At 39.1% G+C, this 143,353-nt stretch overlaps 2 protein-coding genes across 5 annotated transcripts in view; one reads left to right on the forward strand and one right to left on the reverse strand.

Moving 5' to 3' along the window:
- CDC42BPA (CDC42 binding protein kinase alpha) overlaps positions 1-46,371 on the forward strand; it is a 164,042-nt gene extending 117,671 nt beyond the window's left edge. For 2 of the 3 annotated variants that reach the window (XM_070734330.1, XM_070734331.1), the window contains exons 19-37: positions 1-9; positions 2,483-2,574; positions 5,422-5,498; positions 16,493-16,612; positions 20,686-20,766; positions 22,093-22,198; positions 24,111-24,247; positions 25,120-25,259; positions 27,855-27,936; positions 28,804-29,020; positions 30,704-30,766; positions 32,042-32,635; positions 35,130-35,227; positions 35,969-36,053; positions 37,860-37,983; positions 39,248-39,365; positions 40,702-40,819; positions 42,321-42,478; positions 43,497-46,371. The exon at positions 1-9 is cut by the window's left edge and continues 140 nt beyond it. In XM_070734330.1, coding sequence (XP_070590431.1) covers positions 1-9; positions 2,483-2,574; positions 5,422-5,498; positions 16,493-16,612; positions 20,686-20,766; positions 22,093-22,198; positions 24,111-24,247; positions 25,120-25,259; positions 27,855-27,936; positions 28,804-29,020; positions 30,704-30,766; positions 32,042-32,635; positions 35,130-35,227; positions 35,969-36,053; positions 37,860-37,983; positions 39,248-39,365; positions 40,702-40,819; positions 42,321-42,478; positions 43,497-43,628 — 2,551 coding nt within the window. In that variant the 3' untranslated portion in view covers positions 43,629-46,371. The remainder of the gene's footprint in view (positions 10-2,482; positions 2,575-5,421; positions 5,499-16,492; positions 16,613-20,685; positions 20,767-22,092; positions 22,199-24,110; positions 24,248-25,119; positions 25,260-27,854; positions 27,937-28,803; positions 29,021-30,703; positions 30,767-32,041; positions 32,636-35,129; positions 35,228-35,968; positions 36,054-37,859; positions 37,984-39,247; positions 39,366-40,701; positions 40,820-42,320; positions 42,479-43,496) is intronic. The other variant, XM_070734332.1, reaches the window with a different exon arrangement.
- Positions 46,372-51,139: 4,768 nt separating this feature from the next.
- On the reverse strand, positions 51,140-115,956 carry COQ8A (coenzyme Q8A). Of its 2 annotated transcripts, none has more exons than XM_070734333.1 (15): positions 115,789-115,956; positions 92,009-92,203; positions 90,703-91,113; positions 88,947-89,013; positions 82,068-82,142; positions 73,056-73,178; positions 66,458-66,543; positions 65,648-65,788; positions 63,649-63,730; positions 62,761-62,854; positions 62,314-62,455; positions 59,152-59,259; positions 56,865-56,930; positions 54,497-54,583; positions 51,140-52,435 (listed from the first exon to the last, which is right to left on the reverse strand). In XM_070734333.1, the coding sequence occupies exons 2-15, from the start codon at positions 92,183-92,185 to the stop codon at positions 52,148-52,150; spliced, it is 1,947 nt and encodes a 648-aa protein (XP_070590434.1). In that variant the 5' UTR covers positions 92,186-92,203; positions 115,789-115,956; the 3' UTR covers positions 51,140-52,147. The 2 variants fall into 2 exon arrangements, with proteins under 2 accessions (XP_070590434.1, XP_070590435.1); XM_070734334.1 differs by lacking the exon at positions 115,789-115,956 and adding an exon at positions 107,492-107,757.
- Positions 115,957-143,353: the final 27,397 nt, after the last annotated feature.

Raw genomic sequence — 143,353 nt, forward strand, 5'->3', positions numbered from 1 at the left:
AACAGAATGGTAAGATTTAATGATTCCTTTTAAGATTTGAAGGCAACTTGTGATATTTTCTGTTGAGAGTCATCCTGATAAATTCGATATTGTTTTATGGCAGGACATCAAAGAAACGAATTCAGAAATTGAATACAATAGTTTGATGGCCTGCCATAAAACTCCCAATTTTCTGTGTATAATTTGCAATTTATTTCAAAATTATTTCCTGAAAACAATTGAAAGACTTAAGCTGAAAATAAATACCTGCCATCTTTTACAACTTCAACATACAATATTCCTTTGACACCCAGACATTAGAATATCTGATGAATTCTAAGAATTGCTTTCCAATTGTGGTCTTTTAGTATTTGTACTGAATTAGGAAATTCTTTATTCAGGATTCCTGTTTAAAAGTAGTTACTAGAAACAATATGAAATCCTCCCTCCCTCCCTTTCTTCCTTCCTTTTATTCATCCATTTATTTATTTATTAAGAAAATTATATGGTCATCCAACACAGTGATATTTCAGGGTCTTACAGAAGTAAAATACTGCATGCAAAACCTAATGAACCCCTACCATTTAAAATGAAAGAAATATTAGTTGTAATGATAAGAGTTCTACATAGTTTTTGCTATAATAAACCATGCTAATAAATAAATATTCCTTGATGTTAGAATGCAGTTTGATAATACTGCATTTAGATGATGAAAAATGTCTGCATAGAGTAAATCTATATAGAATCTATGAGTTGCAATGCCTAACATAGTTTAAAATCTTGATTCATTAGAATTATATTTATATATGTTAAAAATGTTAAAGTAAACATGAAGTTTAAGAATAGGTGTACTGTATAAGCGTTCAGTGCAACTCATAATTAGAAAAAAAAGCAAAACTTACTTCACAGTGTAATAATTCAAATCCCAGGTTTTGTATGTTCCTGACAAAACAAAAATACATGTCACATTTTGTCTTTTGGTCATGTTCCCCCCACTAGCAGACATATAATAACTTTAATACCAGTGTACCACCTTGGCTTTTGCAAGGTTACTAGCCATGTGCTTTATATTAAGAAGATTAATCATTTACAAATATGGTTCTGGGGCCCCAAAGATATCCTTAAAACATAAAAGTCATATAAAAGTGCAAAGGAAAAAAATTGCTAGGGTCACTTGGTGGGTTAGAGACTAGGCATCTGGACAACTGAAGGTTTGCACTACAGTGATCTCTCGATTAGCGCGGGGGTTACGTTCCAAGACCTCCCGCGCTAATCGATTTCCGCGTTATAGTGGTGCGGAAGTAAAAAACACCATCTACGCATGCGCACCATTTTTTTCATGGCCGCACATGCGCAGATGGTGGAGTTTGCGTGTGGGCGGCGGGGAAGACCAAGGGAAGGTTCCTTCAGCCGCCCAACAGCTGATCTGCTCCGCAGCGCGGAAGCAGCGAGGAGCCGAAGATGGGGTAAAGGCAAAGGGGAAACCCCATCTTCGGCTCCTCGCTGCTGCCGCGCTGCGGAGCGGATCAGGTGTTGGGCGGCTGAAGGAACCTTCCCTTGGTCTTCCCGCCGCCCAGGCAAAGGGGAAACCCCAAGATCGCTTGCCGCTTGCCGTATTGCAGCTTGGAGCCTTGCTTCGCCTCCTTCGCTGCAATACGGCAAGCGGCAAGCGATCTTGGGGTTTCCCCTTTGCCTGGGCGGCGCTGGGGCCATGTGGAGCCGCTCATCTAGGGGGGCGTGGACCGGCAAGGTGCCCTCCGCTCTCTCTCTTTCTCTCCCTGTTACCGGTGTGGTATAAGAGAGAGAAAGAAAGAGAAAGGAGGGCGACTTGCCAGTCCACGCCCCCCTGGATGAGCGGCCCCGCATGGCCCCAGCGCCGGACTCCGCCGTTGCCTCCGCCCTTGTTCGGCTCTGCAGCTGAGAGGCCACGTCCACCCCCTCCTCGGTGTCCCCGGCACCCAGCGTCCCCACGCCGCCTCCACCTCCCGGTAATGCGCCCGACCTCTGCCTCTCTCTTTCTCTCTCATATACCACGCCGGCAACAGGGAGAGAAAGAGAGAGAGAACTAGCGCGGACTTATTTTTTAATTAATATTTTTTGAAAAACCGCGTTGCAGCGTTTCGCGCTAATCGAGACCGTGCTAATCGAGGGATCACTGTATACTATAATCATTCACAACACATATGTCTTCCCTCTATTCTGCCTGCTTGTTAGGAATTATCATGGAACTTTTATAATCCAAATCAATAATTTTAAATTAATCATAAAATCATTGTGTTCCACTGGGTGCTTATAAAACAAAATCATGAATCAAACAGAAGGAATTATTTTCCTTTTCAAGCTTACTTAAATCCTTTTGTCCATTTTTATGTTATCTTTTGTTTAATAGTGAGACTTAAGTGGGGTTTTCCTAATTGAAGAACGCTGCAATCATTTTTCGAATATAACCACATCATGATCCTTACTAACTGGGTGTCTCTCTTTTTGTTTTATTTGTGTAAAGCAAATTACAGGAATCTGAAAAGAAGAACTCCGAGCTGTCATCAGAAATAGACAAACTGAAAAAAGAGGCAGAAGAACTTCAGTCAGAAAAGGGTATGGGCACTGACATCCAAATAAAGCTGACTGGCGGTGGGTACATCTTATCAAATCAGAATGTCCACTTAAGAGTGCTGACAGAATCTGCATTTCGAAGATTCTGACTCTTGAAGTGTCATCATAGCCTTGGCATGATAAGATGTACCCACATGGCTGTTACAGAATTAAAATTATCTTATGTACTCTTGGAATCCTTCAAATAGTTTTTTTTCAGATCATGTTTTTGCTTGTGCATTTATAGTTATAAGGAACATGCAATGCCTCATAATTTTATCTTCTTAATAGAAGGTGATTCTTAATTTATTCTTCAGTTGTCAAGACATCAGATATATAGGATAAAAAAGAACATATAAAATGCAGTCTTTTGGTCTTTGAGCATTATAAGCTGTGCTCAATTAAGACTTATGAGTTTTCTAAAGTAAACCTTTTACAGGAAGTTTAATCTATTGATAATTGCATTAATATAATTGAAAATGTCGGTTAGCGTTACTATTTATTCTAAGGAAGAGAACTTCACATATACACACACCAGTATTTTTTTCATCTGATGTCTCTTAGGGAGAAATAGCTAAGATAGCAGCTATAGAGCACTATCTTAGAATGTGAGAGAGCCTGGAAATGGACCTCTAAATGTGATAGAACTATATTTGTTTATAAAAATCTTACATTTCTGTTTGTGAATGGAAACTTAAGTGTACCTTATTCAAATGATCCTATTGTAAAACAAATTCACCCATCACAATTCAGGAGCAATATAGCATCAGGGATGAAGATTTAAAAGTACTATAGCGTTATATTAGCACTGATCATACAAGGTGAAAGAGTAGATCTCTGGGTCAAATGCAAAGGATAGGATGCATACTGAAGATAAGATTCAGTTGTTGTTTTTTGGGTTTTCTTGTATTGTGTGATCATTGCTGGACGAAACAGATGTTACCAGTTTGTTTGCTTATTGCAAAACAACGTACATATCTCTGTTTATAGTAGTTATTTCTTCAGAGATTTATATGCTTGCATTTGAGGAGTCTTATATCAAAGAATTTTAGTTCAGAGCCATATACAGTTGAATTTTAATTTTGCATATACTATTCAGTAGATGGTAGGCAGATAGAAAAAGATTAGCATTTATTTCTGATTTCCAATAACTTTACAATTGTAAGTAAAATGCATGTTAAAAAATCAGAAGATTTTTCTTATATTCATTCAGACTCAGGATTCCTTTTTTATTAAGTAGGTATCTTTAGCCAGCTCTACATACAATTTTAGAACAACCATAGAATTTGTAAGTCAGATGTGTAGGAAAGTTAATTCTTCAGTATTATAATAAATAATACCTGTTTTAACAGTATTTTCCATTTCTAATTTAAAAGTGAAAAAGCATCCTTTGGATGCCGAATTCCATCTTTTTATTATTTTATACTTGATTTGGCATACAGATCTTATATTCATAATTAAAACCAGGAGACCCCCCCCCCAATCACATTAAACAATTGCATTACTGCCCAAACCTTTTCACTTTAATATTTCAGCATCACTCAAAGCATGCTTGCTACTCTTCTATACATCAGAGTGATTTCATTTGGTTTAACACAAGGGGGGATGAGAGGGGTAGTGAGTAGTCAGAGGGGAAAGTTACTGAACTCTCTAACTCCACATGAAGACTTCGGCCTGACAAATAGTAATGCAGCAGTAGCGAATAGTTTGTCAATGGTGAGGGAATTATTTTTTTTAGCAGAATGATGGCGTTCGGGGAAAAACAGTTCTTGTGACTAGTTGTCTTGGTGTGCAGCGGTCTGTAATGACGTTTTGAGGGTAGGACTTGAAACAATTTATCTCCAGGATGCGAGGGGTCCATTAATATTTTCACAGCCCTCTTTTTGACTTGTGCAGTTTACAGGTCTTCAATGGAAGGCAGGTTGGCAGTAATTGTTTTTTTCCGCAGTTCTGATTATCCTCTGAAGTCTGTGTCGGTCCTGTTGAGTTGCAGCTTTAGGGAATGCTGATGCCATTTTCTTGGTAACAGTGCAAAAGTAGTTTTCCATTTCTTTTTTTCTGAGATTTTTTAAAAACTCTCAATCTAATCTATAATTTAGAGATCCCTTGATAGTGTGCTATTCAAATGCTAATCATTCTTGCCCTTGCTTAGCTTCCAACCTCAAATGAGATTAGCTGGTTACATTGATTAATAGCAGGATTTTTGCTGGAGTTTTTATAGAGATATTCATTTTTTCTGCAGCAAGCAAGTTTTTAAATTTCTTTTCTTTTCATTTTGAACACTGGGCATCAGGGAACACCATAATGGAACCTGTACAGACTGGGGAACAGATAACTTCTCAGTAAAAACTCAAAGGAAAAATTGCCTTAGATCATGGGTATTACTTGCGTGTCATAGTAGGTAATACATAAATGGATATGTATTTATGCATTTGTTTGTTTGTTTGTTTGCTTATCACATTTCTGAACCCTTATCTCCCTCAAAGAAGGACTCTGGATTTCGTACAATAAAATCAATTGTGCATAAAGTTATAAGTCCAGTTTCTCATGTTTTAATTGGGGAGATCTTATTGGTATCAAAATTCAGCAACTGGGAATAGGAATTTTGTTTTAAATCCCGAAAGGACCATCCCAACAAATGGTTTCCATGAATTTATACTATTACATTAATTATTAAAGAACTGGAAATATATGGATTAACAAAACTGATTCTACAGGGGGGGAAATCCATAATATTTTTTGAGAACAATCTGATTTTAAGCAGAAAGCAACAACTCAAGAACAGCAACAGGTAGATCAGTATGTGGATGACCATTTTCTGTTGAGTAAAATCATGCTGTTGTTTTCTAGGAGTGAAGCATCAAGACTCACAAAATTCTTTCTTGGCATTTTTGAATGCACCTACCTCTGCTCTGGATCAGTTTGAAGTAAGTAATTGGATTTATTTTTTAATATTTGATGTTACAAAAGGATGAGGTTTATGATCACTACTGCTTTGAAATCATAACTACAGTTATTATATTGCAAGAAAATCAAAATATTTTGATTCATAAGGAATATTATTTACTTCTTTTGTCACTTTCTAGTTGTAAAAAAGGAGAAAGAGAATGTTAAAAGTATTTGTATGATGCTTTTAATGCAGATTTCCTATGTGCTAACCAAACTGTTTTTCAAACATTATGACAGAAGAGCTTGCTTTCTTTTTTTTGCCATTTTTAAAGTCTTGAAACTTAACCATAAAATGAAACATCTATAATATTTTCAGAACTACAATTAATCCTCAGCCACTCTCTCAGTGACTGAGGTTAAATGAGTAGTGTGAAATGGACATTTGGCAACTGTCTCACACACATGACAGTTACAACGTTCCATGGTCATCTGATCCCCATTTGTGACCTTCTCTGCAATTTCCCACAAGCAGAATCACTAGGGAAACTGACATGGAAGGACACAAGTTAGATAATTTGACAATAGCCATCTGAAGCCTTGTGGTGCTTGCACCAAGCCACAGCAGGCCATTGTGCACCTTGGGGCGCCCTTCCCATCTAGCAGCAACCATCCTTATTTATCTCTGAATTGTTTCATTCATGGACATAATACAACAAAGCTATTAAATATTTCTGAAGTAGAGAATAGAGAGAGTCATATATTATGGAACTAGGACAGAGATTGATTGTAGCCTTCAATGGGGAGGAAGATGATGATGGTAAGAAGGTGAGACCTAAGGAAAAGGTACTTGTAAGCAAGAATTCACTGGTGAAGCAAGTTGATACTAATGTATTTCAATTCAATTCAATTTATTAGATTTGTATGCCGCCCTTCTCCGAAAATTCGGAGCAGCATACAAATTAAATTTCCAATTAAATGTAGCTTATCTATCAATATATTTACTGTTTGGCAGTGATTTGTTTCAATATTAAAGCATGCTATGACAAAATCATGACAATAAATTTTACATTCCCATTACAGGTAATCCTCAATTTACAACTGGACATTTACGAATTATTAAGAATTTTTATGGTCTTAGAACAGATGCTTTACAACAGGAGTCTCTAACCTTGGCAACTTCAAGCCTGGACTTCAACTCCCAGAATTCCCCAGTCAGCTTTGCTTTGCTGGCTGGAAAATTCTGGGAGTTGAAATTCTCCATGCTTAAAGTTGCCAAGGTTAGAGACTTTACAACTTGTAAAACACTTCTGGCTGTCATAAAATGTCATGGGCCCCCATAGTTATATGACTGCATTTGAAGCACTTGGCATCCACCTTGACTTTGCCACCAGTTTCTGACAATAGCTGCAGTTTGTTTAATGACCAGAGTGATTCATTTAATGACTATCACAAAAATAGCAAAAATATGGGTCCAGTCGCTTGACTGCCATGACTTACAAGCAGTTTTTTAGTCCCACTTGTGATTGTAAGTCGAGGACTACCTTTAATGATTATTTTGTTATCTGGTAAATATATGCCCCCTTGATCTGTTTTTAATGTGGGTGAAAGAATATTTATTATGTGTGGATTACAGTTGGTTAACAACACTATGCAGAAGTTATGCTAAACAAAATAATCTGTTAGCCATTTCCAGTTTTTCTTTATTTGATTTCTCAATAGTATGGTGATGCAGTTGTTTTCACAAAGCAGACATTTTCATCTATCTATTTCTGTTTCTTTACTGCTGTATGCATTAAAATAGGATTCCTTTTCTTCTTCATCTTCTTCTTCATTGATTGATTTTATGGATGACGTAAGTCTTTCATCTCCAAATCCACAAATTATTCAGTAATAAAACAGATTTGATTTGGCAACTTCAGATGGTAATGCAGTCATCTTAAACCATCAAGAGCATGAGATTCACCAGGTTCTGTGCTCCTGATGTCTCTGTGCTGTATAGTTTTCAGTATAAGTTTTCATGGCATGGGCTAAAGGTTTTTGCATCTATGTCTTTTCATTTGCTCTTTGAAGGAACTGAGACGCAAGATATGACTTGTTTCAAGGGACTGTTCACACTCATTCTGGCCAGTTGTTGATATTGCTTGGTCAAAACTATACCATTAAAATTGGCTTCTACAATTCTGTTTTTACTTTAGCTTGGGATGAGTGTGAATATATGTTTCATTCACATGCATGTCACTTTCTTAAGTGGTTTTTTGTTTGTTTGTTTGTTTGTTTGTTTTCCTGGTCAGTTTAAATTCATACACCAGGGACATTTTTTTTTATCAAGGACCTGTCTTTCCTCCAAAATAAGATCCTTTTTTTGGAACCCTGAAATAAGTTGGCCTTATTGCCATGCACTCAAAAGCCCGATTGGGCTTATTATCAGGGAGTGTCTTATTTTGGGGGAAACAGGGAGATGTGGAATAATTGTGTCAGTTGTATTGTATATAAGTAGAAAACGTAGTGCTGTAGTGCTCCTATTTGCAAAAACATTTTTCAGTATGACCGTCCTCACTGTAAAACCACTGGAGAATACTGTTCACCATTTTTGAGCTTGAATTACAATTTCTGCATCATATAGAAAACATTCCCATAGTTTTATATTCAAAATAATTTAACAAATATGTTATCACATTCTCAGAACAAAGGTCCTACAATCCAGGTTTGCAGGAGACTGTAGGATTGCTTTAAAAAAGACAAATTTCTGGTGGAATTGACTGACTAATGATTAGGTTTCTTTCATATTAATGCTTCTGAAAACATTTAATTCTAAAATAGGTTGATTTCAGTAGCTGTAAAATAGTGTGCATTGTTAAGAAATAATAAATTAGTTTTGGATGCTTTGTATGAATAGATCAATGGCTTTGTATAATAATTCTAGCATCAGTTTGCAACAATAGCTTATCAGAAAAGAAGCAATTTCTATGTATTCCAGATTTAAAATAGCTTTTGTGGTATATAAATATGAGTTTAAAAATGTATGAGCACATTTGTCAAGGTATTCAGATTACAAAACTGACATCATAACCTACAAGCCTCTTTTTTCAAATAGTCCAGTGTCTGTAAAGAGTGGGTGGCTTATAAATTTAATAAATTAAAATTGATAATAGCTCTGATTAATATATTTATTCCTTAGTCATGTAGTCATGTTTATGAACTACTTTTATACAATATATCTAAGGGTGATCTTTGTGTAGTATTTAGTCTGAAAGCTTGAAAGCAAAGCAATACTGGAACAAAAATAGGATATATTTTGTTTTGTTTTTTATCATTAGTCTATGGGAATGTTAAATGTTTATGTTAAATTGTCAGACTATTTTGGAGAAAATTGTTGCCTTTCCTTCTAAGCTTTTGAGTCAGTAATTGGGAGAAGTTCTGTACATGAAAGATGCAGAAAGGATGTAAGGGCTACTGAGATCCTTATGCCCCCTTGAAATTTTTACTTAGCTCATGGGCCTTGTGAAAGACAGCAACAGAGTATTGTCTTAATATTCTCTTGTCTATAACATTAGAAGTCCCAACATGCCTAACAAATTTGAATATTGACAGCTAACTTTATCTTCTGTTTTTAAAATAATTTCTTTTAATATTAGATCATGTCTCCCCCATTTGTGTAAAATGAAAATAGCCTTGTCAGACTTCCTCATTTAGTTATATTGAGTCTAAATAACTTGTGCCCCACAACTCAGTGTAGTTTATTATCTACGTGGTGTTGTCCACAGAACAGGACTAAATTTCCAAGTTTTACTGATTACCTGGACATTGTTGATTGCTTAGCACAAGGGTAGGCAAAGTTGGCTCTTCTATGACATGTGGACTTCAACTCCCAGAATTCCTGAGCTAGCATAATTGGCTCAGGAATTCTGGGAGTTGAAGTCCACAAGTCATAGAAGACCCATCTTTGCCTACCCCTGACTTAGCAAGTCAAAATACTTACGGTATGTTAAAAGGCTGTTACGTAGTTTCAGACCAGCTCTAAAGAGTCCTTATTTGTTTACCACAGTCAGAGTTGAATACCTATTTAGGGCTTCCAGCTTTATTGAGACTCATAGTTATGTTGCCTATAAAATTATATTGCCCAGGCAGCAGAATTGACATGGAGTTTGAAAGAACATTTTCCTGATTTTGACAGAAAAACATCCAATGCCTTTGCAAAGTGGCATGCTAAAATGTTAATACAGGTAGTCCTCGACTTACAACCATGTATTTAGTGACTGTTTGAAGTTACAATGGCACTAAAAATATTATTTACAATCAGTCCACATATTTACATCCATCGCAGCATCTCTATAGTCAGATGATTACATTTTGGCACTTAACATGTATTTATGATTGTTCCAGTGTCCACAGTCAAATGATCATCATTTTGCAACCAGTCTAGCCACTTTCTGACAAACATAGTTAATAATGAAAGCCAGAATAATTTAAGGCCATATGATTCATTTAATACTGTAATTGCATGAATCACTTAACAAACATAGCAACAAAAGTAAAATCAGGCATGGTCCGAAATATAATAGTTACTTGAGGGCTATCCGTATCACCTTTATTAAAAAGCTAATAGCAATCATTCTGTGTAAACTTACATTATCTTACATAACCTCTGAAAGACCAGATAATAAATAAACAAGGTTTCTTGCACTTGTAATAAAACTTCAGGATCTAATTTGACTCGGAATACATTGCTGCATTTAATTTTTTTGTTTTGTTTTAAGTGTAAAGAAGCATTAGCAAAGATAAGAAATTATGATTCAGACTCCCGAAATTGCTTTTTCGAGAGGCCACTGGACTTTCTGGGATTTTTTGAAGACGTTTCACTTCTCATCCAAGAAGATTTGACCATCCCTACACCATCTCCCCACCATCCACTCAGAGCTGCAGATGCTTCTGGAATGAGAAGTGAAACGTCTTCAAAGAATAACCAGAAAGTCCAGTTGCCCTTTGAAAAAGCTCATTTGGGATAACCGTGACTGAGAATCTTCCTAGACATACGACCAAGACTGTAGCAGACAAAAAAGGGAAAAAAAATACTTTCCCCAATGCAATTCTTAAAGAAGCTGCCATTTTCTTTTGAGAAACAGACATTCATCATGGGGTTCAGCAGAGAAGTCAGCTGCAATCCTAATACAATAATGATCGACCTGTATTCCTGATAATATTTAGTGATTTCTGACAGTCTCAAAATGGGTGAGCAGTGTGGTCGGACAGTAGGAAAAGCAAGTAGGATGCTTGGCTGCATAGCTAGAGGTATAACAAGCAGGAGGAGGGAGATTGTGATCCCACTGTATATCACCTACAAAAAGATATTGACAAAATTGAACGGGTCCAAAGACGGGCTACAAGAATGGTGGAAGGTCTTAAGCATAAAACGTATCAGGAAAGACTTAATGAACTCAATCTGTATAGTCTGGAGGACAGAAGGAAAAGGGGGGGACATGATCGAAACATTTAAATATGTTAAAGGGTTAAATAAGGTTCAGGAGGGAAGTGTTTTTAATAGGAAAGTGAACACAAGAACAAGGGGACACAATCTGAAGTTAGTTGGGGGAAAGATCAAAAGCAACATGAGAAAATATTATTTCACTGAAAGAGTAGTAGATCCTTGGAACAAACTTCCAGCAGACGTGGTTGGTAAATCCACAGTAACTGAATTTAAACATGCCTGGGATAAACATATATCCATTGTAAGATGAAATACAGGAAATAGTATAAGGGCAGACTAGATGGACCATGAGGTCTTTTTCTGCCATCAGTCTTCTATGTTTCTATGTTTCTATATTTACATCTTTTTTTAAAAAAAAGCAGAAGAGAATTTAATAAGAAATTATGTCGTCTAAAATAGAATTTTGTTTAGACACGTGATGTTTTCAAAACGATGTTTGAAAGTGGTTGTTTCTTGTGTCTTGATGTTTCTTCTGATTTTTGTTATCATGATACACAAATCCCTGTCTATACTATGCAAAATGGTATCAATCTCTGTACAGATGTGTGGATTGAAGGAATGTATCTTTCCCTTGTTAACAGTCTCCTCCTTTCTCTGTTCAAGCGCTCTCCCTCCTGTATTCCAGCTCACAAAGGCAGACGTGTAAGAGGATGTCTTGTTGCGTGTTGGCTTTTAGTTTGTCATATCATGGACATGGCTTTGCCTTCGTTCAGCGTAGACCGTTTTCCTTGATATTTTTGCGGCTTGCAATTTACCTTGCTGCTTGTCTTGTGCTACTGCTTTTCTTATATTTTCCTTCTGTTTAATACTGTTTATTAAGTGCAAAGCTTTGAGAATGTGTGTGTGGTTTTGTTCTGTTTTATGCTCTTGACTTTAGGATGTCACAAAAACAAAGCAAAATTAGTGTAAAATCCACCTGTTTGTTCAGATGATGGGGAACAATATTTACACAATGTTTTTTACAGATTTTTTTTACAAATGAGATAAATACATTTCATATACAATTACAATAGTATGCTTCAACCTTAAATGTATTAGAGTACAAAGATTTAGCAAAACAGAAATATGTCTTCCTAATCCACGTCATCATCAAATTATGAGCAGGATTATCAATTCTGTCAAGTTAATTTGGTTGACATTAAAAAGAAACCATTTGTTTAATGTGATTAATATTATCAGTCTAAGAACATTTTATAGTATGGTTATTGGTTTAGGAATTTATGCTTAGTCATGCATTGAGTACTATCTCTCTCTCTTTCACACACACACACACACACACACACACACAGACATGGACACACACAGACACAACACACAGCACACAGAAAGAAAGAGGGAGGGAGAACAATTTTCAAATTAGCTTCTAAGCATTCAGAGATGTGTCTCTTTTAAATACATGTATGTATTAGGCTGTGCAAAGTATTCTTGTTACAAACCATGTTAATGCAAACAAAATAACCTCATAATATTAAAACAGCCACAAAAAGTATTTTAGAAGGGTTTGATGCCTTGAAGACTGTCTTTGTTCTCTATGCTTATCTATGCATGCACAACCACTTCATCTTGGTGGTGGGTCCTGTTTTTAATACTTGCTGTGCTTGCATACAACTGACATTCCTTAAAGAAATTGCACCTAGGTTCTGTAAAAGACATGGCTGCTTTAATGTTTCAAAGGTGGCACACAGAGCCATATTATAATAATAATAATAATAATAATAATAATAATAATAATAATAATAATAATAATAATAAAAAATTAGATTTGTATGCCGCCCCTCTCCGCAGACTGGGGGTGGCTCACAACAATAATAAACAGTGTACAATAAACAAATCTAATATATAAAAGAAAAAATATCTAAAAACCCATTATATAAAAAGATACAACACAAGCATACCATACATTAAACTATATAAGCCTGGGGGAAATGTCTCAATTCCCCCATGTCTGGCGGTATAGGTGGGTCTTAAGCAATTTATGAAAGACAAGGAGGGTGGGGGCAGTTCTGATCTCTGGGAAGAGTTGATTACAGAGGGCCGGGGCCGCCACAGAGAAGGCTCTTCCACTGGGGCCCACCAGACGACATTGTTTAGTCGACGGGACCCAGAGAAGGCCAACTCTGGGACCTTATCGGCCGCTGTGATTCGTGCAACAGAAGATGGACTCAGAGGTATTCTGGTCCAATGCCATGTAGGGCTTTATAGGTCATTACCAACACTTTGAATTGTGACCGGAAACTGATCGGCAGCCAGTGCAGGCCACGGAGTGTTGGAGAAACGTGGGCGAACCTAGGTAAGCCCACAATCGCTCTCGCGGCCGCATTGTGCACGATCTGAAGTTTCTGAACACTTTTCAGAGGTAGCCCCATGTAGAGAGCGTTGCAGTAGTCGAACCTCGAGGAGATGAGGGCATGAGCGACTGTGAGCAATGACTCCCTGTCCAAATAGGGCCGCAACTGGTACACCAGGCGAACCTGTGCGAACGCCCTCCTCACCCCAGCCGAAAGATGATGTTCCAATGTCAGCTGTGGATCGAGGAGGACACCCAAGTTGCGGACCCTCTCCGAGGGGGGCAATAATCCCCCCCAGGGTAATGGACGAACAGATGGAATTGTCCTTGGGAGGCAAGACCCACAGCCACTCCGTCTTGTCGGGGTTGAGTTTGAGCTTGTTGACACCCATCCAGACCCCAACAGCCTCCAGGCACCGGCACATCACTTCCACTGCTTTGCTGACTGGACATGGGGTAGAGATGTATAACTGGGTATTATCAGCATACTGATGATACCTCACCCCATGCCCTTGGATGATCTCACCCAGCGGTTTCATGTAGATATTAAATAACAGGGGGGAGAGGACCGACCCGAGGCACCCCACAAAGGAGAGACCTAGAGGTCGACCTCTGACCCCCTATTAACACCCACTGCGACCAACTGGAGAGGTAGGAGGAGAACCACTGAAGAACAGTGCCTCCCACTCCCAACCTCTCCAGCCAGCGCAGAAGGATACCATGGTCGATAGTATCGAAAGCCGCTGAGTGGTAAAGAAGCACCATGGCAGAGGACAAGCCCCTGTCTCGGGCCTGCCAGAGATCATCCATCAGTGCGACTAAAGCAGTTTCCATGCTGTAGCTGGGCCTGAATCCTGACTCTTGAGAGCCTAGATAATCGGCTTCATCCAAGGACCGCTGGAGTTGGAGCGCCACCACCTTCTCAACAATCTTCCCCATAAAGGGAAGGTTGGAGACTGGACTGTCGTTATTAAGCACTGGTGGGTCCAGGGAAGGCTTCTTGAGGAGGGGGCGCACAAGTGCCTCCTTATAGGGAGCCGGGAAGGACTGCCTCCCCAAGGAAGCGTTGACAATCTCCTGGACCAATCTCCTGGACCCAGATATGCTGGCACGTGAGCTGTTGCCCTAGCTCAGCTCCAATGTGCATGTGTGTGCCATCCAGCTGATTTTCTGGGAGGGCATTTTTGGCTTCCAGAGAGCCTCCGGGAGGAAGGGGAGGGCCTTTTTACCCTCTCCCAGCTCCAGGGAAGCATTTGTAGCCTGGGGAGGGCAAAACACAAGCCTACTGGACCCACCAGAAGTTCAGAAACAGGCCATTTCCGGCCTCTAGAGGACCTCCGGTGGGATGGGGGAAGCTGTTTTTGTCCTCCCCAGGCATTGAATTATGGCTGTGGGCACTCACACATGTGTGATAGAGCACGCTCATGTTCTTTCGGCACCCAAGGAAAAAAAGGTTCGCCATCACTTATATAGCTTAGGCTATAATGCTTTCATATTCAATGTGGCAAACTTACCTAATACTCCTGGCTCATATTTTTCCCACCACAGCAAACTCTTTCAAATACCTGCTACATGTTAGCTGCATACATGCACATACATGGACGCCCTTGTGCTGTGTCCCGTATTGAGCAAGCACTGCCTATTTAGTGTTTTCAGACTGAGTTATGCTAATTATCATGGAAAGATAGAATATGTGTTTCAGACTAGATCTTGTGGATAGACTTTCCTAAAACCCACTTTCATCTATGTGCTAAGAACAGCAGTTTGCAATTAACTTACATGACAAACCCAAACTATGTATTCTAGTCATTTCTATTTCCCTTATGGTTTAGATTTTATTTTTTAATAGAAGATATAAAAATAGCAGAAAGGGGGTGCTACTTCTGCTACCTCTGTGTGTGTGTCTCATAATATTTTATTTCCTACATTCTTTGTCTGCTATAATATCCAGGTCAGATGGAAAAGATTATCGAACCCAAGTGAGGTTTTCAATAAGTAAAAGAAATAAAGTTCTCCCTGATGTTCAGAGAGATATAATTTTATATTTAATCCTGGTAGAATTAAAGTATAGAAAAGAATTTCTGCTAATAATTGCTGCAGTGCTTAGAATAGTTTATATGAAAGTAGCAAATAACTATATTTAACATAATACGTTAAATATATATGTATCATTGATTATAGTCTCTTCAGGATGGAATGAAATGAACATTTAATAAATAAATAAATAATGCTACGTCTATATTTTAAAAGAAGTGCTGAGCCGCATTCTGAATTTCAGTTACTGTTTGCTTTATGTTAGAACTTGCAATAAATAAGTAAGCAGTCAAGGCTTTAAGCAAAATAAAAGAACACAAATTGATCATTCATCTGTTCTTTACGTATGGTTTATTCAAGCAGCACACACAAACATACATACACTTTACACATACGAATGTACACAAAGATTTATTTGTAAATGCATATAAGGAAGATTCTTGAATATGTTCTACCTGCTCTTTTGGTGTTTTCAGAACAACAAATCATGCTCTAACATTTTTCTTAAAGTTAAAAGTAACCTGCTTTCTACAATATGTGCATGAATCCTATTCAGTACAAAATAAAATGCATAGATAATGTAGGTTTAAATCTGTCAGCATTCCACACTGGGCTAAACAACCAGCGATAGACATACTGTATTGTAACCAGAGTACATGTGGCACTGTTGGTTTGTTCAGACAATAATACAAGTCAACATATAGTAAAGATATTATTTACAAGATATACAATATCTCCATAATCTTATACATTAATTATAATACAGTCCATCTTTTTCAAACAAAGTTATGTTCACCACCTTAGGTTGGCCAAATATTTATATATAAATAAAGGTCGGATAAACTAATAGTGATTACCTCCCTTCTTTTTTAAAAAATGTAGTGTAATTCACCTACGTTTCTGTGTCACAGCAAGTAGAGGCATCTATTCAACATAATATTTGGATGGTAGATCACTAGGAAATCTCAGGTTTGTAGAGTAGAGTGCAATGTGTGGGAAAATTTTGAAAAAGGGAATGGTAAATGATTCTATATTGTTTCCCACAATCTCTGTAAGGCAAGTGCCAAATTTTATTAAAGGAGACACTACATTTATGTTATTTGCATTTCTATATTTTTAAACACTGGTACATCGAATGTGGCTTCTTAATATTCTTTCCCCCCCTTTTTTTCTTTTCCTTTCATTTTCCATTTCTTTTCTTTTGCTTGTTTCGGTTGTTTCTCTAGATTGATTCTGTTGAAAATTTTACCTTATCTAATACGCCTTCGCGGGATGAAGATATCAAGTATCATCTTCATTCAAGATCTAGGTCCCCTTCCACAGCTAGTGACATTGAACCAATTGAGGTACTCTCTCTTAGAACATTTGTTTAAGAATTGTCCGTCCCATAGCTCAGTGTCAAAGCAATCGTGCAAATGTACTGTGGAGTAAGCTCAGTTGGATTAAGTGGGAGTTATATTAACAAATAAAGGTTATACATTCATAATAAGGTGACCATAATGTTTTATCCTGGTGATTTAACTCACCCCAATGGATATTATTAAAATAATATTTGATCACATATTATTATTTATGTGTTATGGCCATACAGTCCAGCACACTTTGGGTGATTTATAAAAAAATGAAAAACTCCAAAAATAATTTAAAATATAAATACATATTGCCTGGACTAAATAATAATAATAATAAAAAGAAGCAATCAACAATAACAACATAATAGCAAGCCCATTAAGCTCAGGTCTGGGACCAGGGGTGGGCTTCTGCCCGGACAGGTGGGCGGGGATGCAGTGGGGTAGCGGAAATGGAGCTCCACCCCAGAGTACACAATTTGCACTAAAAGTTGTTGAAAGAAAGTACAGGGCATCCTGCATAAGCCACGCCCACAGTGTGGTAGTAAAAATTTTGGTAGCCCTTCACTGTCTGGGACCAAAACCCAGATATCAGGAGTCTATAACCTCAGAAGAGATTCTATCACTTTTAGTACATGAGTTAGAATATTTTGGCCAGTCACTCCTTTAGAACAAAGAAAACTTAAACATTATTGTTTTACTTTATGATTCTTTTCTCACTGGCATATAGAGAACAATCTGTGACCATTATGGAGAGAGCAGAGAGAACTTATCCACTCTTACCTGTTGCTCACTCCTTCAAGCAGCTAGAAAAAGAGTTAAAATTATAATGCCCAGAGAGTGTTAATTTTGTTGTAGCTTTTCTAGGATTTCATAATGATCGTGGAAATCAAAAAAGGGTATTCAGGTAAGTAGTCCAGATACCATGTGGAAAGTTAGTTTACTATGGGAATTGACCTGAGGAATTACATCCATGAATTGATTTGGACATTCAACTAGATTTAGTTCTGCACGTGACATCCAATTAACCCAATGAGCCAATGAAGCATATTAAATAAACAAAGTCCTAAAGTCTCACTGTCTTTACATAGCATACCTATTAAAAGGAGATTATTCTAATGATTTTATGAGTTTTACCATTCAGTCCAGCACATAAATATGCTATGTTTGGGGAAGAGTTATTTCTGTTTCATATGGAAAACAGATGGCCAAAGATAGATATAACAGCGTTTTGCTACTTGCTTTGCACCTATTATTATTGGGATGCAGTGGTTCCTGAAAATACTTCTAATACTTCTATTTTACAATCATAGGACTCAAACATATTTATGTATGTGCACAGACAAACTCACACTCAGTGACAACATACTTTAAATAGTATTGTATAAACAAAAATGTGATCAATAATTATATAAAATAATATGTAAATTATCCCTTGGAGTATGGAAGCAAGATAAAACATATTCACATACACATACATTTTATAACATGTTTATATTGTCCATTATAGAAAGCAAATTGTCCATACCAAGAGCAAATACTGGGACAAATTGATATAATACATTGCTGCTGTTACTTTCAGATATCAATTGCATCTAGAACAGTGGTTCCCAACCTTTTTTTTTTGCCCCACCTAAGCATCTCTAAAATTCTGAGCCCCCCCTCCCCTTGACATATAATTCTTTTTATTCAAAACAAGGTTTAAACAAGGTTCCAACTGCCCCCATTAAAAATGAAATTGCCCCCCTGTGGGGCATGGGCCCCATGTTTGGAACCAGGGATCTAAAGTGAAGCAGTATTTATTTTATTATTCTTTAGCGAGCTGCTGATTCCATTAGACCTTTGCCAAGGAACTTAGCTTTGTAATGTTCCTTGTGGAATTCCTTCTGGGATTTTTTGTCATCTTCTGTGATGTGTTAGAAGCCTGTCAGTCAGGCTGCATTAAGCCAAGACTTTAAATATATGCTAACATCTTCACTATGGAGCAAAGATTTTTGAGAAAATGACAAAAGTTTCAAAAATAGTTTATGACAGGGCATAGATGGTAAAATATATACAGTATTCACAAATCTAATTAAAATACTAACAATTTATTTCATTAGCTTGCTAGAAGCACCATGTAGTTGTCTCCTGATGGAGGATTGTTTTGTTACTTTTTGGATGGAAGCACTGATCTTCAGAATATTTCTTGAACTTTTCACAGAAACCCTAATTTCATAGTTCACATGTCACATTAAATACTCTTTCTTTCTTTCTTCCTTGCATGGTTTGATCTTCAAATGTTACCAAAGTATTCAAAACTGGAATACTTCTTGTATTTTTATACTGCAATTATATGCATGATTGCTTTCACTTTAATATAAATCATTGTTTTTAAATTATTGTTTCACAACTGACAGGGTTTGCAATGTTCCTGAGGTTATTGTCCATTTATAGCTATCCCCCATTTGTACCAGGCTATATAGCTGGTTTCTTTCCTATTTATTTATTTTAGTAAATATCTTTAAAAGAATAAGATCAATATCTTATTGATCAAGTAAATATCTTTAAAAGAATAAGATCAGAAAGCAATAAAAATAAGAAAAATGGGGGGGAAAACATGCAATATTAAATAAAAATGAAACTTCTATTGGTTTTATTAATTTAGATTAATTTATTTTCATATTTAAGTCTTCAGAACATTATTTGTCAAGTCAATATTCAATCATTAAAAACAATATCCAGTGTAATCATAAATTAAAAATCATTCTGATTTATGATTTAACATAAATTAGCCTGGTAATCACATGCTGTCACAATTACCTAATAAAAATGGAATGGCAGGTACAAAAAAATGTAACTTTTTTATCATGGCACATTAATATTGACCATGATCTTGTCAACAGATACTCAAGCATATTTATTTCATGTACGTATTATATAGTACATTACATGTACTATACTATATTACATTCTAATTTTAATTCCTTAACATACATTTTTTCATCGTGATAAATTAAGCAGTTTATAACAACGATAATGCTTTAGAAAAGTTTGACAATATTTTTAGTTAGTAAAACGAAAATGAAGTGTTACTGGCACATGCTACTGACCTATATCATTTTATTAATCTCCTTGGCTACATTTATAAGAACATTTCTCTCACAGTTCTATCATATAAATGCCTTTATTTAATAACTGCCTGAACTAGTAAATGTATGATCTAGTATTGGTACAGAGGTAATCAGCCAAACATCAGCTTAATTCAGTTGGTTAAACTGAGTGTGTGTGTGTGATAGACAAATAACAAAACTGTGCAAATGTTGGAAAACGTGCTTTAAGGTGCATATTGCTACAAATGAAACATCTTTTCTCGAAAAATTAAAACAACTGTATGATTGGAATGGTCAGCATGACTGCCTGAAAAGCTTTTTTGGGTTTCCGCATGCATGTTGCATGGACAGCTGCGTTGCTTTGCTGGCAGCCCCAGTGCTGTTTGATTAACAAAACATTTTTATTATATGCACATCCAAAAGAATAATCCTCAGAGTCACTATGTGAATGCTTTATGCCATTTTCCCCTCCATAGAGAGTCAGTTTGCAGTGGTGATTAAGGTGCTGGCCTAGAAATCAGTAGACTGTGGGTTTTAGTCCCGCCTTAGGTATGAAAAAACGCTGGGTAACTTTTGGCCAGTCACTTCCTCTCTGATCAACTCACCCCACAGGGTAGATAGGAGGAGGGAGGAATTCTTCACCTTGAATTGCATATTGAAAAAAGGTATATGAATAATATAATAATAATAATTGTTACTGATAGTTGTGTATTTATGTGTCTACAAGTATTTGAAGCTTTTCCAGTAAACCAATTTCCTAAAGTACATTTACTTTGATGCAGTCAGATTAGTTTTGTTAGAAGCATTTAAATGTATTTTGTAAGTGAGGGAAATCTGAATATGTTGCCCAAACGAAATGCTTTTTTAAAAAAAATGTTTAAAAATTGTGTACTTTTTGTACCATCAACACCATTTAACAGTGGGGGTGTGGGGCGTTTAATATTAATATAAATTAATGTTCATCATGTATGTGCTCAGGTTTCAGATCATCCTCTGCGTCCAGTTCACACGCCAACCATGAGATCACCATATAGTAGTTCAGGACTCTCTTTGCCAAAGGTATTCAATCAGATATGATGATAAGCTGTGTTAAAATCTTCGCCTATTCTTATACAGGTAGTCCTTCACTGATGACCACAGCTGAGCTTGGAATATTGGTCATAAATCTTTGCGGTCATAACTTGAGTCCCCATGACTGGGCTTAATATTTTTACCATTTTTACGATAGCCATTAAGCAAATTAGCACAGTAGTTAAGTATGCTACCCTGGAGAGGGGCGGCATACAAGTCCAATCAATCAATCAATCAATAAATAAATAAAGTGTCATTAAGCAAATCATGTGATTGTAATTCTGAATCCAGCTTATCCAATGGAACATTTTACCAGAAAATAGCAAAAGCTATTGTAAAATATGAACATGTGACACACAGGATGCTGCAACTGATTGTGAAAGCAAACAAGTTGCCAAGTACTCAAAATATGACCCATGTAACCTTGGAGGCAGTGTGGCAGTAATAACTTTGAGGACATAACTTTTTCAAGTCAGTCATAATTTTCATTAAGCGACCAGTTATAAGTCAAGAACTACCTGTATCTACTTTGTTAATCCTCTATCATTTATTTATGAATAAGGGTGCTGTTGTTAGTATCAGTAAGATCTAAACCGCTTTAGAAGAAACAATTCTATATGTTGTGAGTGTTCAAATATTTTAAAAGTTCAAATCCAACTTAGACAAAATTTATTTCCTTATGCCAAATTTGAAAAGATTTGCTGTTTGCTGGACTAAATGTAACAAAAAGAAACAGATTATATACTTCTTTTGTCACATGTTTGTGATTTCTACTTCATTACAGAAATGTAGTAATTATTCTCTATTAGGTCAACATTGCAAGGGGTAAAATGCTTTACTGATCACCAAATGGTCTTGAAAGCTAAAGGAAAAACCCCACATTTGTTTCTGCAGAGTTTAATAATAAATATTCTGCCAATGAGTTTTCTGGTGCATTAGATATTAATCTACTTTGATGTGAAAAACAGAAAATTAAAACACAAAGTAACTGTTTTACTTGTTCCGTTTTTGGACAGTGATCTACTGATTTTGAACATTTATTCAGGTTTTTTAGACTGTTTCTGTAAAATACATAAGAGGTAAAACTATTATACATACCTAACATAATAGAAAATGATGATCCTGTTCTCTGAATGGAACTGATTATGATTTAAAAAGTATAAGATATAGAAATAGCTTGAAAATTATGAAATTGGAAATTCTAATTTTATTAGTGCAACAAAATTAAACTATTTATATAATATGCAACAATTTAACAATGATTTTTTATTATCAAACACTTGTCACCTAATCATACTTCTATTTGTTTTACAGCCTAAGGCCCATCAGTTTGTAGTAAAATCCTTTAATACCCCTACCAAATGCAATCAGTGCACATCATTGATGGTTGGGTTAATAAGACAGGGCTGTACCTGTGAAGGTAAGGTCTGGCATCTGTTTGTGTTTACAAAGGATTATATTTATTATATGATAAACATTACATGTTAATGCCATTTTTTAGCTGCATTACACTTGTGGCAAAAAAAAAGCGAACAATAGCCAGCTGTTTTAACTACCTTTTGAAGATTTAGGGACAAATTTCCCTAGCTTAGTATAATACACTATAGTTGAATATGTCATAATACTGTTTTAGATTGGTGATTGCATTGGGTGATGCTGAGACAACCAGTGATTTGCAACACCACATTGTACAGTCCTTCTGGTAATCAAATGTTTTTTAAAAGTACAGTGAGAAATCTGAGCATCTGTTTTGTTGGCTTCAGTATTGAGAGGGTTTTATAATTGTTGAACCTTGTTTAAAACAAGGATTTTCAGTAAATAAGCATCTGGGTCAGCAGAGTGAAATTAAGTGAAAATGGAGAAAAGACTTTAACTTTCCCTGTGTAGCAATCTCAGTTGCACTGAAACCATTAGAAGCTTGGAGAATATGACTATATATAAAGATGCATGTGTTTACTTCAAAAGAAAAGGATTTAGGGGTAGTGATTTCTGACAGTCTCAAAATGGGTGAACAGTGCAGTCAGGTGGTAGGGAAAGCAAGTAGGATGCTTGGCTGCATAGCTAGAGGTATAACAAGCAGGAAGAGGGAGATTATGATCCCGCTATATAGAATGCTGGTGAGACCACATTTGGAATACTGTGTTCAGTTCTGGAGACCTCACCTACAAAAAGATATTGACAAAATTGAATGGGTCCAAAGACAGGCTACAAGAATGGTGGAAGGTCTTAAGCATAAAACGTATCAGGGAAGACTTAATGAACTCAATCTGTATAGTCTGGAGGACAGAAGGAAAAGGGGGGACATGATCGAAACATTTAAATATATTAAAGGGTTAAATAAGGTCCAGGAGGGAAGTGTTTTTAATAGGAAAGTGAACACAAGAACAAGGGGACACAATCTGAAGTTAGTTGGGGGAAAGATCAAAAGCAACATGAGAAAATATTATTTTACTGAAAGAGTAGTAGATTCTTGGAACAAACTTCCAGCAGACGTGGTAGATAAATCCACAGTAACTGAATTTAAACATGCCTGGGATAAACATATATCCATCCTAAGATAAAATACAGAAAATAGTATAAGGGCAGACTAGATGGACCATGAGGTCTTTTTCTGCCATCAGACTTCTATGTTTCTATGTTTCTAGGACAGTAATGTTTATCACCCTGCTTAGGACTCCTAGAAATTTCATGTACTACAACATGGGCGAGAGGGTGGGCTATCCCATTTTATCAAACTGAACAAAATATTTTTAATGAATGTTTCTTTATGGATGTTCATTTTAGCTCAAAAAAGTAGAGCTAATAAGAGTGATGTGGACAATATATATGAAGCCGCATCTGATTCTGTTAAAAAGTTTTTTTTTAACAAAAATTCAGTATCTCAGATGAATTAGACAATTAGTTTTACATTCGTTTCTTATCCAAATTTGTAAATTGCCCTTTATAAATTAGCAATTTAAATGTCGCAGAAGTATAAACTTCATCAGAACATATATATTTGAAATGTCTGTGAAATGGCTCATTTTGGTTTATATATCACTATGGTTTTAATAGCCCAGAAGATATTAATGCAATGAATGTACATGTTTATCGATAGCAAATCTGGAATGGAAGTTTACAGTGACATACAGTACATTTGCTTCATAACATATAGTAGATACATGGTTCTATTGGCCAAGAAAAATTGACAAAGGTGTTTGTGCTTATTATTGATTTTCATATTATTAAAATAATTATTGCACAATCAACAATGTACATTTTAATTTAATTTAATTTACTGGATTTCTGTGTCACCCAACTATTTTCATTACAAATTCTGTCTTTTCTCACAGTCTGTGGATTTTCATGTCATGTGACCTGCGCAGACAAAGCACCAGCGGTATGTCCCATCCCACCTGAACAGACAAAAGGTCCCCTAGGGATTGATCCACAGAAAGGAATAGGAACTGCTTATGAAGGGCATGTCCGAGTAAGTCTAAGAAACCTGTGTTGTTTTTTTGTTTACTATTGATATTCTGTGCGTGTGTGTGAGAGAGAGAGAGAGAGAGAGAAATGAGAATGTCTTATCATTTTTACAACAAGGCTTGTAGACTTTTAGAAAAAGCTAGGAATTAGTACTGGTAGTCTTCAGGGTGTTTCCATATTGTCACTTATTGTTATTGGTATTGCAATTTTGTACCAGTTTGCTAACGTCTACTCTGCTGTACTTCATTATGGTATGGAGGTGGCCAGTGATCCCTCCATTTGGCTAGTGGAAGGGCATACAAAATATAACCAGCTAATACTCCAAACATTCACTGATTAATTTCCTGTTATATTTGCTTTACGCCATTGGGGGGGGGGGCTGTGGTTACTGAAGTTGGTGCCCTCCACAGTGATTGGAGAGGACATGAATTGTGACACAACTCCAAAGTGCCTCAGCTGCAGAACAGAATACGAAATCCTAAGAAATGGGACAAATTAGGGATTCTTGCCACTGGAAACCACCTGCAGAAGAAATGTTACAACATTTTCACGGCAGCAATACTCCTAGAATTCAAGCTGAGTTGTAGTTCATTTATTCAAGACCCATTACTTTGTGGGAAATTGGAACTAGCATTGATCTCAATTCAGTGCGATCTTGCATGCAGAAGAGGCATCAGCTTCTTCACTGCTCTGTTTGAAAGAAGAGATGACCATTAAGTCAACTTATTTTTTTATAGCACAAATGTATGTCTGGTTGACTTGGTGAATGGGTTCTTGTATAAATGTTGAAAGTGCATTCTGCATAGTACGCTTAGATGTATTTTCCTGTTTTGATGATTTGCATTTTTTAAATTAATGTGATTACATTTATTTTAGATCCCTAAGCCATCTGGAGTGAAGAAAGGCTGGCAGAGAGCTCTGGCTGTTGTTTGTGACTTCAAGCTATTCCTTTATGATATAGCAGAAGGAAAAGCATCCCAACCCAGTGTGGTAGTTAGTCAGGTTCTTGATATGAGGTAAGAATGGCATGCTTTAATTTAATACCCAAGGCAGCAAGTGCTGGTATGAATAACATAAAAGTTGACCTATAACCTATCCCTCTTTGAAAAGTTGTACTGAGAAGAACATCAACAGTAGCTATGGTATAGTTTGGAAATATTATTGAGCTTTAAATATGGCAGAAAATTATGGAAGTAGAAGTTGAAGTTTTAAAATGATAGCAATTGTTGCTTCAGGTAAAAAATCATATCTCTCTTTAAATGGATTTATTATTAGTGTATATTCACAATTGGTCAGTAGGACTTCTTTTTGAACACTTGCTAATCACACCTTGGTGCTTGGTGCTTTTTGAAATTTCAGCATTTTTACATAAATAAGATCTAAAATGTGATCTATTCTCCACACAAATCCAAAATCTAGAAAAAGGGAACCCAATTAAGCAAATGAGTCTAAAATGTTAGACTTGTTCATTGGATTATTGGGGGAAATGATCCAAAACCGCATATTTTTGGGAAGGAGTATAAACCTTTGCTTTTAGTAACTGATGTAAAATCCTTAGGCAGCAATAATTTCAACTAAATGTTTATGATTGATAACTGTTATCAATAGCAGAGAATGTACTAAACGTAGCTCAGGTTTGAACTGTAGAGTCATTAGTGCTGTTTGAGCTCAGTTTGTTTTCAGATTATTTATTACCTAGCTAACTAACTGATGTGGACTGAATCAGTGCATCATTAATGCATTAACATCAAGCAAGCAAGTTTAGACAGTTTAGCCCATTCCTCCTACTAAAGGATTTAGTGTGTTTTCTCTCATTAACTGTCTTCCTAACATCCTTGTACAACATTTCTACAGAATTAAGGTCAGGAGTTGGATTTGGCCATTACAAAACATTAAATTTATTCTGCTTTAACCATTCTTTGTGCCTGTGACTTGTATGTTTTAGATCAATGTTTTTCAACCAGTGTGCAACTGCACACTAGTGTGCCGCGAGACATGGTCAGGTGTGCCGCGAAGCTCAGCTTCCGAGACAGGAAGCTAAGCTTCCTTCTTCTCACCTTCTTTTTCACGCCTTCCTTCTTTGCTGCAGGTGAGCTTTGGGTCCTGGCGGTAAGGCGCCAGGAGCAATGGCACTGGGCAGTAGCCAGGAGGTGGCGGCTGCTATCGGGAGCTCCAGGGCAGAGGCACCAGCAGCGCCCCACTCAGCTGGAGCTTCCCTGGCGGCGGCGGTATCAAGTGACCTTTGGGACCTGGCGGGTGGGCAGCGGGAGCAGGAGGGTGCCAGCAGCAGCGACATCGGGCAGTAGCTGGGAGGCAGCAGCTGCGAGTGGGAGCTCCAGGGCATAGGCACCGACGGCAGCAGCTGGACGTGTTGCTGGACACTGTACATGCTGGCACTGCGGGGCTGGCACTGGCCCGCTGGCTGGGCCGGAACGGAGGTGCCAGCCCCGCGCCCATGCCCAGCGCAGTGCCAGCTTGTACGGCGTCCAGCAACACGTCCAGCCGCCATCAGGGCTCCCGCTCTTAGTTGACCGCTCTGCTGCCGCCGCCGGTTACTGCCCGATGCCGCTGTTGCTGGTGTGGTGTACGAGAGAGAAAGAGAGAGAGACAGAGAAAGAAAGAGAGTCAGAGAGAAAGAGAGAGAAAGAGAGGGGGGAAGGAGGGAGAGAGAAAGATATAGAGGGAGGGAGAGAGAAAGAGAACAAAAAAGAGGAGGGAAGGAAGGGAGAAAACAAAGAGGGACAGAGAGAGAGAGAGAGAAAGAAAGAGGAAGAAAGGAAGAGAGAAAGAGGGAAGGAGAAAGAAATAGAGCGAAAGGGAGGAAGAGAGAGAGAGATTTTTGTCCAACCTTTTTTTAGTCTCCCCCCCCCCGCTCAATGTGCCCCAGGATTTTGTGATTGTGAGAAATGTGCTGCGGCTCAAAAAAGGTTGAAAATCACTGATTTAGATCATATAGATAACTTCAAGATTATAAAATTGATTGTGTAATCTAGGTGATGGGAATATAAGCATGGCAATATTATTTTGAAAATTTCTTTTAAATGTAAATAAAAGTTTATCAGAGTTTTCTGTTGTGACACTTCAAGGGGGCTATTACTTGATTTATCTTTCACTCTTACATTTTGCCCCCTTATACCAAGAGAAAAACAATTTGACAAATGGATAGCAAACATTTATATGAAGAAATTATTTGGTACAGATATTGAGTGAATTTAATGTCCTTTTAGGGTGAGCTAAATCTAAACATCATTATAACTCTATGTTGCTCTATGTTTGTGGATTGATTTTGAGGAGTCTATGATCTTGAATCGGGGGGAAGGGGAAGATTTCCCAGTAATTTCTAACTTGTCTTATTGATTTAATGGATTAATAAAGAAAAACATCTGTATTACTTCTTTATCATTTTGAAAATTTTGATAACTATATTTGAGCATTTATTTCTTTTGTAAAACAATCTGTATCATGTTTTTATTTTATAATTTAAATACATTTTTCTGAGAAGTCCATAGCCTGACTCTCAAAGAGGTCCATTAGAGAGAGGTTAAGAAACTCTAGAAAATGAATAGTTACTGTTTAAATGTAATAATCTTTCACTGATATCTTTATAAAAGGGATGAAGAATTCTCAGTGTGTTCTGTTCTGGCTTCTGATGTCATCCATGCAAATCGAAAAGATATTCCCTGTATTTTTAGGGTAAGTAATATCCTATTACAGTTACAAGGGAAGGGGGGTGTCTCCCTGACAGGATACGGATTGGGGTTTCTGTGGATCTCCAATGCTTGGCTTTGTCCGCCAGCCTCCACTCCCCCTCCACAACCCAAGTGGCTGGATTCACACAATATGTGAAGCTGGGCAGAAGAGCATGGATAGATGGATGGATGGATGGATGGATGGATGGATGGATGGATGGATGGGACAGGACGGACAGAGAACAGAGAGAAAACAGACAGAGAGATCTGTTTCCCACAGAAAAGAAAACATTTGGAGGCGTGGCTGGGGTCATGTGACTGGGTGGGAATGAGTGATGTCGAGTTGGCCATGCCCACTCAGGTTTTGTGGTTCCTGGTGTTTTCTTTACTGTGGGAAATGGGTCCAAATGGCTCTTTTGAGTGTTTTAAAGTTGCAGACCCCTGACCTAACTACTTTTGTGACATGCAACTGTAAAGGATAGACTTCATTATAGTAATATCTGAAAGACTACCTGTATACAAATTAATACATATTTTTAAAATCAGATTTTATTCATAATTTTATCCTGTCCATTTTGTCTTCATTGCTATTCTTTTATGGAGACTGATACTCATAGTTTCATAACTGAGTAAACAGCGATTTGAATTGGGGTCATTTACTACGCATTTTTTAAATTCACTAGATTTCATTGGGATTTTAAAATTTATATTTGATTTTGGCTTCTTCATTTATTTACTGCATACTGTAAATAGTTACATTGAGGGAATCTTTTGAATACATTAAATAAGTATATTTATTCAATGAATAAATGGCATTGTTATTTATCAAATAATCTCATTTTTTAGTTACGCGTATCTGTAACATTTTCAGGTTTCAGCCTCTCAGCTATTAGCATCAAGTAATAAGTGCTCAGTCCTGATCCTAGCTGACAGTGAAAATGAAAAAAGTAAATGGGTAGGAGTCTTAAACGAATTACATAGGATCTTAAAGAAGAACAAGCTCAAAGATCGCTCAGTCTACGCTCCCAAAGAAGCATATGACAGTACCTTACCCCTTATTAAAACTAGCCAAGCAGCAGCAATTATAGGTATGTATTTTTAAAGACATTTTGCAGATTTTCTGAAGTTTTAATTCATACTTGGATTTTGAAGCAATGTACCATAATTGCCTCGAGGGACTTTGACTCTGAATTTAAGAAAAGATGGAAGAAAATTATAAATACAAAAATAAAGTTAATCTAGAATTCCTAAATCCAGTGAAATCCGCCCATCCCCTTAACAAATGTGATACACACTCAATATGCACTCTCTGTCACACACACATATTCCAGAAGTCTTGTTCTAAAAAAGGAAAGGGCAAGGACAAAAAAATAAATCCATATTATTTGAATTAATAACGAATACAATGGTACCTTGGTACTCATTATTAAATGATTCCAGAAGGTGTAATGAGCACCAAACAGATTTTTCGCATAAGGAATAATGTAGTCACAAGGCAGCCAACAAGTTCTAGTCCTAAGCAAAGTGTCCAATAATAAACAAGCATTGGAGCTTAAAATATTTGGAAGGTATCTGGTTACCAATCCATATAGACCAGTGAGGGTGAATCTTTTTTCTTAGGGTGCCAAAATAGTGCATGTGCGCACTATTGCATGCATGCATGTACCCACACCCATATTCAGTGGCCCCCATGCACATTTCCTTCTGATAGGCCTGGTAGCCCATTTTTTTCGCTCCCCAGGCTCCAGAGACTTTTTTGGAGCTTGAGGAAGGCAAAAACGCCCTCCCCTGACACCCTGGAGGCCCTCCGGATGCCGAAAATTCCCTCCCAGAACCTCAATGTGAGCCAAAAATCAGCTGGTGAGGCACCCACATGTGTGCTGGAGCTGACATAGGGCAGCGGCTCACATGCCAGCAGATATGGCTCTGCGTGCCACCTGTGGCACATATGCCATAGGTTTGCCATCACAGATATGGACCATGGCTGGGTTCTAACTTACCTCGCCATTGGTTCGTTTCTTCCCATGCTGCATGGCTGTGCCACGTAGGTGCGCTTTGTATACATGTGCATGCGCTGTGCTGAAAATACATTTTTTTTAAAAAAAACTGAAAACAAGAGGTGGCATATGCGCAGTGCTGGAAATTCTGCTTCTGTGCATGCGCAGAATTTAAAAATCAGCAAAAAATATTTAAAAAAAAATCTTTTAAAAAGACGACTGCGTCCACGAACCGGCACCGACAGAACTGGCTCTGTGACATCACCAGCAGTTTGCTACCGGTTCTATAGAACCAGTGTGAACCGAAAGGAACCCACCTCTGATATAGACTAAATGGCCAAGATAACATACTGGTATCTAATGGAAAACTGGTAGTTTATGGAGTGGATTAAAAATAAAGATGATAAGAGGTATTGTGAATTACAAAACTGTTTAATGTGATAAAAAATGGAAAGCAAAATGGAAAATTATTTATGAATCAAATGAATTCTAAAATGCTTGCAAATTGTATTTTCTTTCATCTGTAAATGTGTACACTAGTTAAAATTGTGCATTAGTCATTTTTACCTTTTACCTAGTTTAATTTTGACTATTTTGACTTGTTTAGTTATTACAGAATTCCCAAGATATATATTTTTCTTTTCTGTTTAAAGGTAAAATAATGGTATCATTGCACTTAATATTAAATTGGCTTCAACTATCCTGGCATCTGATATTTGTTTTTTCTTACACAATGTGTATTTCAATTTTTTTTTTCATTATTAACTATTTCAGATCATGAGCGAATAGCTTTGGGCAATGAAGAAGGGTTATTTGTTGTTCATGTTACAAAGGATGGTAAGAATATTAGATTTATATTGAAAAAGTGAAAATTCAAATTTCTTTCATTCAGTGTAGCCTAATAGTTAAGTTACTTGATTAATACTAGGGAGGCTGAGATTCAGGTCCACTCTCAGCAAAGGAAACCTACTCAGTGACTTTGAGAAAGTAATTTCTGATTACTTATATTTTTGTGGTGGACATTCAGCAAATCCATTTTCTCCAATAAGCATTTTTGCAGGAATTTACAAAAAACATTGCAAATCACAGGCATGTAACCATTGGATGTTGCAAATGGCCATAAGGATGAGGCAGTTGCCAATCATTCCAAATGAAATTCCATCGTAACTTCAAAAATAAGTCATAAATAGTTCTGAAGATACCTGTTATAATTTCCAATGGTCGTAGGTTGAGGACTACCTGTACTCAGGAACTCTTCGGTCTGTAGTATGTCAGAAGAGTGGAACTCTAGCTTTGCCTATTTATTTGTTTATTTATTCAGTATATATGGACATCCATTTCAACCAAATCTAATAAATTATTATTATTATTATTATTATTATTAAACACAATTAGAAATGAAATATTCAAAACACATTGATAAAACCAAATGTACCTTATTCAGTTCTGTAACAACAGGCATAAACTCTCTAAATATAATATGGTTTTGCTTGGCAGTGGATAGGTGACATAATATTAATAGTTACTATACAGAATAGGGGTGTGAAACTCAATTTCATTGAGGGCCACATCAGGGTTGTCTTTGACCGGGGAGGGGGTGGACAGCTCAAGGTATTGGGGGTGCCTGTGGTGGCCTGAACTCTCTGCCAGTGAAAATGAGATCCCAATTTCGGTTATCAGCCTCCTGCAACCCTCTGCCAGCAGAAATGAAGTTCAGGGCTGGATTTGGCTTGGGGGCCTTGAGTTTGATACCCCTGATATAGAACATAGAAACACACTGTCCACAAGGAAGGGAAGGGAGTCAGTGTAAACAATGTAGAATTAACTTTGGACAAAGAAGGTACAAACTTCCTTTTTGAGGACACTTGAATAAATCCTATTCAAAGATAATTATCCTGATAGGAAAAAAGTCAAAGACAAATTTTTGAGAATGCAAATGGGATACAATGATTCTCAGAAGGAATTATTAGTACAAAAAGCAGTTTAGAAAAGCAAGTTTATACTTTTTATTCCAGAACAACCAAAGAGACTATTAAGCAAGATGAATACTGTAGCCTTCAGCACGCTCTTTATATTTCAAGATCATTTTTTGCAACCTTTTATTTTTTGCAGAGATAATTCGTGTTGGTGACAGTAAGAAAGTTCATCAGATTGAGCTCATCCCAAATGAACAACTTATTGCAGTGATTTCGGGACGAAACCGCCATGTACGACTATTTCCTATGACCGCTCTGGATGGTCGAGAGATTGATTTTTATAAACTGGCAGAAACTAAAGGTTGCCAGACAATAGCTTCTGGACAAGTGCGCCATGGAGCCCTTACTTGCCTGTGTGTAGCAATGAAAAGACAGGTCCTGTGTTACGAGTTAAATCATAGCAAAACACGCCATAAAAAAATCAAGGAAATCCAAGTGGCTGGGAATGTCCAGTGGATGGCTATCTTTAGTGAACGGCTTTGTGTTGGCTACCAGTCAGGATACTTGAGGTTCCCTTTGCATGGAGAAGGAAATCCACAGACTTTGCTTCATCCAGATGATCACACACTGTCGTTCATTACACAGCAGACAGCTGACGCCATCTGTGCTGTTGAAATCTCAAATAAAGAATACCTGCTGTGTTTTAGCAGTGTAGGAATTTATGTGGACTGTCAGGGTCGAAGATCTAGGCAACAAGAACTAATGTGGCCTGCAACTCCTTCTTCTTCCTGTAAGTTTCTGCCATTACGTTAATTTAAGTAAAGGGTTGTTTTTCCTCAAGGCTTGATGGATGTCCAGAGAATTTGAATAACTCTGTATAATTTATCAGTTAATAAGTTGTAGGAGATGTAATACTGAAATATAAATAACTTTTTAACTATGTGCTATGATAATCTATTTGGTATACTGTAATATTATGATGTTGTGATTCTGTCCCCTCTTTCCTTCTTACCCATCTATTTCCTCTTCATTTATTTTTAGCACCAATATTATTTGGCAAACAATTATGACTTTGCATCTAAAAAAGAATCATAGATTTTGAATTAAATCTCTGCTTCGGAGGCACCATGGTTGCCTCCAAAATTCATGGGAACTATTATATATTGTTTCTAGAATTAGTGCAAGGAATGTCCTATTGATATAACTAATTATAGTTACCACATTGAAGCTCTCAATGTGGTTAATGATGAAAGAGAATACTTAATAAATAGCCACTAGTGGTAGGGGGTTCTGCTAATAGAAAAATGCGAGAAGTTGCGGTATTAAATAATACTGATTTCTTCAATTCTTCAAAAAAAAATCATAACCTCAGAAAAACACCTCTTTGCATATGTATGTTTGTATATGTGCACTTGCCAGTGGTGGGCTTCAAAAATTTTCAGTTCCAGTTTGGTGGTCATGGCTGGGGAGGAGGCTTCTGACTGAGTGGCATGGCCAACTTGACGTCACTCACACCCATTCAGTCACATGACCACCACCACCCTCCCACCTAGCCATGCCCACAAAAATGGTAGGAAAATCTTTGGAATTTCCACCTATCTATCTCTGCCCTCTCTTTGACAGTCACCCGCTTCCCCTCCTTTAGTGACCCGACCCTAGCCACACTTCCTCCCCCACACCGCCTCTTTGTTCAGGATGCACCCCACTCCGGGACTGCCTTCTGCCGCACGAATCCCAGCGACCGGTTAAGTCCCACAGAGTTGGCCTTCTCTGGGTCCCGTTGACTAAGCAATGTCGTTTGGCAGGACCCAGGAGAAGAGCCTTCTCTGTGGCGACCCCGGCCCTCTGAAACCAGCTCCCCTCAGATATCAGAGTTGCCCCCATCCTCCTTGCCTTTCGCAAGCTCCTTAAAACCCACCTCTGTCGTCTGGCATGTGGGAATTGAAATTTCCCTTCCCCCTAGGCTTATAGAATTTATACATGGTATGCTTGTATGTATGAGTGGTTCTTTAAATTGGGGTTTTTAAGATTATTTTTAATATTAGATTTGTTTACATTGTCTTTTTATACTGTTGTTAGCCGCCCCGAGTGTTCAGAGAGGGTCGGCATACAAATCTAATAAATAAATAAATAAAATAAATAAATACACATGCCAGTGGTGGGTTTCAAACATTTTCACTGCCGGTTTGGTGGTCTAGACTCCAGAAGGTAAGCTGACCGGAGGTTTTGGCTGCCCCCAGCTTTTAAAGAGGCTGTAAAAGAGGCGGCAGGTGGCCACAGGCTGTCAAAAACTACCTGAGGTCACATAAAAACCTGCTGCTGTGCCGTCGCCACCATGTTCTTCGTGCATGCTCATCCCATTGGATTTGCAAGGCCATGGTATTGACAAACATGGCGAGCAAGCAGTGACTTGAGTGACCAGTTTGGGGGCGGGGCCAGCCAGCCATTGCTACCCGTTCAGCGACCTTGGCCAAATTTCTGCCAACAATTTGTGCGAATTAGTGCGAACTGGCTGAATATCACCTCTGGCACGTGCATGTGTGTGTATGTAAGTATGTATTTCACATGCACATATGGACACTCCATTACTATTATGTCAGTCTATATCAGAAAAATTTGTTAACTACTCATTTCTGAATGATTACTGGTTATACATAATTTCAATGTCTTGGTAATTGAGGAAATATTGGAATAGCAAATGTATTATTAACACTTAATACTGTTTTATTTCTCAGGTTGGTTAATGGTTTATTTTTTTTCCAAAAGCTTAATTTTAATCTTTAATGTGATTATTTATAATTTATTTTATTTATTTATTTATTTATTTATTCATTCATTCATTCATTCAATTTTTATGCCGCCCTTCTCCTTGGGCTCAGGGCATCTTACAACATGTTAGCAATAGCACTTTTTAACAGAGCCAGCATTTTGCCCCTACAATCCGGGTCCTCATTTTACCCACCTCAGAAGGATAGAAGGCTGAGTCAACCTTGAGCCGGTGATGAGATTTGAACCACTGACCTACAGATCTACAGTCAGCTTCAGTGGCTGTATAATGTGAACATACTGAGTGACAGTAGGGTTCTCATTGCTTATTTCCAATCAATATTAAACAGATAGGTAAACACCAAAAAAACTAGGCTTATTTTTAATCATAGAAAATATACGGTACTTCTAAATAAACTACAAAATATATATATACAGTACAAAAAACTGACTTCCTTACCCTCCAGTTTTCAACCCAGTCCAACATTATCCAGACATTTATTTGTGTTTCCTTCTAGGTTACAATGCACCATATCTCTCAGTTTATAGTGAAAATTCAGTTGATATATTTGATGTGAACTCAATGGAGTGGATTCAGACCATCCCCCTCAAGAAGGTAACTCATGAATTATACAGTAAATTAAACAGTCTGGGCAGGTTGTTCATAATATAAATTAAAATACAAATTGGGTTCCATCTAGATTAAAATATTCCTCTCATAAACTAGGAAGCGGGACATCCACCCACCTTCAGGTCTAGGATGGAAACTAATTAGGTATGAAGCAGCTACTCACTGAAGCCGCTGTCTCGGAGTGCTGCCTTGGTTGCAATAAACAGAAGAGAGAACTTTCAAGCACTTTGAATTTTTAGAGAAAAGACACTTTAAACAGTGCAATGCATACATTCCTATTAAACGTTTTATTGATTGATTGATTGATTGATTGATTGATTGATTGATTGTATTTACCGTATATGCCACTAACTTCAAAATGCTTGGCTTTAGCATTTCGTCAGAAGGAGTTTGGTACATTTTTTGCTTAATATATTTTTATGAAATGAATATTTCTTGGTGAGCCACAGCTCACTTCACCAGTGAGGGATTAAACTGATGTAGGACTTCAGTTGGAGAAAGGTGGTGGTGAAAAAAGGAAGAGAAAACAAGTTGGTTGTGCAGGTTAGAGACAGATTACAACTACCTTAACGATTGTGATGATTAAAACCCCCAGATTTTAAATCCACCTACCAGTGTCCTCCTGAATTTTTGTGTCCATGATAATTCATGTAGTAAATATTTATATGTTTTCAGGTTTTCTTCATATCTTTTTACTTTTTCTGTTTTACATTTTACATTGTGTAGGTACGTCCTTTGAACACCGAAGGGTCGCTAAATGTCCTAGGACTAGAAACTGTTAGGTTAATCTATTTCAAAAATAAAATGGCAGGTAAGTAAAAAAAAGACTGCTCTCTACATTGGTTACTATTCATTCTAGACACTAACAGAATGCTGGTGCACTGCATGCAATCCAAGTAGCTTTTCTTCAGAAGCATTACAACATTAAATTTGTAAATGCTGCAGTTTCCATGGTTTCAAATATATTATTTTCAATAGAAAAATAGAATAAAAATATTTTCAAAATATTTCTGTATTTTCAAATTGACTATCTTAGTCTATTTGAAGTAGGAACCAGTTCATTTAGATGTCTCCTATTTCTAGCACTTCAGCATAATTGAATTTTAAGTCTATTACAGGGAGTCCTTGATTTACGACTGTATTGGAGTCTGGAATTTCCACCATAAATCATGATGGTGCCCAAATCAAGGCACTCAAATGATTGAACATGATTTTTATTTTATTTTTTGCAGTAGTTATCAAGAAAATGCCACTATTGTAAATCATTCCTATCAATGTTTTGCCATAAACTGGCAAAAACAAATTGCAGTCATATGACCAATGGAACACTACAATTGGCCGAAAACATGACCCGCTTGCCAAGAACCCAAAATGCAATAATGTGACTGCAGCGGTTTTTGCAGCTATGTAAACTCCGGAACCAGAATAAAAACTACCGGTAGCTTTTGGCATGAGCAGTCATAAATCATGTCAAGGACTATCAGTATATTTTGTACTGATTTTGTTACCTTTGAGATTTTTAAAACATTTACTTCCACTTCTTTAAATATAAGACTTGATACTTCCTAAAATTATAAATCCAGATCTTTGAAATAAATAAAACTTTTATAAATGCAGTGGTTGGAAGTTTACAGCATTGTAGAGTTACACTCAGAATTTATTGATTGATTGATTGATTGATTGATTGGATTTATATGCCGCCCCTCTCCGAAAACTCGGGGCAGCTAATAGCAATCATGAACAGTGTACAATAATAATCCAATACTAAAAGCGAATTAAAACCCCTTAATATAAAAAACCAAACATACATACAAACATACCATGCATACAATTGTAAAGGCCTAGGGGGAAAAGGAATCTTAATTCCCCCATGCCTGGCAGCAGAGGTGGGTTTTAAGTAGCTTACGAAAGGTAAGGAGGGTGGGGGCAATTCTAATCTCTGGGGGGAGTTGGTTCCAGAGGGCTGGGGCCGCCACAGAGAAGGCTCTTCCCCTGGGTCCCGCCAAACGGCATTGTTTAGTTGATGGGACCCGGAGAAGACCCACTCTGTGGGATCTAACTGGTCGCTGGGATTCGTGCCGCAGAAGGCGGTCCCTGAGGTAATGCTTCCATTAACAGAAGGAGACAATTATTTCAGATTCTTCCTTGTAGTAATATTTATCTGTAAAGTACTTTAGGATTAAAAATCGTCTTTTAAAACAGCCGGGGGGCTTCTCGGCGGCCTCCCGAACGCCAAACCCAGAAGTTCGGGTTTGGCGTTCGGGTTCAGGAGGATGCTGAGAAGCCCCCCGGCTGTTTCAAAAAGCGACAGCCAGGCGGCGGGGCTTCTCAGCAGTGGCGGCGGCGGGTTCGTAAGAAGGAAAAAGTTCGTAAGAAGAGGCAAAATTTTTCTGAACCCCGGGTTCGTATCTCGGGTTGTTCGTAAGATGAGGGGTTCGTATCATGAGGTACCACTGTACTTAGTATAAGCTTAGAGTCATAACATTGTACTAGCTATTTCTATTTTTTCCATTGTTTTGTATTAGCAGTTGTATCTAATTTAGAAAAGTTTTCTATAGCTAACCTTTTGCAGTGGGGGAAAAAAGTGATCCTGCTTGGATTTTTATATTTCTCTTAGAGGGTGATGAGTTGGTGGTTCCTGAAACATCAGATAACAGTCGAAAGCAAATGGTCCGAAATATTAATAATAAACGGCGCTACTCATTCCGAGTGCCTGAGGAAGAGAGAATGCAGCAGAGAAGGTCGGTATTCAACCTATACTTGTCTTCTGTCCATGCTTGTAGGCCGTGAAGACTGTTGTGTTCCGTCATTGTATTTTTTTTTTCCTTTTGATTGTTAGAAAAAAAATGGATTTCTGGTCAATGCGTTCAAACGTTTGTCTTTTCTGTTATATAGTCTATATTATTTAAATTATGTATAACCCAATACTTAAATTTATTTTAATTTAAATACCAATGCAAAAGAACTATTGTAAATTGGAATGCATGTCTCCAACTGCTGTACATAAGTACATTTGTGTGTGCATGTGTGTATATATTGTATATATGACTGATAATAAAGTTTTACAAAAGAAATTTATATTGCTAATTATGCATATATTGTCCAGTTTTGATGTTCTATTTTTTTTTACACAATTCCTATCTGATTCTCTGTAATATTTCCCAGCGCTCTCTGATGATAACAATTATTTTTCAAATTTTGTGTAGTTTTCAGGCAGCAAAAGGGTCACCTTGCAAGATAGCATTCAGACTATAGGAAAATATTCAGAAAGGATTCTGACTTATAAGAAAATACTTTCAAGAAATATGGAGTTAATATTTCAGCATTTCTCACATATAGCCTGTGCTGTTAAAAGTTTGCATATAATTATGGGAAAACGGGGAAACAATTGAACTTGCTTGTTCCCAAGTCAGCCTTTTTTCACTACTGTTGAGTCTTTTTTAGACCTATTTATGACATAATCCATGATTAGAATCAGTTTTATGCTGTCAGGTTTTCTAAAATGCTGGAAACTCTCAAGAATTTTCCTTTGTATCCTACAACACATTGGCAAATTTCTCTAAAGCTCTTTAAATTATTGTAAGAGTAAAATGCAAAGAATAGTGCTATATTCTTCTAATCCTTTTCTTTTCTTCTATCCTTCATCTCTGCCTCCATCTTTGCAGCATCCGATCATCACTGAGCCCACTTCTACACCTTTTCTTGAATGTTGTCTCAACTCCCTCTCGTAGTGCACTCTGAAACCCAGTAACCATTTGGACTGTTTATGAACATGGGCTGTTAAGCTTTTAAGCCAAACCTCTGTTCTTCCTGACCTTTTCCATCAAGCTAACAGCTGAGATAGAATCAGTATCAGAATTTAAAGTACTTTTCTTTTAAAATTTAGTCAAATATTTGGCTATTTGATTTCTGTTGCGGAATAATTTATATGACTAGTATATATTTACTCTCGGTGTTTACAAACAGCCACTTAAATGTACAATATCTGAATATTTTCTTTTGCAGAGAGATGCTGCGAGATCCAGAAATGAGAAATAAATTAATTTCTCACCCAACTAACTTTAACCATATAGCACACATGGGCCCAGGAGATGGTATACAGATCCTCAAAGACCTGCCCATGGTAAGTAAGCACAGCTTGTTGTACTGTATAACAAAAGCGAAATGAATTTGTCTGAAATAAAAATAAAAAATTTATATTTATTTTAAATATAATTTTAAAAATTCTGTCCTATCACAATCTCGCAACTCTCAGCATACATGAAAATTTTAAAACATCCATAGTGTCAGGCCGAAGCCATCATGTGGAGTTAGAGACTTTGGCCTGCCCCAGTAGAATAGTATTAGGGGAACTGGGAGGGGTAGTTCCATGAGAGGGAAAGCTACTAGCCACAACAAATTCCTTCCTTAGAGTCCAAGGTCATCTTTTGTTCTGCATCAACGGATGTAAAGAGGAAGTCGGTGGAATCCCTGCACTTGGACTGGTCCTCGTGATGAACTTGTGGGATGTGGGGATGGAAGGTGAACCTTAAACTGGGTGGGGAACTGGAAGGAAGTTAGTATCAGGATGGCAATGGCGTGACCATGGCTCTGCTAATAAATCGAACCTTGGATGAGAGAATTGGACTGCACTCTGATTTATTTCTCAGATGCTGTTTGGGGCGCTGACACATAGTATGAATAAAACAATACAAATAAACAAAATCATAACATTAGTGAGCAACATAGCAATAAAATGAGTAGATTTTTTAAAAAAAAGAAAAGAAAGGGAAGCATCTTTGGCATATGTTCTTTCCTTTCATATTTGAAGGATAAAATTCCCATTTTGCGTGATTCCTTCAACCTCAGGTGAAAAATCTTATTTCTTTTTTTTTTCAGTTGCTTCCTTGCAATCACTGCTGTCAGTTTACTTATCACAGCACTCTTAACCCTGCTGTTGTGTTTCTCCCCATTTCCCATCATCCGTCTTCAGTGATCTGGCTGGGGAGGCTTGTAATTTAGCACAGCCAAATCAATGGATCGGATAACCTGGCATTTCATACGCCATTGTAACCCTGTGCTCAGAGGTGGGCTGCTAAGGTGGAACAGTGATGTGTGCTCACCCCCACGGCTCCGAGCGCTAGGGGAATCCAGTGCAATTACGCTACTGCACCTGGGCAGGTAGCAAAATCGGGCATGGACATGCAGATTTGCCCGTGTTTCAGTGCAGTGTCCGCGTGCAATTTTGCTACCTGACCAGGTACAGTAGCGTAATTGCGCGGGACTCTGCTAGCACTCAGAACCACGGGGGCGAGCACTCGTCACCGTTCCACCTTAGCAGCCCACCTCTGCCTGTGCTTATTCATTAGTGAGCAAGTCAGTCAAGATCTTCTTTAAATTCGAACCTGACCAACTTGCCCTTTCTGTTTTGTATGACTACACCTCTTAGCTGTTTCTGACTTGCCTGACTTGTATTGCAGAATCTTCGGCCTCAAGAAAGTCGAGCAATGTTTAGTGGATCTGTCAGCATCCCTTCAATCACAAAAACCCGGCCTGAGCCTGGACGCTCCATGAGTGCTAGTAGTGGCTTGGCAGCAAGTAAGTTTCTGAGCCTTACCTTAGTGTCAGCCTCTTTCTCTATTTTCCTTGAGGAAGGTGTACTGTTACCTCTGCATTTGTCTGCTTCCTGAAGAATGTATTATGAAAGTGTCAGGTATTTTTGTGGTTAAGGATATAAAACGTTAAGAGCAAAGGGAATCTAGTCAAGAATTTATGGAGAAAAGATTAGACATTCTCTTTGGAGAGAATATAAATATGAAAGCAATGCAGGCTTAATAATTTTCAAAGGCAGTAACACTGGATTTATGTATACATAAGAGCTGCAGTGGTGCAGTGGTTAGAATGCAGTACTGCAGGACACTTCTGCTGCGCTGCCTGCCAGCTGACTGCAATTTGGCAGTTTGAATCTCACCAGGCTCTCATCTTCCATCCCTCTGAGGTCAGTAAAATGAGGACCCAGATTGTTGGGGGTAATATGCTGACTCTGTAAACCGCTTAGAGAGCTGTAAAAAGCATTGTGAGGCGGTATATAAGTCTCAGTGCTATTGCTATAGGTTCAGCTGTTTACAAGCAGTGTATTTTTGTTCTTAGTTAACTTTTGGAATTCCCCAATGTTAAGAAGACATGTGCTTATGAACTGAGATCAGGAACATATTTCATGTTTTAAAAAAAAGGAAATATATCTGTTTTTGCCTATTTGTCATATTTCACTATTATGGCATATATCAACAGAATAAACCTTACAATCATATGAAACAGTATTTTTATTTCATCTGAATATGAAAAAGAGCTGCAGAACTGAATACCAATTAAATTTAAAGACATCTTTTTAAAGAAATGAGTTGAGCCCAAATCCTGATAATTGCATGGAAGGGCCCATGGACTTTTCTTGGCAACAGTAGTATTTATTAACTGTACAATCACTTGTTACTCAGTGCATAGTGCTGTAAAGAAGTATGAAGAAAGTTAAAATCATAGGTCTCCCGCTATTTTAACATTGTATGCAGGGATTAAATTGTAAAAATATCAATGATATTGGAAGTATGTACCTCAGTGTACGTATCAAGTTTAACTTTCTGTATTGTTTTTATTATTGGTTTATATCAGTCATGGTACTGATGAAGGCCTAATCAGGATTGGCAATAGGAAATGGGGCATTTGCACAATACTTTTATATATATTTCAGAACTGCTGTTCATCTGCAATGAACTGTTATAGGAGCAACATTTTCAGAAATGTTGGCAAAATATTTGAGATTTGATGCAAGTGTTCAACCTCCCTTCCTATACTTTCTCCCACCTAGCACTTTCTCCTTAACCAACCGAAAGATGTTAATTCAACAATGCATATAAAATTGATTTTATTTTTGCTGAAAAAGAGGCTAGGATGGAAGAGGGAGGGGAACCTTAATAGAAAGGTATGATGATGGAAAAATGGCAACCATCAGCAGACCAAATAATGGTAAAGAGAATGAATACTATGGGTTATAGCCCTAATGCTTTTACATGGTATGTACTTAAATTCCTGGGTTTATTTCTAGGAACATCTGCACAAAATGGTAGTGCTTTGCGGAGAGAATTCTCAGGAGGTAGCTATGGAGCAAAGCGTCAGCCAATGGCATCCCCTTCAGATGGCTCTTTGTCTTCTGGTGGCTTGGACCAAGGCAGTGATGCACCAGTGAGGGAGTACGAGAGAGAGGTGGGTATAAGCTCCAATTTATGCTTAAAGCAATCAAAAATAAGATACACACAACTACTGCATTAGTCAATAATTGAAAGGAAAATATGTAAAATATGACAAAAATTCCAGTAGCATGAGTGACATTGATAATTTTGTTACCAATAGGTAAATAGCTTCCATGTGTTTTAGATCACAGTGCCATCATATCAAGCCTGATTTCTGAAAATTACATACAACATATCTATAAGTCATCTGATCACAGAAGGAAAACTTTAAAACTTTGAATTGTTTGATCTGGGGATCAATCCAAATTTAAGTTTTTCAAAGGAGTTGAATCCCCTGTGGAAACAACCACCAGCTAAAAAATGTTTTGTTGAACGAGCAAAAAATATTCCAAGAAACAATTTGGGGAGTTTCTTCTTCAGACAATTTTTTTTTTGTTATTGTTAAGCAACTGAGCAATGGTTTAGAAGTGTGTAACACAGTACAGTACAAACAAAACCATTTCAGGAAATTACACAAATAAACATTTATGTAAATGTGATTATAGCATTTATAGGCATAGATGCAGATACAGGAAAATAAAAATTAGATCAACAAAGGACTCTAAATGTATTAATTGCTGCTGAAGTTTATAACAACTCTACAAAAATATGTGTGCGGTTATATTTGGCAGATTGTGAATATAAAACTTGTGTTCCACTGCATTACTGACAGCATTGCAAGGATTCAAATGTGAAGAGCCCAAGAAAAGACCTTCTAGAAAGTTGCTTGTATAAATGTAGAATGTGCTATTTGTTTTCATCCCTCCAATAGTTCAGTCCAAGGAACAAAATTAGGCACTTGATAAGGTAGAATGGGTATTCCTCCCTGCCTATTTTTGATAGGGTTGCTGTCCAGGCAGAGAAAGGAGAGATACCACTTTGGCATTCGTTTTCTTCCTTGTCCCCTCCCTAAGTTTCCAAGCCTCCCTGTTTCCATTTGTTGCCACACTATTGTTCACTAATACGTTCTCTCCACGTGTTTTGGGCTGCAGGACTCTGACTCTCCAAGGCATTCTACAGCTTCCAACAGTTCCAACCTGAGCAGCCCTCCCAGTCCCATTTCTCCTCACAAGACCAAGAGCCTCTCCCTGGAGAGCTCGGACCACGTGAGTTGGGACTCATGAACTGCTTCAGCACTCAGATTTGACATCTCAGCAGCTTTTGGCCCCCATGACTCTCCATTTGCTCTCATTCTCATCTCTCAGCTTCCCTACAAGAATCAAACTGTGGGCGGGAGGGGGAGGAAGCGAGTGTGTATGTGCCATAATTGGCACCAGTAGCGCAATTCTCTCCTCCTCCTAATAGTAGCCAGCAAACAAAAGAAAAACCTGGTGGAGGGCAGCACGGAGTTGTTGTTATATGAGAAATATTGGTATATTTCTATTATTATCAATTTTATTTCATAGGATTATGAAATTCCATTGTATGGCATATTATGCAATACACCACACTCCAAACAAAACATGGTAGTGTAGGCTGATAAACACAATATGTAACAGGAAACCAGATAGATTTGCTTTGGTACACGTAGATCCATATTATATTTTTTCAGGAATAAATACAACAACATCCTCCATGTTTGATGACAGGGTGAAATTTGCCCTGCTAAGGAAGATACACATGCTTTCAGACACTCTGAATGTCAGTCTGATTGCTACCAGTAAATCTTATTGATTGGGGGCGGGGGGGGGGAGAAATGATGCATATTTTACTATAATAGAGTTTAAGTAAATACACAAAATTAAGAGTTAGTACATATGTATATAATAAAAGAAAAAGCAGCATTGTAATGCAACAGAAGATGGATTCCTATTTAAGAGATCCTTTAATTTAAAATTTGTGGTGTTCCTTTTTTCATACTAAATAATCTATGGATTGAGGGTGTGATCTGAATTTAGAACATGGCACTGGATAAAAAACATACAGCCTAGATGAAGACTCCATCCTCACGATTTTTGCTCTGTGACATTTCCTCCTTATCAGTAGAAAAACGAGCCATAAGCATTATTTTAAATTATCTCTGCCTGTTTTCTGCCTGTTGTTTATTCTTCAAGCAAAACCTATTGCTTACTACTAGTACACGGATGTAGGTCAACTGAAGGGTATCCAAACAATTATAGAATCTCCTCAGCTGAAGTAAATGCAAATAGAAATGAATGAGCTTTTGGGCTTTCAAACCCATTTTGCCTTTTAATCACCACAAGCTCTTAAGTAACTTTCTTAGTTAACTAACTACATTCTCTGAATACAAGGATCATTCAGTCCGAAATAGAGGTTTCTAGTTTGTTCTTGATCATTGAAACTTAACATGCCGCTTGTAGAGTTGTACTTTGCTAAATTATTCCAGACTTCTAAAGTTTTCATTGTGGTCCTGTGCTCACCAGTTCTGGTTCAGAATGTCCATTGTCTTTGATGTAGAATTCTGGTGTTTGAATCTAATAGAGAAAGCTTAATCAGAGCACAGCATTTCCGTCTGAACAGTCGACATCCATCGTCACCTAGAAAAGCAGTGGCAAAGACAACATGCAGATGGAGGGAAAGGCAACCCCTTTTTTCTTCCATGTTATTGAATAAAATGAGTACAATTTGCATTTTCACACTAGACGGATGTGATTTTTCTTCTTAGAATGGTTGCTTCTTTAGGCTAGACAAGCTCAAGTGGACAAAATATTCAGATGGTAATTTTAAAAAAGATAATAGTTTCTATAAGTTTTGTAATATATCATGGATATTGTCAAACAATTAAAATCAACATCAGTAAAAAAAAACCACAAATCTGTAAGAGTTTCCTAGGGTCACCTCTGAAAAATCATCTGCTACAATCACACCAAATTCTGATTAAGTACTGGAAGATAGAGATCATCTAGGTGTATTCAGTCTGTTATTTCTGTGTCTTTGTTTGCATTTAGCTCTCTTGTGCTGGGGAATAATTGGGAGTAGGAGGCAACTTAAAATTTTGCTATTAAGCATGGTATCCTAAACCTGTCTGTTGAAACTGACTTTATTAAGAATCTCAGAATTGGGCGTTTTGTCATGAGTTAGAAACAAAAGAGTTGAATTTCAGAGCTGTCATTTAAACATACTAAAGGAATTTCCTGCAAGTCTTTTCCAAGGAATTGAGTCACAGTGACGAGAACAGCACATAAATCTATTAGTTCTGATCTCCTTTGACAGTCACTATTCCAAGATCCCGTTTCAATCCCTTCAGTTTCTACAGTGATGCTCTTGTCATTGTTATTGCTCCATACCAAGGTGGAAAGGTTAGCATTCCCTCCACCCCCTATTGCCTGGTGGGTTTTTTAAGGCTTCTGGTTCTAGCTTTAAACTCCACCTGGCTTGCAGAATTATTGACTTCAGAAATTACCTTGGAAGCCCTGAACAAGTCCTATGGGAATCAAGCTGTTTCCACTTGAAGACATAGTTGTCACCCATGCAAGCAAGAACTAAGGAGAAGGAATCTGAAAATTAGAAATAGTTTTACATAACATCGAACTATTTAATAAAATGCAAACATTACCCTTTTGTTAGGATTTGTGACCTTGGAGTACCAATATTGATAAATTATTAGGTACTTTTTTCCGACTGTACCTAATACACACACACTTAAATCTCTGAAGAGTTGGCTAATCAAGTCGAAGTTTCCAGTGGTACATTTCTCAGTTTCATTCCTATATGATTCTGTTTCTCCAGACACTTTCGTGTGCTCTGATTGAATCCTGACTAATTTAATTAGGGTCTCTTGTGTATGCAGCTTGAAGCTATGTTGGCCCTTAAATGAAAAGCTTGCTTTGAATTGATTCAGGCACTTCACTCATTGCCCTGTTATGTTTAAGAGGTTCAATAAATTGGATTATAACTTGAACCTCAGGTGGTTCATCTCTTGAGACTCTGTGTATTTACAATAGAAACAATCTGTACACAACATTCATGTTTCTTTTCAGAATATATATTCCTATTGTATAATTTTATTCTTCTGAATCAATCTTTCATTAATGGCTTTGTCTAAAATTTGACTGACAGGTTATTTTGTATTCCTATTTTTTTTCTTTTCTTAGAACAACAGGGTTGGGGGGGAGAGATTCACAGTAACATTTGTGTTAAACTCAGGTATTTGGAAACAGACTAATGTTTTAATATGATACATATGAATGCAATAATGTACTTTTGCGTATGTGATTCACCAGAGACACATCTTAAGTCGCAAGCAAAGCTTTTGTTCCAAAGTCAAAAACTTGGGAGAAAAATTGAGTTAAGGGTGGTGGAAGTTAAAAATACTGGTGATTTTTCAGCTACCAGATTTCAGGAATAATATACACATAACAGCAGTAGAGATTATTCCTATTTCCTTTCCTTGTCTGTTGTTTAATTAAACGAAATTGGCTTGTTAGGATTATACCATAGAGTTACCTCTTTATAAATGGGGTCCTTTATCTAGGTGCACAGTTTGGAGGTCCCAGGACATGGTGCATGTGCCTTCGGAGGAAAGGTACTGAAAGGCTCCTGGCAAAATTTAGCCCAGAGGAACAGGACTAAACAAATCTGTCACTTTCCAAGTGTTATTATTTGGATTTTCCTGGGAAACTAGGTTTGCAATTCTTCGTCTACAAGGGGGCCTTCAGGAATCAGTAAAGCAGGAGAGTTTAAATTTTGGGGGACCAAAATGTTAAAGCAATTCTGCAGGGGGAAAATCATTTTCCTTTCTCATTCTGCATAAAAAAACAAAGTCACACTGATGAGGAAGCAATTCACAACCAAAAAAAATGGTATTTAACAGAATTATACCTGCCTTTCTATGTACGATTTCGTATCATTTATTTTTTAAGAAAAAGATATTTTTAGGGATTTTTTTCATTGTAATATTGTTGTACAGTTTTGCATGGCCTAGATGTAATCACTTTTTTTGGGTTTTGTTTTGGTTTAGAGTATAAAAGCTGACAAGTGTGTGCGTGGGAGGGGCAAGTTTCTGCTTTGGCTCTTCTCACTCATCTTTTTGATTCATGTCCTCAGTGTTGTAGAGGACATTGTAAGAGATTATTTGCTCCAGAACAATGATGTAGATTCTATTGCACAGAAATATTTAAGGTGGATCAGTCAAAGGTGTAATAAGTGGCAGACCACCAATATTTTACATTGATAACACTTAATATTAACCTACTTTGATGTATTGCAATAAAACAGGGAAATACTAGAAATTCAGATCGTTTGTCTTCTTTTCCCTTCCCCTCAGATCAATTTTATGGTAAGAATGGGCCCATAAATTCAGCTATTGAGATCTTAATTTCTTACATTAGAAGTGCTGGGCCAGGAAAATCTAGGGAGTGCTTGCTCTCTTCCAAAGCATCTATTTAAATTTAAACCAAAGACTAATCATACTTTCTGTTCTTGTTTGCTCAATGCTGCAAGAATAAAAACATTTAATTTAGATTTAAGCTCAGCATATTTTTTTCTCCAGCATGTGGTTTGCAAGCAATGACTCCAGATGCATACTGAATATACTGTTTTGGGAACAGAGCTTAATGAATGGCTATTTGAAGGACAAAATGAAATTAAAAGTGTACGGTCAATATTAATTTGCTCTTGTTTACTGATACACTGCAACAATCAAATAGAAAACAGGAATTTATTGTGCGACCCAAAAGATGCAGCTTTTTAGTTAGGAAAAGTAGAGCAGAACTCTGAGGACATTTTTTTTGTTAAAACTTTGCCATCTCCACCCCAGTCCACTTCCATCATACTTTTTGCCCAGTTTTCTATTTACAGTAATTTATTTTATAGGAACCAATTAGGAAAGATATCTGATACAGTTGCTAAATATTATAGTCGCAATACACATTATTCCTGCACACAAACATTCCTGCCATTTTTTAAAACTCGTAACAGAAAAGCCCATGTCTTTTTCTATGGCAAGTACATTGCTAAATATCCTGATGGTTCTAACATCAAACCACTGGACCACTTTTATTTCTCTAGAAAAAAATCAAGCATGCTTTGTCTTAAAAATAATTTGAATTCACATAACTTATAGTATTGCTATTGTCTTTGACTATGAAGATTTAATGACATGCAGAACTTCAGTCATATGTTTAGAGAATTGTCAGGCCAGGTGAAAGCAACCAGAATCACTTGTGAAGAGTCACAAACAAAAACTTTATTGCTAGTCACCCATGTTACAAGAATCTCACCAGACTGACTGCACTTGCTTGGCAATAAATAAATATATTAGGTGGTAAAGAAGGCTTCAAGGATTCTGGAGGAGTTTATTTTTGTGTGTGCGACAAGCAGGAAGAAAGTGGTTTTCTTCTCTTGGCATTAATTTTTTCAAATACATCAAATAGTTTATTTCTTTCAAAATGAGATTGTAAATTTGTTTGATTAAAGGTATTCTAATAATCAATAATCAAGTGATATTTTATACCAGAGGTTTTCAAACTTGGCAACTGTTAACGATTTGTGGATGTCAATTCCCAGAATTTTCCAGCCAGCTGGAAGTTGGAAGTCTACAAGTCTTAAAGTTGTCAAATTTGGGGGGGGCTGCTTTATACGGTAATGTTCAATTCCTCAAAAAGCAGATTCCTATTGGCAGTTAATATTTTTGGTTTAACAAGCCCCTTGTCAGCTTTTTATACTCTTAGTAGTGCTCATATTCCATCTTTTCACACATTTCATTTCCCCCTTTAACTCTCTGATATTGCAGCCTAGAGTACAGAATTTTAAAATGTTTCTTTCCTGTTGGATGAAATGAAGACTATAAAGGTCTGTCGTAACAATGTACCAGATTATAAATAATATTTTATAATTTACAAACATATATTCATTTTTCTTTGAACTTAGGACTTGAACTCCATAATACCTTTTCGACATAACTTCAATACCATCAACTGTGCACTATGTGAATAACACAGTAATCCGCTCCAAGGAAATAAGATCAATGTATCTAAATGCATAGAAGCATTCTACAAGGTATTTTAGGCAGCAAGAGAGAGGTTTAGGACCAATAAAATAATAATAAAGTAACAATCCTTGCTAATTTGACAATTATATTGAAAGGCAGTGGTATGAATCAACAAAAATTCCTCATGCTATATAGATTGGTAGAAAATATAACTTATGCATATCCTCTTCAGCAGCAACTTGTGTTTCGAGTGACTGATACACACACCTATAGAAAACTGTCCACAAAACCTGCTTGCTATTCTTTTTCTCATAATAACTTGGGTGCCTTAGGAGAGAAGTCAAAATTTATGTAAATTGGAATAAATAATGGCAGATCTTCTGAATCTCTGTGATATTATTGGAAAGACATTTTTAGCTACTGTTGTTTCCACAGCAAGGAACTTTCTCCATCTCGTAGGAAAATTGATTTAGGCAAGAGAAAATGGGAAATATTTGTTATTACTTCCTGCCTGCAGGATTTATACTTTCTGGTGTAGCATAAGGGTATAAATTCAATTAATTTATTGTTAACATATTCAGCAACTGAATTAACCATCTTAAGTGGAAAGCAATGAAAGCATGAGGTCGGAATTCAGCTAAAGAATGTCACAGTTAAAATTTCTGGTTTCAAAGCAAGTGCTTACTTTGATTTATTCCAGGCCACAGGGTAACTCTTTTGCTGTAATTTATTATGTGCCATCATTTTTGACTCCTAGCAACCACATAAGATATATTTTATCTGGGATGATCTATCCCTACATCTCTTTCAAATCTCCCAATAGTGGCATTCATCACCACTATACATTAACTGAATCTATTTATCTTGTTGCTGATTTTCCTATTACTCTTTCCTTCTACCATTCTCCCCATCAGACCTTTTTTCCAGAGAGCAGAGTCTTTGCATAATATGTCCAAATTAGTTTCACTTGAACCTGATTTTTTGTGTCTCATCTGAGAATTCTGGACGGATATGTTCAGTGGTCCATCACTTTGTTTTCTTGGTTGTCCATGGTATTCTTAGCAGTCTTCAAGTTCAAAGGCATCAAAACTGTTCCTAGCCTGCTTTCTTAAAATTCAGCTTTCCAACTGTTTTTGCTAATTGTTATGTTCAGCCAAATCTTATTCTTGGCATATTGGCAGTTATTTTTTTGACACACATGGTAGGGAAGCACTTGGTTTTCTAGAGGTTTTGGACAACTGCAGCAGAATCAACAGCAAAAGACTGTAGGAAGAACTTCACAAAATATTTGCAGAGTATCAAGTTGCCTACACTTCAGACCATCTTTAAAGTACTGTACTGTTTTTTTGTAAGAGTCCAGATGAAGTCTGCTCGGGCCTTCATGTTTTCAGAATATATAAAGGAAAAGCAGGAACACAAAATCTTTGGCAGCAACTTCCTCTATTCTTTGTTAAGTGGGCATCTGAGGCCTTTCAAGTTATTAAAACTCTTTTGGAAAGTGAGTTGGACAATGGGGCTGAATTAACAATTATTTTACATAAAGATAGAAAGGTGTGGTATAAATCGAAAAATTAGGTTCAGATGAACACATGTCAATATCAAAATCTTCCTACTCAATGGATAGTGACTGTAGTTTATTTGTATTGAATTATGACTAACATGCTCCTCTGATTGTCAAAAGACAAAGAAAAAACCCCCCACAAGATTCTTCTCAACCAGACAATTAACTTCACCAACACCGTATTTTACACAAGCACCTCTTTATTGCAAATAAGTTCAAAGTTGAACATGAGCTATTTAAATGTAGATCAAGCTTTTCAATGCAATTCTGAAACATAATTGATACTGAATATACATCTTCTGTCTTCATCAAAAGTTGCACTGCCAAATATGAAGACGGAGAAATTAGAGTTTTGCTCCTGGGCGCTTATAAATGCCACTGAGCTTTGGTTTCTCTAAATCTCCATTTAACTAGTAAACCCAATTTTTGAGACCTAGTTAATTACATTCCTCCTTGTTATAGCTCAAAGAATCAAAGATAAGCAACCAAATTTCAAGGTAAGATATTCTACATACACAAATGAACTGTTTGTATCAGATTCTTTAAAATTCCATTTTGTTGAGCACCAGAGACTCCACATATATATATTTCACACTGTTCTATAAGAAAATCCCAGACATTGCAGACTCCCACCAAGTATTATACAAAAATATGGTTTTGTTTTAAATTACATTGGCATTCTATTCTTTGCAGTATGAAACTGCAGAGGAAAGCCTTTCAACTTTTGAAGGAAACTGGAAAAAAATCTTAAAGATGGGGAAAATAACATTTAAAGAAGTACAAATAAATTTCTATGCCAAATCGTTTTGACGTATGTTCCTCCTCAGTATATTTTTTCTTTTAAAAAAGTCAACTCAGCTACTAATGTTAAAATATGAAAAAGATTGTCAAGATCTAGGACAGTATGAAATGCAGCAGTTCATTTTTGCCTCCACATCTTCTAAACTAGCAAACCACTATTTTTTCTTTTAATAAAACAGGAGATACACCTAAAATCTGGTGAGAATGCTGAGAGGAATTGTACCCAACAACTTCCTCAAAACTATTCTGCTTCCACAAGATCATCTGTTGCATTGCTAAAGCAATTCTGGAGGCGTGATAGGGAAGAAATAGTACTGTGGTGGTGTGCCAGAGCTTGATGATTGGGCCATATTCATAAGACAACAATACTTAATAGTTCTTTTGTGCCATTACTCGTTTTTGGTCTTTTTACTCCAGTATTTACTGTAGGCTTCTTGAAACATATTCTTGCATGCAATTTTGGCTTTCAGCTTGGAGCATATGAGAAAGGAACCACCCATTTTCCGATGAAGAGAATAGGTCTCTTCTGGTGGAGGGACCAACCTGTGCTTCAGCATGATTGGGATTAATCCATGTATCTTTTCGGTGGTATTTTGACAGCCAAAATCAAAAGGTTCCCTGGATGCAAAAGCTTCTCCAAGAATAAGGACAGCATCCAAGTGGGCATCTTCCATAGCCTGATTAAAAACAAATTAGAAAGTGATTGTGATCGGCTACTTGAAGCAGGTCTACTGAAAAGAAAATGAAATAATAATTGCCAACATAAACCAGAAAAAATGGTCTGACAAATAGCAGCAATAGTTGAAATCCAGCTCTGGAATAATAACTCATAAGCAGCGATTCTTGGCTTAATATACAAAATAGATTCTGCCTTTTTAGCACAGATAAGACAGTTGTGGCTGACAATATATTGCAGGATAATAAATAACTGCAGTGCAACTCTTAAAACAGGGCAGGTACATGATGTGCTCATACCCTAATGTGGTTAGATGGAATTTAAACAGCCAGGATAGCATATAATTCCAATCCAATTCTACATATTTTTGTTCAAATATAACATATTTATTTAATCAAAACAGTATCCGTCAATTTGCAGAAAACATACACTTAGAATAGGGAATATGATTATATAACTACAGCTTTTTCTTTTTCAATACAATATCAATACACAGGCCTCAAATTATGGAGAACAGCAAAGAGAAAATTCCCAAGTTTATAAACCAGAACTCCCTCCATTTATTTATAAAAACATTCAGCAGAAATCCTTTCCTGTTATATAAAATGGGAAATTGCTGCCTGTTACTAAATTTTGAGTTTTCAGTATTATGTAGAAAGTTAGCACCTACTTCTGTAAGTGTTCGATGGTTTAACTCAAGATTGCATTTTTCTATTTTAGATTGCTTCCTATAAAAGGGCTGAAAAAGTATCACTTAACAGTGAAGTTTCTTTTCCAAGATCAAGAGACAGGTGTTTATCCTGCCATAGATCAGAAGCTAAAGTAGAGGTTTCTAGATTGTCAAGATTTCTTACCATGACACGCTAAAATTTATGAGGGAAGAGAAAGAGGGTGATTTATGATTCTGCAGTTACAGCGATTTTTAGGTTTTGGAAATATATATAGTTGCAAACAAACTATATTTACAGCAGCACGAAGCTTATAACTTCAGCCTGATGATGGTGAATGTGATTTCACCGAAACGTCGCACAGACACTCAAAATATTACACGGGGCAAAACCCGAACTCAGAACAATCTACATATATATATACAGTGTTCCCTTGATTTTCGCGGGTTCGAACTTTGCGAAAAGTCTATACCACGGTTTTTCAAAAATATTAATTAAAAAATACTTCACGTTTTCCTCCCCTTATACCACGGTTTTTCCCACCCGATGATGTCATATGTCATCACCAAACTTTCGTCCGCCTTTAATAAATATTTTTTTAATAAACTTTAATAAATAAACATGGTGAGTAATAATCTAAATGGTTGCTAAGGGAATGGGAAATTGCAATTTGGGGGTTTAAAGTGTTAAGGGAAGGCTTGGGATACTGTTCATAGCCAAAAATAGTGTATTTACTTCCGCATCGCTACTTCGCGGAAATTCGACTTTCGCAGGTGATCTCGGAACGCATCCCCCGCGAAAATCGAGGGAACACTGTGTGTATGTGTATATACACATGATATATAGATATATATAATTATATATATTATATATAATATATATATATTAATATATATATATTAATTGCCACCTTAGCATTTTGCCTGCCTCTTTGTAAGCAAGAAATTGGAACCAGAAATTTAAGCCAACTAAGGCTTTCATATTAGTTTTAGTTATTTATGCGAAAGGAAGAGAAATAGAAGGAGGTGGTTTCTGCTCATCACACATTAAAACAGAAAACACTTTGGTAACCTGGCTTATTAGATTGCAATGTAACAACTGAGTAGCTATGAAACAAACAAAAGGTTTAAAATGTTATGATATTTATGTAGTTAGTTACCAAGCACATCTAAATTATATTAAAGTAACCAAAATATATTTACAAACCCCAAGGCATGTTACAACTTGAGCACCCCTAATGTTTGGAAAGTTGAAAAAAAATGAATATAAAATAGCAGAGAGGTTTTTTGTGTGTTTGAGAAGGGATATTTGTTGTATTCTCGTCTACTGATTGAGAAAATCAAACTCAACTCATAGCAGTGGCAAAGTAGGGATTGTTTGGTTCTACAACGTACCTTGTTTTCATAGCCAGTTAAAAATTTCATTTCTACTGATTTCTTTAGCACTCTCTCTCTGTCTATGTCAGCAGCTGCTTTGATTAACTGTAAGAGGCAAGAAATAAAAAACAAATCTAATTAGTCATTTTTTGCAGTTGGGAAAAGCATTTACTTCACAAGAAAAGCAAGTCATCCTTGTAGTATCTTAAAAATTCCTAAAAGGTTTTGGCTTTAAAAAAGCGAGAGCTTCTGCTGCCTCCCCAAATATGCAAGGCAGAAATTTGAACCTAAATTTCAGGAAAAATACCTGAATATTTTCAAAGCGCTGGTACAAGGAAATTAAAGTAAGATTTCCAAAAGGAACAGAAGAAGAACCTAAAAAAATTAATATGATTTTTATCACAGAAACCTATATTAGCATATAGATCCTGTAGAAAGGGGGGGGGGGTTGTCAAATTTGCATTGTCACGGCGGAGTCAAGTGTCGTACCACAACTTTTTTTTTCCCTTTGCTAAAATGGGTGTGGGTGTGGCCAGCACTTAACACATCTGCCCCCCGGGCTGCAAGTTTGATACCCTTGCTGTAGAACAAATATCAAACAATTGCTCATATAGAGCTAACCAGATAGCCATTTTCCCTCTATGGCTATTTGGTTATAATATACACAACTAAATTATATTTATTTATTTATTATTTATTATTTAGATTTGTATGCCGCCCCTCTCCGCAGACTCGGGGCGGCTCACAGTAAGGTACAACAGTTCATAACAAATCCAAATAAATTTAAAATATTTAAAAAGAACCCCATTTTTCTAACAAACACACACACAAACATACCATGCATAAATTGTACATGCCCGGGGGAGATGTTTCAGTTCCCCCATGCCTGACGACAAAGGTGGGTTTTAAGGAGTTTACGGAAGGCAGGGAGAGTAGGGGCAGTTCTAATCCCTGGGGGGAGTTGGTTCCAGAAAGTCGGGGCCACCACAGAGAAGGCTCTTCCCCTAGGGCCCGCCAACCGACATTGTTTAGTTGACGGGACCCGGAGAAGGCCCACTCTGTGGGACCTAATCGGTCGCTGGGATTCGTGCGGCAGGAGGCGGTCTCGGAGATATTCTGGTCCAGTGCCATGAAGGGCTTTAAGGGTCATAACCAACACTTTGAATTGTGACCGGAAATTGATCGGCAGCCAATGCAGACTGCGGAGTGATGGTGAAACATGGGCATACCTAGGTAAGCCCATGACTGCTCTCGCAGCTGCATTCTGCACAATCTGAAGTTTCCGAACACTTTTCAAAGGTAGCCCCATGTAGAGAGCATTACAGTAGTCGAACCTCGAGGTGATGAGGGCATGAGTGACTGTGAGCAATGAGTCCAGATAGGGCCGCAACTGGTGCACCAGGCAGACCTGGGCAAACGCCCCCCTCGCCACAGCTGAAAGATGGTTCTCTAATGTGAGCTGTGGATCGAGGAGGACGCCCAAGTTGCGGACCCTCTCCGAGGGGGTCAATGATTCCCCCCCCCCCCAGGGTAATGGACGGACAGATGGGATTGTCCTTGGGAGGCAAAACCCACAGCCACTCCGTCTTATCCGGGTTGAGTTTGAGTCTGTTGACACCCATCCAGGCCCCAACAGCCTCCAGACACCGGCACATCACTTCCACTTCCCCCCTTTCTACAGGATAATATTAATATTATCTATCAGGGTAAGAAACATGTAAATAGGAAAAGAAAAGAGGACATTCTTTCTTAGAAGAAAAGTCTAGACTTAATGATAAAATATTTTTGGTCCTCTTTTAGGAGGCAAAGACAAGAAAAGTAAAGTAAAGTGATATTGCCTGAGATTTGGAGTAACATATTCTCAGAGTTGGAAGATATACATGTAAAACCTGGTTTACAACTGTTCATTGAGCAACTGTTAAAACTGAGCTGAGCAAATGGCACTTGCAATTACAATTGAGCTTACAATTACAGTTGAGCTTCTAGGCATCATAGCATCCCTGTAGACACATGATTGGATCCAGGTATCTGGCTCACAATTATGACATCAGTGAGCCATAGTCACATGATCACTATTTCTGACATTCTCTGCCAACATCCCATAAAGAAAGTCAACAGGGAAAGTCAGCAGGAAGTTGTGATTATGTGATACTTGATTAACAATGACAACCAGGACTGCTAGAACTACCATTGCTAAGCAATGCAGCCACACGATGTGCTTTATGACCATGTATCTTAGCAATGGCAACTCCAGCTCCAATTCCCTCTGAACCCAAGGACTACCTATAAATTTAATAAATATATTTTAAAATCACAAAAAAATGCAACAAAAAGCTGTTACTATCCACTTGTTACAAGCCCCACAATAACAATTTAGAGTCCTTACTTCTATGTAGGTATCTGTGAACTTCTCATCAAAGCCACGTGTTGCTCCAAAATCCAGAAGTGCCACCTAGAAAGAGAGATGTACAAAAGTTTCTGAATGAAAACAGAACTATTCCAGAGGGTTCATTTCTAAATAAACGATCTGAAAGAACGCTTATTCTAGTTTCCCAGAAGTTATATTCTTCATCTACTTTTCATTGGAGTGGCTGGAAAAAATCCTAAAATGATACCATTACACTACATTACAAAATAGCACCTGCATTAGCAAATAAGCATACTACTGGATAAAGAGAGTAGTAAAATATTTTGATAGCAGCTGAAGAAGCATATATAGATAGTCCTCAACCATTCATTTAGAGATCGTTCAAAGTTTATAAAGGCAGTGAAAAGTTACTTATGACCAGTTTTCACACAACCGCTGCAGCATCCAGACTGTCACTTGAAAACTAGCATGTATTTATGACAGTTACACTGTCCCTGTGTTGTGTGATTTGTAATCTTCCCAGCTGGGGAAAGCCAGATTCATTCAACCACCTGATTCACTTAACAATTGCAATGATTTGCTTAACCAGTCTAGGGCAAACACAGTTGTAAAATGTAGCACAATTCACTTAACTGTCTTAACAATGTAAATTTCGGGGTCCATTGTTGTTGCAAGTTGAGGAATCTCTGTATGTGGTACAAGTAAGCTATTTCATCTGATGGTGCAATATTTTAATATTGGGTACAGAGACCAGCAATCATGGGCTGCTGCCCACATTTTGAGGGGAGGGGGGACAACACGCAGTGGGGGTAGCAAAAATGGAGCTTACATATAGTAGATAATTATATTTTTGAGTGCCTGTGTATAATATGTATGTACACACATGGTATATATACATATAGGATTAAATAGTAGTATATTTTGGATGTTCAGTAATAGTAAATATCTTGTATCTCTTTGAAGCAAGGAGAGGCCAGACACCATAACCCAAACCCTTTATGTGAGTGACATCAAGTTGGCCACCTTTAAGCCAGTCACGTGACCTTTAAGCCACCCCCCTGGACACATGATCGTCAAGCCACTCCCACCTGGTCACATGGTCGGTAAGCCACTCCTACCCAATCACATGGTTGACATGCCACCCCCACCTGGTCACATGACCATCAAGCCACACCCACAAAATAAGCCACGCCCACGGTGTGGAAGTTTTTAAAAATGTGGCCCTTCACTGGAGACCCGGCTCTGTTGTCTCAGTTACAGTTTGTCACTTCAGATAAAGGTATTCCCTGATACTATCAATGACCAGAAAACACTGAACTTTAGCATAATGTGCTTCCTCGGTGATCAAGACAATCGGATCCTGCACATTATTTATCTAAATTATCCTATGCCTAGTAAGAAATAGGCTTTTTTCCAGATTTAATTATGGATGGCAAATATAAACAAATCTTGCAGTATTTAATTGGACTAATATGCTTTTTTTTTAAAGTATGTACAGTGAAGAACTACACTCCCAACTAATTCATTGTTAGATGGAAAGACTGCCCAGCCTCTCCAATCAATGATAACTAGAAAATTTGTTAAATGATAGGTGTCTGGAAATGATATTTTTAATTACCAGGTTTTGCACATTAGCTAGCTATGCTGGCTGGAGAATTCTGGTAGTTGAAGTCCACAAGTCTTAAAGTTGCCAAGTTTGAAGACCTCTGGCCCAGGCTGCAGCATATTCAGAGTTATAACAGATTTCCAGCATAAATTATTTTTTTATAATACAATAGCTAAACAAGAGTTATTTTAAGTTACATTGCATAGGCCTTGGGCTATAATTTAAATTTTGTTTTGTTCTCTTCTGTCCACCTTCAGAGAGTAAAAGGAAGACAGAGAACATCATGAAAATACTGTTCAATTTCTATACTCCAGATTTTTCTCTCCAGTTTTCCCCCCAAATCCTTTTATGATTTTCTTAGAGAACCAGTATAATTTGGCATAAAATTAACATGTCACCATCCTTCTTTTCCTGAAGTATGTGGATGCTAGAGGGTATGAAGCTGCTTCTGAAACGCAGGCCCTATGGATGGCAAGACAACAAATACTGCCTAGTCTAACCAGTGCTTCGTAAGAAGCAAGAATGTCTGGAATGACTCAGAATCTACTCCAATACTAATCTAGCCCCCTCGCCCCAAAACTGATACATGCTTTAAAAACAGGTGTCCACTTGTCCTACTGCAAAGCTACTGGACATAATGTAAAGAGGCAGAAAGGAAATAAATCCTAGAGTGTGCATTTCAACTTTCAGAGAGTTTACCTTGTGCGATTCTGGGTCGTAGAAAAAGTTTGACCAGTTTGGATCAGTCTGCATGTATCTAAACTCAAATAGCTCCCTCAGGCACAAAACCAATATGTTGTGGCAGATCTACAAATATAATCACAAGTAAAACAAAGTGGAATATAAGTAAAAAAAATAAATAAAGCAATATATACTAGGAGTACAGTGATCCCTCGATTAGCGCGGGGGTTACGTTCCAAGACCTCCCGCGCTAATCGATTTCCGCGTTATAGTGGTGCGGAAGTAAAAACACCATCTGCGCATGCGCGCCATTTTTTTCATGGCCGCACATGCGCAGATGGTGGAGTTTGCGTGTGGGCGGCGGGGAAGACCAAGGGAAGGTTCCTTCGGCCGCCCAACAGCTGATCTGCTCCGCAGCGCGGAAGCAGCGAGGAGCCGAAGATGGGGTTTCCCCGTTGCCCAGGCAAAGGGGAAACCCCATCTTTGGCTCCTCGCTGCTGCCGCGCTGCGGAGCGGATCAGGTGTTGGGCGGCTGAAGGAACCTTCCCTGGGTCTTCCCGCCGCCCAGGCAAAGAGGAAACCCCAAGATCGCTTGCCGCTTGCCATATTGCAGCTTGGAGCCTTGCTTCGCCTCCTTCGCTGCAATACGGCAAGCGGCAAGCGGCAAGCGATCTTGGGGTTTCCCCTTTGCCTGGGCGGCGCTGGGGCCATGCGGAGCCGCTCATCTAGGGGGGCGTGGACCGGCAAGGTGCCCTCCGCTCTCTCTCTTTCTCTCCCTGTTACCGGTGTGGTATAAGAGAGAGAAAGAGAGAGAAAGGAGGGCGACTTGCCAGTCCACGCCCCCCTGGATGAACAGCCTTGCATGGCCCCAGCGCCGGGCTCCGCTGTTGCCTCCGCCCCCATTCGGCTCTGCAGCTGAGAGGCAGTAGCTACGTTCACTCCTTTGTCCTCCCCAGCACCTAGTGTCCGGCCCCACGCCACCTCCAGCTCCCGGTAACACACCCGACCTCTACTTGCAGGAGGGGGGGAGAGAGAAGGGAGGAAGAGAGTGTGAGAGAGGAAGAAAGAGAGAAAGAAATGATAGAAAAAAGGGGAGAAAAAAAGAGAAATGAGAAAATGATTGAAGCAGAGAATGACAGGAAAGAAAGAGAAAGAGACAGAGAAGTGACTCTTGGTGATGACGTATGACGTCATCGGGTGGGAAAAACCGTGGTATAGCAAAAAAACCGTGGAGTATTTTTTAATTAATATTTTTTGAAAAACCGTGTTGTAGCGTTTCGCACTAATCGAGACCGTGCTAATCGAGGGATCACTGTAAATGAATCATTGAAGAAGATAGGTGCATGATTATATTCCAATGTATGAGTCAAGATGCAAAAGCAATGTGACCTGATAAAAGATTTGACTACTACTCTATGATGAAGCTGGAGCAAAACATCTGTAACAGCTTCCTCAGCAGTAACGGTAAGCCTAAAGGACATAAACCATACAAAATTACAACTCAATAACTGGATATATGAAAAGTTTCTTCTCTTTTAAGACAGAACTTGCATGATGAGGAAAAAAACAGCACTATTGTTTTACAGCTGTCAATAGTTACAGAGAACTTTCATCTTCAGCTTGAAAATTAAAATATTCAAAAGCTTTTTTTTTTCCAAAAAGGAAGCTTTTACTAATAGTCAAAAAATGTACAGTCAACTGACTATTTGCTTTTCTAGACTTTATAGGTTTTTTTTTAAAGGGGATATCATTATTGCATAATAGTGATATTCTAATATTCTACAATACAAGAAAATAGTCCATATTATACATAGTGTTCTAATAAGCATACTGTTATAGAAACTTACATTATTATAAAAATATTTTTTATTATTATAAAAAAATATTTGCTTGAAACAAGACATAGACAAGTAGCAGCAAGGAAACACGGACATAAGCATTTTGTTTTACCTGTGTGCACATGAATAGAAAGAATGAAAGGTCATGAAAAGGGAGCTAAAATAACTAATGGAAGACCAAAAGAGTTGCAAATGAACAAGGCAACAAAGACTACCACTACCACTAAGCTGAGTTAAGAAAAGGTAACATTTAGAAAAAGTGATGTCCCTATCTAAACCCAAGATTATCAGTATAGGCCTTTTTTTCCATTCTTTTGCCTCTTGCAAATAAGTTGTATGTTTTGTGGGCAATTGTGCTCACACAACACAATTCTAATAGCACTACATAAGTACATTTATTTAGACAGCAATAAAAGCCTATACTGATAATCTTACCCAATTACTAATATTGATGAAAATACGCACTAGGCTGACAATTGGTACATGTTTATAGCTTCCTACAGGATGTGTTAAACACCAGGACAACTCTGTCTGCCAATGCGGGACTATCAGGCCTAATGTTAACTCTCTAATCCTTGCCGTATTCAGTTCCAATTCCCCCTTTCTCCATGCTTCAACTCTCCTCTGTCTCTTGTTTACTGACAGTACTTTTCCATCAGCCTTGGACAGCTAGAATTGCCCCTAACTTGGAAACCTATATTTGGGTGCTTATGCAATAAGAAGACGATGCATTTCTCATTACTTGGCCAAGGAAATAGAAGGTGAACTTTTCTGGCAAGCTTTGCCGTCCTACTCACAAGGTCACAAAGTTGTTCACAGGAACAGACATGGAAAAAAACCCCAACCATTCAGCAGCAGAGAGTTGTCTGCCCAGAATATTATTTGCCATGTATTCTGAATTATCTCTGAATTTAGTAAACATTTCCAATAGCTGGACAAGAGACATCTTGAAAACTTCAAAAAAATATACATTCATTCTTGATTAATGAGTAAAATCGAACAGATAACAGCCTTCAGTTTACAGATAACCCTCAAGATGAAATTCAGTGTTTGAAATGCAGAGCTTAAAAAAGCTTGAAAATCTTTTCACTGGGGACCCAGATTTAAAGAGTTAAACCAACAGCTGCAAAAAGACTTCCATGTCTTTTTACTTGAAAACTGTTCCAAGCTAAGAAATAAACTCTGTAAAGAAAAAGTGCCCAAGCACACAATTTGATTATAACCTTTACCAGAGCTCCAATCTACAGACTTTAAACGTGTCTCTTACAAAATGTTGGAGAAAGAATTCAGACTGTGACCATTTACAGGTCTTCTTTTCTCATCACTGAAGAGGAAAGAGTACCTCATTCCGAATTTCCTGGCTTAGATCTTCAGCCTGATCCAGTGGAAACCCCGACACAAGTTCTGTTGTAAGGACACGCTGACCACACAGCTCATCCACCACAGCAGGGACGTAAAAGAAGGGATGGTCCTTGAGCAGCTCCCTAAATGGCAACAAACTGATGAAACATCTCAAAACGCCTGCGCAATTTGAACAGCAAATATTAAAACATTTTACTCAAGACATTCACTCTGTTTTGCAGCCTTTTCTTTTGGCTTCAGATGCTTCCTATTCCCAAAAGTTACATTAACATTTATTTATTTATTTATTTATTGGATTTGTATGCCGCCCCTCTCCGTAGACCAAAAGTTACATTAACATAAAATTGCATTCACAATTTGCAGCATTAATGCTATCTTTCCTAATAATGCTTCCTAAAAGATGAAGATTGGGATCAGAGGATCTCACCTGAACTTCTTGGCACAAGCAGCTTCTCTCTTGTAATCACATTCCAGGGCCAATTCTCTCCTTAGAACTTCAATCAGGTGTTCAGGGAAAAGACCTAGATACAAAAGAAATGGGGAAAGAAGTATGTTTAAACTGGCATCTTGACTTATATCTACTGCGAGATTAAAGTCATCCTTGATATGGCATACATAGAGCATTGGTCACCATGTCCATAACTAGAGAAAACACCACCTAAAAAAAAGCTGGAAATAATTTTACACCATCCTTTCATTGCCAACATTAATGAAGGCTACAAAATAAAGGTATAAAATTGTGTTCAGTGTTCTTTTTTCTATTGGCAGTTTATGGCTGAGTAGAAAAAATCCACAAACTGCCAAGAGGACAAAGAATACTATATTACACAACAAGATAATCTTTCTCTCATCCTCTCCCTCTGTGGTCATTTTTCAGATACGTAACACAGAGGCAAAAGCCATAAACAGTACATCTTAATTTTTATGCTAAAATTGTCTTTTATATGTCTACCCATTTCATGGTGATTATTCTGGGCAATTAAAAAAAAGGTTAAAACAACAATAAAATAACAATTCACATAACCACCACAATTCAGTGTCAAGGATTCCCCCCCCCCCCCCAATTTACTACAACTAACTAGCAGGTTTTAAGTGTCTCACAGAAGTCTAACAGTGTGGGGCCCATCCAAATCTCTTTAGTCTGTTATACTGTAGTTAACAGTGGAAAAGACTTCCAAAAACATAGAGGCTTTCCCAATTGCACCGTCTGTTTTAGGAGTATCACTTAGAAGAGGAAAACAGATGAAGCTTCCCATCAACTCTTTCAACGCAAACCTCTGAAATCTAACATTCCCTCCCTCTTGAACAATTTTACCTTCTGGAAGAACATTGCTCATACTCAAGACAGTCATCAAATTGCTGACATCACTGTTAATGCTATGAGCCACTCCTGGATACTGCAAGACAGAAAATGACAATGATGAGCAAAGAATTGATTCTGAATGTTAATACCCTTTAAATTAGTGGTGGGAAATCTGTTATGAAGACACAACCCATCAGTCCCAGGTAGTAGTTAATAATAGAGAGAGATGTTTTTGAAAATATTTCTAAGGTCATTCCTGCTTTCTTGCCCACTTAAGGTATCTTAATTATGCATCTACATAACTTAAATATCATTCTTTACTTCTAAAGAATATAATAATACTTTTGGTTCAGCATAGAAAAAAGAACAGACGATCCTAAGAAGCTACTTGCTACCAACTCTGATCTTTGGCCAATCTATCTAGCTTGATAATATCAATACTGACTGCCAGCAGACTCACAAATGCAAGTCTTTCCCACTATTTTCTGGAGTGATATATAAAAGATAGTAAGATCTTTGCTTATAAATTATGTCTTGTACAGGTGGGGGGAATGGCTTTTCATATTTAGTTATCAATTAGCAATGGGTCAGTACAAAATCCTTTATACGGGCTCTTTATATTCAGAATTATCTCTTTTCCATTATGCAGTTATATAAATAAAAATGTTGTGTTTAGAAGTACAATTAATCTCAAAATGCTGAGATAGAAAATGCAGATACATTACTGTGCTGCCTCCTTTTTTTAAAGAGTGAAAAGCCACCTTCACATTTCAATATTTTTGCTCCAGATGGTTGACTGACACAAACAGTTTAAAGAACTGTTCAATTCCTCCTATCTTAATTTAGATTGCTAGATTAAAATCTAGCAATTTAATTGCTAGATTAATAGGGAAGTGAACACAAGAACAAGGGGACACAAAGTTAGTTGGGGGAAAGATCAAAAGCAACATGAGAAAAAATTATTTTACTGAAAGAGTACAAACTTCCAGCAGACGTGGTTGGTAAATCCACAGTAACTGAATTTAAACATGCCTAGGATAAACATATATCCATCGTAAAATATAAAATACAGGAAATAGTATAAGGGCAGACTAGATGGACCATGAGGTCTTTTTCTGCCATCAATCTTCTATGTTTCTTAAAAAAAATACTATTGAAATACAATTAGCAATGTAACCACTGATAGAAATGAACTCCAAGAAAATCAAGAATTATGCCAACTACAATGGCAGAAATCCCCATACACCGAATGCTTTGCTTAGTTATTCTCAGAATTAAGATACCAGATGCAAATTCAGATATTGTTTGATCAACAAGTATGGAAAGTTAATATACACTTGCAACTGTCGTAGCCAAAGAATAAATCTAAGATTATATCTCAATTGATCTCAAGCTGTGACAGCATGAGCCTGCAGTCTAAGCTGCCCAAAAAAGAATCTTATTTCCCCCTTACCTACTCTGATTTCACCATAAAAGGAAAAGGCAAATGCAGTCACTACTATGCTTAACTGGCAACAAATAATTATTGCCTTATATACAAAGAATGTCCAACCCAATTGCTTATTCTAATGTTAAGATTAAATATGGGACATTTTTTAACAGTGGTTTCATTTTTTATTAGTTTTAAATGAAAAAAAATCATCAAGTAGTACTTAGTTTCCTATCATTACCAGTACAAGTTTGTGTTATTTTTCTTTCAAATAAGACAGAAATGGTTTCCTATTAACTTCATCTGTAATGCTCATTTAATTTACTCCTTTGGGATTTTTGGCTTTTTTACTGGAGGTATATGGGTGCTTGTCTTTTTGAATTCTATTTCTAATATGAAATTTGTATGGCGCTTTTCCTAAATATCAGAAGGCTAAACAATGGCAGAGCTCAGGAACACTGGTAACCTCCAGCCAGTGGACGCATCAAAAAGCTAGAAGCATTATCACCAGCAACAGAATTATTGCCAAATATATTGTCAGAAAACACATTTGGGATAAACACTGGAGCTATCAGCCCCCACCTGGATTTTCATAGCAACTTCTTTGCCGTTCTTCAATCGAGCTAAGTGAACTTGTCCAATAGAAGCTGCAGCAAAAGGTCGCTCTTCAAAAGACTCCAATTTATCACGCCAGTTAGGGCCAAGATCATTGTTCAACGTTTTCTAGCAGCAAAATAAAAACAAAATAATTACAGTATCTAAATATAAATTAGGCCTTCTTATATACTATAAGGTATGGACTATTTTAAACAAACATCAACAATGTGTTTCAAAGGCAATTTACTTGCACAATATGCCCCACAGTTTCTTACAAAGTAGAGAGCGATTATTTTTTTTTAAAGATAGTAGGCTGAGCTTTTATGGCTCAATATAGCCAAGAACAGGAACTGTGTTTCACCTATTTGCCGAAGAATACCAGAATCTGATTAAGGAGACATTGTATACAGAGGTGGGCTGCTAAGGTAGAACAGTGACGTGTGCTTGCCGCCGTGGCTCTGAATGCTAGAGGGGTTCAGCACATTTCTGCTACAGCAGCTGTGCAAGTAGCATAATCGCGCCCGGAGACACATGTGCGCCCGTGTTTCAGCGTGCACGGAAGCAAAAAACCGTGCCGACACACGGGCACACCTGCATCTCTGCGCGTGATTCTGCTACCTGCACAGCTGCAGTAGCAGAATTGTGCTGGACTCCGCTAGCACTCAGAGCCACGGGGGCGAGTACACGTCACCGTTCCACCTTAGCAGCCCACTTCTGGTTGTATAAATGATAAGATCTGATTTCTATTTCCATTCCCAAGTTCTCACCTCCCATGTTCCTAAACCAGTGACTTACTATCATTTGCTTTAAAGGCATGAAGTCTGCACTCTGCCGAACGCGTTCAAAAATCTTTTGCAGTTGTGGGTTGATAAAAGCGTCATCTATCAAGAAGAATGGAAACAAAAACCCAAACAAGGCTCAGTCATACAGTGACAAAAACAAGCCCACAATTAGAAAACGCTTTACTTCCAATCTCCATTATTGGTCTCAAGTCACAGCCAAGCATTTTAACCTGTTCACTGTGTGATAGGAACATAATGTATAATGTACATTATGGTTTTCTTATCCTCAGCACAAATAATGCCACGGATGATCATGCGCATTCTATGAGTTAAATCAAAATACTAAGCAACAGTTAGGAAGCCATTTTGTTAATTATGGATGACTAATACAGTGTATATAACAAGATATATTTTTCACAATTTATACTCGTTATGCTAGTCATAGTGACAGGATCCTTACTTCTGAGCTATCCCTAGGTATTATTTTATTGCATTTTCCTCAAGCCGTTTGTGTGTCTTTCTGTGTGTGCCTGTGAGATAGGCTGAGCTGAGCAACGGGTTCAAATTCACCCAGTTGACTCTCACTCTCTTAAAGGAGACCTTCCTGTCTCATTTTTTTTTGTAGGTCAGCATCTTAACTATTACATCACATCTACTTACAGCTCAAAAGGTTCACAAACGTTTTGCTAAAGAAGATCAAATAAAATTTCTTGGAACAAAGACTGCAATTCAGACTCATGACCTTCTGGGGCAACACAGAAGGAAATGCAATCTGGTGATGTTAGGACATCCCTCAGAAGGGGTGTGGTCTATTTTAAAAAATAAAATTGTGGGAGGGATTAAGGATGGAAATAGGAGCGGACAGTCACCCATTCCCCGCCCTTAAGTAACCACGTTCCAGAAGTGGTCTCAATGTGCACAACTAAAATTCAAGCATTTTGGCACTTCCATGCAGGAAGACCACAAATCAAATAGTGAACATGCAGGCCAAAGAGCTGTGTGTTAAAGCAAAATTTGGGGTGCTAGATTTCACATATGCTATTTTTATAAGCATTCAAGACGTGAACTGTCCCACAATATTATTGTGTAATCTGCTCTTAAGAAACAAGCTTAAAATTCTCAGTACTGAAATCATTTATTCCAGAGCTGTCCCCACTAAATTGTATTAAAACAGCTAGGTTAAGCAGCTTATTCTCATGATAACAGCTGCTGCTTAATTCTCAATACAGTGGTACCTCTACTGAAGAAACTTAATTTGCTCCGTGACCAGGTTCTTAAATAGACAAGCTTGTAAGAAGAAGCAATTTTTCCCATAGGAATCAATGTAAAAGCAAATAATGCGTGCAATTGGGGAAAACACAGGGAGGGTGGAGAACCTGTTTCCTCCCAGGAGATTCCAAGAGGCCCCACGGAGGCTTCTCCCCACCTTTTCCGGCCCCGTTTCCTCCCAGGAGATTCCAAGTGGCCCCACAGAGGCTTCTCCCCACCTTTTCCGGCCCTGTTTCCTCCCAGGAGATTCCTAGAGGCCCCACAGAGGCTTCTCCCCACCTTTTCCGGCCCTGTTTCCTCCCAGGAGATTCCTTGGGGCCCCACAGAGGCTTCTCCTCTTCTTTTCCGGTTACAGTTTCGGAGGCTCGGGTTTGTAAGTGGAAAATGGTTCTTGAGAAGAGGCAAAAAAATCTTAAACACCCGGTTCTTATCTAGAAACGTTTGTAAGTAGAGGTGTTCTTAGGTAGAGGTACTACTGTATATCAATAGTCTCAATTCTCTCCCATTCCATCCAAAAAGCAGAATGTAAATCTTAACAATGTGACCGTGTATGTCTCTTTGTGGATGTATATGCCTTGCTTACAATATACTAACAGTTCTGCCAAGCCTTCGAGGACTCCTAGAGGAATCATTCCAAAGTGGCATAATGTTTAAATAATTGTACTTTCCATCTAGCAGAGGCACCCAAAATATACCTACAGCATGTGACGATGACAAAGGTCTCTACATTGCACATTTATAATTTATAAGAAGTGGTGGAAGGTTGTGAGGAAACCATTTTAAAAGACAGGAGACAGAACAGAGAGCAAATATAGCTGGGAACTCACCTGCTAGGGTTGGGAAATCAGGAAATCAGTTGAAAGTAAGATCACGCAAACAGAGTGAGCAATGAAGGAGAATAGATTAAGAAAATGAAGCAGAGCTACCACAAAGCATTATGCATTTCCTACCACAGCCCTCCCCAACTTGGTGGCTTCCAGATATGCTGAATTAAATATTATTTATAATACTTATATAATTATAATATAATAATAATATAATATAATGTAATACAGTGATCCCTCGAGTATCGCGAGGGTTACGTTCCAAGACCCCTCGCGATACTCGATTTTTCGCGATATAGTGGTGCGGAAGTAAAAACACCATCTGCGCATGCGCGCCCTTTTTCCATGGCCACGCATGCGCAGATGGTGGAGTTTGCGTGGGCGGCGGGAAAGACCCAGGGAAGGTTTCTTCGGCCGCCCAGCGGCTGATCTGCTCGGCAGCGCCGCAGCAGCGAGGAGCCGAAGATCGGGGTTTCCCCTTTGCGTGGGCAGCGGGGAAGACCCAGGGAAGGTTTCTTCGGCCGCCCAGCAGCTGATCTGCTCGGCAGCGCCGCAGCAGCGAGGAGCCGAAGATCGGGGTTTCCCTGCCGCCCACGCAAAGGGGAAACCCCGATCTTCGGCTCCTCGCTGCTGCCGCGCTGCCGAGCAGATCAGCTGCTGGGCGGCCGAAGAAACCTTCCCTGGGTCTTCCCCGCCGCCCACGCAAAGGGGAAACCCCGATCTTCGGCTCCTCGCTGCTGCCCGCCCGCCGCTCGCCCGCCGCCCGCGAGCAAGAGGGGGAGAGATAGAGAAAGAGAAAGAAGGAAAGAAAGAGATGAGAGAGGGAGGAAGAGAGTGTGAGAGAGGAAGAAGCAAGATAGAGAAAGAGAGAAAGAAAGATGAGAAAGGAAGAGAGTGACGTCATCGGGTGGGAAAAATCGCGATATAGCGTTTCGCGCAGATCGAGATCGCAAAAATCGAGGGATCACTGTAATAATATAATATAATACAGTATAATATAATATAATATAATAATATATTATAATAATATAATAATATATTATAATAATATAATAATATATTATTATAATATAATATAATATAATATAATATAATATAATATAATATAATATAATATAATATATGTGCTATTCTGGATAGGTGTTGGTGGCAATTCTTGTTAAACATATCTGGAGGACACTACGTTGGGTACATTTGTCCTGCATTATGTAGCATACTATTCAATCCAATTTCATAATTTTCCTATATATCAGACATGTCCTAGAAAGACTTTTTTTGCAACTACCTCCAAGCAATGTTGTACCCAGCTGAAGTAAACAGGAAAAATGAGCTCTCTTCTTGATATCCATCCTTTTATAAGCATAGATAATCCATAAAACTCAGATGGCTCTTTTTCCCCAGTGAGTTGTTATTAACCATATTAATCATAAAATAGTGTTAGCAGTTAGTTTTAGGGCATGAAACAACTACAAGCAGGCCGCAGCAACCCATTTATTTATTTACTGATTAATTAAATATATATGCTGCCCATCTCACCCAGAGGTGGTTCTAGGCAGCCTATAACCAATAAAGGTAAGAAAATAAAACATGAAAACAATATTTATACTAACATTGACTTAAAAATTAACAAATATTATTAGTGACAGTAGACTGAGATAAACATGTAATGTGGACAGCCCAATTGCCTGATTCTTTTCAAGGCAAGAAAAACAAAATTCGGCAATAGAGTGGCAAAATTTAGAGAAAGAATACAAATTGTACATCCACAGATTCTATTGATACTGCTTTTACTTAGGTTTTGCTTACCCCTTTGAAACCCTCCAGCAACATTTGAAATGCATTGGTAATAATAGAAAAATGGTTTAATTTTAAACAGGAAGGACTGGGCTGTCAGCTGTTTATCCTAGCTTCACAAATCTGATAACATTAATATTAACAATTCTACTTTTGCATGCTCTGGGTGTGCACAGCACAATTTGTACCTAAATTCCATTTTCTTTTACAACATACTCTGTTCTATATTTGTGCACACAAACCTGATGAACTGGATTGAAATGGCATAATTTAGGTAAATTTGTCAGATAAGTGAAACATTTTCTAGCCCAATTTCCAGAAAGAGAATCGTGTTAGACTATTATATCAACATGTTCCAGAAAGAGAATCGTTTTAGTCTATTATATCAACATGTTGGGATGTCTTAAAGGTTAACAAATAATCCCATTAGCAACCGGAGACAATCCTCTACATTAAAAAAAAATGTGGTATGGTGCAGAGGACTGTGAAGGATTGTGGATTCTTAACATAAACTTTCATTACTAACGCTTCACATCTGTGGGGCAAACAGTAGTAATTCTAGTAAAAGCTTATGTGGATATGTGTACCTACCTATCAAGCTGTGTCAAATAAATTATTAACAGGATCTTGCTAACAGACGTCTAATATAAGCAACTATACTTCAGATCGTGCAGAATGCAGCTGCGAGAGTAATCATGGGCTTTCCCAAATATGCCCATGTTACACCAACACTCTGCATTGGTTGCGGATCAGTTTCCAGTCACAATTCAAAATGTTGGTTATGACCTATAAAGCCCTTCATGGCACCGGACCAGATTATCTCAGGGACCGCCTTCTGCTGCATGAAATCCCAGCGACCAGTTAGGTCCCACAGAGTGGGCCTTCTCTGGGTTCCGTCAACTAAACAATGCCGTTTGGCAGGACCCAGGGGAAGAGCCTTCTCTGTGGCGGCCCCAGCCCTTTGGAACCAACTCCCCCCAGAGATTAGAATTGCCCCCACCCTCCTCGCCTTTCGTAAACTTCTTAAAACCCACCTCTGTCGTCAGGCATGGGGGAACTGAGATATTCTTTCCCCCTAGGCCTTTACAATTTACGCATGGTATGTCTGTATGTATGTTTGGTTTTTATAATAAGGGTTTTTTTAGTTATTTTAGTATTGGATTGGATTGTTACATGTTGTTTTTATCATTTTTGTTAGCCGCCCCGAGTCTACGGAGAGGGGCGGCATACAAATCCAATAAATAAATAAATATAGTGGAGAATTACAGGGATAAGATGTAATGGCGATTCTTTACATATTATTTAATCCTGAAGAGAACAAAGATTTAACTTGCCCAATATCCTGCTTCTCACAAACCAACTATCGGTATTTGGAAATACCCCAAACCTTTGTTGTCACTTGTTTCTAACAAAAGTTTGCCTTTGTCTGATACTGAAAGTATAACAGCTGCCTTGACCACTAAACCGCTCAATTCTCTTTATATTATCACTTTGAAAAATAAAATGTGTTTTCTTTTTCTTCTGGAATCTAAATTATTTTGCGGCTTTTTCATTTCTTTTTTTTTTTTTAAATGCAACTTCTTTTTAAATATGAAGTTGTGGCCATGTTACTTTAATCAGAAGATGAATGACCAATGACCAAGAGTTCATGTTTCTTAGAAGCTTGCATCAGGCTAGATATTTAGCAACACCTAGGTTAAATAGGAGAAGGATAATGGGCTAGTATGATATCAAAATTACAAACATTCTACTTCAATGTTGATATATTGACTGGATTCATACACTGTGCAAAGCCAAAACCAAAACCATGTTATGGCTTAGTATGTGATATAAATTCCGCAATTGTAGTTCCCAAACATGATTTATAACTTAGCACTATATGTAAACCTTACCTACTATAGCTTATTCAGAGTTCTTAGTCAAATAATCCACGTTTCAGTTTTGTGTAAGTACCCAGCTATTATAAGCAGACGTGGGATGCAATCCTACTGTCAATATCTATATGCTGTCTACAAACTCCAGTTCCAAATTTCCTGCTTAAAAGTCTGAGAAAGAATTTTAATCACATTCGAATTTGCAACCATATTTACCTAAATATTCTTACAAGTCCTTTCAGCAGTTGATAATCTGGTCCACTAAGCACAAGACAGGCTAAATGTGGATTAAATTGATCCAGCATACTTTTTGAAAAAATGAGGTTAATAACTACTTATCAAATCTAACAATGATCCAGGTATTATTTATTTATTTATTTATTTATTTATTTATTTATTTATTTATTTATTTATTTATTTATTTATTTATTTATTTATTTATTTATTTATTTATTTATTTATTTATTTATTTATTTATTTATTTATTGGATTTGTATGCCGCCCCTCTCCGCAGACTTGGGGTGGCTAAGAACAGCAGGTAATATACAATCTTAGAAAAATCAACCTCAAGTTGGTTCTAGGAGGGATGAAACTTCAACAAGACTTCAGCCTTTGAGATTTATTGAGAAAGGCATTTTTGTTATTTACCATCTTCTAAAACTACAAGTTACGTGCTCTCTGAGATAACAGTAGAGCAGCAAATACATTTAATAAATTATTATCAAGTATTGTTGAATGTGCTCACCTACCCTTGCTTTTTCCAATATGTGCTTCATCCCCGTAAACTTAAAGAGTGTTAAAAAGGAAGGGGGGGGGGGGGGGGAGAACCTTGATGGGTTATTATATTTACCTTGAATGCTAAGCATCTGTCCCAACTTCAATGCAGCACCTCGAACCTTGCACAGGGTACTCACAATTCTTTCAGCATTTGCTTCGGAGAGAAATGGGCTGGAATCCAAAACAGCCTTCTTTCCTGGTGAGTAAAAGATATTTAGAAAAATTAAAGAATGGGTGCTAATATGTGTAGTCTTCAACTTAGGACCCCAATGGACCCCAAAATTTATCTTGCTAAGTGAGAAATTGGTTAAGTAAGTTTTGCCCCATTTTATGACTTTTCTCACATTCGTTAAGTGAATCACTGCAATTCTTAAATTAGTAAAATGGTTGTTATCTCATTTCTCCGTTGACTTTGTTTATCAGGTCACAAAAAGGGGGGTCACATGACTCCGGGACACTGCAACCGTCATAAATGTGAGTCACTTGTCAAGCATCCAAATGTAAATCACAGGACCCTCGGGTGCTGCAATGGTCATAAGTGTTTAAAAAAATGGTCCAAAGTTACTTTTTTCATTGCCATTGAAACTTTGAACTATTTTTTTTAATGATTTGATTTGATTATTTGATTTGATTTGAATGCCGCCCAACTCCAAAGACTCTGGGCAGCTTACAATAAAAAATGAACTGTCGAGGATGATCTATATACAGATTTCCTTTGTACCAGCACCATTAATCCATTGTATAAACAACTCAATCTCAGAACTCCCTATTTTTTTAAAAAAAAAAAATGTGCTCACATTAATATCCTTAGGAGTTAAAGATAAAGCTGTTTACAGCATGGGAAAGTAACAACTCAAGCTAAATACAAACTCCTCCTCCCTACCTCCATCACCTTGAATTTATCTTTTCTGGTCACAAATGGATCTCCAGCAAGTAACATATTAAGGAGAAAGTTAATGATTAAGGAAGTCAAGAGTCCTTTTCTGAAATACTAAACAAATAGAAATGTGTATCCGTGTAATGTGAGACATGAGAAAACTCAAGCATAACAGTTCTACAAAATTGCCAAAAGCCAAAATGCACACTATAGTAGGATATATCACTTAAATCCTTTTTAAAACAAGCAGTTCTCAACTACATGTTAATCTGGGGAAGATGCTAATCTGGTTAAGGAAAAAATATTTGATGCTGTCAACAGCAGAAATTGAACAATCTACACAAAAATATAATGGGAGGGGAGCTAAAAAAAAATCTACCTTGCACAGGTTTTGTTGCATTTACATTTTGTTAAAAATGAGAAACATTCAAAAATATTTCCCTATTTATTTATTTATTTATATTTATTTATTTATTTATTTATTGGATTTATATGCTGCCCCTCTTCGAGGACTCATTTTTGAAAAAATCATTTTCAAAATTCATTAGGAAATTTTGAGAAACAAAGGAGGTAAAATTCTCCTCCCAACATAGCAGGAAAATGTAAATAACGAACCAAGTTATATCTAAAACCCCAACTGTGACTTGTCAAATGATCTGTTTTCACCAATATGTTATGGCACGGATCCCAACCCCCAGACTGCGGTTCACTACCAGGACGCAGCCTGTTCAGTGCCTACTGTTTGTGCAAATGGAGGTGCACACATGCACGCTTAGCCACCACTCACACACAACCAACCACCCCTTTCCCCCGCCGGTCCATAAATCCAGAATGGTTGGGGACCACTGTGCTACGGGACAGCAAACTTTATTTTTTACATGTACACAATAATCCTTACAAAAACTGAAGAGAAATATTTTCATTCCATTCAGATGACCAAGTTTGTATTTATTTCCCTAGGAAAGGATGGGAATGCCAGAATAAAATGCTAGCTATTAAACATTATTTGCCAATATGAAAATCCAAGATTATTTTTGGTAATATCTACAAATTAGAAAATTGTTTGTTTGTTTGTTTGTTTGATTGATTTGTATTCCGCCCCTCTCCGAAGGATTATCCCTGGTACAAAACCAGGTGGTCTAGAGGTTACAAGGCAGAAGCCCCAGGATCAAATCCCAGTAAGGGTATGGCTAGCTGATAAGGCCAGAACAAGGCCAAAATAGCGCTATCCTAGTCTCCCTTAATTTTAAATATTCAGCAAAAATATGTGATACATACATACATATAATTATAAAAGTACATAATTAAACGTTATAAACAGAAAATTAAAGTGAATGAAAAATAAAGCACAGACTGATTTATGGCTTTATATGCAGCCAAAACATTTGAAAATAATTTAGCTTATTAAGCTGAAATATGGTCAGCTAAATCATATGCAAGGCTACACAGGCTTCCACTGCCACTCCAGGACAAATTGAAAAGTCAACTAATTGAAATATTCTGCCAGTTCTTTAGGGGCTGTGATCAGAAGACCTATATTTTTAATTACCTATGCCTGTCCTGTGCCTACTATGGTTCTCAGCCATATTGAAAAAATCATTACTTAATAACTCCTGTATTGTATATTTTTTCTTCAATGATTTGTAGTATTTTCTCCTCCTAAAGTTCAAAAAGCAAATCAAAATTTTGAACAATCTTCCCCCCCCCCCCCCAAATCTCACTGTCTCTAATTATGCCCTTCAATATCAATAATTTTGGCCACTGACTTAGACGATGTCAACTTGGGGATATGATCACTGGATAATGGATCAGGTATTTTCTGCAGAATAGTTTGTGTGTCCTACGTGTCACTCCTTAGAGGTAAGGCAGGGTCATAAAGAATACCTTACTATTGCAGCAGCGGTGAAATCTACTTATCTTTCCTACTGGTTTGGAACTGTGTGCTTTGCATGCACGCACGAGCAAAGCAAGCATGCACTTCATTGCACACGGTCTTTCACCCTCTGAAGGCTTTGCCCATGTGCAGAGGGTTAAAAACATGAAAATGGCTACGTCCGGGCAGGTGGGCAGAGCCTCACGCTGCCACTGGTTTTCCAGTATGCTTGGACTGGGCGGAACCGGTAGCATTTCAACCCTGTATTACAGGGTATATATAACAACAGAACCTTGATAGTATTTTATATATTCACTCATACCAAATAGATTCAAGGAAGGAAAAAAATCTTCTGGTTTTTTCCCCCGTCCCTCCCTACCAAGGCTGAGCTGTTAGCCTAATGACTATTGAATACCTTCTTCAAAATATTATGTTCTCTTTCTGTGTGCATGTGTGCATGTCCCTGTGTGAATATACCAACATATGGAAAACACTCCTTACCTGTGCAAAGAAGCATGACTAAGGAGAAAACTAAACTATTTTTCTTGGCTAATGATATTCTCAGCTTCATATAGTAAAAAAACCCTGCATAATCTGGGACCAAATTCATCTATGCGATTTTTCTAAGTATTGTAAGGCAATATAATCCATCATATGATGTTTTTCATCAATTCATAAAAACTTCACAAACGTCTACATTCTCTGGCTCAATAACCATATATTTGTTTTTGCAATACTGAAAGTTAAACCATGTCCCTGAACTTTTAGTAAAGTTGACCTTCAAGTTCAATCATCCTCCAACACAAGAGGGCGTATCAAGATTGAATTTCATTTTATAGTCGTGGAAACACTGTCCTTTCACATAAAGTGGCTTGTATATCTCCCACCAAAAACACTACAATGGTTCTGGAAATGTAAGGTTAATCAAAAAGCTTTTTTAAACATTGTTTGTTTGGTAGTACAATAAGTCTCATCTGCAATTCATGCTTGAAATAAACATGTCCTTGCCCATACATACCGTACTTTATTTAAAATAATTTGGCTGTAATAGCAATTGAGCCAGAGAGTACATATACAGTACTTGCACAAACCTATGATCTGCAACTTTCCAGTAACCTGGCATTAGAGACAAGCCAATAAGTTGTAGTAAAAACTAATTAATGTTTTTCATCAAATATTTCTGGAGAAAATAGAGAAACCACCCAGACTGTTTACAGTCCATATTTCTGAATGTCTACATATTGTGCAGCAAAAGAAATAAAACTTCACTGAGCACTGAAACTGTTTTTGCAAACCGTTGCAAAACTAAAGTGCATGCTTGACTGGATCAATGATGATTTAAAATGGAGGGGAGACATTTATTTAAATAAAAATACACAAAACAAAATGACTCTTTACTTAAAAGATAAGTTCAATCAAAATTGGCATCCATTTACTAGTTACAACGCCATTTTAAACAGATGCTGAATCTGAATATGTGAAATATTATTTTCATCAAGATTACACACATGTATGTGTTCTTCCAATTAATTTGGTCTTTTCTAAAATACATTCATTAGAATAGGGCCTAGGCAGTTGTTTATTTAATATTACATTATTTGGATATTTGTTTGCTGTCATTTTTTTTTTCTGTGCCTCTTCTGTGTGGCAAAATTCTTAATAAGTGAACTTCTGTGCTATAAGCAAGAGAATCCAGAATTTTATCACTCGACTTTCCAATTCGCTGCCCACAAGGCACTACAGTGTTCCCTCGATTTTCGTGGGTTCAAACTTCGCGGATAGCCTATACCATGGTTTTTCAAAAAATATTAATTAAAAAATACTTCAGGGGTTTTTTTTATACCACAGTTTTTCCTGCCCGATGACATCATACATCATCGCTAAACTAATAATTTTTGCAAATAAATAACAAAAAAAATTTATTGTTAATAAATAATTATTTTATAAATACAGTAATACCTCATGATACGAACTTAATTGGTGCAAGGAGGAGGTTCGTATGACGAAAGGTTCGTAAGACGAAACATTGTTTCCCATAGGAAACAATGTAAAGTCAATTAATCTGTGCAACCAAAAAAACCCCCGCAAAAAAACAGCTTTCGGCGACTGCTGGGAAGCCGCGCGGCTGTTTTAAAAGGTGACAGCCGGCCTGGGGGGCTTCCCAGCACCCCCCCGAACCCGGGTTCGGGGTTCGGGGGGGTGCTGGGAAGCCCCCCAGGCCGGCTGCGACCTTTTAAAACAGCCGCGCCGCTTCCCAGCTGTCTCCCGAAGCCGAACGCGGAAGTTCGGCTTTGGCGTTCGGCTTCAGGAGACAGCTGGGAAGCGGCGCGGCTGTTTTAAAAGGTCGCAGCCGGCCTGGGGTGCTTCCCAGCAACCTCCCGAACCGAACCCGGGGTTCAGAAAAATTTTGCCTCTTCTTACGAACTTTGTTCGAGTTACGAACCGGCGTTCGGGAGGCTTCTGGGAAGCCCCGCCGCCCGGCTGTCACCTTTTAAAACAGCCGCGCGGCTTCCCAGCAGTCTCCGAACGCCGGTTCGTAACTCAAAAAACGTTCGTAAGAAGAGGCAAAATTTTTCTGAACCCCGGGTTCGTATCACGAGTTGTTCGTAAGACGAGGGGTTCGTATCTTGAGATACCACTGTATCAGGATCACTAAGTGTCTTATTCAATGGTGAGTACCAGTAATAATGGTGAGTAAATGGTTGTTAAGGGAATGGGAAATGGTAATTTAGAGGTTTAAAGTGTTAAGGGAAGGCTTGTAATACTGTTCATAGCCAAAAATGATGTATTTACTTCTGCACCTCTACTTCGTGGAAATTCGACTTTCGCGGGCGGTCTCAGAACGTATCCCCCGCAAAAATCGAGGGAACACTGTATTTGAAAACCAAAATTCCTTAAAAAGGGGGGAGGGAGACCACCAGGTTAAGGAAGGCCGTAACCGAAAGCAAACATATGGCCTTCTCTGAAGCAAATTCTGCACTTTTTTTAGTATATAATTTCAGTAAAAGTTACGCTACAAATGGATTTTCTCATTTGAAGACCGCTTTGTGGCTCTTTAACTACATACTGAGGAAAAGGTTATTAAGGAATTCAAATGGGGGGAAAACATATCCATTATTTTAGCCACAGTCCTGAATCTTCAATGCCTTGACCTACTACAAACACAAAATAAGCCTGCTGCTTTTGTTGACAAGGTGACTTCAACCCCTTGGGGGGGGGTGAGGAGGGAATCATACAGCTCTAATTGCAGGCTCTCTGGAATGAATGACAGGACAGGTGGAAAATCCAGCTGGGAATACCAAAAAAAAAAAAAAAGAGAGAGAGAGATAAATGGAAAATGCGTATTATTTCAATAGTGCAGAGCCAAGTAGGCACAGGGCTCAAAATGGACCCTCTGATATATTTCATTATGTTGTGTTATGGAAACTTAAGGCTATGCATGACAATAGCAAAAAAAATTGCCAGCTAGAAAGCTGCACAAAAATGTCTAAGGCTCTTCTATATTAAGACTCTTCAAATTAGTAGAAAACAAAAGCTCTTCTTAACAATTAATTTGTCTTTTTACTTAAACTCGGGGGGGGATTAATCCTGCCCCTGTTTTTCCAACTTTATACTGGTTAGCAGCCACAAGTTTAACTTCTTATAATCGGTTTTGTTCTGCCTGCATTCAGATCCGGGAGTGCCCAGTTAAACAAAGTACTGTTTGAAAACAGGAAAATGTAAATAGAACGATTACACAACCAACGTCCTGGGAAAGATCTACTGAAACCAGACTGCAGCAAAGAAATGCTTTCAAGGAGTCTGCCAATGGTGTGAATGCACTCACACCGAATGTCTCATCTTTCTATCCATGCAGTTTACAGTACAGCATAATCTGTATTTATGAATTTGTCTTTTTTTTCCAACCATTTTCAGATAGACCACATGTAATCTTGCACTATTTACTGTTTTATTTATCTAGAGTAAATGTGCACAGAAGTGTACATGTAATATGCTTGTTTGCTCCTCAAGACTCTTTCAGATACAATGGTAGTAATAAATACTCTTTACTTTGCCCTTAATTTATAATTATTGCCCCAGAAGTCGTACTGTACAAGTTACAAACTCAGCATTTACATAAAAGTTGACATCCGTTGTCAAGTCTTTAATGCCATTTTATTGCTATTAAATGCAGTATGCTTGTTTGATAATTATATAGCATACTGGAAGCACACGAGGAAATACATTTGAAAGCTATTTATATAAAGCCTTTCCTGATCCACTGACTAATTGTTCTCACTGTCTGGAAATTTCTCGTTAGTTCCAGGTTGGATCTCCCTCTGACAGATTCCACCCATTGCTTCTTAGCCTGCCTTCAGGTTCTTTGGAGAATAAATCGAAACCCTATTCCCACCCACCCCCAAATCTTTCCTGTCACAGACTTTCAAGTATTAAAAGACAGCTGTGTCATCTCTAATCCTTAAATTAAACAAATCTAGTATCTTGTTACCACATCTAACAAAATGACTATGCAGTTAGTCCTTGACTTAGAACAGTTCAGTTAGTGATCATTCAACACTGAAAAATGTGACTTATGGATATGTTTCACAGTTACGACCTTTTGAGAGCTTCTGACAAGCAAAGTCAATGGGACTTAACAACCGGGCTACTCATTTATCAACTGCGTGATTCACCTAAAAAACTGAAGCAACAAAGGTCATAAAATGGGGCAAAATCCCCTTAACAAATATCTCACTTAACAACAGAATTTTTGGCTCAATTGTGATCATAAGTCCACGACTTACCTGTAAAGGTTAGTCTGTAAATATTAAACACCAGGGTCTTGTCAAAGTCACAGTAGTCAGTAGTGCTATGAAAATGTATCTTTTTCCTTCAAAGTTAAATGGCCAGATAACAGCAGAAAACAAAACTCTTGCTGGAATTTAGTCAGGTTTCAAGCTGAGGTATAATTACAAGTTACTTACCGTACTTTTCAGAGTATAAGATGCACCTTTTTTTCTCAAAAAATGAAAGTGAAAATCTGGGTGCGTCTTATACTCCAAATTTCTCAAACGGAGATTTCAGAGGCTGGAAAAAGCCTCTGAAATGGAACTTCCAAAAAAAAGCCTCTGAAAGGGAGGCTTCAGAGGCAGGAAAAAAGCAAGGTGCAGAGCTCACAACCAATGAACCTGTGGCTAAAATTCACCTCTGAGAACAGATGATTGCCCCAATCATCATTCCAGGAGGCATCCACCCTCCAATCAGTTTTGGGTTTTTTTTCCTCCCCAAAAACTAAGGTGTGTCTTATGCATTTTATAGCCCAAAACATACCGTATGTTATTTATGTTACTCCCCTGTTACTCCCCTATAGACATTCTTCAAGGAGCTATTGCAAAGATGACAAATGCCCATTATTTAGTACGTTAAGACACCAACATTGAACTTGTTGTCAATGTTTAGCATAATGATACTGTTGAAGTATTCTTTGTTGAAGTAACTATGAGAAAATATGTGTAAGCAGCCCAAAATGTGGCAACAAAATGTCTGCATAATACTCTTCTTCTCACACAAGCAAAGGTATCTTATCTATATACCCATGAAGCATGAGTGCCTTGGACAGAATAAAGTCCAACTTGCTTCACATCCTCTTACCTTACTGAACTCTAACTGGAGAAGTTCAGTTGTAAGACAGCAACATGAGTAAAACAATATCCTCTTGCCACATATTTTGTAAATAATCCCATCCCTCTATCTTAGATTTCTTTTAATGTTACCTTTATATCAGCACCTGACTGTTCATAGACAAGCAGTAGAGCTTTTAAAAAGAACAGCTACATTTTTAATATGTGTACATATGTATGTATATAGAGAACATTGTGGATCAACATAAACAAGAATCTAAGAAGAAAAAAATAGGTTAGTTTTCAAAATAATGTTCAAAGATCACAGTAAAACAAAACAATCCAGCATGAATGTTTTGTTAAGCAAACAGGTTAGACATCTGCAACTACCAAGACACAGAAGTATTTTTTTTCCATGCCTCATTCTCAGTTCATAGGTCAGTTTTCCCCCCAATCCTTCTTAAGGGACAAGAGGCAGTTTTCATCTTCCTTCAATGAACAGCATCATTACCACCATTATTTTTAAAATATTAATTCAACATAAGTAAGAAATGCAGATAAACTTCTGGAGAAAAAAGAAGCTAAAGGCAAAAAGTATGCCGACAGGTTTATCCATTAATACAACTATTTCCAAGAGTTGTTATTCCCCATGGTTGCATAATGTGCCATGGTTAGAAACAAGGGAGCGTTCAGAAACTGGGAGCTCTTATTAATAGCAAACAAAGAAAAACTCACCATTGCGCTCTTCAGGTCTGAGACTCTTCTTTGCAACCTCTGCCAATGCTCCAATGCCAAGACCAACAGCTAAACCTTAAATAAACAAAGAAATGAAAAAACGAGGAAGAGGAAGTAAGTTAAAATGCCTCAGGCATAGAGTTACATCTTGTATTGATATGTATCAACCCTAAAACTCTTTCTAGGACAAATCACTGAAATCTGAAACATCAATTTTCCTCATTTTGCAATGCTCACTATTATAACTAATGGAGATAGACAATCATGTCATGTTTACTAAGCAACATTTACACAAAATTATAGTCAAGAGTAGACTAAGTTCTAAGCATTTACTATAGGAAATATTTATTTGTATTTATAAGGCCCACCCAATTCTACAAAGGTGGCACACATTTTATTTAAGTTTACATCACATGTTTCAACTGCATTTTGCAGGTTTATATTGAAGATTCCAGCTGAGCATGATCAGTTGCCAGACAATGCCTTAGTAAAATTATCAGGCTGTTTTTTCTTGGAGTTTCATAATGAAAACCTCCATGTAGGACACTAGATGAACTGCTTCTGCTTCATTCATTTTCTCAGCTTCAATATAAATCCTAGACATGTCTTTTTCCTGGGAGCCAGTTTGGTATAGCTGTTGAGGCTAAAGCATACAATAAACCGTTTCAAGTACTCGGCATGGCTAGTCTAGTTAAGAGAAGGACAAGGAGAGACATGATAGCCAGTGTTCCAGTATTTGAGGGGCTGCCACAGAAAGGAGGGGGTCAAGCTATTTTCCAAGGCCCCCGGAGGCCAGACAAGGCATAATGGATGGAAGCTGATCAAGGAGCGATTCAACCTAGAAGGAAGGAGAAATTTTCTGACAGTGAGAACAATCAACCAGTGGAATGGCTTGCCTTCAGAAGTTCTGGGAGCTTCAACACTGTAAGCTTGTAAGCACCGTAAGAAGAGATTGGACTGCCATTGGTCAGAAATGGCATTAGGGTCTCCTCCTGCTTGGGCAGTGGGTGGGACCAGATGGCCTACAAGATTCCTTCCAACTCTGTTGAACTGAACGGATCTGCTATAAACTGGGAGACCATGAATTCTAATCCTACCTTAAAGACTAAAGTAACTGAGCGACCTTTTGCCAGTCACTCCTTCTCAGGAAGGAGCAATGGGAAACCGTATCTTTAAAAAACCTTGTCAAGAAAACTGCAGGGATTTGTCCAGGCTGTTATCTAGAGCCGAAATCAATCATACACAGACACCACACACGTGCGCGCACACACACACACACACACGCAAAATCATTTCAGTAGAGTACTTTTCAGGGAGGTAAATATATATAATACTTGCAGGATGTTTACTGTATTCCCAGTACATTTCTAAAATAATTCTGAATCTTCTAGGTTCTAAACTATGTCCCAAAACGTAATCACAGGGTTGTGGAACATTGCAACTGGTTGTAAATGCAAGCCATGCACCCAAATTATGAACATGGGACCAAAGTGACAGGGCAATGGTCGTAACTTCTAATTTAAATTGTATCTGACGTGTTTGGAAACCATTCATTCAAACAATTGTTGAACGAAGTGTGGCAAGTTGAGGGCTACCTATATGTATTTATTATTTTGAATAAATATGTATGCTGTCTGTCTCATTATCAAAAAACTCTGGGAGGCTTAAAATGTCACAAACAGTTGTAAAAATCAATTAAAATATTTAAACCATTATTATTATTATTATTATTATTATTATTATTATTATTATTATTATTATTATTATATGATGATTTATTAGATTTGTATGCCACCCCTCTCCGAAGACTATTATTAGGTATTAAAAGTTAAACACATAAAAATTAACAACACTTATTGCCCTTAAAAGAGGATTGAGAGCATTAGCATAGTGCTCCAAGGAAGACCAATTAAATTCATTTACCAGAAAATTAAAAACATGGCATTTGCCAAAAAGTCCAAGACTCATTCATGGAGCACAGATGGCCACAAGATTGCACAGGTCTCCTGGGGTACTCATTACCTCTAGGTAATCCTTCAATAGGAAAGGCTACAGGCACTATTCTGCTAAAAAAGAACAAATGACCTCTCATCTTAAATCCCTCAAATTTTTGAAGGCAAGGCATCACCACATGGCCCTATATCTGCAGTTATCAAATTGTTTGGAGACCAAAGAATGAAAAATAGGTTGCTTAGAGACATTGTTTTGACTGTATGGCTTAAAGGTTAAGGTAGCTTCAGGGCTAAACTAGTTCTCACCTGAAGCACGTTACAAACATCAACATTTTCTACATTTTTGAATTAGGTAAACTAGTTTTATTCTATCCTGAAAATCTGGTCAAATAATAATTTCAAACTGTTTGTGTGGCTTTTTCCTCTCCTCAGTTTATATTGATACAGCCAAGTATATGTTTTGTATAAAGTCAGGAAAAGGAATCTGTGTAAACTTAAAATTCCTTAAGATTCTCCCTCATACTCTATAATCATACTGTTTGTTATAACATCTAAATGAGTCTGCTTAAATTGTGAGGAAGAAAACATTTTAAAACATCCACTGATTCTCTTAAAAGGCAATCTTGGAAGTAGATATTTACAACATAAAGAAAATGTGTTAAAGACATAAGCAAATTTAAGCTCCAAGTTTAACTAAGTTTCGTTGCCATGATGGATCTAACCCAGCAGCCCTGTAGATGAGGCTTCGCTCATTTGTGCAGGTCAGTTTCTAACATGCCACAAAGTGATGTCGGTCCACGGACCGGGGGATGAGCACCCCTGATCTAACACATAGGCCCACTTTGTCCCACATTTCCATTCTGAGTCAAGCGTGTACTTTTCAAGCCAATAACTTTGCCTGGCCTGTTCAGCATCACCTGCTGGATCTTCCCATTGTAGCACATTCTTGGACCACTTAAAAGCAATAGCTCCCAACCATCTTTCAATCAACTGTTGTAAATACAGAAAATAGACTGTAACACAACAGTCTGATTTTTTCCATTTGAACTGTGACAGCAACAGAACACTGCAGAATTATGGCTATAGGACTTGAGAAATACATTGGCTTATAGCTAGTGCTGGACGAACTGAACTTGCAAAGTTCAGGCTCGTACCGAACTTTGTAGTGTTCGGCATGCCGAACCTGAACTTTTTTAAAAGCTTGGGTAAAGTTCCGGTTTGGGTTCGGCAACACCGCCACCCGGGAGGAGAGTGAGGAATCCCATCGTGGGATTTCCCACCTCCTTTTGCTTGCAGCACCGCAAGCAAAAGGAGGTGGGGATTCCCACGAAGGGATTCCGGGGGCGGGGCTTTGACGTCACAGAGACTCCTTCCTCGCCGTTTCGGCTTCAAATACAAAGCTATACATGTGTTTGTTCAATGAACAAAACCATGACAGACCCATTTCTCACAAACCCAGCTTCCAATACAAAATTGCAGGAGCCATAAAATCTTCCCATTATCATCTCATATGGCAGGAATATGAGTATTAGAATTAGTAAAATGCTTCCATTTGAAGAGTGTTTCATCAATTTCAGAAGCAGCAGTATGTCAAAGTACAAAAGGATTAATGTTACATTTATGTTAATACGGCCAGTCTTCTAAGGTAAGTTGTTAACATCCAGTGCCTTAAAGCAGTGGTCCCCAACTTCTGTGGCTTGGTGGTCCAGCAGGGAGGGAGAGGGGGGAATGTGCAAGTGGTGCACACGGTCCATGGCTCAAGCCATGGGGCCCAAGAATTATTGAGTCCGTCATCTGCACCTCTATAACTGTCTGATTCGGTTCTGCAACTCAAAAAGACAGACACAGATGTCAGAGGATAATCAGAACTGTAGAAAAAACTATCACTGCCAACCTGCCTTCCACTGAGGACCCGTATACTGCATGAGTTGAAAAGAGGACTGTGAAAATATTTACTGACCCTCCTCATATCCTGGACATAAATTGTGTCAACTCCTACCCTCAAAAATAATGCTACAGAGCACTGCACACCAAGACAACTAGACACAAGAACAATTTTTTCCAAACACCAACACTCTGCTAAACAAATATTTGTATTTGTATTTATTTGTATTTATTTAGATTTGTATGCCGCCCCTCTCCGCAGACTCGGGGCGGCTCACAACAAAGTGGGGGGGAAAAACAAAAAAACAATTTACAACAAATCTAAATTTCTACTAAAAACATTTAAAAACCCCATTTTCTAAACACACGTACATACACACATACCATTCATAAATTGTATATACCCGGGGGAGATGTCTCAGTTCCCCCATGCCTGACGACACAGGTGGGTCTTAAGGAGCTTACGAAAGGCAAGGAGACTTTCTCACCAATGTTAAACTATTTACTAAGATGCATTACTACTACTATTAGTCTTCTCATCGTTCCTATCACCCATCTGCTCCCACTTATGACTGTAACTTGTTGCCTGTATCTTTACAAATGATATTAATATTGTTTCCTGATTGCTTATTTGTACCCTATGATAACCATTAAGTATTGTACCTCATGATTCTTGACAAATGTATTTTTTCTTTTATGTACACTGAGAGCATTTGCACCAATGACAAATTCCTTGTCTGTCCAATCACACTTGGCCAATACAGAATTCTATTCTATTCTATTCCGAATAGGTCACCTTCTTACACATGCATATACATCACACAAAAATTGTGGGGGGGGGCAAAGTTTTTTTAAAAGTGCTAAAAGACTCCAATGGCCACAGAACGAAATAATTTCTGATGCTATATCAAACATCTATAATTTCTTACAGGACTGATATATTACAGAAAAGTATATATTACAGGATATATAAACAGGAAGTATATATTACTGGCACAAGCAGCAAGAAGCAAAAATGGCACTCATGCAGTCATTTCAATTACTGACTCAAGGAAATGTTTACTCTTTTCTATTTCATGGAATAGTATATGGTATATACAGAGAGGTCTGTGGTAACTTGCCTAGTAAAAGCGAAGTTCCTTATCACTCTGTTATACAAACAGAAATGTTCAAAAAGTATATAGAAGTAAATCTAATCTGGGAGAAACAAAAATAAAGGATAGATGCCAACTCTGGCTATAAATAGGAAAGGTCATAAAATAGAGAGGCTTCTCTTTTAACTAATATGTACTCACTTCACACTGGCTGCCAGAGGGTCTGGTGAAAGGTGACATTCCCTCCCCTCCTACCCCATGCTTCTCCAGCCTACTAACGTCCATGGTATTAGACAACTTTCAATTAATAGATAAAAAATCTCAGAACCTTGTCTCCTCTCTAAACATGAATTGATATAGAAACCCACCCTACCCTACCCTGCCCCACCTGCCACCCCCAAATTACGCCCCACTATGAGACACACGTTCTGCCTAACACTTGTAGTTCTGTTGCATTCCTTGGCGTTATGTCCAGGGAAGGCAGCCCATTGCAAAAGAAAATTTCTCATGAGTCCAATCAAACTTCTTGAACTCGTGAGAGGTTTTCTTTTACAATGGGCTTCCTTTCCTGGATGAAACGCCAAGGAACGTGACAGAACTACAATGTCAGGGTAGGATGCACCTCTCGTAGCCAACATGTCCCACCCGCCAGAAATGAGTCTCTGTGAGACTCATCATCACACCACTGCCCCTGCCTTGTGCAGCAGGATTCCTGCCGCCAGCGTCTAATGGAGAAGAACACTGCAAGGCTTGTTGTGTCGTTGCAAGCACGAACGGCAGCACTACTGCAAGGTTCAACACACCGGCACAGCTGCGAGTGGCAGGATGCCAGCTGTGCCGGTATGATGAAGCTCACAACAGTCCTGTAGTTTGTGCGTGCAGCAACACAACAAGCCTTGCAATGTCCTTCTCCATTAGGCGGTGGTGGCAGGCCAGGTAATCAGCCAGTACCAAAAACAGGGAGGGGAGGCGGTGGCGGTGGGCCATGCAGTGCACCCCCAAAATAAGCCCTCCTCACGATAATAAGGCCAAGGCCATATTTCAAGGGTCAAAAGAAAATAAGAGCCTGTCTTATTTTCATGGAAACATAAGGGCACTATGTGAATGTGATTTTTTAAACTATTTAGTTGTTAAATTATTTCATATAGCCTTCAGAGAAGATTTTCCAAAAATTCAATTGATTCCTAAAATAACTATTGGGTCCTTTCCACCAAGGAATTACAACTGATAGGACTCAAAAGTTTGGTCTTCTCTGCCACAGTGTCCATCTTGTGGAAACTCCCCACCCCCACACCCCCACCCCCAGAAGTGAGATTAGCTCCATCCATCTCAGCATTTTGCAAACCCCTCAAAAGTAGGGCATTTTGTCAGAGATTGGGATTCCGGAAAACTGGAAAGATCTTGCAATGGCTTCCTTATTGTGGTTTATATTATATCCTCTTCTCTTTTCTCTGTGTTTTTATACGTGTTTTTAATTGAGCTGTGTGTGACAGAGAGGTGTACAACACTTAATTAAATATATGGTATCACTTTTATATTAGATGAACAGCAAAAATAAATAAAATAAAACAATAAAATAAAAATGAAAGTTAAAAAAATATTTTTCGTAAAGGCTCATTACTGAATGGAGAGTTTGAAACCTGGCTTCTGTCAGTATATGGTATTAGTTTTAACATAGTACGTTTTTATCATTATATTTTAAAATGTACATTTTTATGGTCATTGATGGTTACTTGCCATTTTTTTCTGACTATGAGGGTACCTCCCTCTATCCTTCATTCCCCATCTCTTCTGTGTTTTGATAAAACTATGAGAGCCAGAGCACAGGGCCATCTGTCTTTATTTAACAGATGAGCAACTCTTTCTCTGTATGTAACATGTAGACTTTTAGTATTTTCAGAATTTTCCATCTTCAGATCATTTTTGTCTCCCTAAATTAAGAGACTCACCTCCAAAGTTAGCAAGCCTTCCAATTCGAGTAACAGGCACTTTTCGTTCTCGGGCACGTTCACTGAGCTGCAAAAAAAGCATAAACAGATGCTTGATCTGCTAATAACAATATTTTAAAAAACTTTTCGCAAGCAGATGGTCTAAAATAGAGTTTTCCCACCAAGTCCTAGGAACTTCTGTTTGGGGCCATTTCCTTAATCATTGCAATTATTCAGTTCTTTGTAGTGATGTAACATGTTCTATTCAACTATTTCCTTTTTAATGGACCAGCTTCTGCCGCATAGGGCCCATAGGGTTGGCCTTCTCCAGGTCCCATCAGCCAGACAATGTTGGTTGGCAAGGCCGCATGGGAGGGCCTTCTCTGTGGCAGCTCCAGGGGTCCGTTCTGCCCCTACTCTACTGGCCTTTCAGAAAACCATTAAAACCTGGCTCTGCCAGCAGGTCTGGAGCCGTTGAGTACAATACCACCTAGATTCAGTTGAAGGAATGAAAGATTTTTATTTTTTTTAATTGGATCTTTTAAATGTTATTGTATTGTTTTTATAGGTTGTACGTCACCAAGATTCTGGAAGGAGTTAAGCGGTCTATAAATTAAATAACTTAAATTACATTAAATTTTAAGCTTCCTTAACTTAATGTGTTTCTTTCTTTGGACTAGTGAACTTCAATTCCCATAATTCCAACCCAGCATGGCCACTGGAATGATAGGAACTGAATCACAATATATTTCTATGTTTCTATATTTGGGGGTACAGAATAAACAGAATTGTCTCTTCTAAAAAACAAAAGCAAAAAGAATAATGAGAAAACTTTGCTGCACCTGTTTGACTTTTAATTTCATGGACAGGGGAAAAAACAGCAACTAACAAATCTTAGCTTCTTGACCATTGCAACAATTTAGCAAAATATCAAATGTCCAGCAAAGAAAAGATGAACACCTGTTAAATGTTAAAAAGGAGAAGTCTATTTCCAGGGAATACCATGACCTTTCTAAACAAATGTCTGGTTGTTAGGAAAGTTGAACTAATTTTGAGAGGATACCCATACACATGTAGCTTAGAAAAGCAAAACTATATAAAATACAAAATTATTTTAAGCTCTCCCTATTCTGAGGTTTGATAGCCAAGACTTCAAAGATAGCATACCATAAAAACATAAATGAAAAAACATGTTTTAAAAATCCCAATTCGTGATACAGTACAGTAATCAGTGGTTTAGAGGGCTTTTTAATTTAAAAAATCATTATTAATAAGAAGCTTAGAAAAGTGCATGATTTGTAAGTAAAAAAGCTAGGAAGAAACTACTCTGTGCGTATTTATCTGAACATAAAATCTCTCTTGCCAGTCCATTCCAGAAACATGCAATCAGAAAGAAAACAAATTCATATAAATAAGCAACAGGCAGATTCACACATTATTTCCCTAAAAAGGGCAGGATACAAAAGTTCCAGGATATAAGCCAGCTAGGAACTTGTCAAATAAACGAATAGGTTAACAGGACCCTTACCTAAAATAAATATGTACTTATACTACATGAATATAATAAAGAGGTTAGCTTTCCTCAGTATATTTCACACTGTATGTACTGGTCTATAAGATAGGCCAAAAGTTTGGTTAATTAAAAATAATAGGAACTACCATTTATCTCCCAACACAACCCAGACACCAAGTGACTAAGAGCTAAACAGGGAGACTGGTTACACATAAAGGTTGCTCTGCCAGAAGCTTTTCCATTGCCATGAAATAGCACACTTACCATCTGTTTGTGAGGCTTTTGCTGTGGATCTGCTTTAGCTTGCCTGGCTTTGTCAATGTCTTCAGCTGTTAATCCACCCACAGGGGAATGGTCCTGGTGAAAAGGCCGGATTTGGCCAAAGGCAAAAGCAAAAGGATTCCCGGGGTCCCTAAAGCCTTCAAATAGCTTTGCATTCATTTTGGCAGAAATGGGATTTTGACTTGCAGTAGCATCTCCACTCCCACCACTTTGAACAGGTCCTTTGACATCATTAGAATAAGATGGGCCCTCTGCACCACTGTGCTTGTGACCCTGGTCTTCAGGAGAAGAGAAGTCCTTTGTAATGCCTCCCAGCTCTGATTCTGAAAAATTATATTCTTTTCCAAATTCTTCACCAATATCTTTGAAGTTTTCCTGCTGTTTGCCCAGTTCCTGCAAACAAAGCATTGAAATGAATTATCCAGTAAAACCTGTTTAGCTATCAAAAGAAAACAACGAACATGATACAATGAATATATGAATATGAATGTGGGCAAATCGGGGGGACAGTGGCGCACACAGCAGCCTCATGTGCTATGATCCACAGGGTCATAATTTAATTTAATTTAATTTATTAGATTTGTATGCCGCCCCTCTCCGGAGACAATGAGTTGGACACAACTTAGTAAATGAACAACAAAATCAAAAGGCCTCACACCAACTAAAAACACAAAAATAATATGAAAACAATGCTTATCTAAAGAGACAGTGCTTATCTAAAGAGACAGTGCTTATTTAAAGAGACAGTTATAGTGTTCAGATAATTACTTCTTTTACATTTATGCTGCCTATGAAAATGTCTCAGCCCAAGTGAATTCTGACAATGGCATGCTAGAACTTTCTTATAAGTGTCACTCTCCCAAAGTCACTTCCCTTGATGCCCTAAGGTTTTCTGCCCCATCTGACTTTTTGTTTTTTTTTATCACTGGTTATATAACTAGCCATTCAGTTAATGGGCAAATTTCATCCTCTCCCCCAGCCGCAATCATAACACCAAGAATATATCCTTAAATTTTAGAGTAAAATATCTCAAGTGAAATATTTCACTGATTATTACTATCATCTCTTCGTGGAAAATTTGTTAATATATAAGTTATACATAATAGTTATATTACTTTGAAATATATTCAGTATAGATTAAAAAAACAAGTAATACTGAATAAAAAAATATTATGCTTTTTACATTCAAGACATGGAAGGGGGAAAGACAGTAGCAAGTATTTATCAATTAAAGGGGAAAGAGACAAGTGAAATCAAACAAACAAACAAACACATAGCAATATTTTACCTGCATCTTCCCCATAGCAGCACTGAACTGTTCCTCAGCAACCGCCTGAAAGCTTCGGACTATGGTTAATGTATCCCCACCAAGGATTACTTGTCGTAGCTGTCCTGCCTGTGTCTCTAGGATTGCCTTACTGAGTTTTGTCAGCCCTCGCACCATCATGATGGCATCACCTGCCATGTCTGATCACCTCCAGCACTGGAAGACATAAGATAACAGAGTCAGGTAAAACCCAAATTATGAGAGTCCATGACTACACACACACATTCTATTGATTACTTATTGCAGGGCGATTGTAATGGGACATGGGAATGGCCTTGGGGATAGTAGGGAAAAGATGTTGCCTAGGAAACAAACAAGAGGACCCATCCTACTGGATCAAACATTTAAAAATGGGGATGAGAGGTTTTGTACTTTCAGGCTTGTGAGATTCTGTTAATGTAGCTTTATAATAAGGTAGATTTAATTCACTTAGTTTTGTTTTCTGTCTTATTTACCCAGAAGAGCTGATAGTTACCTACTTAAAACTTTTACAAAGCTAAATGAAAAGTTCCCTTCTCAGCTAAACAAAAAACCCATCATTGGTGTACACAGATTCCTGCCTATGCTACAATCTAAACCTGATAGTGATCCTATTTGTCTATATAAGATCAGTCCATATCTGGGCTTAAAATAATGCTATACATTTTTTGGCTAAGAAACTAAAGAAACTAGTGGCAATATTCTTCTGAACCTTGTCTGCTGCCTGTAAATGCTAAACAATGGGAAACCCACAGCACACTTTCAGCTCCTGACCTGCTTTTAAAAAATTTTCTAGAGTTCCTCAAGGTGTTATTGCTGAAATATAGCAGAATTTTATCACTATAGAAAGATGTGATTTTAGTAGGAAAGGAAAGTACACACTGTAAAATATTTATGAATCTTTAAAATGCCATTCTCAAACTACAAAAAATAAACCCAAAAAGGACAAGTCTCTAATCTCACCTCCTTCTATGACATAGTCCCATTAATACTGTTTTCTGCTTTTTTTTTGACGTCAACATCATGTCATCAAATAAATTTCATCTGCATCTAACCATACTTGAGAATCGAATTACTTTTGAGGAACCTTTCGTTTTGACTCAGTACACAACTAACTTTTAAAAACATCAACTATAAACTGCGATTGGTTTTGTCGAAGTTTAAAAAATAAATAATTTTGCCAAAACAATGCTTATTCACTATTTCTATCTTAATATTTTGTTAAAATACCAGAGTTATTTCACTCAACATCTTGGCCAACAATCAAAGAAACATGTAGTAAATTTCTTCTTCTGATTTAATTCTGTTTGCAAAGCAGCAAAGCCATATGCCATGCAATGACTGAAAAGATCTCTCCTCAAAAGGAAAGGCAAGTACATTAAGGTCAAGTTAAGCAGTGATTCACCCAAAGCTAGTTAAACACAGCAACTGTGGCAAAAAGGTCATAATAATCACCTTGTTTAGTAACAGAAATACTGGTCACAAATATAAGATAACTTTATTGTTATTTTCTTTTCTTTTTTTACTGTGAGCACACCAGCCCACATTAAAAATGAAATTCTGCTGCCTGCTCTCAGGAGAAAGTGTATATCTATCCAAAAACATAACACACATATACATATGCTATATACATACATATATACCTGCACTAATATTCTGCGTGTCTGTGTGTACACATATACATATACTGTACACCTATACATATATTAATCACTCACTGTCCATTTTGAATATGTAGCGGAAAGAGGAAATGAGAGTTCACAAGGTTGATGTTTATATGGAAAAAAATGTGACTGAATCTAGATGTTTTGCTTTGGATACTATGAAGCTTCCTTCCAGAAGGTAACAAGGAAAACTGGTCATGAAGAGGATATGTAGTATCCCAGACAATCCTGCGGACCGGCGGTGGGTTGCTCCTGGTTCCGCCCAGTTCTATGAACCGGAAGCAGCAGCAGCGGGATGCTCTGCCCACCCGCCTGGTAGCAATGGGATTTGTTTGTTTATTTTTAATTACGCTCCAGGGCAGCGGGAGTGAGGAAGTGAAGGGAGGAGAGCGGAGAGGCAAATAAATAAATAAGGAACAGGGAGGTTTGTTCTCTTTGTGTGTGTGAGTGTTATTGGGGGGGGGGGTAATTTGGGAGAAAGAAAAAAAGGAAGAGAGTAGAACTGAGTTAATTATATTAGTCCGGCCCTCTAAAACCATTCCAATTTTTCATGTGGCCCCATGGCAAAATTAATTGCCCACCCCTGCTCTACACAATGATAAAGTATATATTATTCATGCAGACCTTCCCATAGCCAACACTCAGCATCATCCAGCAACATTTCAACATACTACTTGATTTGTTTGCATTCAAGCTGATCACAGAGCTGCAACTTTAAATGTTAGTGGTTATACAGTACTGTTGACCTTTCTTCTCTTCCCATATCTTTGTTGTGTTTTATATCTTTGAAATTGTAAATCTACTGAAAGGGACCATCTGACTAGTGATATTCATAAGCTACTCTGCTTTTTGTTTTAGTTATAAGATCTGGACAAAGTTATTTTAAATAATTAGCCATGAACCAGAGCTAGGAATGCTCTTTCTGCTTGAAACCAGGAAGCGCCAATGCTCAGAACAGAAAACACTAGAGAAGGTTGATGAATGATCTAACAAACTCTAAAGCTCCTTTATCCAAGACCTTGTGCCAGAATGCTCTGTTCAGCATAACAAAGTCAGGAAAGAGAAAACAAGCTAAGGAGCCAAGCAGCAAAAGGAAAGAGTCAGTCATGGTGGAACAGTCTTTTTTACATTTTTCCAAAATAAAGTTAACGGGTAAGCTATAAAGGAAATTACTGGCACATTTATATTGCTCAACATCCACTAAGTTTTTTAAAAAGCTAAACATACTGCATGAAGAAATAAAATAAGTTCCCTTTTGCTAGTTTACATGAAAAAGCAAATTAGTTGGATCCTACTTGTTATTAGCAGTATTTCACTGAAGCTCCCAATCTATTTATGGCTCAAACTGGCTTCGAATGAAAAGGCCAATGATCACAGCCATGTTTTAAATTGACTTAACTACAAACTTTTGTCATTATGAGACAGTTAAATCAGAACATTTAATACTAGAATGAGAGAAAAGTTAGTGCAAGTCAAGCTTTTAATATATGAATTTAGACTATTTATTACAACTTGAAAGACACAGTGCAATAAAAGAATCACACATTCTATAGTCTGTTTGCTTTTGATGTATCTTGAGAACATAAGAGACATCTTTTCAATTATAATTAGAACAAATAATGACTTGGCATAAAATGTTTAGTAAGTCTGAGAGACTCAGTTTTAAATATATACACTATTAATTGAATAAATTGCTATCTCTCAATTTAATCTACCTCACATGGTAGGTTAGGAAGATAAAGCAGACAAGAGAACAAATGCAGAAATGTATACATTACTTTAAAGAAAAGGTAAGTTCTAACAAATGGGACCTGTAATACATATATATTGCAGCATAGAAGATTCAATCAGGCCTCTTCCAGAACATTCCATTTCACTATCTGCTGTCTCTCCACTTTCTCATCAGGCAATCTTCTTTTCTTCATTCTTCATCGGGTCAGATTCTCAGAGGTTGCCTGAACAAGTTCCTGCAGTTTTGTTGGCAAGGTTTTCAAAAGCTGACTTTGTGCCTCAGGCAGATCTCGCAGTCTATCCTGGTTTTTAGTCTATCTTAACCGCTATACCAAACTGGCATAGAAGATTGGCAGCTGAGGAATCTGTTGTAAGACATCATGATCAATTGAGCCAATTGAGTAGGTTTGAGAATTGTTCAGCCTAGCAGTTTTCAGTCCTTCTTGGTCTCTGATCAAGCTCAATTAATCAAATGACAGCAAGGGGGAGCATCCTGAGTTAGAAGAAACATATACTGGCTTTATGGCACTGAAGAAGTCTCTGGTGGTATGCTTGCCAGCAAAGTTTTTTATTAAACACACCTTGGAAGCATTGGATTTGGCCTAGGTCTTGTAGGCTAGTGTTGAATGGCTTTCTGACAGGCATGTAATTGCTTATGATACAAAATGGCTATGTGTATTTTTAGGAACAATTTTGATCTGTCCAGAACCTAGCAACTTGTAATCAATGCATAATGGTGACAGCTAACTTTTAAAAAATACAGATTCCTCTTTTACGGAATTATGTCATTTTGTGTACATATATTCTCAGTATCAGAAGAATAAGTAGTAATATTGAAAATGATACATCACGCGACACAATCGAGTTTGATACCTGCCTTAAAATATAAACATATATACACAAATACACACAAACACACTAAAATAACAGCTGGTAGTTTTAAAAATATCCCCTTGGCTCACAAAGTTGTTTTGGGCAATTCAATCTTTATGTGGGTAGGAATAGGAAATAATTAATATTGTTGAATCTGACCAACTGATCATATTTATACCAGTGGGAAGACTGGGCCTCTTCCCACCCCATTTGAACTCAATAGCAAGTTCTCTTTTCAAGCATAGAACTGACCTTTTCCCCTCCCACACTTACGTGGGCAATGTACATTTCACATCTTAAAGCAATTCTAAAAATGCTTCACTTACCTCAGTTTAAGTGAATGAAGATTGCAAGGGGCAGATTTGAACTGGCACCAAGTTCTAAACAAAGCATTTACATCCATAGAAGCAGCAATTTTATCCTCCTAGAGCTATCTTCTATTTCAAGGCTAACTGAACCAATGTGGGCTACATCAAGCCATACAGAAGAAATGACTCGTAGGAGCCACTGAGCAGGCAGGTTTGTTGCATCCTTTTAAGTTTAACCAAAGCCAAGGTGATTTCCATATTTTTCAGAGTATGAAATGCACCATTTTATCCCCCAAAGGAGGGTGAAAACCTGGGTGTGTCTTATACTCCGAATGTAGTCCACCCAGCCACACCCACCCTTTGACCTCTGCTCCCAGCAATTTACTTCCTTGCAACAAACAGAACAGGGCCTGTTAAAATAAGCAACCGACCCGCAGGCGGGCCAGGTGCTAAACTGAAAGTGAAACTAAAGGCAAATTGCTGGAAGGGAGAGGCAGATTTTTTATTTTCTTGTGCTAAACTTGTGCTAAACTGGATGCAAGAAGGTAAGTCAATAACTATAAATGTCTGTAGAATAACCATACTTGCAAAAAGCCACATCAATTTTAAAACCATCTGTACATGTATAGTCTGAAATGTAACAGTGTGCTGTTTAGTATTAAGATAATGCAGCTGAGTCAAACCTTGACAGTCACATTTGGAGTAGATCTATTTTAATTATTGGGAGGAGTTAGTGTGACTACTTTTAAGAAAACTTTCTGGAATTAATATGCTGCCATAATGTACGTTTCCCTAGTTCTTTGCTATTTCTATGGGTCAGGCACAACAAATAGTGTACAGTGGTACCTCTACCTAAGAACACCTCTACTTACGAACTTTTCTAGATAAGAACTGATTTTTTTTCCTCTTCTCAAGAACCATTTTCTACTTACAAACCCGAGCCTCTAAAACTGTAACTCGAAAGGGCAGGGAGAAGCCTCCATGGGGCCTCTCTAGGAATCTCCTGGGAGGAAACAGGGCCAGAAAAGGCGGGGAGATCCTCCGTGGGGCCTCTCTAGGAATCTTCTGGGAAGTAACAGGGCCCCCACCCTCTCTGTGGTTTCCCCAATCACATGTATTATTTGCTTTTACATTGATTCCTAAGGGGAAAATTGCTTCTTCTTACAAACTTTTCTACTTAAGAACCTGGTCACGGAACAAATTAAGTTCATAAGTAGAGGTACCACTGTATATCATGTGTACTGTTTGCTGGGAGGCAAATTACTGGGAGGCAGAGGGAGAGGCAGAAATTTTTTCCCTATTCCCCAAAAACTGCTTTTTCATTCCTGAAGTATTCAAAACCAAAGTTCCACTGAACGAGAGCTTTTATGAAATCACTGTTTAAACTTTTAATTTCATACATAAATGCTTAATACAAATAATTTAATTAAAACCAAAGCACAAAAACAATAAAGATAACAGAATGAGGAGCCAGTAAAGAAGCAAGATATAGCATAAGGAGATAGAGGAAGAAGGAATTATTCACATACTGTATTAGGAATCATAAGAATGACATGCTCTTCAATTTATTTTTTTAAAAGGTCGAATATGCAAAGTCTCTAAGGGAGGGAAATCGCTGAACATAAATTATAGAAGGAATTCCTAGTATTTTATAAAATAAAAGCACAGTGGTTGCTCATAAGGTTTGAACATAAAATGTCTAAAAACCTCAGCAAAAACCTGAAGGTTCAAACTGCAAAGCCCAATTCCTATAGTTAAACTAAAGAGCCTGGAAGCAGAAATCCTTGCCAATACAGTCCCTCGGAGTCCTTTTGGAGTGAGCGTCATATAAATACAATAAATAAATAAACAGTTTTATCAACTTCTGATTCTTCCCACTCATTGTATGTACAGATGAAACTAGATTAGAATATTGTGCAAAAGTTCATTTATTTCAGTAATGCAACTTAAAATATGAAACATAATATATGAGAGAGACTCATTACAGTCCAAGCCATGATTTGTCATAATTGTGAGGGTTATGGGGTACAGCTCATGAAAACCCCAAATCCAATCTCAGAAAATTAGAATATTACATGCAATCAATAAAATAAGGATTAATAATAATAATAATAATAATAATAATAATAATAATTTATTAGACTTGTATGCCGCCCTTCTCCCAAGAGTCAGAGCAGCTGTACATAGCGGATTGTACATGGAACAATATCGGACCTTATAGAAAAGTAGAAGCATGCATATGTACTCAGTACAGTAATCACTCACTACTTCGCGATTCATCTTTCGTGGATTCGCTACTTCACGGATTTTTTTCAAAGGGGGCTTATGTCTTAGAACGTTCGGGCAGGGACGGTTTGTGGAGTGGGGGAAACTGCAGCGGCAGCTTCCTTCAGCCCGCACGTCATGGGGGATGGCTCGGGTTGTCTTGTCCTCCAGTTCGTGGATGTTTCTCAACTCTCTGAAGATCGTCCACCGCCACCCGACTAAAGGAAAGCCGCTCCCACTGCTGCTGACCGCTGAGAGAAGCTGTCTCTCTCAGCGGTCAGCAGCAGTGGGTTGTTAACAATACAGGGAGGGTTTTAAAAGTCTAAATACTCGTTAAATACATTAAAAAAATATTTCCTCTACTTCAGAGGGATCACTGTACTTGGTTTGGACCCCTTTTGCAGCAATTATTGCCTCATTGCAGTGTGGCATGGAAGCTATCAGCCTGTGCCACTGCTAAGAGGTTATGGAAGACCAGGATGCTTCAATAGCAGCCTTCAGCTCTTCTGCATTGTTCAGTCTCATGCCTCTCATCTTTCTCTTAGCAATGCCCCCATAGATTCCCTATGGGGTTCAGGTCAGATGAGTTTGCTGGCCAATAAAGCACAGTAATTCCACCATCATTGAACCAGGTTTTGGTGCTTTTGGAGTGTAGGCAGGTGCCAAGCCCTGCTGGATGAAGTCAGCATCCCCGTAAAGTTTGTCCGCAGAAGGAAGCATGAAGTGCTCCAAAAACTCCTGGTAGATGGCTGCATTGACCCTGGAGTTAATGAAGCACAGTGGACCAATATCAGCAGATGACATGGCTCCCCAAATCAACACAGACTGTGGAAACTTTACACTAGACTTCAAGCATCTTGCAGTGTGTGCCTCTCCACTCTTCCTCCACACTCTAGGTCCTTGGTTTCCAAATGAGATGCAAAGGTTTCTACAGTCTGTGTTGACAGCACCTAGGCAGCATCTGGTTGGGGGGTGGGGAGAGATTATTATACTGTAGTGTACAATGGTTTGGGATACAAGAAAATCCATGAGTAAGTCAAGCAACTCTGATAAACATATTTGTTAAACCAAACACAGGAAAAAACTGCACTAGGGAGTAAGGAAGTTAGCACCACAACTGTAAATGATTGGTCACATCACTCGAAACTAAAATGATGAATCCCATACTCTACTTCAATTCTTTCCTGCATAAAATACTACAATGTAGCTTGTATTGAAGCTGCTTAAATCAGGGGTCGACAAAGTTGTTCAGAATCTAGGAGCCAGCCAAAAAATTTAGGAGCCAGAATTTTTTTTAAGCAAACTTGGTTTTTAATTTAACAAAAAAAACATTACAAATGTTATAAACAACATTTTACTTTTAAAGATAATAAATATTATATTTTGATATTTTAGATTTTAGGCCAGTGATTTTCAACCTTTTTTGAGCCGCGGCACATTTTTTACATTTACAAAATCCTGGGGCACACCACCAACCAAAATGACACAAATCTAATAAATAAATAAATAAATAAATAAATAAATAAATACATACATACATACATACATACATACATACATACATACATAACCCCCTCATATGTACAATCCCATGTAACATCCTCTTATAAATACAGTCAATCATCAATCATCCCTCCTCAAATTTATACCGCTCTCTCATTTCTGGGTACTTCTCCTGTCTTTCCCCCTTTTCTCTCTCATGTTTCTCATTTCTCTCTCTTCCTCCCTTTTTCCCTCATTCCTTCTCCCTCTCACTTCTCCTCTTTTTCCATCCCTGTCTCTCTCCCCCCTTTATGCGTGTGTGTGTATACACACTCGAACCATTTCCAAAACCAGTTGAGGGCTGGTTTTTTTTCCTCTTTTATTCTTTTCAAAAACAGGTGTGGGCTGGGGGGGTTTTCTTATTATTTGGGTGCTTTTTACCATATGCTTCAAGAAGCACCTCTCTCTCTCTCTTTTGCTCTCTCTCGTTCTCTCTCTTATTTTCTTTCTCTCTCATGCTTTCTCTCTCTTGTTCTTTGGCGGGATTAGTCATCTGTTGTCCTCCTGATGCTGCCAGGGACAAAACGCCCACCCACTCCTGAGGTAAAAGACGGACTGTTTGGGATGGGAATTAGCATCTCTCCCACCGCGTTAAGTAGGCAAGGCAAGGCAGAAACTCGCCGGACGCGGAGCCCAAAAAAAGCACCTTAGGAAGGCAGAAGCAAAGCGCCCCCACCGCCCGCTCCCTTTCCAACGCTGCGCCCGTTGCGCCAGGCTCTTTGCCTGAATCCACCTCCTTTCTGAGGCTCGAGCGAACCTCCTTCGCCAGCAGCCAGGGGGTCGGCTTCGCCCCCTGCCCAGCCGAAAGTGTGCGTGTGAGGGGGGAGAGCTTGCTTCTGCAACCGCATGGCCAGAGAGAAGCGGGATAGCAAGGCAGCGGCATTCTTCTGCCTGGCCTGGGGCTCTGCTTGGTTTTCCCGGGCTTCCCGCAGCATGTAGGTGGCCGAGAAGACCGAGCGGAACTGTGAGAGGGGTGGGCGTTCCCACAGCACTCGGAGCGGCTAGCGGACAGATCGCCAGCGCCGCTGCAGCCACAGCTGTGGGAGGAGCCGAGCCCCAAGAAAGCCGGAGAGAAGGACGGATCGGGCGGGGACAGCCACAAGTGGAAGCCTCAGCCCTGGAGCTCCCACTTGCAGAAGCCGCCCCTCCCCTGGCTATTGCCCGCCGCTATTAGCGAGGAGAAGCCATGCGCGCGAGGGGGCCGACTTTCAAAACAACCTTTGCTGGCCTCCGCCTCGCGGCACACCTGACCATGTACAGCAGGCAACATTTTCTAGGCGCCAGACAACATTTTCTAGGCGCCACTGGCGACCAGGCGCCTGGGTTTGTCGATCCCTGGCTTAAATAACAAATATTTTTCCAAAATGATAGGCTACAAGTACTGCACCATTTGCTCCTTAAAAAAAACTTAAAAGCAGCAGAAACCAAGGGTAAAATGCCAGTTTTGATCAAGTCTGAGAGCTCTTTTATTTTAAACAGAGATATATCAGCAAATTAACTATAGAGGTTCTAGCCTGACATTTCTATTTACGTCAGTCTGACTGGGTTAGACATAGTCTGGGGACATGAAAAATTCTAGCCATCAACTGCATCTCCGGAATTAATGAATCTTCATTTATGATGGTCAGGATTCATATTTATTTATCAAACTCGTATTCCACCCATCTCCCCAGAACTTATTCAATTTATTCAATTAAATGCATTATTATTTTTAAAAACTATTAAAAGTATGAATTACATGCTGCTTACTCCAGACAGCAAGTTCGATATTTCCTACAAGGATGTTTACAAACTAATTATTGCTCAGTTTTTTTCTCCAAAGCATTGGTTGCATTTTGATATGAATGGCAAACTAATAAAAACATTTGTGATCCAAAAACTGACATTATAGAAAACTATTAGGAGACAGGAATGGGCAGTTAGAATTTAATCTATAAAATGAGAGTAGGATAACAAATCTATTGATCACTTATTCCTCCTTTCATCTGACAGCTCCGACTCACAGTTGATCACCTCACATATTCGGAGCCTCGCCTGAGCACCGGACAAGAACTCCTGCTGCTTGCAACCATTCGATAACAGAAAAAAGTGGAGGTGGTTCTAGTCCGCTAGCCGGCAAACCAGCTCTCCCCTCAGTAGCAGTCCAAGCCTCAGGGAGGCAAGGAAACTTCCCTGCACTTACCCACTCCCAATTAGTTCAGACTGAAACCTTTAGTTCAAAGGAGTCCAATAGCAGTTTCTGTATGTTTGCTCAGGCAACATGCATTTTTCTACTCTCACTATAGTATGATTGAGAAGAGAAATATTTTGTGCATTCCTCTAGGCTTGACTGAGTAAAACAACTGCTTCAGTGGAGGCAAGGAGGAGGTGTGGCCAAATATTTCTTATGCAGTCCCTGGCAAACAAACAAAAGTTAGTTCATGCTTGGACTCTCCAAGCAGCACACAGGAGAATAGACTAGGAATATATATAGGAATAGAGGAATAGAGATTCAAAGCCCCTTTATCCTGCACTTCCCATTACATCTAAATCATTGAAATTTTACATGGGAGATCTCCAGATAATTAGGTCTGCAACTTCAGGATAACTAGATAAAGATTGCACCCCCAACCCATTAAAGGATGGCAACTTGAGATGGACTGATCTAAATTACTTATTATAAATCACATAAGGTTAAATGAGGACTTAGCTGTTGTGTTTATTTATTTATTTTCCATGTTACCCGACTGTTTTTGTAACTTTGGAGTTATCATAATCGGTCAATTGCTGGAGAAAAAAATCATTTCTACAGACTACAGGTATATGAATTTATCTCAATTTTTCCTCCAAGATGCAACTAAAATATATTTTAAGACAACTTAAGTTATTCATCAAAAACATTATAGGAGACTAACAAATTACTTTCAAAACTACAAATGTTTAATAGTTTTAATATATTTTATTCCAACAAATTTGCAAATAATTCATATAAGATTTCAGTTTTCCCCCAATGTCAAAAAAAAAGCTCAATTATTTGCACAAAATGTGTAATTATACAGCAGATAACCATCATTACAGATAATTTTATTGCTTACAGACTAGGAACATAAGTATTTTATAAAAATAGGCAACATACATTTTTCTACTCTCACTATAGTATGGTTAGGGCCATGGCCATAGTGCTAAAGCCCAGGGAGAATACGGTGTTTAACACAACCAAACTATGTGTTAAAACCCCACAGTTGTTTCATATTGTGGGTGGGTGCTTTATGTTTTTTTTAACATTCTCAGAGGCAACATCATAACTGAAACCATTACAATATATTCTAAAATCTGGTACACAACAATATTCGTTCATTTAAACTGGTATCTCTAGCCAAATAATAAAATGTATAACTCTGAGACTATCACCAAATATTTAACCATCAAAAGAACCTCTGTCAAATCTGATCATTAGCAACCAAAATTCCATACATGTGATTAAACGAGCTGCTGTTTATGAAAGCTTATGTCTTTTATTAAAAGTCTGGGGGAAAACTACTAGATTCCTATATTTGGCTACCATAGACTAAAAGAATTCTCTGCCTGCAGAGTGGTTCTATGAAATTCTTAATCTAATCCAACAATACTTTATGTTCAGCTATATAAAGCTTTTGGCTGCTAATAACTGTAGATGTACAGAAAATTGTAAAATCAGATATGCTTTAAATTCTGCTTCATTCTCAAAAATTGTTTGCTCCCTTATATTTTTAACAGCCATTCCGAAAAGTTTCAAGGTCATTCTGCAAAACTTTAAGCAAATCACTTTGTGTGAGTCACTTCATTTACTAAGTCATGACTACTAATCTTCAATCCTTTGAAGGACAGATGGAAATCACAAGTGCACCTGCCATAGTGCGGTGGGTATATCTTTAAGCCATGAAAATGATTCAATACTATGTCAGCTGTTTTCATGTGCTTCCTCTGTCCACTTATCTGACCGTAATGACTTAAGAAGGTATATGTGGGCAGTTGCCAAAGCACTGATCTATTTTCTGGTTAAAGTAATGCAACAGCATTGTGGCAGCTGCTTTTATCACTGGGACAGGGACTACTGGCATCTCTTTAAAAAGTAACATTCTATTTTTGTTAGGAGGCCAGGAACAGTGTGACTGGGGCTATATGTATTTCTCTTTTGTGTTACCAGTAACACAAGTATAAATGCCACAGTTAAAATGATATTTATACATCATCATTCTACCACAGGAATGAGGAAAGTGGGAATAGCATAATATTTAGTCCTACTTTCATTACTTAAGTTACTCTGAAATTACTGTACAGTGATCCCTCGAGTTTCGCGATCTCGATGTTCGCTAAACGCTATATCGCGAGTTTTCAACCCGGAAGTAAACTCCACCATCTGCGCATGCGTGCCCTTCCACGCATGCGTAGATGGTGGAGTTTCCCCGCCGGGCAGAGGCTTCCCTGGGTCTTCCCCCTCTTGCCCCGGTAAGGCGCGAGCAACGGCGTGGGCGGGTGGGCGGCACACGCGCGGGGAAACCCCAGGGCCGCTTCTCAGCTGAGAAGCGGCCCCAGCAACAGCGCGGGGGGTGGGCAGCACGCGCGCGCGCGGAGGAAACCCCAGGGCCGCTTCTCAGCTGAGAAGCGGCCCCAGCAACAGCGCGGGGGGCAAACCCCAGGGCCGCTTCTCAGCTGAGAAGCGGCCCCAGCAACAGCGCGGGGGGCGGGCAGCACGCGCGCGCGCGGAGGAAACCCCAGGGCCGCTTCTCAGCTGAGAAGCGGCCCCAGCAACAGCGCGGGGGGCAAACCCCAGGGCCGCTTCTCAGCTGAGAAGCAGCCCCAGCAACAGCGCGGGGGGCGGGCAGCACGCGCGCGCGCGGAGGAAACCCCAGGGCCGCTTCTCAGCTGAGAAGCAGCCCCAGCAACAGCGCGGGGGGCGGGCAGCACGCGCGCGCGCGGGGGAAACCCCAGGGCCGCTTCTCAGCTGAGAAGCGGCCCCAGCAACAGCGCGGGGGGCGGGCAGCACGCGCGCGCGCGGGGGGAAACCCCAGGGCCGCTTCTCAGCTGAGAAGCGGCCCCAGCAACAGCGCGGGGGGCGGGCAGCACGCGCGCGCGCGCGGAGGAAACCCCAGGGCCGCTTCTCAGCTGAGAAGCGGCCCCAGCAACAGCGCGGGGGGCAAACCCCAGGGCCGCTTCTCAGCTGAGAAGCGGCCCCAGCAACAGCGCGGGGGGCGGGCAGCACGCGCGCGCGGGGGGGGAAACCCCAGGGCCGCTTCTCAGCTGAGAAGCGGCCCCAGCAACAGCGCGGGGGGCGGGCAGCACGCGCGCGCGCGGAGGAAACCCCAGGGCCGCTTCTCAGCTGAGAAGCAGCCCCAGCAACAGCGCGGGGGGCGGGCAGCACGCGCGCGCGCGGAGGAAACCCCAGGGCCGCTTCTCAGCTGAGAAGCAGCCCCAGCAACAGCGCGGGGGGGCGGGCAGCACGCGCGCGCGCGGGGGGAAACCCCAGGGCCGCTTCTCAGCTGAGAAGCGGCCCCAGCAACAGCGCGGGGGGCGGGCAGCACGCGCGCGCGGGGGGGGAAACCCCAGGGCCGCTTCTCAGCTGAGAAGCAGCCCCAGCAACAGCGCGGGGGGCGGGCAGCACGCGCGCGCGCGCGGGGGAAACCCCAGGGCCGCTTCTCAGCTGAGAAGCGGCCCCAGCAACAGCGCGGGGGGCGGGCAGCACGCGCGCGCGGGGGGGAAACCCCAGGGCCGCTTCTCAGCTGAGAAGCGGCCCCAGCAACAGCGCGGGGGGCGGGCAGCACGCGCGCGCGCGGAGGAAACCCCAGGGCCGCTTCTCAGCTGAGAAGCAGCCCCAGCAACAGCGCGGGGGGGCGGGCAGCACACGCGCGCGCGGAGGAAACCCCAGGGCCGCTTCTCAGCTGAGAAGCAGCCCCAGCAACAGCGCGGGGGGCGGGCAGCACGCGCGCGCGTGGGGGAAACCCCAGGGCCGCTTCTCAGCTGAGAAGCGGCCCCAGCAACAGCGCGGGGGGCGGGCAGCACGCGCGCGCGCGGAGGAAACCCCAGGGCCGCTTCTCAGCTGAGAAGCAGCCCCAGCAACAGCGCGGGGGGCGGGCAGCACGCGCGCGCGTGGGGGAAACCCCAGGGCCGCTTCTCAGCTGAGAAGCGGCCCCAGCAACAGCGCAGGGGGCGGGCGGCACGCGCGCGGACAAGCAGCAGCAGCGAGGCGGCGGGGAAACCCAATCTTCGGCTCCTCGCTGCTGCTGTGGAAATAAAAACACCATCTGCGCATGCGCAGATGGTGTTTTTACTTCCGCACCGCTACTTCGCGACAAATCGATCATCGCGAGGGGTCCTGGAACGGAACCCTCGCGATGATCGAGGGATCACTGTATATCCCAAAAGAAGGTTTGGTGGGTTTTTTGCTGAAGCTTGATTACAGATAAAGCAATTCCATATTCAGTATTCATTTTATATTTTACCACTGTCTCCTCAAACATCGGTTATTTTAATGAATATGTATCTGGGAAAATTACCTTCCTCTACCAAACAATAAGCCCTGGGAGTAATGTGTTAGGTTTGTCTAAAGGCAATACTTTGAGATGACATACAACAGTATATACTGAATCCAAACACATCAACAGAAGTCATCTAGATGTTATGCGGATGTTAGTTCCTACACTTAGAAAGAAAAGATTTTACTTTCTGCTGTATTCCAGGTTAAATACATAAATCAACATTTGCAGAAAACAAAGCAAAACAGAAGCTAGAGAACAAGACAAACTGAATTTAAGCATTTCCTGAACTAATTCAGCATCCTACTTAATCTGATTTAAACACAATTAACTGGCAGAAAGTACAAAACTTGTTATTGTTTTTCTAAACAGCTAAGGAGATACATAGTCAACTTTAGGGACAATCAGCATCTTTTTAAAATCTAATAGAAAAATACATTAATATAGTTTATTCTTCAAGGATGTTGATATGTCATAAAGCAAAATGCTACATCTACTTCTCTCCTTTCGTATCTTTTGTCAAAGCTATGAATTCAATCCCTGAGCACATTTTGCTACCTTCCTAATTTAGGCAGCATGTATGCCACATACCTGTTTGAGTTAACTTGGAAGATAAACTGTGACCACAGCTGCAGTTCCTTCTAGGGAATCAGTAACAGAAAAGGTGCTTCATCATCAGTGGCAAGATATATCACAATATTTTGTTTCTTTTCCAAGCTGTAAATGTCTGCATGCAAATGCTGGTGTAAATAATTCAGAACTTTGGGCGCAAACATTCTAAATATGCCTGTGACATTCAATTTTAATCATCCATTTACTTTTCCCAGGAAGATTGGAATTTTTGAACTTGGGGAGACATGAGGGGAAAGACTGGAACAAGCTGTAAAATAATCCAGATGAGACAGGGCAAAGAAAAAAGGCAAAGAAATTGCTTCTCTGGCTAGAGAGTTACATCTAGATAAAGAACTCCTCCAGAAAAATCAAATTCAGTTTATGAATTCACCTAAAATTTACAAATGGAGAAAAATTTCAAATGATAGGAATGCCCAGACTAGACACTGAAATAGATGGAATGGTGAGAATTTGGGCTGCCAATTAGTCTTAAAATAATATTTAAAATTATAAATTAGAATTTTTGTATCTTTACTACAAAACATTTATTGGATTATTAATCATTGCTTCAATTGTCCTTTTTAAATAGCTTTAGTACTATGAATTTTATTTAAAATGTTCATTTTAACAATCACAACTGATCTTTCATGCAAATGGCTGCTCTGCTTACCACAGCTAAGTTAGGAAAGCAAAATTAACAGGAGATAAGTAGCCAAATGTAAAAGCAAGAATTGGGGGACTTCTGAAGAACTAGTAAACTTCTGTATATCTCTCAAGAACTACCTAACCTTTTTCTAACTTTATAATCAGCTCCCAAATAATTTCTCTGTACAGTGATCCCCCGTTTATTGCGTCCCCAACCATTGCGAACAGGGTACTTCGCTATTTTTCAACCCGGAAGTCAAAATACCATCTACGCATGCGTGCCCGTGGGCACGCATGCGTAGATGGCAACCGGGAGATCAGCTGCTGGGCGGCTTCCCTGAGTCTTCCCCCTCTTGCTGGCGTCAGCGAGGAGTTTCCCCACCGCCCACGCAAACTCCTCGCTGCCGCCCGCCCTTCGCCCGCCCACGCCGTTCATTCTCGGCGCTTTCGAGCTGAGTCCGGGAGCGAATTCGCTCCCGGACTCAGCTCGAAAGCGCCGAGAACGAACGGCAAGGAACGGCTTTTCCACGCCGTTCATTCTCGCCGCTTTCGAGCTGAATCCGGGAGCAAATTCGCTCCCGGATTCAGCTCGAAAGCGGCGAGAATGAACGGCGTGGAAAAGCCGTTCCTTGCCGTTCGTTCTCGGCGCTTTCGAGCTGAATCCGGGAGCGAATTCGCTCCCGGATTCAGCTCGAAAGCGGCGAGAATGAACGGCGTGGAAAAGCCGTTCCTTGCCGTTCGTTCTCGGCGCTTTCGAGCTGAATCCGGGAGCGAATTCGCTCCCGGATTCAGCTCGAAAGCGGCGAGAATGAACGGCGTGGAAAAGCCGTTCCTTGCCGTTCGTTCTCGGCGCTTTCGAGCTGAATCCGGGAGCGAATTCGCTCCCGGATTCAGCTCGAAAGCGGCGAGAATGAATGGCGTGGAAAAGCCGTTCCTTGCCGTTCGTTCTCGGCGCTTTCGAGCTGAATCCGGGAGCGAATTCGCTCCCGGATTCAGCTCGAAAGCGCCGAGAATGAACGGCGTGGAAAAGCCGTTCCTTGCCGTTCGTTCTCGGCGCTTTTGAGCTGAGTCCGGGAGCGAATTCGCTCCCGGACTCAGCTCGAAAGTGCCGAGAGCCAGCGCCCCCCGGACCACCGCCTGTCTCCTGCTGCCCGGTTTAGCCAGGACACGAGCGGCGAAATGACTTGGAGGAATGTGAAGCTGAAACCGTCCGGTTTCAGCTTCCCATTCCTCCAAGTCATTTCGCACCCCGCTTTTCCTGGCTAAACCGGGCGACAGGCGGTGGGCTGGGAGCCGCAGGCGAAAGGAGCTCGGGCATTGTTCTCCGGACCCCGCCCGCAGCCTGGAGAGGGAAAGGGCCGCGGGCGGGGTCCGGAGAACAATGCCCGAGCTCCTTTCGCCTGCGGCTCCCAGCCCACCGCCTGTCGCCCTAAAGCGGGGTGCGAAATGACTTGGAGGAATGGGAAGCTGAAACCGGACGGTTTCAGCTTCACATTCCTCCAAGTCATTTCGCCGCTCGTGTCCTGGCTAAACCGGGCGACAGGCGGTGGGCTGCGAGCCGCAGGCGAAAGGAGCTCGGGCATTGTTCTCCGGACCCCGCCCGCAGCCTGGAGAGGGAAAGGGCCGCGGGCGGGGTCCGGAGAACAATGCCCGAGCTCCTTTCGCCTGCGGCTCCCAGCCCACCGCCTGTCGCCCTAAAGCGGGGTGCGAAATGACTTGGAGAAATGGGAAGCTGAAACCGGACGGTTTCAGCTTCACATTCCTCCAAGTCATTTCGCCGCTCGTGTCCTGGCTAAACCGGGCAGCAGGAGACAGGCTTTGAGTTTTTGGCTGCGGGGGGAGAAGTAGGACTTTCCTAACTCCCTTGCCCCGCAGCCAAAACTCAAAGCCTGTCTCCTGCTGCCCGGTTTAGCCAGGACACGAGCGGCGAAGTGACTTGGAGGAATGGGAAGTCCAAATCGGCCGGTTTCAGCTTCCCATTCCTCCAAGTCATTTCGCACCCCGCTTTAGGAGTCAGCGGAGAACGGCGCAACTGTTTTAAAACGATCGGAGCTTTCCAATGAGTCCCGAAGACAAACGTGTCTTCGGGACTCATTGGAAAGCCGTGCGGGTGTTTTAAAAGGTCCCCGCCGACATGGGGGGCTCGCTAGCACCCCCCCAAACCTGGGTTGGGGGTTCGGGGGGTGCTAGCGAGCCCCCCATGCCGCCCCCAATCTTCGGCTCCTCGCTAGCGCTGCGGAAGTTAAAAACATCATCTGCACATGCGCAGATGGTGTTTTTACTTCCGCAGCGCTACTTCGCGAAAACCCGCTCGTTGCGGGGGGTCCTGGAACGGAACCCTCGCAACGAGCGGGGGATCACTGTATTTCAGTGGCAGAAGCAAGGGCCTCTCCTAGAGTTAAGGAAGATTCATAATTTAACCAGCTAAAGGTTTAAGCAAAATAAATTGCACTTTAACTTTTGTTATAACCATTCTCTCAAATATATTGTTGTGTCACAGGAAAACTAATAGGTAACTGAAAATGGAGGTATGTTGTACACAATTTGGACTGGAATGGTCTTAACACCAATTTCACATGAATTAGTGGCATGAATATGTCTCCTGTGATTTAATTATCATAGTCCCTTTACTCATTTTTATATTCAAGTGCCAAACTGGGATATATTTTTTTTTCTGTTAGAATTGCATGAAGAAGCAGGCAGGTTAAATTGGATTCTTAGAGCCCACTAAAAAAACTGCATCTAAACATCCTTTTTTCTCTCTCTCTCTTTTTTCTCTCTCTCTCTCTCTTCTCAACTACTTTGAAACTTAGTATTTGAGGGAAAGCTTTTCCATAAATATATCTACCCCAAATATGAGGAAATGCCAAGGGGACTCTTCACTCCCTGTACTGGAAGCTGTTACATTATGTGAGACGTGACAGAAAGCCTTCTCAGCTATGGCACACAGATTACAGAATGTCCTTACATTACAGGCAAGGGTGGCATTAACTTTGGTTGTTTCAGGATGACAAGTTGCTGGATGTCAGTGTAAGTAGTCTGGTCTGTATTTTGGTTTACCTAAAATCATTAATATTATGCTTTGTTTCTGAAGCATCCTACCCTTGGACACACTGATATTGGGAAAGCTATGGAGATTTAAATAAATAATGATCTCTTCAAGGTTTTGCAAATAAAGTTAACAAACATATGGATTTTTATCAGTATAAACATTGTATTAGCTACAGTTAATCGCTGGTAAAAAAAATGACATGAAAGTGCTTATATATTGCTATTAGCTATTTGCTGCAGCTAGTCAAAGCATAAACAGATTTACAGAGCAAGTTTATTAGTCAGCAAAACTCAGGAAAGAGAACAGGAAATTATTTTTAAAAACACTTTCATATTTTGCAATTTTTATTCTTTAAGATTCTTAAAAAGGCTAAAAAAATGAAGATTCCACCTCTTTATACTGCCATGATATAAAAATATATTCCATCACTACCTGCATGTATACAACTGTTCCTGGAAAGGAGAAGTCCTCCCTCCCACAAATACCAGTAGTTTTGTTTTTAAGAGCTTTCCAAGGTCATGTTTTTTCTTAATTCATGTATAATATCAGTGTTAAGATAAAGTTTGGCAGATATGATTTATTTTAGTTTTCAAAGTCACAAGGATCATTGCTCTCAATGCTGGTGACTCAAATGAAGATAGTCCATGATTGTACTGATTAAGTCTTCATTACATTCATCCTTTGCTAATTTGTAAATAAATACAAATTGCAGCATTAAAGCCATGTATGTCAACAAGGCCATTAGTATATCTTTTTCTTGACACAAAACTTTTTGATTCCCATATATATTTTTTAATTATTTTGCTGTATTAAGAGTTCTATCAGTATTCCATCTTCAATGGCAGCTAGCCAATAACTTGTTGGGGGAAATAACAATACAAAATAAACATTTGTCCCAACAAGTAATATTTAGATATAAGTCAATGATGAAGATAAGGGTTGTTATTTGGCTAATGGATGAGCTAATCTATCTAAGTTAGAAACAACAAAAGTTTGAATGCTTGAATTTGACTTTTTAAGGTCAACTTTTAAGTGTTCAACAAGACTAACAATTTTTTTAAGTTTTAATGAAAGCTAAAAACTTACAGTTACTTGTAACACTATGTGTAATTTTATATTTAAGATTAAGGATGCCATATACTGTATTTCTGAAAGTTGGTACCTATGTCAGGGAGGTGTCTCTCCCAGAGGTGGGCTGCTGCCGGAACAAACTTTTTACTAAGTCTGCACTTCTATTTCTACTAGTTTTTTCTCATTATTCCTATCATCCTTTTCCTCCCACTTAGAACTGTAGGACTGTAACTTGTTGCTTGTATCCTAAGATTTTTATTAATATTGTTTCTTCATTGACCCCTATGACAATCATTAGGTATTGTACCACATGATTCTTGACAAATCTATATTTTCTTTTGTGTACACTGAGAGCATCTGCACCAAGACAAATTCCTTGGGTGTCCAATCACACTTGGCCAATAAAGAATTCTATTCAATTCTATTCTAATTGTGCACAGCTCTGCAGCTCTGGAGCATGAATGCAGGATCGAGCGCAAAAAACCTCGCTGAAACACGCCCACATATGTGTCCCTGTGCGAGATTTCGCTATCAGCACAGGTGCAGAAAGCAAAATTGCACTCAATCCCTCACTCGCACTCCAGAGCTAGAGAGCTGTGCGCAATTAGCCAATCCGGCAGCAGCCCACCTCTGGTCTCTTTCTAGAAAACAATAACCAAGCTCCTTTTTCCATGTGACATTATTTTTTTCCATTAATATATTAAATCAAAAACTAACATACTGTACTAGAAAAAAAGTAAAACCTTCAACATATTTATTTCCAAAAAACACTGTTAGAAAATAAAACTGGTGATGTTCTAGGGCCATGCTTTATTTTGTAAATTATCCACCTTCAAGAGAAAAAGCTAAGCTGGGTGATAACATGTCATATAAGGCTGCAGGGATCCCAAAGAGCATCCTGACCAGCCTGCCTTTCTAGTAAATGAGTGCTTTGTAACCACTTTGAGATATTCATTTTGTGAATGAAACACCTGGGCATATAACATTAGCATACCAATGACCAAGAATATTCACAGCATGCTCTTATAATTCTAAATCTGCCCACTGAACTAATATTTATTTATTTATTAAATTTGTATGCCGCCCCTCTTGCTCCAGAGACTGTTAAGTCAAAGTAAGTGAATAACAGGGTTAGCTACTGAGAAAGATGAGGAGTTGCCTTCATTCCAAATCTCAAATTCCATAAATAAACAGAAATCTTCCAGGAGACTACAAAAAGGCTGCAACCAGGCAGGTCTCTATAGGCTTCCATTTTGGATGTAAGAAGCACTTAGAATTTTTTAGCCTGACCAACAAAGTTACTCAAGCATTTAAATCTATGCTGGAACTTTTAATATTTTATGTTTCTTTGCATAACTGGAGTCCAGGACTGAGTGTTTCCAATAAGCAATTATGGTAGCTCTCATTTAAAATATTTAATTTTATCTTTCACTGCTAAAGTTTTATGAATAAATTCAGTACAGTGATTTAATCCAGGAGTGACCAGCCTGCAATCCTAAAACTCCTCTGTGACCAAAGCAACAACATTTAAGAACAGAATTGCAACAGCTTTTCTGTTAAGAGTTAAATTTATGAGCACTGAATGGAAAGATTAAGAATTTGGAGCACTGATTTCACCCATCATTCAGCAGTTAGGTGTGAACAATTGAGCAATAAGATTGTTATTTTTTTAAGTAAAAATTCCAACCCTCTACAAAATAGAAAACCAATCTCTGCAATGTAGCTTTATTTCACTGGATATTTATGCCCTGCCCACAATTTTTACTTCTATGCCACAATCAAATATTGCCCATTAACCTTAAATGACAAGCTACAACTTATTATCTCTTTTTAAAAGCATTTTGTTTTTACACTAAATTCATGCAAAAATCTAAATGCTATTTCATTTTTTTAGAACTGATTATACTTTTTTGACCGACCAGTAATTTTCTGAGATGTTGCTCTTCATAGTCTCATCAGAAGAACAAGACCAATGAAGTAGACAGAAAAGACAATTATTACAATGGCACAAATAGCACATCTCACATTATTCTAGGCACATCAAGGCAGATTCCACACAAAACCATTTCATGCAAAACGTCTTTAAATAATGTCCACACGATCAGAAGGAGGGGGGGGAGATAAAATCAATTTGCATATCAAAAATAAAATGTGGAAAGATCAACCGAAAAGGGGAAATTACACATACAATACATAGGGGACACATTTTTTCTCTATTTAGATCATTTGCCCTATAGAGTTGGGCTTTTAAAACAAACTTATTTTCAAAAGACATTTTCCCAGTGAATATCCCCCACCAACCTAATTTACTGTTACAACCAACTCAACCTCTTAATCGCTTCCTTTAAAAAAAAAAAACCCTGCCAATTCTGTATAAAGAGTTTACTTATTAGCATGAAATGCAGAAACAGGATTTCCTACCAATCCTTTTTTTTAATGGAAGCAAAATACAGTATACCAACATCGACCATTTTTAAATTAAAATTCAGCAGGGGGAGTGAGCAAGCGATCTTGGGGTACTGAATAAAATAAAAGGCGGGGAGGGAAAATAGAGCTGCAAACACAAATACACACACACACACACACACACACACACACACACACACACACACACACACGAAGGCTTATCAGCCCTCCTCCCCCTTTCTGCTACAGCTTCTCACCGCAGAACCAGCTCTGACTTTTGCCGTCCCGTGGTAATTAACCACAAATAATCCCATTCTTGATTCAAACGTGGAAAGCTTGTCAATCCGATCCTGGGATTTAACGCTGCGCCTTAGGCAACTCTTCACGGGCCAGCGTGCAAACCTTACCTGCCCACCCAGCGCCCTCCAGGCGGATTAATACCAGAACTTTCCCAGCAGGCTCAAGGCGGACGGAACTTACGAACCGGACGCACCTCGAGGGCCGCCAAAAGTCTCGCCCCAGGCTAAGTTCGCTTCTCTCAAGCGACGGTCTCAGCCCTCGGACCCATTTTTATTATTCTCGGAACCCGCACTGCCCTCTTCTCCCGCAGCAGCGTCACAGGAGCTGCAATTCGGGTGTCCTCCCCCCGCCTCAGTCGTCCCACCCCCACCGCCAGGTACGTCTGAAGACCCGCTTTGCGACTGCCGGCACGTGGCACAACGTCTGGGAAGAAAGACGCTCTTTCCCAGCGTGGCCAAAATCTCTCTTTCCCCGCTTATGGCGGGGGGGGGGGGGGGAGATAGAGACACCATTTTCCCCTTGGCCCAGGGGTAGGCAAAGTTGGCTCTTCTATGATGTGTGGACTTCAACTCCCAGAATTCCTGAGCCAATCTTGCTAGTTCAGGAATTCTGGGAGTTGAAGTCCACATGTCATAGAAAAACCAACTTTGCCTACCCCTGCCTTGGTCGAATACATCAGGCCGTTACAGGACCGACGCGCCGTAGAAGGAAACGAGAGGCGGGCAGAGATTAGAGGCCTTCCAACGCCTCCATTATGGGTGCCATTAGCCGCGCCGTGTTATGTCTCCAACGCTTCGCTCACCTCGGCCCGCGCGGCGCCGCTGCCAACTCCGACTGCCCGCTTCTTCCCCCGAGGGCCGCCCTGTGGCACCACGAGGCGCGGCGCTTGTTTACCAACTCGCCCCTGCCCTCTCGGGTTTGAGGCCCGGCCCCCCAGGCTCCGCCCCTTCCCGCTTCCCATTGGCTCCCAGAGATCAGAGCGAGAGCTGAGATGTCAGTCCGGGGGAGAGCGTGCTCGGCGCGTGTTGCACGCGTCGCGTCCAATGAAAAGCAGAGGCGGAAAAAGTTTCGGCCAATAGGAAAGCGGCGATGCCTCCCCCCCCCCTCCCGTCCATGTTGGCGCTTAGAGCTTCTGAGCTTTTCGCGTGGTGACAGGAGGCCCCTGGGTGGAAATGGATGTACACTGGCCTTTGGGGGGGGGGGAGGCGGGGAAAGCAAGCAGGCCTGGTGCATGTGCGGGAGGGCACGTTCAGGCTTCCTCACAAAGGCCGGGGGCTCTACGGTGGGTTGCACTCAGCCCTCCCTTGGGAAGATTAGGCCAATCTGGGATTTTCTCTTTCAAAGGGCGCCTTCCCAGAAGGTGGGCTGCAGACTCCGAGTTACGTGCCTTCCTGCACATACACGACAGCAACTCGGTGGGCAGAAGGGGCGATGCTTGTGTTGCTAGGAGGGAAACAGGGATGCTTAGGATTCTTTCTGATTAACACTTCCTTCTTATTGATTGAATTTAAAAAATGGTTGTTAATCTGGGAAAGTTATGGAGGGCAGCACTGTAATCATAAATTCGTAATTTATACAGTACATTTTTTCAGATCTCTTTGTTCCTTTTGAAATTCAAAAGGATTTTTCTAAAAGTCTAATGACTAATCACTTGAAGCATTATTTATTTATTTATTTATTTATTTATTGTATTTATATGCCGCTCATTCCAAAACTAACTCAGAGTGGCTAACAAGTGACACAAATACCACAATAGTAAAATATGATCAGAATAAACAATAAAATCAGTAATAAAAACAATAATATCCTAAAAGAACTATGCATACACTACAGTCAATCTAGTTCCAGTATATGCATTATATGAAATATTTCATTTCATTCAACAACCCTTTGCTATCACTGGTATATCAACTTAAAAAACCTCACATTTCCCAGCCCTAGCAGCCAATTGTCACTGACCACATTGCATTATTGTGGCTTGTTCCCTTGACCTAGAATTCCCTGTTCTCTTGTAACATGATTATTTACCCACAGCTGAAGAAAAGCCAATATAAATTAAAGTGGATATTTAACATTAGTACTTGAGAAATGCCTGCCTTTGAAACTATATTTACAACAAGAAAATGTGACTTCCTATTGCAACATTTAAGTAAAAATGTACACTAGTTTTTATTGTATGTTGTAACAACATTCCTAGGGAACCTGGGGAACAAAGTAATTTTTTTAAATTTTAGCATATTAGCATGTTGTGATCCAATATATCTGGAGATGACAAGATTGGGGAAGACAGGAATGTGTCCCATGGACTACAGTATATAATTAAGATGCAGTTCTACTTATTTGACACTCCATTTTATTCAAGATATATTTCTGATGATAAGATTGCTGCTGTTGACTGAACTCTTGTACCTGACGGTTAGCCCCATTGAACTCAGTGATTAGTCTAGGTAAAGTTATACAGGATTGTAGCCATCCAATTTATACAGTAATAGTTCAGATTACATTATTTAGAGCTGCAATTGTAGCAGGAAAAAAATGTAGCACTTGAACACTAATGTACAGTACTTAAGATATGAACTTTGGTTTAAGTCATTGTGTTTATTTATTATTAACCAAATTTATAGAGCTGCCCATCCAGTCAATGAAAACTCTAGAGAGTAAACAAAAGATAAAAACACAATAAATGAACTAAATCAGTTAACAGAATTTAGTAGATGTCCTAATTAAAAAAAAAAATCATAGCCACAATAACAGCCGCAGTTAACATCTCAGCCTAGGAGAAAACCGAGGTCAAGGCCTTTCAAAAAGCCTACAGAGTTGGGGCTGAAACTTGGGTTGGAGTTTGTTTCATAAGGCAGACACCATGATAGGAGGGCGTTTGCCCAGGTTCGCCTGGTGCACCAGTTGCAGCCCTATTTGGACAATGAGTCATTGCTCACAGTCACTCATGCCCTCATCACCTCGAGGTTCGATTACTGCAACGCTCTCTACATGGGGCTACCTTTGAAAAGAGTTCGGAAACTTCAGATCGTGCAGAACGCAGCCGCGAGAGCCATCATGGGGCTTCCAAGATTCGCCCACGTTTCTTCAACACTCCGTGGCTTGCATTGGCTGCCGATCAGTTTCCGGTCACAATTCAAAGTGTTGGTCATGACCTTTAAAGCCCTACATGGCAATGGACCAGATTACCTCCGGAACCGCCTGCTACTACATGAATCCCAGCGACCGATAAGGTCCCACAGAGTTGGCCTTCTCCGGGTCCCGTCGACTAAACAATGTCATTTGGTGGGCCCCAGGGGAAGAGCCTTCACTGTGGCGGCCCCAGCCCTCTGGAATCAACTCTCCCCAGAGATTAGAACTGCCCCACCCTCCCTGTCTTTCGTAAACTACTCAAGACTCCCCCAGGCATGGGGGAGTTGAGATAGCTCTTCCCCCTAGGCCATTACAAGTTATGCATGGTATGTTTGTGTGTATGTTTGGTTTTATAATAGGGGTTTTTAGTTGTTTTTTATTATTGGATTGTACATGTTGTGTTTATTATTGTTGTTAGCCGCCCCAAGTCTACGGAGAGGGGCAGCATACAAATCCAATAAATTATTGTTATTTATTATGATAGAGAATTCTATGCCCCATCAGGTGATGCTGCTATACTGAGGAGACCCCAAATCTGCTGATTTTGTCAGATCTGGTGGGACAGACAAAGATAGGCAGTCCTGCGCGCCATGTAGAACTTTCAGGATAAATGCCAATGTCTTGAATTGCATCTGGAAGCCCACTAAGAGCCCACTAAACCCACACATGTAGCAGCAATGTCATTTATTTATTTATATTTATTTATTAGGCAACAAATCAGTGAACACCTAGAAGCAAATAAAGTAATAACCCAAAGTCAACATGGGTTTGTCAAAAACAGATCACGACAGACTAATCTTACAGCATTCTTTTACAAAATGACAAAATTAATGGACGAGAGGAATACTGTCGATGTAATTTACTTGGACTTCAGTAAGGCATTTGATAAAGTTTTAGACCTAGTATTCTTCAACATCTTCATCAATGACTTGGATGAGGGGATAGATGGGGAACTCATCAAATTTGCATTAAGTTAGCTGGTCGGAATAGCCAACACTCCAGAAGATAGGTTCAAGATACAGAAGGAACTTGACAGACTTGAACATTGGGCAGTATCTAACAAAATGAAAATCAATGGTGAAAAAAGTAAGGCAAGAAAAATAAATTCCACAGGTACAGTTTATACTGTATACTGTTCAATAGTAGTAATTATCAGAGAGATCTTGGAGTCCTACTGAGCAACCATTTAAATATGGGCCAGGAATGTGCAGCAGCTGCCAAAAAAGCCAACACAGTTCTAGACTGCATAAACAGGGATAGAATCAAGATCTCATGAAGTGTTAATACCACTTTCTAAGGCCTTGGTAAGGCCGCACTTGGAATACGGCATTCAGGTTTGGTTGCCACAATGTAAAAGAGATGTTGAGACTCTAGAAAGAGTACAAAGGAGAGCAACAAAGATTATTAGGGGGTTGAAGGCGAAAACATGAAGAATGGTTACAGGAACTGAGTATGTCTAATTTAATGAAAAGAAGGACTAGGAGAAACATGGTAGAAGTGTTCCAATATCTGCCCCCAAAAAGAGGGAGTCAGGCTATTCTCCAAAGCATCTGAGGGTAAGACAAGAAGCAATAGGTGGAAACTAATCAAGGAAAGAAACAACTTAGAACTAAGGAGAAATTTCCTGACATAAAAATTAATCACCCATCTGCTGGCAGTTCTTTGGCCTCTGCACACCCTGTTTTGTGACCTCTTTTTTTGGCCCATTTTTGAGGGATTTTTTCAGTCCATTTTTGAGGGATTTTTTCAGTCCATTTTTGAGGCTTTTGGGGGCATTTTTGAGGGTTTTTCAGGGTATTTTTGAGGGGGGGTTCGGGCTGTTTTTGAGGCCTTTTGGGATGTTTTTGAGATCTTTAAAAAAAACAGGCTGAAAAAACAAAAAAAATGGCCCCCAAAAAGTTTTGAAATGGCCTGAAAAAGCCTCAAAAGGGAGACTGAAAAAAGCCTCAAAAAGGGGCAGAAAAAGGCTCAAAAGTTGCCAAACACCCCTCAAAAATGCCCCCAAAAGCCTCAAAAACAGCCCAATAAAGCCTCATTAATGGGTGAAAAAAGTCTAAAAAGTGGGATGAAAGGGGCCTCAAAAATGGGTCACAAAAAGCTTCAAAAATGGGCTGCAAAAAGCCTTGGAAACGGGCAGAATAGGGGAGAAAGAGCCTCAAAATGGGCTACAAAGGGCCTCAAAACCAGGCAGAAAACGTCTGGGAAAGGGCCAAAAAAATAATGTGCGTGGAGGCCAAAAATGTTTTTCTGTTGTTTTCCTCTTCAAAGTGTAGGTGTGTCTTATAGTCAGGTGCATCTTATAGTCCAAAAAATATGGTATGTGTTACAACTATCTTTTTTAGATGTGGTCTAATAAACCATAATTAGAGGTGTTAGAATAAAACAACCTCAGTTATGAAACTGTAAAAAGTTCTCTCTGTTAAATGCATGATGCCATCTGGCATTTACAAGATGGGCAGCTGCTTTTTACTTCCTCTTATCTTAAGCAAGATATTTCCAAAGAGAAATCCTTACTTTAGTACATATTAAGAGTTCTCACACACCTGCTGAGTCTGTAGAGATTTTTTTTTTACCTCTTTTGGGAAATTGTGGACTGTTCTCTGGCAGGTGACAAATAAAGATGGGAAACAGAAAGAGAGAGCTAAGATTATTTCCCAAGTTCTAATTAAATTTGGAATTTGTAGCAAGAAAAGTATTCCAGGTAATAAATTGGCATAGAAATAACATCAGTCCCAGGAGTTATCTCTCTTTAGTGTCAGGGTCATCCACAAGAAGGGGTCAAAATCTCTCAATAGTAGAGGGGACAGTGCAGAAAATTTACCCTTTTGTATTTATATGCGCATACAAAAAGAGTGAGGTTTTGAATTTAAAAAGGAATTTTTAGGATTCTTGCTAGACCATAATATGTATGACATCTTTGTAGATAACAAGGTCACTAATAAAAAGTGTCATTAAAATATTAAATTTCATTATGTTACTTTATGTGTAAATTTATATAATTTTAATTTGAAGTGGATTTCAGTATTTTCTATAGCAGAAAGTTTTCTTTTCCTCCCTTTGGAATAAATATTATTCAGATATCTTATTTTACATCAGTATTTTTATTAGCCTTCTGATTTGTTTGAACTGGCCTTCAGCTTTGTATGGCCTAAGATAATTTACACTGACAATTATGTTTTAATGGTGAGATCTTTGGCCTGCACTGAATGGCTTCTGTCCAATAAAATAACTGTGTTACCGCACTGTAAATTTATCTACTTTCTTTTTGGTGCTTTTCTCACAGATTTACTTAACACTTTTGAAGGATTTTTGACACAGATGTTGAAAGGATGTAAATGGAATTGGAAAAGAATCTCCCTGAATAAATAACAGCTTCCTTTTTAACTAATTAAGGTATTTGTTAATAGATTTATATAGCCACCCAATCATGTTACATATCAGGAGTGCCTGTTTACAATCAGGCCTTCTTTTTAAGCAGGAAAATGAGAACTGCTCATTGTTTGACAGCTCCCTATATAAGCGCAAGCTGTCAGACTGGCTTTCTGCTGGATCTTGTACATAATTGGAATAAATAGCTGTTGTATTAAGCCTGCCGCCTGTATCTTCAGTCACCCGACTTAACAACTGCCGACGAGGATGGGATTTGAAGTCGAACAGTAGTAAAAGAGCTGACAGAACCCAATTATAGTAAATAAATGTGATGCATGGTGTGATTGGATTGTCTGATTGAGTAACATATAGGGTTTTTAGCTATAGTTTTTTAATGTATTAGATTTGTTTTGTTTCTATACTTCTATGTTCTGTGAGCCACCCCAGGTTTTCAGAGAAGGGCGGCATGCAAATCTAATTAATAATAATAATAATAATAATAATAATAATAATAATAATAATAATAATAATAATATCCAGCCAGGGGAAGGGCGTGGTTGCATCCATTGTGAGTCAGCAGCCTCGCAATGGATACCTGGTGGTAGGTCTATCCAGCAGCGTAAACCAACATGTGTACACTGTAGCCAGAAGCAGCCAATAGAAGCTGGGCAAATTGGAGCCCCTGGGCACCACAGCCATACCATACCAATAAGGAAGCCCCTAGAATCACACCCGGAGAAAGCCTGTGTCAAGAGCAGTTGGGAAATATCATTTTAATATCAGATCAAAAGAACACAACGTTAGGGGTCCTCAATTATATCCTGGGAAGAGGGGGAAGTACAATCATGTACAATCTTTAAGTAACAATTCTTCAAGTTCCAATTAGAGGTACAGAGAAATAAGCTTTATGACTCATAGAATTAAACAGGACCTATTTCTAAGAAACATACATTGATATCTCAGGATTGTTTATGCCTTGGGCTGAGTTGTGCGTTTATATTTGTATACAGAAAGGAGAGTCACAAAAGGCCTCTATTTTGAACCAGCAAGAAGAGAATAATTGAAATTCTGATAAAGAATGTCCTTGATGTAAGGAACACTGTAGCTGCATTCACATGACTGTTGACTCAATCCATTTTTTTAGTTTGTACAATGCCCTGAAGCCTAAATAAACTAAATAGGCTATATTTAGTGATAAAAGCAAGACTTAAAACCACATTTAACATGCTGTATGACTGCCAGTTGTTTCTTTGAGTGGTTATGCATTTGATGTGAAATTAGCCACAAATGCCTGATGACTATTATCTCTTTGTACTGTCCTCCCTCACCCAAAGGTTGGAACTGAAGTAGCCATATCTCAATGACGTGTCTACAGAGACAGACAGGGATTCCTCTATAAGTCTATATGATAAGGGACCATACTTCCCTATGTGTGATTTAGCAGCAGGTTGCACTTACCTGCATACCAGGGCACCATGCACCCCATCCTCCTAATTTGGGTGTGCCTGTGTGTGCGCCTGTGCGTGCACACATGCACGCATCCCTCGCATAATTCTGCTTTCGCACATGCACAGGAAGCAAAAATGCACCACAATCTCACAAGGGACGCATGCGAGCAATTTTGCATGGGAGCAATTTCAGCAATTTTTGCTTCCGCACATGCACAGAAAAAATAGCCAAAATCCCACACGCACAAGCATCCCCTTGTGCGTGTGAGATTTTGCTTCTGTGTATGCGCAGGATGCAAAAGAAGCCCCAAAATTCAGAAAAAAAGATGGCACGACACGGCAGATTGGCACCAGATCAGTCGCATGCAAATTGCGCAATCTGGCGGCCGCTACTGGAACGGAGCCACCTAGTGCACCAGTAAGAACCCACCACTTGTGTGATTGTGCACCTAATCTATACGCAGACCTTTTCCCCAACCTCACTCCCATCACTGAGTCTGTTGACTCAAACAGAGCAAGAGGCAATAAACTTGTTTTTGCCTTCTGCTGGATCTAATCTTTATATTGTGAAGATCATTTTGCAAGAGAGATATTATATAATTATTATCAATATGTATTATGACGATTTCTGTTTACTTAAAAGTTTCACCTGTTCACCCTTCCAGCACGGTCTTCAAGCTAACTAATAAAGCAGCTAAATAATAACATGATCAACTAAAGTGGCTCTTGCATTAGGACCAGGAAACAATACTATCTCTCAGCCTATTTATTACAGGAAAGTTATTGAGATAAATTAGAAGAGTTATGTGAATATAGCCTTCATCACCCAAAAGAGAGATGGAGATATATGTTAGTAATTTCTTTTAATCAACTTATACTAAAGTTATGCAATATTATTTAATAAACCTTTGTTACTTAACTTTATTGCAATCATTAACCATCTCAAGAAAATTGGTATTAAAATATCCAAAACTAAGTTTAGTGTCAGGATAGTTAAGAAAAGTACAATTGAAAAAATTAGGTAAAACAGAACATTAAATCAAAATATGCTAAAGGGTTTGTTCAGGCTACTTATATGCAAGGAGGAGGAAACAAATTTAAATCAGCTATTTGGCTAATATAAACTTTGAAATGATATAAAATACAAATAAAATACATACACACACATACATATAATACATATAAACTTTGTTTATAATAGGAAAGTGAACACAAGAACAAGGTGACACAATCTGAAGTTAGTTGGGGGAAAGATCAAAAGCAACATGACAAAATATTATTTTACTGAAAGAGTAGTAGATCCTTGGAACAAACTTCCAGTAGACGTGGTCGGTAAATCCACAGTAACTGAATTTAAACATGCCTGGGATAAACATATATCCATCCTAAGATAAAATACAGGAAATAGTATAAGGGCAGACTAGATGGACCATGAGGTCTTTTTCTGCCATCAGTCTTCTATGTTTCTATGTTTCGATACATCCATTTCAAATACATGCAGGGGTGGGCTACTGCCTGGACGGGTGGGGGGATGCAGTGGGGTAGCAGAAATGGAGCTCCACCCAAGAGCACCCAATTTGCACTGAAAGATGTTGCAAGAAAATGTAGGGCATCCTGCATAAGCCACGCCCACAGTGTGGTAGTAAAACTTTTGGTAGCCCTTCACTGTATTTGAAAACAAAAACTAAAATTATCCAAAATGAATTTAAGAATTATAATTTCTCTTACAGATCCCTATGACAGTGATGGCGAACCTATGGCACGGCCATATCTGCTGGCACACGAGCTGTTGCCCTAGCTCAGCTCCAATGTGCATGTGTGTGCCCGCCAGCTGATTTTTGACTTGCACAGAGGTTCTGGGAGGGCGTTTTTGGCTCCCAGAGAGCCTCTGGGGGGATGGGGGAGGGCATTTTTATCCTTCCCCAGTTCCAGGGAAGCCTTTGGAGCCTGAGGAGGGCGAAACATGAGCCTGTTGGGCCCACCAGAAGTTGGGAAACAGGCCATTCCCTGCCTCCAGGGGGCCTCCGGGGGGTAGGGAAAGCTGTTTTCACCCTCCCCAGGCATTGAATTATGGGTGTGGGCACTCACGCATGCACAATAGTGTACTTGCACGCTCTTTCAGCACCCGAGGAAAAAAAGGTTTGCCATCACTGCCCTATGATATCTAAGAAAAATATAGTACAATAGCTAACATGGCTCATATACCCCAAGGCAATTGTTAATGCTCAGCCTAAGCCACTTCTGACTACTGTACCCATTACTCAGACAGGTTCAATTGCTCTTAATTATTCTTTACCTGATTTTGCATGCCACCACACAAAACCTGGCAACCATGTGTGTTATCTCAAGGTTAATGTCAGAAAGTAGAAATAGCTTATATTGTTGGTTGTTGTATCCTGTTTTGGAATGGGAGAATTAGTGTGTTTCAAGGTTCCGTATAAAACTGGCAATAGTTTCTGTAGTATCTACAGAGTCACAAGGACATACTGGTAATGGGTTTGGTGGGGTTCTTTTCCATTTTCCAACTAAAAGGGCTGAAGGAGGAACCTTACTAATTGGCTTAAGGCCACCCCATGGCCTGCATGCTGGAAATGGCGCGCTGAGCCGTCGCTCTTTGCTCTTCCGGGTTCTGGTGCACTGGCCAGCTGGTTTTCATGCGCATGGGCATGCCAGAAACTGAAAGAGCAGCTGCTCATTGCACATGTGCGCTCCAGGAAGATGATCTTCCTCTTTCCCTGAGTTTTCGGAGAGGGGTAGCATACAAATCCAATGAATTGAATGGAATGGAATGGAATTGAACTGAACTGAATTGAATTGAATTCCAGGGGGCGCATATGCACGGGCCAACTGGTCTGAGTTGGGGATCTCGGCAGTCATTTCCTCTGGGAGCAAAACAAAGTAAGCCAGGGCTTTCCTCCCTCCCTGATCAAGCAAGCTTTTTCCATGGCCCCAGGTGATCCAGAAAACTGGTGGACCAGCAGCCGGTTAGGGGTAGTGTGGTGGGCTGCCTGCACAGATGATCCTGTGGTCTGAGCTCCTCCCCACTGGGAGCCACTGTTCCCTGGCCCGCAGAAGCACTCTGGGCCCTGCCATCTCGAGTGGAGCCTCACCATCACTAAGCTAAGGCCTAAGATAAGGGTCCTTCTCTAATTTGGGGTTTTAAGCACTATGAGAGACATACTGTAATGGGTGCCAGAGCACAACTCATTAAAACAAGAGCAGCAACTAAAAATGCTCTATACATTGCATAGAACACATTCAAAAGCTAATTTTTATTTTTAAAAATGCAAATTTATTTTATAAACCCACAGATTGCTGTGAGAAGAATATTCAACAAAGGGGGATCCACTGCAACACATCTGATGGCTGTCATTCATGGGCAGTGTGGCTCCCAGTGTGGAGTTTTCAGCTTTCAAAACCCACAATGGTGCACAATGGTCCACGAAAATAGACTAACAATCCTGGGCCTAGAAAGCCTAGAACTACGGCGCCTAAAACATGATTTGAATATTGCCCACAAGATCATATGCTGCAACATCCTACCAGTCAATGACTACTTCAGCTTCAACCGCAACAACACAAGAGCACGCAACAGATTCAAACTTAATACGAACCACAGCAAACTTGACTGTAAAAAATATGATTTCAACAATCGAGTTATCAAAGCGTGGAACTCATTGCCGGACTCAATTGTGTCAACCCCTAACCCCCAACATTTCTCCCTTAGACTCTCCACGATTGACCTCTCCAGGTTCCTAAGAGGCCAGTAAGGGGCGTACATAAGTGCACTGGTGTGCCTTCCGTCCCCTGTCCAATTGTCTTTCCTTTGTCTCACTTATCATATATATTTTCTTTCTTTCATATATCTCCTCTAAGTTCACTTTACCCTTATATATATTACCACATGTCTATTTTTCTTCCTATGTATTTGTGTATTGGACAAATGAATAAATAAATAAATAAAATATAAATTAGGCAAGAAATGACCCCAGTTTGGTTTACTGTATCTCCTACTTTTGCCCTCCAGTGAAGGCAGTCTAGATACTTGACAAAAACAGTCCAGAAAATAAGGTTGCATGGACCTGGAAAGAGAAGAACATGAGCTTAGTCACAACATATTCCTCTTTCTGGTAAAAACCAGCCACCATGTGAGGATGGAAATGAATTAAAAAAAAATTTTTCAGATGATCTGAGGTACTGCCGGTTTGGCCATTAAAACTGGCAGTTTATTTTTCTTTTGCCTGGGCAAGCCCACTGAATAGTATCTTTTTCTTTGGAAGTACTGTACCTCATTTCTTCAGAAGTCTAATCGTGTACTCTGTACCAGTGTTCCCTCTAATTTTTTGACGGGGTGGGCAGAAAAGTATAGTGTCTGAGCGGCAGTCCCTTCGGGACTGGGCCGCACAGAAATAATAAATAAATAAACAAACAAACAAATAAAAAACCCACCCTGTTTTGCCTCAGAGAATTTCAAAATAAAATACTGTACTGTACTGTGTGTCTATAATAGTGAGCTCATAATAGGGCAACTCTATCAATATCAAAATGCCACTTAAATAGTTGAGCTAGTTTCAAACTAGATTTTGATTTTCTTTCTCTCTTCCTTACTCCCATTCTTTTTCTTTCTCTTTTCCTTCCTCTCTTTTTTCTATCTGTTTCTCTCTCTTCCTCTCTTCCTGTCTTCCTCTCTCTCTCTCTCCTTCCCTCTCACTCTTTCCCTCTCGGCTTCTGGGCAGGTTTGGAAAACTCTGAGTTGATGATGATTTTTAAGTGAGCGATTGCTCACTGCTCAGCTTAGAGGGAACTATGCTCTGTACAACTGGCATAGTTCAGGTGTAATAGGTAAAAATCCTTTGGGCACCAATATTATTCCAGTTTACAAGTACAATAGTACCTCTACTTAAGAACGCCTCTACTTAAGAACTTTTCTAGATAAGAACCGGGTGTTCAAGATTTTTTTGCCTCTTCTTAAGAACCATTTTCTACTTAAGAACCCAAGCCCGGAAAAATTTCCCAGAAAATTTGAGAGCAGCATGAAGGCCTGGCCAGTTTCCTGCCATTCTCCCTTTAATCCCGGCCATCTCAGGCTTTTCTGGGCTGCCAGAGGAGCCTTTCGGTGGCGCTTAAGGAGGCTTTGGCAGTCCAGAGAGAACAAAGCATTTTCCTTTTTCTGGGCGCTTGGACAGGGAATAAACCTCTGCCAGTGCCCAGAGAAAAGAAACGCTCCCTTCGCTCTGGGCAGCAACTGTTCTCCTCCTCTTCTTCTTCCTCCTCCTCCCACACAAATTCCGAGCTTTTATTTCTTTCCTAATGGGTTTGCACGCATTATTTGCTTTTACATTGATTCCTATGGGAAAAATCACTTCTACTTTTCTACTTAAGAACCTGGTCACGGAACAAATGAAGTTTTTAAGTAGAGGTACCACTGTATTATTTATTTATTTTATTTATTACTTAGATTTGTATGCCGCCCCTCTCCGAAGACTCCGAAGACTGTTGCACACATGTGTGAAGACCAGCTGGCCCAACATGCATGAGCGTGAAAGAACCTGGAAGAGACTGTCTGGCTATGCACGCCAGGTCAGCGTGCATGGCCAGACGGGTAACAGAACCCGGAACTGAAGCTGGCGATGGTACATGTGCCAACAGAGAGGTCTCTGCGTGCCATCTCTGGCACTAGGTTCACCATCATGGCTTTGTCATCTGTCCCATGGATATTTATGAGACATGCTATTGTATGAATACACAATGGTTTCACTTATTATTAATATTATTATTATTTAGATTTGTATGCCTCCCCTCTCCGCAGACTCGGGGCGGCTCACAACAGTGACAAAAACAATATATACTGACAAATCTAATAATTAAAATCTAAGATAACAATTATACATTTAAAAATCTAAAAGCAAGGAACCCCAATATAAAAAACATACATACAGTCATATCATGCACTAAAACTACATAGGCAGGGGGAGATGTCTCAGTTCCCCCACGCTTGATGACAGAGGTGGGTATTAAGGAGTTTACGAAAGGCAAGGAGGGTGGGGGCAATTCTAATCTCCAGGGGGAGTTGGTTCCAGAGAGCTGGGGCCGCCACAGAGAAGGCTCTTCCCCTGGGCCCCGCCAAACGACATTGTTTTATCTGTTAATTGATTTAAATTTTTAAAAAATTACCACATGATTTAAATGCATTTATATTTTATCACTTGAATGGATATTTTAATTTTGTATGTTATGAACATTTTAATTGTGTGTGCATCTCATGTTGTTTGTACCAGGAGCCCTTGTAGATGGTAGCAGATTAGGTTCAGAGTTGACAGACTATTTACAAAGGATTGTGAAAAAAATATGCGATAATCATAATTACTATGTTAATGATATGATCTTCATTGTAACTACTGTGCACACCATGATGATATATTATTTTGTAATATCTATGAGTCTGTTTACACAACACATTAAAGCATTCCATCTAATTAACGTGAGAACATGCTGGTATATTTGTTTCCCTGTCGCAGGCTTCTTCTATTCAGTCACTCCTTTAATTAAGTATAATATATGAATCGCAAATTATTTCTCTTTCTAGTTAATAATAATCGGAGTTTGGATTCAATGAATACAGATGATTTAAAATTCCACTTATTAAAGAGACGAAACAGTTGGTCCACTTTCACTAAACACATTTAACAAGAGAAGCCACTAATCAGAGTTCAGGTGCTACACATGCGGACCAAATTGAATCTTTATGTTTTTGTTTTTATTTAGTCCAATACATAGTACACATTAAAGAGAATAGATATGTAGTAATATAACTAAAGAAACGAATAGAAGAAAAGATATAAAAGTATAGGTGAACAAATTTGAAAGGAAGAAAAGATAAATTAGATAAAGAGAGATAATTGGACAGGGGACGGAAGGCACACTGGTGCACTTATGCACGCCCCTTACTGACTTCTTAGAAATCTGGAGAGGTCAATTGTAGATAGTCTAAGGGAAAAATGTTGGGGGTTAGGGGTTGACACTACTGAGTCAGGTAATGAGTTCCACGCTACGACAACTCGGTTGCTGAAGTCATATTTTTTACAGTCAAGTTTGGAGCGGTTAATATTAAGTTTGAATCTGTTGCATGCTCTTGTGTTGTTGCGGTTGAAGCTGAAGTAGTCATTGACAGGTAGAACGTTGCAGCATATGATATTGTGGGCAATACTTAGATCGTGTTTTAGGCATCGTAGTTCTAAGCTTTCAAGACCAAGGATTGATAATCTGCTTTCATAGGGTATTCTGTTTCGAGTGGAGGAGTGAAGGGCTATTCTGGTGAAGTATCTTTGGACATTTTCAAGGGTGTTGATGTCCGAGATGTGGTATGGGTTCCAGACAGATGAACTGTATTCAAGGATGGGTCTGGCAAAAGTTTTGTAGGCTCTGGTGAGTAGTGTGAGATTGCCAGAGCAGAAGCTACGTAGGATCAGGTTAACAACTCTAGAAGCCTTTTTGGCGATATTGTTGCAGTGGGCTTTGGCACTTAGATCATTTGATATTAGTATTCCAAGGTCTTTTACTGAGTGGGGGTTGGCTGTGAGATTTTGTGGACATAGATGTTGGAATGTGACATCAGGATGCCAGTAGGAAAATCTGCAGTTTATATCATGATATCATGACACACATTTCATAATTTTCAAGAAATCATAGTTTGTACCCAATGCCTATTGTTGGCAGTAATAAGGCAGTGCTGAAGATATAAGAATGTGCCCATTATTAAATGCTAAGGTTTGTGTGAAAAGGGCTAAGTCTTTGCATCATGCTAAAGTATTCCTGGTTGCTTATATTTCCCAATCTGAAAGATCCAATGGAAAGAATTTGCCCGCTTCCCCGAAGGAGGAGAACTGAGAAGCCACATATGCTGCAGAAAGCTGGAGAAATGATTGCAAAATTAAAAAAAAGAGTGTCCTTTTGGTTATCTTCTAATTAAATTGTGCATAAAAATACCACATTTCACTACCTTTGTCAACATTGCCTTTGGAGGAAAAAAAAGCTGAAAACAATTTTTTATTCAGCAAAATGAACAAGAATGGATAAAGCAAGACAGGGGAGAACTTTTTGGGGGGCGGTATTTCTTCAAATTGCCAGTCAGCCATAGACCTTTGGGCCAATCATTCTCTCTCATCTTAAATACCTCACTGGATAGTTATTGTGAACATAACATTTGATATTAGTATTCCAAGGTCTTTTACTGAGTGTGGGTTGGCTGTGAGAATTTGTTTATTCAGTTTATATATGAGGTTTGGATTCTTTTTGCCGATGTGGAGGGTAGAGCATTTGTTGGTTGATATTTGAAGTTGCCAGGTGTTAGACCAATCTGAGACAAAGTCAAGGTCTTTTTGGAGAGTAAATGTGTTGTCAGTGGTGTTGAAAAGTTTTACATCGTCGGCAAAAAGAACACAGTTGCTTGCGATATGATCACAGAGGTCATTGATGTAGAGAATGAAAAGAGTAGGACATAGATAGATAGATAGATAGATAGATAGATAGATAGATAGATAGATAGATAGATAGATAGATAGATAGATAGATAGATAGATAGATAGATAGATTTTTATTGGCCAAGTGTGATTGGACACACAAGGAATTTGTCTTGGTGCATATGCTCTCAGTGTACATAAAATAAAATATACATTTGTCAAGAATCATGTGGTACGACACTTAATGATTGTCATAGGGGTCAAATAAGCAATGAAGAAGCAATATTAATAAAAATCTTAGGATATAAGCAACAAGTTACAGTCATACAGTCAACATGGGAGGAAATGGGTGATAGGAATGATGAGGAAAAAAAAGTAGAATAGAAGTGCAGATTTAGTAGAAAGTCTGACAGTGTTGAGGAAATTATTTGTTTAGTAGACATGGGAGAAAGGGTAGTGCTTCAAAGCTAGGTCAGGTTCTTGAAGGCCAGGCAGGATTTCAAGTAAATATTCTATGGCATCTCTTTTTGTTTTGAAGCCTGCTAACAGAAACTATGTAATTTTATTGATTGTAAATAAACTCTGGTTTGGGAGACTTTTAGGTGAAGAGAGTGTAGAGCTCTGAATGTTTTTTTTTAAATAATAAGTCTTCTCTTTATCTCATAGTAACTAGAGACAACAAAGAAAATTTATTAGTTCAGAGTTGAAATGCTTTCCTCTCCTCATTTTCTTTGCAGAAGCTCTCAGCAACTATAACCTGTGATTTAAAAAATACCACATTCTAAGGTGAAGTTTTATTAATACTTGTATTTTTCCAGTTTGTACATGGGAATTCCTACAAGCATCTCTTAACTGTGCGTATTGACAAGTTTGAGGGAGGCAGCCAACATTGTTCTGCAGAGCTCAGATAAGCCTGGTGCTACTCCTCCCTGAGAAACATTGAGGGGCATTGTGTATATAGTAAGTTATGTGCAAAACAAAAGTAGCCTTGAGGGCTGAATCAATGCACCTGTTCAAACTGGAAGATAGCTTTGGCATAAATGACAAAATAAAACATTTGACCGGAGCGAAGAAGGTATTTGTTAACGAAGCCCTAACTTTCAGACTGTGATCAGAATTTTTCCTCTGCTAGAAACAATAATTAAATATATACAGCAAGAGAAGATAAAAAGTAAAAGAAGAAAGGAAGGGACAAGGGAGGAAAACAGTAAATGATTGTGATGCTCATCTTTAGTGTCTTTACTGCTGCCTGAATTATTACCTACAGGAAGTTCACTTTATTTGTGCATGAAATATGACTTCAGGAGAATTATTTTGCTCAGATTTTCAACAAGGGTGCTAGCTAGACTGAAGATAGTGCAGTAGACCAGTGTTTCCCAACCTTGGCAACTTGAAGATATCTGGACTTCAACTCCCAGAATTCCCCAGCCAGCATTCGCTGGTTGGGGAATTCTGGGAGTCGAAGTCCAAATATCTTCAAGCTGCCAAGGTTGGGAAACACTGCAGTAGACAACTTAAGGAAAACAACCCCACAAACTGACTCATACAGGTAAGTCTTGTTTTATACCCTTATTTCTCAGTGTTGGCAACTTTAAGCCATGTGGATTTCAACTCCCAGAATTTTCCATGTTCTATTTGGCATTATGTTCCAGTCGCCTTTCATTTATAATGTTTCCTATCTGCTCTATACTATCTCTCTTTCGTATAAGTAAGAAGGATGCAAGTGCTGAAGTCCATTTATATAATAAAATAAATTTCAGTAGATCAAAGCAAACATTACAATGGCATCCGCTGTTTCCTTTTGCTTTGGGATGTCTGACCTTCATCAATACTGCGTGCCATCATTTAGGTTGCAGAGGGGAGAGAGAGACTGTAGGAAAAAATAATGTAACTTTAAAAAAAAGAAAATATAATCTTTATTGAAGATAAATAGGGGAGGAGATACATAAAGCCAAAGGACTATATGAATATTGGTACAAATGTATATGAATTTAGAGTATACAGTTATAAATCAAAATACACGCTTACATATATAAGAGGAAATAAAGCTAAAGAGAGAGAAAGAGAAGGAAGAAAAAAAGGGAAAGGAAGAGAAGAGGAAAAATTAAAAATAAAAGAAAGAAGAAGAAAGAAAAGAAGAGATAAATTCATGTCTATAAATTTATCAGATGTCGTAAATAGTGTCAACTTATCTGTTGACCCAATTACTCTACAGCTTTTAAGATCTTTACTATCAGTATAGATGAAAGTTTTGAAAAATAATGTAACTTTTACTGCAAGAGGATCTTGGTTTCAAGGATTGAACCATTATAAAAATCTAGCGTGGCTGATGGAAATATTTGGGCAGTTAAAGATTCTTTTTCTTGCCAACATTAATGCAAAAGAGAGATAAGAACCCATGCAAGGATTACATTTAGACAGTTGACATTAGTTGGGAGAAATAAGTGCCAGCATTTGTTATGAAAAAAAGAGAAGCATGGCTACAGAGACATTCCATTTTTCTGGAGTGCGCTAACCTCTCTTGAGTGCAGATGCTCTTCCAACCTGTTTTCAGGATTTCCTTTACAGCTCCTTCTCTCTGCCTGGTCCTCTTAATAAACAAAGAAGCCTGTGTAGGATGCACTTGGTACTTTCCTAGGGCTGTACCTGCTCAGCATGTTTTATAGATAAGTTAATGATTTGCCTGATCTTTTACTCCACATCAACTAAATACTAGGTGGACTTAAGCCCAGAGAGTCTGAACCACAAATTTTCTGGAAAAAAAATTAGCTGTCTTAGGAGGAAGAAGTTATAACCCAAAAGCTGATTAATGTGTCGGCTTCTTACTTCTTATTCTGACTTTGTTCAAAGCTTACCCATTTCTAATATTTGGACAGTGGGATTTTATTATTGTTTTATTATTTTATTATTTTATTATTTTATTATTTTATTATTTTTATTTTTATTTTTATTTTTATTTATTTTATTTTATTTTATTTTATTTTATTTTATTTTATTTTATTTTATTTTATTTTATTTTATTTTATTTTATTTTATTTTATTTTATTTTATTTTATTTTATTTTATTTTATTTTATTTTATTTTATTTATTAGATTTGTATGCCACCTTTCTCCAAAAACCGCATACACACATGTGTACATATGTGCTTGGGGCCATTAGACCCTAGTCCCTTGGCCGACAAGTGTAGTATGCCTTGCGGTGTGAATGGGACTGAATGATTTTAAATGCAAACAAATTAAGAAGAATCCTTCAACTCACACAGTTTATGTCGGAAGAAAATCTTGTCTGCAGTACAAGGATTGAGTTAAAAAAAGCCAATCTGTTGCCTCCAAAAATAAAATCCTTATTTAGATGAGACCTCTTAGATAAGGGGATGATGACTAGGAAACATGGGACTTTTTAAAAGCACTCTACAGAAAACAGTCTGCAGAGACATTAGCCTGGCACTTTGTCTAAAAATATAACAGCTGGGTTCCGTGTTACCTCCCAAAGCTTTCCGGAAGTGGATAATACAGAAAGGGGGAAATTGTGGTGACAACCTTCTTTCTCTTTCCTCCCCTCCATAAACGCCGGCCGTTCTATTGCAGGTTGAGTCAAGTCAGCAACAAGCAATAATATTTGCTTGTTGCTGACTTGACTCAACTAACCCAGATTCCTTTGCTCCTTCCAATCCATTGGGAAAGTCCAGGGACTGAAGAGGCAACTGCTCCTAATCCCTCAATCTGTGTACCTGCTTCATTCTGTTCGTGTAATGTCTATTAAAACTGTTACTACTGCATTGCAACATTCTGAGTGGGTTGAAAGCAGGTGCCAGGCAGACCGGTGAGCAGGGAAGTGTTGAAAGACTAAATGATGTATGCCAGATACACCATAAATTATTTCGCTGCCCTCTAGTGCGGTGGAAGATGTCATCTCATCACTAGTATTGAAATAAGATTCATGGCTTCTCCATATCGTATCGTTGCTTTCCCCCAGTTCCTCGAAACTGTTTTGAAGTGGCCCACACGGTTCTTTTTATATCTCTTGATTTTGGAATAGAGATTTGACAGGGGACACCTCAAAACAGTCAGTGGTTCTCCCTCCAGTTGGTCAGGGTACAAAAAATGTAATTCAGTCATTACCTTGCCTCAGATTTCTGCCAGTCCTGTCAAGGGAGTACGTTTTTCGCTCTTTGATGAAAATGGAAAAGTAATAAGTCCACTTCATCAGGTGTTACCAGGTCAAACCTCTTCCATAGCGGTGGACTAGGATGGGCCCCTGTCACCTCGACTGACAGGCCCCTGTCACCTCAATTGGAATCAAGGTCAGTCCGTATCTGAGCGATTTTATCTGCGAAAAACTTGTTATTTATTTATTTATTTTATTTATTTATTGGATTTGTATGCCGCCCCTCTCCGTAGACTCGGGGCGGCTAACAACAGTAATAAAAACAGCATATAACAATCCAATATTAAAACAGTTAAAAACCTTTATTATAAAACCAAACATACATACAGACATACCATGCATAAAATTGTAAAGGCCTAGGGGGAAAGAGTATCTCAGTTCCCCCATGCCTGGTGGCAGAGGTGGGTTTTAAGAAGCTTACGAAAGGCAATTCTAATCTCTCGGGGGAGTTGGTTCCAGAGGGCCAGGGCCGCCACAGAGAAGGCTCTTCTCCTGGGTCCCGCCAAGTGACATTGTTTAGTTAAAGTCCTCAGCACTACCCTGCAAGGGTTCGTCAAGTCCCCTGCCTTCTCCAAGTCCCATCAACTAGACAATGTCGTTTGGTGGGACCTAGGGGAAGAGCCTTCTCTGTGGGGGCCCCGCCCTCTGGAATCAGCTCCCCCCAGAGATTCGGACTGCCCCCACTCTCCTCGCCTTCCGTAAAAGTTTAAAGACCTACCTGTGCTGCCAGGCTTGGGGCCATTAGACCCTAGCCCCTTGGCCGACAAGTGCAGTATGCCTTGCGGTGTGAATGGGAATGAATGATTTTAATTGTTATTAGAGTTTTAAAAGTTTTTTAGCGATATTAACTGGATTTTTAGATATGTACATTGTATATTGTTTGATATGTTGTGAGCTGTCCCGAGTCCTCGGAGAGGGGCGGCATACAAATCCAATAAATAAATAAATATATGATAAGCCCCCACCCCATATTCCTCAAATACGTATGGATTTCCGGGTTGTTTGCAACACCCAGCCACCCCATGCAACTTCTATAAAGGAGGGGCTGCAAAACTAACTGCATAACACAGTCATTCTTTGGGGTGTGGGGAGTATATATTCCTCTGATAAATTGCCACAGCTAGCAAAATAGCATGGCAGTTATTTTGCAACGACACCTCCCCCTCCGCAAAACAAGGAAGAACAACAACTAGCACACTGGTGCTTTGCATTTTTGCTCCTCCCAGTAAAAAAAAAAAGAGGGAAGGAGAAATGTTTGTTAGTTTCACTCAGCTCTCTGGCACTGTTGCTACTGTACGATGCAGGTCACCATTGCAACGATCTGTGGTGTGGTAATACAATCCAGCTCAATACAAACAATGTTATAAGTTAAGATTGGTAGTGCGGGGTTTAGTACAAGCTGAGTGGATACTTCTCAAGTCACCTATTGTTTTTAGTGACATGTGAATTAAATGCAGTATATGCTGAAGCCCTAAGAGCCACAAGATAAGCTGAAGCAGGAGTCTGGCCAGAGAAGCTATGCAAAATGTTATTGACCTTTTAGAAATAACATGTAACTCAGAAATAAATCAAGTAAACTCCTGAAGACAGACAGCATAAGAATACAGATCTGGAGGTAATTCTGGGGCAGGACAAAGGAAGAGTAGTTGTAATGTAAATATAATAATATAAATAAATACTATAAATACTATATAATACTATGCTATAATATAAATACTATATTGCCATTGTCAATACAACAAAATTGTCATTGACAACGAAAGTCACATGATGCCCAGAGACCAGTCCTAACACACATAACAATCCCCCCCCAAAATGCCGCACCCACCACAAATTCCCCACCCTGAACCACCCAAACATCTACACAACAGACCAAATAACACTGTCCAACAGTTCACTGATGGTGAGTCTTTAGTTCATTGTTAAGTGCTAGTATAGCTCTGGGATAAAAACTATTCAGGAAACATGTGGTCCGAGTTTTAGTTGTTCTGTAGTAATTTTGTATATTGTATTTATAACTAAGCTGAGTACAGATGGAAGTGACTTCTCCTGCCAATTACAAATACAATTGGGTTCTGTCGGGCTCTCTGGTAGACTTCTCCCAAAAATTCACAGGTACAAATTTCAGACACACACACGTTTGAAAATTCAAAACAATGTTCTTTATAATGAAAATTCCCTTAAACCAAGCCCTCTTTTGGTATAGCAAAGAGCACTCGTCTCCAAACAAACTGGTAATTTGTACAAGTCCCTTATCAGTTCTTAGCTTGCAGTGATACTTAGCTTGCAGCTGTGAGGCAATTCACAATCCTTCTTTCACAAAGTGAAACACACTTTGCTCTGGTTTAGTTTCAAAGCGGGGGAAAATCAGCACACAAAAGATCAAAGTCAGTAAAGCAGTCATGAAACACAAAGATCAGATAATCCTCCACAATGGCCAAACCCACAGGCTGCTATTTATAGCAGCCTCACTCATTACCACAGCCCCACCCAACCACAGGTGGCCTCATTTTCTTTGATAATAATCTCTCAGTTGTTGCTGCCTGTGCATCGCTCTCCGCATGCGTGGCTGTATCATTAACTCTTGTTCTGAATCCAAGGAGGAGAGAGATAATTGATCTCCTTCTGAGCTGTCTGCCATACTCTCCTCCTCCCTGTCACTCATGTCTTCTTGGTCAGAGGAGCCTTCGTCAGCAGATTCCACCGGGGGGGGGGCAAAACAAGCCTGCAGCAGGTGGATGTCTCCCCCACATCCACAGTCCTTGGAGCAGGAGCTGGGCCAGAGCTAACCACAACACAATTGGTACCTGCGTTGAGTGGAGTTAGATGGAGTAGCATCCAATCTTTCTTCACCCCAGGCAGAAAAATATCTCAGAGTGAAAAAAATGTAATTACTTTCTTCTGTTTTTTAGTGTAGCTTATTTGTGGGTGCATTCATACACCTTCCTTACACTGGCTTGAAGACATCCCATTTACATTTGAGGAGGATATATCATCATATTAAACCATCCATTTTGTGTCTAGCCTGTGATTGATGCAGATAAAGACTGGACCAAACATACCAGCAGAAAATTGGGTATTTTCCATGGTAAAAGGAAAGAAAAACTATATAGACATTCTGAAGTGCATGGAGGTGGAATCTTTGAATTTAGGGCCCTAATTGACTTGCTGAAAAAGATGCTTTCCATCCAGGGTGGTAATTTTTGGTTTGGCTGGAGAGACCAGAAAGTTACCCAGCAAGAATTTATTTTTCATTTGCTTATTCAGGAATATGAAGCTTGTGGAAGAGCTTCTATTAGATCAATGTTACTGTTGATAAATTCCTGGCAAGGATACACTGAATATATAGGAAATGGTTAACTTTGGGGGATTGCTATCCAAATCGTAATTCCTCACTGTGGGGATGCAGTGCCAATTGCATATTCTTTCCAAGCCGTGCCTTTTATTCCTGGCACTCTGGGCAAGGCAATCAATGTACAAGGCTAGAGAGTCTCTTAGTTTTTAGAGCTTTCTATATTCTGATGCTTAGCAAACGCAGGAAAGGGTATCCAGAAAAGCTAATAGACTATATAATAATCTAAAGTATGATGGTCTGTATTCAGTTCCGACTAGAAGATTTGAAAAGTCACAATAAGGACCAAGGTATGTATTGTCCCCTAATGGTGGATCCTCTATTGCAGTGTTTCCCAACCTTGGCAACTTGAAGATATTTGGACTTCAACTCCCAGAATTCCCCAGCCAGTGAATGCTGGCTGGGGACTTCTGGAAGTTGAAGTCCAGATATCTTCAAGTTGTCAAGGTTGGGAAACACTGCTCTGTTGTCATAGATAGAAGCTCAGAGGACTTCTTATGACCTCACTGACTTTCAGGCCGATTTATTCTTAACTTGAAACATAGAAACATAGAAGATTAATGGCAGAAAAAGACCTCATGGTCCATCTAGTCTACCTTTATACTATTTCCTGTTTTTTATCTTAGGATGGATATATGTTTATACCAGGCATGTTTAAATTCAGTTACTGTGGATTTACCAACCACGTCTGCTGGAAGTTTGTTCCAAGCATCTACTACTCTTTCGGTAAAATAATATTTTCTCCCGTTGCTTCTGATCTTTCCCCCAACTAGCCTCAGATTGTGCCCCTTTGTTCTTGTGTTCACTTTCCTATTAAAAACACTTCCCTCCTGAGCCTTATTTAACCTTTTCACATATTTAACTTGAATTGTTCACGTGAGGATCCATTTTGTTCCTTATTCTATAACTTATCAGCTCAAAGAAAATGCCAGCCCAACTGCCTCCCAGGCTGGAATACAAATGTCCCCAGTTGCCATCACTTCGGAGCCTCTGGTTATTTATATCTCTCTTTACATAATTCCAGAAATAGTGCAGGGCATTGATATTCCTGGAGAGGCCAGCACCCTGCCTCTCATTTGTGCTAGCTTTAATTGTTGTTATCAGCAAGACTGGTATGTAGTAGGAGATAAATCCACCCAGTGGTGTGGTGCCGAGGGTTATTTCAGTTGTAGCAGCCTCCCCCACTCTGGGGAAAAGATACAACAGACACCCCCCCCCCAAATTACTTTGGTAACCAGAATTATATGCATTCTGTAGAGTAGTGTTTCCCAATCTTGGCAACTTGAAGATATCTGGACTTCAACTCCCAGAATTCCCCAGCCAGCATTTGCTGGCTGGGGAATTCTGGGAGTTGAAGTCCAAATATCTTCAAGTTGCCACGGTTGAGAAACACTGCTGTAGAGAGAGGACAATTGGGAAAACAAGCAGTTTTTGTAGGAGTCTGGGTTTTTTCCAGATAATTTAATTTAATTTAATTTAATTTAATTTAATTTAATTTAATTTAATTTAATTTAATTTAATTTAATTTAATTTAATTTAATTTAATTTAATTTAATTTAATTTAATTTAATTTAATTTAATTTAATTTAATTTAATTTAATTTAATTTAATTTAATTTAATTTAATTTAATTTAATTTAATTTAATTTAATTTAATTTAATTTAATTTAATTTAATTTAATTTAATTTAATTTAATTTAATTTAATTTAATTTAATTTAATTTAATTTAATTTAATTTAATTTAATTTAATTTAATTTAATTTTTTAATTGATTTTGTATAATTTTTATTAGATTACGTACAAGTACTTACCTTCTCTGGGTGGTGGGGCTTTTCAGAGAGACACGTTTGAAGGGCACATTATATGGTCACACAGAATACAAGTGTGATTTCCCTCCCCCCCTCCCTTGTGAATCTTGTTTTGAAATTCTCAACTGACTCAGCAAAAAGACCACGTATACAGGCATTATAAAAATGACTTGGTAAATACCAAGTTATTCTGTTAATGGTGGTAGACCCAGGCAGTGAAGGGCTACCAAACCTTTTACTTCCACACTGTGGGTGTGGCTTATGCAGGACGCCATTTTTTCTTTCAACTTCTTTCAGTGCAAATTGGGTGCTCTGGGGGGAGCTCCATTATCGTTACCCCACTGCGTTCCCCCCATCTGGGCAGCAGCCCACCCCTGGACCCAGGTGACAAAATTAGATTTTGAGGAGGCAGCATTAAATTAATGTATATACCCAGAATAAAGAATTGTATGTATAGAAATGATATAAAATAATTAATTGAAAAGAGGCACTGACAGTTTAAAAATGTATGGAAATATGTTATCAGTCTGTTAAATATGAGATGAGCTAGGATAAGAATCACTCAGGGAAAGGAAATAGAAAGGTGAAGGGAGAAGAGAGGGAGTGGAGGGAAATAGGAAAGGGAAGAGAAGGAGTAAAAGGTAGACTCAGCCTTCCATCATTCCAAGGTGGGTAAAATGAGGAGCCGGATTGTGGGGGCAATAGCCTAGCTCTGTTTAAAAAACGCTATTGCTAACATGTTGTAAGCCGTCCTGAGTCTAAGGAGAAGGGCGGCATAAAAATCGAATAAACAAACAAACAAACAAACAAACAAACAAACAAACAAACAAATAGAAAGGTAGGAGGAAGAGATGGAGATAGAGGAAGTGGAGTGTAAAGAAATGAAGAAAGACAGACTGATTAGAAGTAGTATAGAATAGATGCAAAATAGGATTTTGATTTAATAATGATTGGATTAGAATGTATAATTGTGTATGTGATTGATATATTTTAAGGTATATACATTGATTTCCATATATATATATATGGAAGGCAAAAAAGGAGCCATGATGTTCCTTCAATATACCAGGATGATTCGACACAAAAAACCCCTGTAACCCTTCCCTGGTACAGAGCTGAAGGGATTGGATACAGTAGCCTAGAGGTTAATTCTCTGCCTTACAAGGCAAATGTTGCAGGTTCAAGTCCCAGTGAGTGTATGGCTAGTTGATGAGGCCAAAATAAGGCCGAAATAGATCTATCCTAGTCTCCCTTAATTTTCAAATTCAGCAAAAACATGTGACACACACACACACACACACACACACACACATTGTTGTGGTTGGCTCTGGGCCAGCTTCTGCAACGGGGAATTTGGACATTGCTTCAGGGGAATTCTCTGGTTCATAGAGATGTGTGTGTTATTGCCAGCAGATTCTGATAGTGAAGATTCACTGCCAAGGACAGACAGTGTGGGAGAGGAATTAGACAGATGGGTGCAGCTAGCCCATCAGGTAATGCTCCCATTAGTGGGACGTCAGACTTGGAGGAGGATCCACTTGTGGATGCCCATGTGCGCAGGCTCATGGCAAGAAGGGACCAGCTGCGCAGGTGTCATCGAAGCTAAGGGAGAACACCTGTTGCAGAGGCAATTAGATTAATATATTTGGGGATAAATTACAGGCGTTGGGGAATGTGCGTGTGGACGTTTACTCGTTGGAGAAAGACCATTGCTACTGTTTGGATTATTCCAGGACTTCTACTGACTTTTGGACACTTCACAGTTAAATAACTCCTGTGGACTCATTGAAGGGGGTGGCTGTGAAGATTCACAGCTGCCTTGATTGCTTGTTTATTTTGTCTTTTGCCGCATTCCAGGACTGTTATCTGAATGAGAGAAATTTGGCTCTTTTTAGAGTGTATACTCACAAAACTGTTTGGATAAACTACTTTCATTTTTTCTGTGACTGTGTGTGTTTGAATTTGCATTCCTAACTCACTGGGGGCTATTAATGAAAGGCCCGGCTCAACAATATATATATGTGTGTGTGTGTGTGTGTATGTGTGTGTATACCAATTAAAGAAGCCCCCCAAGTATATCTTAGATCTGACCAACCACTGTCTGACAAATACATACTTCATCTATAATGAACAAAGATATAAACAGATAGAAGGAGCCCCCATGGGATCACCCCTCTCACCTGTCATCACAAACCTCTACATGGAATATTTTGAAAACAATGCATTGGAGCAATCTAAGCACAAACCTAAACTTTGGCTGAGGTATGTAGACGACACTTTTGTAATTTAGCCACATGGAAAAGAAAAACTAGACAATTTCCTCACACATCTCAATAGCCTACACCCCAAAATACAATTTACTATGGAAACAGAAACCAATGATCAACTTCCCTTTCTGGATGTCCTAATCTATAAAAAACCCAATGGCACCCTAGGACACACCATCTACCAAAAGAAAACCCACACCAACCGTTATTTAAATGCACACTCCCACCACCACCCCGCACAGATCACCTCAGTAGCCAAAACCCTCATCACCAGAACCAAACGCCTAGCTGACCATGAGCACTTAAAAACAGAATTGAACAAACTCAAAGATGTATTAATTTCTAATGGATTCGAAAGAAAAGC

Source organism: Erythrolamprus reginae, chromosome 1, assembly GCF_031021105.1.
Source record: "Erythrolamprus reginae isolate rEryReg1 chromosome 1, rEryReg1.hap1, whole genome shotgun sequence".
In the NCBI taxonomy this organism is placed as follows: Eukaryota; Metazoa; Chordata; class Lepidosauria; order Squamata; family Dipsadidae; genus Erythrolamprus; species Erythrolamprus reginae.

Bases quoted from the DNA above. Each gene is read 5' to 3' on its own strand.
- COQ8A (XM_070734333.1), bottom strand. From the start codon at position 92,185: ATGGCAGGTGATGCCATCATGATGGTGCGAGGGCTGACAAAACTCAGT. The intron at 89,014-90,702 runs GTAAGTGTGCTA...CTTTTTTTGCAG, and splicing joins AAAAGCCTCACAAACAGATG to CTCAGTGAACGTGCCCGAGA. The intron at 73,179-82,067 runs GTGAGTTTTTCT...TTTACTCACCAG, and splicing joins CAGACCTGAAGAGCGCAATG to GAAAGAAGGCTGTTTTGGAT.